Source organism: Poecilia reticulata, chromosome 14 (genome assembly GCF_904066995.2).
Source record: "Poecilia reticulata chromosome 14, P_reticulata-male-v2, whole genome shotgun sequence".
NCBI classification, from domain to species: domain Eukaryota; kingdom Metazoa; phylum Chordata; class Actinopteri; order Cyprinodontiformes; family Poeciliidae; genus Poecilia; species Poecilia reticulata.
In genome coordinates this window covers 23,719,004-23,824,511 of record NC_088843.1, presented here as the reverse complement: position 1 = coordinate 23,824,511, position 105,508 = coordinate 23,719,004, and the positions used below count along the sequence as shown (strand labels likewise).

General features: G+C 38.2%; 4 protein-coding genes across 15 annotated transcripts; 2 read left to right on the top strand and 2 right to left on the bottom strand.

Moving 5' to 3' along the window:
- Positions 1–1,878: 1,878 nt before the first annotated feature.
- On the top strand, positions 1,879–35,919 carry LOC103476303 (glycerophosphodiester phosphodiesterase domain-containing protein 5-like). Of its 5 annotated transcripts, XR_014090776.1 has the most exons (20): positions 2,853–2,980; positions 6,668–6,873; positions 8,796–8,899; positions 9,831–9,924; positions 10,595–10,654; positions 11,446–11,544; positions 11,616–11,709; positions 13,022–13,167; positions 13,914–13,996; positions 14,412–14,562; positions 15,397–15,621; positions 16,268–16,425; positions 16,500–16,647; positions 17,285–17,367; positions 17,461–17,540; positions 17,794–17,912; positions 31,586–31,775; positions 34,301–34,469; positions 34,566–34,673; positions 35,331–35,919. XR_014090776.1 is itself a non-coding variant. In XM_008428544.3 (17 exons), the coding sequence occupies exons 3-17, from the start codon at positions 6,697–6,699 to the stop codon at positions 17,886–17,888; spliced, it is 1,797 nt and encodes a 598-aa protein (XP_008426766.1). In that variant the 5' UTR covers positions 1,896–2,035; positions 2,902–2,980; positions 6,668–6,696; the 3' UTR covers positions 17,889–18,734. The 5 variants fall into 5 exon arrangements, 4 of the variants coding, with proteins under 4 accessions (XP_081471296.1, XP_008426766.1, XP_081471297.1 ...); XM_008428544.3 differs by lacking the exons at positions 31,586–31,775; positions 34,301–34,469; positions 34,566–34,673; positions 35,331–35,919 and adding an exon at positions 1,896–2,035 and having other exon boundaries at positions 2,902–2,980; positions 17,794–18,734; XM_081615171.1 differs by lacking the exons at positions 31,586–31,775; positions 34,301–34,469; positions 34,566–34,673; positions 35,331–35,919 and adding an exon at positions 23,641–24,025.
- LOC103476307 (unconventional myosin-VIIa-like) lies at positions 22,128–58,408 on the bottom strand. Of its 8 annotated transcripts, XM_008428548.2 has the most exons (50): positions 58,080–58,398; positions 55,736–55,834; positions 52,412–52,482; positions 50,062–50,175; positions 49,735–49,887; positions 49,186–49,370; positions 48,967–49,088; positions 48,701–48,843; positions 47,869–47,982; positions 46,914–47,067; positions 46,762–46,838; positions 46,071–46,190; positions 44,936–45,078; positions 44,647–44,857; positions 44,421–44,556; positions 43,790–43,896; positions 43,632–43,673; positions 42,323–42,460; positions 41,232–41,390; positions 40,907–40,999; positions 40,593–40,687; positions 39,826–39,910; positions 39,275–39,493; positions 36,507–36,824; positions 35,345–35,554; positions 34,434–34,610; positions 34,271–34,360; positions 32,798–32,928; positions 32,095–32,221; positions 31,667–31,786; positions 31,007–31,180; positions 30,708–30,935; positions 29,643–29,813; positions 29,324–29,441; positions 29,110–29,236; positions 28,789–28,958; positions 28,517–28,707; positions 27,702–27,823; positions 27,476–27,633; positions 26,922–27,075; positions 26,680–26,835; positions 26,496–26,601; positions 26,001–26,114; positions 24,977–25,055; positions 24,790–24,905; positions 23,678–23,863; positions 22,835–22,951; positions 22,663–22,746; positions 22,463–22,582; positions 22,128–22,310 (listed from the first exon to the last, which is right to left on the bottom strand). In XM_008428548.2, the coding sequence occupies exons 3-50, from the start codon at positions 52,427–52,429 to the stop codon at positions 22,218–22,220; spliced, it is 6,585 nt and encodes a 2,194-aa protein (XP_008426770.2). In that variant the 5' UTR covers positions 52,430–52,482; positions 55,736–55,834; positions 58,080–58,398; the 3' UTR covers positions 22,128–22,217. The 8 variants fall into 8 exon arrangements, with proteins under 8 accessions (XP_008426770.2, XP_081471291.1, XP_081471292.1 ...); XM_081615165.1 differs by having other exon boundaries at positions 28,517–28,958; positions 58,080–58,399; XM_081615166.1 differs by having other exon boundaries at positions 26,496–26,835; positions 58,080–58,399.
- Positions 58,409–58,795: 387 nt separating this feature from the next.
- Positions 58,796–104,208, bottom strand: LOC103476305 (calpain-5-like). The gene is made up of 13 exons (XM_008428546.3): positions 104,015–104,208; positions 97,135–97,308; positions 89,378–89,509; positions 81,077–81,285; positions 79,647–79,839; positions 78,710–78,903; positions 76,462–76,539; positions 75,459–75,654; positions 73,975–74,097; positions 73,689–73,885; positions 73,252–73,373; positions 71,484–71,620; positions 58,796–68,104 (listed from the first exon to the last, which is right to left on the bottom strand). Exons 2-13 carry the CDS (start codon positions 97,297–97,299, stop codon positions 67,922–67,924), a joined length of 1,929 nt encoding a protein of 642 aa, XP_008426768.1. The 5' UTR covers positions 97,300–97,308; positions 104,015–104,208; the 3' UTR covers positions 58,796–67,921.
- LOC103476304 (olfactory marker protein-like) lies at positions 82,725–84,052 on the top strand. The gene has a single exon (XM_008428545.2). It carries the CDS (start codon positions 83,314–83,316, stop codon positions 83,788–83,790), a length of 477 nt encoding a protein of 158 aa, XP_008426767.2. The 5' UTR covers positions 82,725–83,313; the 3' UTR covers positions 83,791–84,052.
- Positions 104,209–105,508: the final 1,300 nt, after the last annotated feature.

The following is a 105,508-nucleotide window of genomic DNA, read 5'->3' as shown; positions in this document are numbered from 1 at the left end:
AAGCGAAAGAAAATGGATGGATGGATGGATTAATGATACACTTTTATTACATTCATTATATCTATCATGGTAATTCAAGGTGAGTTATTTTTAATTCTAAATGAATATCCTTGTTGGACTTTTATTTAAGTGTTATTCTCCTTCAAGATACATTTACGTAATGCTAGAATAAATGAAATGTACATTATGCAGCAAAGGAAATTAGAAGATCGGCACATATCCATTATGGAGATGATCGGTTTTGGACGGGTGATGTGCCCTTATTGCATAAGCGATACTGAAGAATGACTGATATCATTAAAGATACAGGGGAGAAGCTGTTTAGTTATCTTGCTTTGCTAGCAAAGTCGTTAGCTATCAGCTAGCTAATAGTACAACAACAGCCTAATGTCTGTATGATAAAAATTCTGAATGATAGATAAGAACAGTTTCTCCTCACCTGGCTGTCTCCTCCCCCTCAGTAGAAAGGCAGACGCAGAGGCCTGTCAGTGTCTGTTGTATTTCATTACCTCTCTGCTTAAACCACGACTCCGAGCTGAAGCAGAAACGATACTTCAACGTTTTCCATCATCTGACAAGTAGCAAGTCTACTCCACTTTATTCACCAAAAACGGTTTTTTATTCACCAAAAACTGTTCTGTAATCTGGAATGTTCGCTACATTGAGCTCCAGTTAGCCGCCTTATCTCACTGCGCGAGAGGCAACTGCGTCATGCGTCACGGGCAAAAGGTCAAAGGTAACAAGGTGACCGGAGGGCTTATTATGTTGTACAAAAAAAAAAAATATAATAATAATAAGAATAATTTTAGTACATGTTATGTGTCAGAAGAGGGCTTAGAAAATAATAATAATAATAATAATAATAATAATAATAATAATAATAATAATAATAATAATAATAATAATAAATAAATAAAAATTGACCGAAAGGGCACTTGGGGGCAAGGAGCAAAAAGGGCAGGTGCTCAAGCACCCCCAGCCCCCCCCCTCTGCACGTGCCTGACAGAAACCGTAACTAAATGATCCCTTGACCAATTTAATGTTTTACTTTTGCAATTTTACTTTAACAATGCATTTGAATTGAGACGTTGTTAAGACACAACAGACTTTTAGGGAGTTGTTACACCTGATTGGGGACCAAAATTGCAAAATTTGTTACATTTTCAGCTACACTGGCTCGCTTTTCTAATTGTTCAAATCATTTCCCCCTCCTCGCCTGTGGGGGCACAAAAAGACACTGCACGCAACTTTCTTCTTAATGAAATGTGAACATAAACGAAGCGGTGGTAGTACTTCTCTTTTGTCTTTGGTAAAAGACGAGTCATTTATCTCGCTTGGACTACATTTACGTGTTTGGTTGTATTTACCCAGAATGCCCTGCGCTGTAGTCAACTTCCTGCTTTTGGAGCGGTCTCCGGTCCGCTTGGCATTTGCATATGAAATTTCTTCATCCGAACCCAGACCCTGGTTTGTAGGTAGACCAGAGTTCGATTGTGCATTCACACCTCCCCAAACAAACTGGACTTTAACAAGTTGGAGTTGGATTAAATTGGCCCAAACAGGGCTGGCTTTTTGGTTCACTTAATATAGACAATGAAATATTGCTCTGTTTTGGGGCGCTGGATGGCATATAGTGTAAACATGCCAGTCTGAGGCCTTTTGCTGCATGTTTTCCTCTTTTCTCTCCTAATTCCCAATAATTTACTGTTCAATAAAGGCCACCTGTGCTGTGTGTGGTAATTCGGGTCTAGAACCACCATGAAATTAGACCTTCTGCAGTTTGAATCCAAAAAGACATTGGAAGTGAAGAGGAAAAGAAAATCCATATAAGGCTTGTAACATGTCTGAGTACCACGACATCTTTTCTTCCCTCCCTGAATGTGAACCAAGTCTGCCTGAGGAATATAACCTCAGAACTCTGCTGTTGGACCAGATTGGTGGAGGCTTTGTTTTTCTATAGAACTTTTCTCCTTCAATTAGATTCTTTCTTCACTTTTCACTCACCAAACTTCACCTCTGGAAGTTCCTCATTGTGGTAAGTGTTTATGTTTCTGGTTTCTGATTGAATCCAGAATGGCTCCTGACAACTTTGGAAAAACATAAGGAACCAATTAATATTTTTATTTATAGACATGTCGAATGCAGGTTTACATTTTTCCATGGAATAATTGCATTGCATTGCCACAACAGAATAATACCAAAAGTGTAATGTTACTGCTATTAGCTTTGAAATGTTTTCTTTTTCTTTCATTCTTTTACATTTTTCATGAATTACATCTCATTGAAAAAAGAAAACAAAGTAGAAATAAAATGGTTATTCTTTTAAAATGGCAGCAAATTTCTCAGATATTTATAAAAAATTAGAAGTTTACTTTAATAGTTTACCTCTGAAGGCACTTTACAAAAAAGTTTCAGTTTCAATTCAGTCACACATACATTCAAATTGATCCAAGTAATAAAACAGTGCATCAAGTTCAAGTTCATTCTTCAAATTTGCTTATATTTTTTTCTAAGGAAGTCCAGCAGTCATGCAGCATTCACTCCTCCTGGACGAGGAAAAACTATCCTTTAAAAGGAAGAAATATCCAGCAGAACCAGAACCTGGCTCACTCAGATGTGATGATAAACTTATAAAACTTGTATTCTGATTATATTTTTGATTTTGGTGTGCCACCCCACATGATCACTGGGCCCCCTTTAGATCTGGAGACGCCCCTGGTGTTTAGTTTGTACCGGCAAAACCAGCAAAAGTGACGCCGGGCTTATTTTTGTACTTTTCATTTTCTGATTTTTGCTTTAATTTAGAGGGAATCTGATGTTTCCTCCCCTTTTAAAGTCTTAAGTCTTTTATTTCCGGTTGTTGTATCGGTAACTCTCGCTCGCTTGACTCCTCCTGATCAGCCGATCTGCTCCGAGCGACAGCCGGAGAAGGAGCTCTGCACTGCGGGTTCGTCTCTGCCGGCTCACCGAGAGCCTGGAGGTAGGAAGACCGGCCTGAAACAGAAGCGATAAATATGAAGAAAGATGGGAAAAGATGCTGGTGTCGATGTTGGTTACGGGTTATTCGCCTCTGAGCGGATCTCTCAGAGCTCAGCGGCTCCATTCTTTGTTTATAGAGACAGTTATGAAGGTAGCCGATGAGACGTGCTGTTTGACGCAATAAATAAGCTTTAAAATTGGTAAAAGGCCTCAAAAAGCTCCAAAAAACACGGAGTTATTTAAAAAGTTTGGTGTTTATATGAGTGAAGGATTTACTAACACAGAGGCTGACTGTTATTTCGACTGGTAAACACAACATGGGATGAATTATTTAATCTAAATGTCTCAGATTATTCATTTGACCGTCATGTTTCAACCTACAGCTGTACTGTTCAGAAACAGTCAGCTCTACCGTTTCATTTGATTGCAGGAATCATGATGCATTCAGTCCTGGAAGGAGGGAATGCAGCTGGAAAGCAGATATTTCTGTCAAAGTATCCACATGTGTCTTAATAATTCAAAATATTATCAAAAAGTTATTTTATGTTATTAATATGGACCAGGGGAAAATTGAATAGAAGGTGACATATTCCAATGAAAGTGACACATTCCAATGTCTTTGTGTTGATTTTTGATGTTTTACAGCAAATAAAAACCCAAAATTCAGCGTCCCGGAAAACTACAGGAGATATTTTATTTAAAAATATTTTAAAAATGGCAGATAAAGACACGGAGAAGACTCCCGACCATCAACAGCAAACTATCAATGATACTCCACAAGGAAGGTAAAGTATTGCTAAAGATGCTGGCTGTTGAGACCACTCTGTCCATAGCACATTAATAGAAAGTTTAGTGGAAGGAAAAAGTGCACAAAGAATGCCTCGTAAGGATTGTGAGGTTAAGGGGCGTTCAAGAGTTTTAGGGAACTCCACGGTGACCACGCATGGACAAATACCTACAGTGCAATAAACACCAGTCTTAAAACAAGTTAAAAAAAGCTATAGAAATAAAAAAAAATCGGCCAATGGAACTGGTACTTTTAATTAAAAGTCTTAGAATTAATGACATCAACAAGCTCCTACATCTTGCTGATAAGTTACGTTTAAGATAGCCGAGTCTTAAAGTGATGCTGAGGTATTCACACTAGAAACTAGACAAAATGCTTTGTAAAATGTGGTGTTTTTGCAATGTACAATGTGGCAAATTTATGAAAATAAAAACCACACAGGATTCTGATCCTTCTGCTGGGCTCAGGCCAACAGGGAGATGAACTCAGCATATCTGAGCACACAAAGTTCCACAATTGCAACAAATCTCGTCCACTAACAAGATATCTTGTCATATTTACATATCTGACTGTTTTAATCTGGTGAACTCCGGTTTGGCCGACCAGAGCTCTTGGCTCGTTTCAAGCTGGAGTCCTATTAACGTTTCCAGGAATTGTCTACAGCTGGAATGCTGACAGTTTACAGCACTTTGCAGTCATTTCCAAATTTTGAATTCTTCCCTGACATTTCATGTCAGGATGACCTGAAATGTTTCACTCTTTTTTCTTTTTATACCTGGAGTAAGGAGAAGAATACCTGGATTGTTGCAAACTGGTCTGAGAGCCACCAGACCCATCAATGAAGAAGACACAAATGTTACAAAGTAACCGAGCTTTCACAACGCCTCAGCAGCACTAGTTTGAAAATTCACATAATAATTATGATTTTCATTCACTGCGATTCAGAATAAAATAACTTTAAAATTTCCCAAAATCGATTTTAAAACTAAACGATACAGCAAATCCGCCACATTAAGTATGGCGGACACTGACGTATCACAGCAACGGGCCAACCCTCTCAATGAGGCGTTCACGTGTCCATGTCTATGGAGGAAACTAGAGACAGAGATGACTCAACTGGTCTGTCTTTGTGAAGACGTTTGGGACACAATTAGCTCTTTACTGAATTCCCAGGAAGACCGAGTTTGACATGACGCTCACCGCGCGAGAGCAAAGTTCACAAAATAAAGATTGAGCAATATGGGAATAGCGCAATGGGCGGGGCCAAGGTCACTCATACCTGTGATTGGTCAGACGTTTGTTGCCATGTTTTATGCAGAATTGTGTTCGGACAGGGTTGTTGATATTGCACTTTGTATTGCCTTGATGCTGAAAATGTGCTATATAAATAAAACCTTTACCTTTAAATTACCTTCAGTTCAACTAATCCTATTCCGCAGACATTTTTTTATCTGTCCGCGGAAATTGAATCTGACTCAGTGAGGAATTATCTACATTTTTTTTTACAATTACTCACTAAATAACTAGAATAAAAATGAGGCTGTCAAATGGCTAAAAACCTCGGGATGGAAATTGCAGCTCGTTTTGAGGATGCATGAATTAATATTGAAAACTTAATAAATGTGAAATAAGACACTTTATTGATTCTATTTGTCATTCTTCCTTGCAAAGCAAACTGTTATAGACCGGGAAGACCCTTTATGTACTCATAGTTTAAAGCAGAAAACATTGTAAGTAATGGTTTTGAATCCAAAATTGATTTTAAATGGAATTGTGAGACAGTAAAAGATTCCCACCACTGATCTCCTTTATGCAAAAGGAGCCCCAACCAACATTTTAGGCCAAATATCTGTAATAAAAATCCTTTTTTATTGACCTGATGAAATATTTTCAGAGACATTGAATTTTGGGTTTTAATTTGCAGTAAACCAGAATAACTGGAATGGACAGAATCAATCTGTGGACAGAGCGAATCACCTTTTTAGCGGCTAAAATGCATGAATGTTTCAGTAACTGGAGAGGAAGCCTGTGAGTCGACCCAGCAGATGAGTTACAGCGGCTTTGTCCTGCGCTCTGCTCCTGTAGTACAATGAGAATAGGAGCTGGTGCAACTCTGCCTCCGGCTGTCTGCGGGAAGGTTTATCATATTATTTGTACAAATAATATGATACAAAGGACAAAAAACAAAGATTGGATATTACAGGGATGAAGTTTCAGGTCTGGCTCTGCTGAGTTTGACCTGAAATCTGCTGGAAGGAAAAACTCAGGTTGGAGGTAGAATCTGACTAGCACTTTTTAAGGGATTGAAAATAGATGATGCTGCAGTAAACAAAACAAAGATAATCCTACATTTCTGAATGTGTTGTTGCTGTTCAGCTGTATCCATAATAAAGTTTGTTTATGGATTTTGATGTGGTTCTGAGGAAGCTACAGGCCTTATTTGCATTAATGCTTTTGCGGAGCAAACGATGCTTATCTCCACATTGTTCCTGTTTGTGTTTCTGTCAGTCATGTGCTGTTTGTTTGGTCATGTGACTGTGATGCAGAAAACTCTGCCATGTGATTGTTTTTTTATGTCTGAACTGTCATTTTGCATTTTATGCAACTTTAACGTCATTGATGTGAGACGTGCGTCAAATATATCGGGTCTGTAATATCCTTACAAAGGTTTTATGTTAAATGCAAAAGTTCTATATTTTTTGTACAGTTTTGACTTAATTACTACTCTGAATATGTTTTTTTTTCAGAAAACAGTTTTTCTTTAATCTGTATTCTCCAGTTATCACTGATTAACTGATTACTAAAGTGGTTGTCGATTATTCCAATAATCGATTAATCTGACCAGTCCCGCCTCACCGCAGAGCTGCAGAGGCGTTTCAAGGTGTGTTTTCTGCTTCTCAGGTGTGTGTCAGCAGGATGGTGGTTGACTCATGACGTATCCAGCGATGGCGTCCAAGTTCTCGCAGCGCCTGCTTGGCCTCCGCGCCAAACTGCTGCGGCGCTACGAACATGGGCCCTTCGTGCGGTGTCTGTCGGGTCTGTACGGCTGTCGCTGGAGACGCTACGAGAGGAGCAGAGGTCAGCCAGAAGATTGCTGCTGCAGCAAGGTCAGACACTGTGGGGCGGCTTAAATGCTGAACGCGCTGGCGTCCAGAAATAGTGAATTTTGCGCAAGAATATGAAGAACAGAACCATAGAAAAGTGTCTCAACTCCTTGTATTCTGCTTGCCTGCAGCCGGGCTGTTCTGTAATCTGCCTGAGGGGAAAATGTTGCCAAATAAGCCCAAAGAACTCATGATCAAGATTATAGGAAAGCCTGGCTGCTTGGAATGATGACAAATTAAATAAATTAAGGATGTTATGAAGGAAAAGGTGATGTAATTTCCTTCAGTGGTGAACAGATCAGACTTTTTCTACTTGGCTTACAAAATTGTTGCCAATGCATAAAATGCTCGGCATGTTCCGAAGAAGATAGTTTTAAACTATGGCTAGGAACTTGTTGCGTTAGTTTTGATTCATTGGTTACATAGATTTTAACATGCTAAAAATTTAACTATGTTGAGAACCGTTATTTGCATTTTGTTTTACATACAAAAAGTCAGAGTGGAACCTTAGTATTTTGTGTTTGTGGTACAGCCATAAATCTGAAAGCCACATCTGTAAACAAAGTGATGGACGACAAGGTCGCTTCTCTTTGCACTTTGCAGGTTAATTTCTGCTTCAAAAAAATAAAATACATGAAAGTTGAATGAACAACATTTTACACCAATCTGGTGTTTGAATAACAAAGCAGATGAAGAACAATGAATATCTTTGATGTTGAGCTCATATGTCTATATATTCAATAATTTAGCAGGAAAAAGGGGTTTCGAATTGAAACTTGGTTATTTAGTCAATACGGTTCTCAATTAAAATGCAATTAATTGTGATTAATTAAATACGCACCCTGCAATTAACTTGATTAATCATTTTAATCGACTCCCATCACCATTTTAAATTAATAAAAAAACCAAGAAGTTACAAGATTAGGAGGATTTTGCCATTATTTTTGAGTTGTCAGTATTGGATCCATATCAACTGTGGTAAGATCGATTCTTCAGTTTTAGATTCCATTTTAAAATTTTGTTTTATTTTTGTAGTTTCTGAACTCTACCTCAAAACAGATTTGTTTCAATTCACTCTGACATTTTCTTACTCTTTACCTAGAAAAATATTACCCAATATGTTATTAATATTTTGTAGGCACCTATAAATTATGTTCAAATTCTGTCCGTTTCTTAACTAAACAATTAAAAGAAAAGAAAAACTACAAAAAGAACTTGAGGTTTAAAGTTATATAAAACTTAAATAAAATGTATTGGTATCAGTATCAGTATCAGTATTGGTGATACTGGCCCTGTATTTACTTGATACCAAAATTTAGTGATACCAAAATATGCAGAATGTACATATCTAGTAAGAAATACTGCCACCTGCAGGTGGGAGTTTGTCACTTGAAACTAATGTTTTTGACTATTTTTATGCAAAATTTTGCAATAAACTCACAGTTATGCATTGGTATGAAAAAATGCAGGGATCTGTGGATTTGTTGTGGATTTCCACAATTTTGGAATCATACAAAACTGGAGGAACTGCCTAACTAAGCAACAAAGCAAACCAGAAAAGCTAAAATAAAATTGTGAAAAATTTCAATATTTTCCCATTTCTAATTCCAATTTGTGCTGCATATACTTATAAAAAATAAAATTAAAATAAAAACCAAACACAGACATTAAAAGAATCATAATAAAATGGAAATAACATAAGAGCATCAACTCAACTAATATTTTTGGATTAGTTGAGTATTTTCGAGAAGTGAAACTCTTATACATGGAGTTACATAATTCAAGCCTTCTTTTCTTTTCATTCTGGTGACTACGGCTTGCAGAGAATGAAAACATAAAATGACTCATCAGATAAGGTCAGAATGTTGTGTGATTTTGATGGAAGGTTTTGGGTAAAAAGCCTCGTTTGGTTGTGGCGTCCACAGCTGGAGGGAGCGTCGTTCGCCCTGCTGGTCGCAGCTTTCTGTCTGACGCTGCTCTTCCTCTACTTCTGGGGACAAGCAGAGAACGACTACAACGACTTTGACTGGTGGGTCAAACAGTTTGCTCTGTGTGCAACAAGTCTACACACCCTGGAGTAGTTTACTCATAAACCTGATGCAGGACAGGAGGGAGTATTTGTTTAGGAGCAGATTACTTCTGTTGCGTCTCTTTGACACGCAGCTCATCTTCACGCTGTTATGCTGCTTGTTTTAAATTATTCAGTATACAAATTCCTGGGAAATTCTCTCTTGTTGCTTTAAAACTGAACATGGACTTGTTTCCACAAGTCCTTTGGAAAAGTTTCCAGTTCTGCTTGTTGCAGGCCTAAACACAGCCAGATGTTCACTGATGGCTGCTGTGGTTAAACAGATTCAATCTTTCCTACACTTAAACTCATTTTCTAATTCTAAGTTCCTCTTCATTGTTCTTCTCTTGTTGTAATTTATGAGAATTTTGTGGGATACTTTAAACATTTAGTCTGTTTTCTGAGTTTTATGAATTGAATGTTATTTAACTAGTACTAATCCTCCCCCACCCCGTTGCTGCCAATTAACCTTATTAACTCTTGTAGGAGAGAAAGAAAGTTCAAAAACACTTTTCTGGGTTCAATTATTCTGTTTTCTTTCTTTCAGAAATAAGCTTAAAAAGTAATTTTTAAAGACTAACATTTATAAACTGATATAAATTTGGTCAAAATGTACTTTGTTTATTTTTGTTTTCTCTTTTTCTCCCCTTTTTTTCTTTGTTTTCTTTTGGTTCTTTGTTTCCATTTGTTTTTCTTTTTCCTTTTTTTCCTTTGTTTCTATCTTTGTTACTTTTTGTTTGTCTTTTTGTGTGTTTCTCTGTTTCTATAGACAATTTTGTCAATAACACTAAAACAAATTTTTTCTGTCAATGCTTTATTTCATTAAATAAATCTAGTTTTCATTCCGACTGTATTAAATGGACCCTCTCTCTGCTCCTCTGCTGGTTTGAAGGTTTAACTTTGGTCATTTGGGGTTCTGGTTCCCCTGGTCTGTGGTTCTGCTGGTCATCTCTGCAGGGTTCTTCACCTACGTCACTGTGCTCATGGTGAGGCGCCGACACGCTGTGCATGTAGTTATCACCTTTTTATATAAATGTTTTAGCAGAGTGTAAGTGATCCGTCTTTAAATAAGGTGATATTTACCTGTAAATGCTGCAGCTTTTCCTTATTGTCCAGATGATGCTAATATTTCTTCTGAGTTAAAATATTGTGTTTTAAAGTGAAGGAAAATTGTAGATTTCAAACCTTAAGGCTTCAAACAAATTAGAAACTATTTTAAGTAAAATTATTATTTTTTTGTGAAAGATTAAAAAGCTAAAATAGACTGAACAGTTAATTAAAATACCAACTTTCCTGTTTGTTAAAGGCTGTTGTGTTTTCATAATGCAGCATAAACGCCAGTTTAATGGTGTCACCGATCATGTTATTAATTTTTCTGTAAATACTAATTGTTTTTATTTCCTATCAAAGGCAAAACAGTTGTTTTTTTTTTATATGAATTTCATAAAAAATACAGAATAAGCCCCTCATTTTTCAGGATTTTGCAGCTTTTAGCTGCTGATTAAACTCCATGGAGCTGGAAGCCATTTTGAAGAAGTCTGTAAAACACGCAACGCTTCTAGAAACGTGACAGTAAAACTGAACAACCTGTAGCGAGTGAAAAGCAGGAAGTGAATAAAGTATCTCAAGCTGTTTTTGTTCCGTTTCTTTCTGCAGCTTCTGGCGGTGTGTTTACTGTCTGAAGGCCAGAAGCTTCATTTACATTGGAGTCACAAGGTAACCTGAACTCTGCACCAGTTTGAGTTAATATCAGATAAAAAAAATGAATTTTACATTACAATATATTTAATTCAGCTTAAGTCTGAATAAGAAGCCAGACTTTGCTTGCAATGTGCATTAAATTTAAAAATGTTTGCATCTTATATTAAAGTAGCAGTCATCCATTGTGACTGAAGACTGTTGGTTTTTGACAGTTTCATGACTGTAATGACACCAACAGCTCAATTTGTGAACAGCTGAGATGATATTCCACAACAACGTGTCCTGATGACATCATCAGTTGTTAGCTAGCTGTGCTAATCCACCTCGTTTGCTTTTGCTGCTCCTCTTCACATCTCTGCCTGGCCATCTGGTTGGGAAGCCAGACAGAGAGACGCTGGAAGGTCAAAAGGTCCTGAAAACTGAAAAAGAGAAAATGATGATAACATGACAACTTAATGAACGTCCTTGGATAAACTTAATTGGATTACTTGAAACAAATCGGCTCAATTTTTGTAAAAGTTGGATCACCTGTTTTCTTTTTTGAGTGTAGATCAGTAATCAGGCTGAAATCTGTTAAGAACAAATAAGTTTGGAACGTCTCATTCATTTAATTTATTTTTGATAAAAGTTTGAAGTGATTCTTTGTTTTAAAACCTAAAGTTAGATTTACAATCTTAAGTTTTCCTAAAACTGACTTCTTTCAAAGAGTCTCGTCGGATTTTTACGCCTCAAGGCGAATTTCATTAATTCAGACATTGAAGACTGCTGACCTCTGACCTTTGACTCTCCTTCCTGTTTGTGTTCAGGTTGGGATCCTGATCAGCCTGATCTTCTCCGTTGCAGCCACCGCCGTCTTATCCGATCTGTGGGGAGAAGAATGGACGACTCTGCTGCTTTCCTTCCAGGTAACATCTTCCTCCTCCTCCTCCTCCTCTTCCTCATCACCACTGATTGGCGTGTTTGATCACCTGAGCAGGTGACGGCGCCGTACCTGCATCTCGGCGGCGTTCTGCTGATGACATCACTGGCCTGGCCCGTCGCTCTGCACGTCTTCCGCATGAACAGCAGCGGTGAGGAGACGCTTTGGGTTAAAAACAAAATGAACACAAAAAAACTTAGATTTGTGTTATTTTTAGTTCTAAATAGAAACATTTACTCTGGTGATCTGGCTTTACTGTCAGTTTCCTAAAGACTTTCTGGTCTTCATCGTGATCTGCACAAAATGTTTTCAATTTATTCTAAAATAAAAAATTTAGGAATGAAAATTCTGGAACTTTTTGCCCAGAAAACGTTATTTTTTGACACCTTGTAACAAATCCTCGTATAAACGAGAAATGCACACGCTCGAGAGTTCTTTGCCTTGTTTTTTATACAAATTTAGGAATAAGTATGATTGCAGTTTTCCATAATCAACGCTAGAAAAACGATTTGATTGAAATAAAAAGAACGTCAGCTTACTGAAGCGGCTACGAGTTGTCCGCTACATTTAATAACTAATCATCTGTTTTCCCGGAATCATGGCATTATAACAGTCACTCATTAATTTTTTGCAAATAAACAACCCCACACCAAATCTATACCCCACTCTATGCATCAACCAAAAGGAGATATTTCATCAATAGTAATAATAATCCATCGAAAAGTCCATAATTAGTCCATCAAAAATAAAGTTCCGTTTGCACAAAAAAAACAACGTTGGGGCCCAAAAAATTCAACAGTCTCTGTGCACACAAAAAACAATGAAAAAAAACATGGAAGGGTCTCACCGGGACGGCGTTTGTGTACCCGGGCGGTTGTCAGGCCTTGAGCGCAAGCGCATCGGCCCCGTGTGGCTTTATCTTGCTTCCAGAAGGCTTGATTCCTTCAGTAGTTGATCAGGCAACGCTTTTCCTCCAACAATCAGGTATCTCCGGGCTAATCTATCGAGCTCCCCGGTCTGTCGCTCGGCGTCCTTTCTAAGCCTGCTGCCACACCCACTTCTCTGTCAAACCCATTGTCCCTTGTTCCTTTTATAAGTTCCGGTAAAAGTTGTGACCCAGATTTTAGTCGGTGAACTTTTACAAATACAATACATACATGCAAGACATCCTTGTGTACATATCAATACAGAAAAAATTATGGGTATTTCATTAACCCATGTTTTATTCTCGGAGGTTACCTTTTTTTTTTCAGGATACTTTATTTCATTGTGATGTCACAACCTTGACAAACTCACAGCTTCTCTCTCTGCACATGCAGAATATATGAAATGATCTGATATTACTAAAACAATTATCGAAATGAATCTCATCTTAATCTGTTTGTTGTTTTTGTCCTAATCCGAGCAGTTAGACGTTGTGTTCAACTTTTGAAGCGTTTTAAAAGCTGATGTTTCTGTTGCAGTGAGGCGGGGGCTGATCGTGGGGGTTTACCTGTCCGTCCTGCTGACCCTCTACCTGGTTCCTCTGGGCTTGTACTCTCCCTGCATCAAACAGAAAGGAACGCTGGGCCCCGCGCCGGCGCTGATCGGTCACCGGGGGGCGCCGATGGTGAGCGGCCCGCCTATCAGAGCTGCTAAAAAGATTCAATTTAACTCTAGAAGATTCAATTAATCAGGTGGATTTTATGAATGAACCCTGATCTGAGAGTTTTTATTCATTAAAAAATGAAATTAATGGATCCCATCAGAAAGAATTAAAGTCTATAGAACTTCATATATCTAAAAATAAAATTTGAATACTAGGTAAAAGTTGACATGAGTTCATTTCTATGTACTACTGAATACTTGGTCTGGGCTCCTTTTGCATGAATTAATGCATCAATGCAAAGTTTCCCTGCAGTTATCCCTGTTTCTGGTACACTTCTTCCTTCCACTCAACTTTCTATGAATATGCCTGCATGCAGCTCTCCCAGCTTGTTTTTTAGTAACGACCTTTTGTGGCTTCAGTGTTTAGTCTTCCCCATGAGTGTGTAGCTCACAATTTGGCCAAAACATGACCTTTATATGATAAAAAGCTTTTTTTTTTCTTCTAAAGATGATTATATGTAATATAATATTTTGGTGTGTTTTCTGATTATCTGTAAGACATCAGAATGAACAGAAATTTTGTAAATGAGAGTTCAAAAATAAAATCTTTTAGTTTTTTGAGTTGTACCTGAGAAGTTCCAGTCGACTCTGACCTTTCGTATGTTTTTAAGTCTCCCAAACTGAAGAATCTGTTTGTACGCTGACTCATTTAAATATTTATCCTTCTGGATGTGAGGATTCTGATTCTGCCTCTCCTCCGCTGTGCAGCTCGCTCCAGAAAACACACTGATGTCGTTCGAGAAGGCGGTGGAAGCCGGAAGCGACGGCCTGGAGACGGACGTTGCAATAAGGTCCGTTTAGCGCTGATGAGCCAAACCTCAACACTGTCAAAACCTGCTGTGACAGTTATTCTGTCACAGCAGTTATTCTGACGATTAATTAGACAAACATATTTGGCACATTCTGCAGATTTTTCATTCAACCACTGAAGCCTATAGAAACACAAAAGCGTTAGAAACACAATAAATATGCCAACAATCAAATCTTAAATTAAAAGAAAAAAATGTCTTATACAGTTTTGACTTAATTCCTGCTCCGAGTGTTGTTCTCTCAGTGAATTGCCTTTCCTTGAATCTGTATACTTCAGTTAAAACGATCAATCAAAAACTAAATTAGTTGACGATTATTTTAACAGTGGATTAATCACGATTAATTTGATTAATTGTTTCAGCTTTGTAATGTAAAAGGTTCTCTGTGTGGTTGTAGCTATGATGGCGTGCCCTTCCTGATGCACGACCACAACTTGCAGCGCACCACCAACGTCCAGGAGGTTTTCCCAAACCGGACCGGCGACTCTGCTGCCATGTTCACCTGGAGCGAGCTGGAGGGCCTGAATGCCGGCTCCTGGTTCCTCTCCGTGAGTTTCTGCCTATGAAAATTCGTGAAACTCTATTTGGTGTTTCTAAGGCTTGGAAGTGCTTGATTCCTGTATAAAAACTTTATTACAAAATTTAGCAACTTTGTAATAAAGTGCAATCCAGTATTTGGTTAAATAACTAAATTTGGAAAACGTCACAGTTTAAATCAGATAGTTTCATACACCTGATAAAAAGACACACAGTTTTTCTGTAGAACATAGAATACTATCACAGTTAAATTAACAGTAACAAATGATATACAATAGTGAATTGAAACTGTCTTTTTTAATTAAATTGTATTGGTTTTATCTCCAGAGTGTGGTGCTGAAAAAGTTTGAAACCTTCCCTTAAAAATGCTTGAATTTTAATGTGGGAAAAACAGACAAAAGTGCATATAATCCTTATAATAGGATTTTGTTGATTCAGACTCTGCCTCCTACTGGCCATCCACTGTAAATATAGAGGAATACTTACATTTATAATAGATTTTTATTTCTTACATACTGGATTCCCTCTACTGAATAAATGTATTTAGAGTATTTCTTTTTTTTAACTGCAGCAGTGTAAAGACATGTTAGAAATTAAAAAATCCTTTTTTAATGCTTTTTGGTCATTTTTACCTGGAGTGCCAATAAGTTTGGAGACAGCGTCAGAAGTTCAGCAGTTCTGTTGTAATCTGAAGTCTAGCTGGAACATGTGGATTCAGTCATTTTCCTCATGACTGAATCCAGAGCAACACGCAGTCTGCCTGCAAATGGAAAACGCATCGATCGGTGTGTTGTCACAGAAATAACTGGGCTTTGATTTCTTTTTTTTCTCTTTGTACCTTAAAGCAAAATCCATTTGGAACAGCCGGTTCGCTGCGGCAGGAGGAGCGGCAGCGAGCGGGAAACCAGTCGGTCTGCAGCCTGCAGGACTTCCTGCAGCTGGCAGGTCAGGCTCAGAAACTGGTGATCTTTGACCTCTACCGCCCGCCCTACGGCCACCCGTACAGTAACAGCTGGATCCAGCGAACCCTGGATGTTCTCTACAACGTGTCGTCCATCCAGTCATCGCAGGTAAAACTCATTCAGGGCTATTTAATGTCTAAATTGCTTTAAATGTTTTCCTTATATCAGAATGAAAATGTATTTTCTGTAAAAATAAAACATTTGTATGCATATAAGGACAGGGCAGCTGGTACATTGTGATAAATTACAATATTAATCATTTAAAAGTAGGTTTTTTTCATGTAGTTCAGTTCAAAAACTGAAGCTAGTATATTTTTTACAGTAATTTACAGTGGTTTATTAGATTAAAATTTAAGACCAAAATTTAGTTTCTCAGGAAGTTAAAGGGAAGAATTTAAAAATTTGGCAACCAGAGTTTTTTCTTCCACTCAACTTCCCATTAAGTTGCTTGGATGCGGCCCATTGTAAACAACAACCAGTTTTATAATCAGTGAACTCATACTGAAATGCAAGATAGGGCTGATTAGTCTAATTTAAAACATTTTAACGCTAAGTATGTTCATGTATAAAGTAGGGTTCAAACGATTAATCTAATTGTGATAAATCGCTATTAATCGATTACTGAAATCATCAACAAATTTAGTTATTGATTGATCGCTAACTTTAGTTTTTTCGCCTGTTGTTTTTGATGTAAAGTTGTTTCCCGGTGAATGAAGTCACTCTGGTCAGCAGGCACTAACGTCTGTAAGTTTAGGTCCTGTGGCTGCCATCCGATCAGAGGTCCTGGGTCCACCAGTCAGATCCCGACCTCCAGCAGACGTCCGGGACTCGACTCCCTCTAGAGGAGCTGCAGCGTAACAACATCGTCAGACTCAATCTGCCCTACAGCTCCATGTCAGCTGAGCTCACCAGGTCTGTGTGTTTGTTACGGAGCAGCGAGGGCCCGCTGGGTTCTCTACCAACGCTGCTGCTGTTCTCACCTGCAGAGAGTATTCAGCGGTGAACATCAGCACCAACCTGTATGTGATCAGCCAGCCGTGGCTCTACTCTCTGGCCTGGTGCACTGGGGTTCACTCGGTCACTACCAACGCCCCCCAGCTGCTCCGGACCCTAAAGTCCCCGCTCCTCCTCATGGTGGGTCCGATGTTAATCAGAGATGTTCGCTAAAAGGTCTGAAGTGCAAAAAACGTAGTGCACTTTATTCTGAAGGTAATATTTATTGGTAAAAAATGGCACTAAACCTCTTCAACATTTTCCCCAAAGTGATTTTTAAAATGCAATATTTTTTATTTAGTCACTAAAACATACTAAAATAGAGTAACTACAGAGTTTCCCTCAGTGTATTAGAAGCCTTGTTTATTTTAAACAGGGATTTTATCCCCCAGTATCAGTGAGAGTGACGTCGGATGAAGCTCGGTTTATAGGCGACACACTGAACTGGGTGAAAGCAGGTGTGAACCCGTTGCAGTGCCTCTGCACCGGCCGGTTGGCCTTCCAAGATATTATTTCCCTAATTGATGCATATCCAAATTAGTGTAACTTTTTTAACACAAAAACATAGTGGGCAGCTGGTGGTCTGCCAGACCTCCCTTACCAACGGACTTAGCAGGCTTTCCCTGTGAAGTCACAATAAAAAAGAAAGACTGATTTTGAAAGTTAGGGCCTGACTTTTTACTTTTACTAATTATGAGTCACACAGGTTATTTTAATATTCTCCTATGAAAAAAACAATTCAAACATTTAATTCAACACTTCTGCCTGTGTGTGTCAGAGTCCAGAAGAATACAACCTGATGTGGATTCTCACCGACGTCCTCTCCTTCATGTTGGTTGTCGTCATCTTCTACTTTCACAGGTGAACCAACACTTGTTTTTTACCTGTCTGCGTCCTTATGAGACAGAAATTGAACAGGTATGCAGATAATTGTTTTGTTTTTTTTAACGGCAGATGGCGGGAACGAAGACTCGCTTTCTGCTCGGACCAAGAAGTGAAGCAGGATAACGGCAGCTGCAGGCAAAACAAACCAGGTGACCTAAAAGTACAACTCAGCTATTGGCATTGTGTATTATTATTAACTACTGTGTGCACAAATATTAGGTGAGTATTTTTGGATCAGTAACAAATACAAAGCTCCACTTGGAGTCAGAAACTTCTGCCACTTTTATAAGACACTTTCTTGCAGAAGTGCTTGTCTGCATCTTTCAACAAGACTGTAATTTTTCTGCAGAGTAATGCTCCATCTCAAGCATTAATGATAATTTCTCTCTGATCATTTCATAGAGATGGGCGACATCTGGTCAGTCTCCAGCTCAAACTGTCAAACAGAGAAGATGCTCAACCTGGCAACCGTGACAGAGCCCTCTAGGCAGAGCTGATCTGGCAACCTCTGACACTGCCAGGTTTGTCATACTGCAACCAAATCACGTCAATGCCAGAAGAAAACGCCAAACTTTCTACCCAAACGTCAAATATTCTCAGGTTAAATTCCGTTAGTGGTTTTTACTTTAAAGGGGCAGTATTATGTAAAAAGCAACTTTTTTGAGCTTTCCGTCATGTTATAATATTATTCCCTCATCAAAATCATACATGGAGTGTTGCCTTGATTATTTCCTGCATGTTTGAGAAATCGTCAATCTTCATGGCAACCATTCAGCTGTGCAAAATGCCTGACTGGACCTAGCCCCGCCTTCGAGACGCAGCTCCTCCTTGGACATGAAGTTTTCAAGGTTTCAAGCTTCTCAGAGCAGCCCTTCCCCACGACGCCCCCATTCTGTTGCTTCAGACTAGTCAGCAACAATTAGCAAACACTCAGTGGAACTGCGTATCTGTTGAGCTCATTATAGGAGCTACTTCTCAGTGGACCACTGGTAAAAATGTTGTTAAAGGGTTAATAGAGGAGCCATGTTGCGATAACTTCCTGAAGGCAGAGTTTCAGAAAAAGCAGTTTCTTAAAGAGGCAGAGGCTCAATTTCAAGGTGTTAAATTACCAAGTAAAATGTATTTTAAGTCATTTGATATATATAGCATTTTTACAACAACTGAAGGTAACATAGTTACTTTGATTGCGCTATTAAATGGCACTATGTGCCTGGATAACACGTAATACTGCCCTTTTAGTAATGATAAAGTTGCACCATAATAAACTGCCATTAGCTTTGCTTCACAATGTGACTGATAAGAAACTAGTCTGAGAGAACATCAATAAACAATTTATATCTGTAGCAGCTGGGCTTTCTGACTGGATTCATGTTCCTACCAATGGAAACAATAATGAAGCTGGTTTAGTTGCTTAAAGATAGATTTTTAATGAGAATGATTATTTTATGATAGATAATGCTACAAATACCAACTTTTTTCACATGTGGAAGTTCCTTATTTGGATGGGAGATTTCTGTTCCTCCACCATCAGTCTCAGCAGTGCTGCACCATCCTGTTGTTGAGCCCAGTTCAAAGTTTTTTAGCGTTTTGTGCCAAAACCTTAACAGACGCAATCTGTATGAAGAAAATCCAAAATGTCTGGATAGTTGATCACATTGAAGCGCTGAAGTCTGATGTGTATGTTTTAGATTTTAAACAGCAGCATAAAGAACTATTTATTTCTGTGTTGTAGGCATCAAAGTGTTTTTATTAAAGAACCCAAACAAGCAGAGTTTGGTCAACAGTCCTTTTCAAAACTGTTCTATCCAGAACCTTAAATGCTTGTGCTGAAGCCCAGTAATCTGTCCTGACTCTTCCTACCTAAACGTACCGGTATAAATAGACCAGGTATGTAGCGGTGTGTTCTCTTTCAGTCTCCCAGCAACCAGCACAGCTTTTTGGAGGCCTGTGTACTTTTCTCCATCTGGAAGCTTAGTGTTTATTGGTGAATGTTGAGGCCTAAGCATCATCTCTGTGCGGTGAGTTCCGTCTCAAATTGCCACAGAGGTTCATGTATGGGTAAAACAGTCAGGGAAATAGCCAACAGGTACAAACATGCAGCAAACAGGTGTAAATGTGTACAAACAAAAACCCACAATCAACAAAACAAATGCAAATGAAAAATGGTCTAAATATGAAAAGCTGCAGTTGCTCCACAAAATTAGAGATGGACCGATCTGATACGTATCAAACCCGATATGGAAAAGAATTCTAGTTCAGGGATCTGTGACAATGTATTCAATCCATAAGGGCAGATCTATTCAGTCTAATTCTATGCTTTGTGTTCTGAGCGACGTCGTTAAGGTCTTCACTGAGGGTCTGGTTTCATGCGACTTCGTTGGTCGACTCCCCCTAGTGGCCAGGAGCGCTTCAGTCTTGTAGAGCAAGATTTCAGACTTCCTATTTTTACTCTAATTATGGCATTTCTCCTGGCTCCTATTTCCTGTGGCTGCAGTGTTTTTTATTTGCAGTGTTTTTCTGTTGCATTTGTTTTTTTTTTGTGTCTGCGTGTCCTGGAGTTTGCATCGTTCATGAGTTTGCTGTGTGTTTGACAAGAAGAATGTTGACATCACACAACAGCATTCTGTTTCAAGAAGTAATAATGGATGGAGCCGTTTCTGGCTGAATTTTAAATTTATTCAGTATTTTTAAATTCAATATTGATAAATAACCAGATCCACTGGCAGATTATTTCACTTAGAACCAGACATTTTTCTTATCTTATAAGTGAAATGATCTGCTCAAGGACTAGGACTTTTTCATCAATATAAAGAAATTACTGACTTAAAACGAGCTCCTATATCTTTCTGAGAAGTTATCTGCAAGTTAGTTTTATCATAAGGTGCACTAAGATATTTTCACTAGGACATAGACAAAAATACTTGAAAGCATTCTGTGTTGTTGCTGTTTTTCTAAATAATAATCTTCAATGATCTTTTTGATAAAAGTGAAGAAACCATATTTAAATGAGAAATAAATCCAACTTTCTTTGCAAAATGTAATTTATTTATGGCTACATAAAGTTATGTCACATATTTTGATAAAAGTACTTTGTACATGGATCATGTCCAGAAAAGTGAGACATGATGACTTCACACTCAAATTATTAAATTATTTGTATTTAAACATAAGATTAGAAACAGATTCCTGTCCTGTCCTTTAGAGACAGATGCTCTGAAAACCAACCTTATGAAACAAAGATGGCTTTTTAATTTAGTGGCACACCTGCAGAACAAATCACATTTCCTTTAATCTTAAACCACATATAAACTTTATCCAACAGAGAGGAAAGATGATCTAAAAAACAATCATGCTAAATACATAAAATGACTGGAAAAAGGCATCTAATTGACATTTTTGTGGGAGATGAATGGTTTTGTATTTGATTTCATGACGCAGGTTTTCACTGTAGAACTAAATTTAAAACTGTATTAGTTAAATGTGTAAAAATTCAACTTCAACACATATGTGAAGAAACTCACTGGGAGTTAATATTTACAGTCTAAAAAAGGAAAATAGTTGGTCTTGGGCTCCATCGTCCAGAATAAAATTTATTTTATTGCAGTTATGTGTAAATGAAAAATAAAATGTTTACCTACTAGAGAGGTTAGAAATGGTCTCATGTGACATGTGGCCTCATTGCTTCATTTCAATTTCAGGTCGCAGGATTAACATTAATTTAGATCTTTTCATGTCACAATAACTGGTTTCAATGTATTTCAATGGAAACTTTGTGACAGACCAGTACAGAGAAGTGTTTAATTGTGAAGTTTAAGTAAAATTATGGTTTTCTAATGTCTTTCAAGCTAAAATCTAAAAATGTATGGGTCAATTCTTTTGCTGAAATCCATTTTATTTTTTGGTTGTTCATGCTGCTAATTACATGCGACTGCAGTCAGACTTCTGTGTGAACAGTTTACGACCACAAAACTGCCCAAATGTGCAGAAGAAGAACATAGACGTGACTCAGCAGTTGATCTGTTTACGGAAATAATAATGGCCACTGCTGTCTACGGATCAATTTTAAATCTGTTGACCAGTGGGAGCCGACTCCATCACAAGATCATGAAAAGACGAAGGAAGGTAATAAAAAGAAAGCACAGCTAATAGCAATGGCCTTTTGTAGAGAACTGGCTACAACTTTTGTGGAGAAGGACGCAAGAGTGGTGGGATTGTGATGTAATGCGATTCACTGACTAACTTCTTTCATAAATTTCAGAATTATATTTTCAGCCATTGTATACGTCCAGATTTACTGTGTCTGGCCTCTTCTGCTGCAGAATTATGACTCAGGTCTCACGTCAGTGACGTAAAAGTCGAATAAAAAGCAAAATGATCGTTCAGACTGCAGACACTTTGAAAACTATAATTTAGTTGGAATTGGGAATTCAGACTGCAGAGAAAAGGTTGGATCCTGCAACTTTAGGATGCTTCTACACCTCTAAATGAAAAGTCTGAATTACCGCCTGTTTACATCCATTGATTGAGCTGTTTGGATCTGGGGTGCATTAAAAGCTTCAGCATAAGCTTTTCCACATCATCCCTCTGTGTTGGTCTGTCACATTAAGTCCTGCAGACAAAGACACTCAGCTTTGTAGTTGTAATGCGACAAAGTGTTAATTTTCCTAGGGTGTGAATATTTTTTGCAAGGCTGTTAATCAATCCAGAAACAGCTGAAACAGTTCAACACAGGAAAGTCCTGAAGGAGTGATTTTAAAGGCAAAAGGTGAGTTTTTAAGACAGGACAGAAAATGAAAGGTAGGTTTTAGTTCAGGAGTGTGGCCTGATCACTTGCTGTTTCCTCTGGACGTTCGCTGCTTGGTCATTGTTGTCAGCATCTGGCTGATGTACGAGGTCAAAAGGTCATCCATCTTGTATCCCTGGAGTAGTTGGAGAGACAACATGTAATTAGCTGCAGGACTAGCGGACAACACCTGAGAATCACCTGCAGGGCGTCTGTCTGCATGTCTTTCTGTCATGTTTCTATGCCGACGGTCAGAACCGTCCTTTCTAAGTGAATTCAGATGCTCACCAGCGACGTTTCGCAGAGCAGCTTGCTGCCTCGCACCAGGTTCCCGATAGTGATGTGGAAGTATGTGTTGCCGCTGCTCCAGTTGGAGATCTTGGTGAAGGGATGAGTGGTCAGGATGTCCTAGAGGACGAGGGATTAGCACAGATTAACAGCACATCTTCATAAAGTTGTAAAGATAAAACCGTGAGATCAATCCTCACCTTAGCCTTTGGATCAATCAGACTGACTCCGTGTTTATTGATGGCAATCAGGAGAGTTTCTGGGTAATTTGGATCTGTTGTTTGCTGCAGAAAATCAAAAACATTACATGTAGCAAGGATCAAAATATATTACTTTTGGTCTTGTTTACAACTACTTTTCTGGCATCTTCACCTTGACTTCAAAGAAGGCGGAGCCAAACGTCGGCCATTTATAAATGACCTTCAGGAAGGAGAGTTTGGCGTCTTCGGGTGTTTTTCCCGACTGCTTGTTAAAGAGCGTCATGATGGACTGAGGAGAGAAGAAAATCCAAAATGTGAGTCACATAAACTCATCATTCACTAGGAAAGATGCTAGAAATCCATTAGTTTGTGGATCTCTGCTTTCAACTGACTAAAAAATAAAATAAAAATCAATTCAATTCTTTCAACTAAGACTTATTATCAAAGACAACTTGCGTAAATATAAAATTAAGTTTTAAAAAGCGAATAAAAGCGTTCTAAACCAACTTGGACATAACAAAAATAGTACTTAATCTGGTTCTGCTTCCCAGCCGAAATTAATAAGTCTTTTTGATTACTGTGGAGGAATTTTGGCCAGATTTTATTTAATTCACATTGGAAGGTTTTACTGCATTCCAGTCAGATTTTAGTCCAGACTTTGACTAGGCCACTCCAAAACCTGTTGTTTTTGAAGGCATCCAGCAGTGAGTTAGCTCTGGATTTTATTCGGCTTCATTACTGAAGACAGCTTGAAATGTTATTTTCTTATATGAACTTGTTGATTGGACTTTTCTCTTGAAATAAACGATTTCAAAACAACTTTTTTTGTTATTGCATGTTAACTTTGTTTGATGATCTGGAACATTTAGAGCCTGTTAAAAAATACACAGAAAATGAATCCAGGTCTCAGGTAAATGCATCTAAATCACATTAACCAACCAGATTTTATTTCTTCTTCTTTCTTTGTGCTGCTGAAAGTAAACCTGGTCTCACTCAGTTCTGCTGCTCTGCTCACCCTCTTCCAGTCGTCAGGGGACAGATGTCGGATCTGGTCCTGAGGGACGAGGTCCTTCAGGATCTTGGGAATATTCTGGAAATGGGATTTGTCCTCTTCAAACTTCACCCTGTATATCAGAGCTGCCAGCTGGTGCACCTCCTCCCTCGAACACTTGTGGTAACCGCGGAGATACTTGGGCAGCTCCTGCACAGAAAAACAATTTTTTCTTTAAGTACAAGCAGGGAAACAAAACTGAAGGCTGCTTATGGTCATCAGTTATTTTACCATTAATTTGTCTTTTACAATATTAAAAGTACACTGAAGTGCAAATAAAAGTAATTCATTTTATTGTCTCAAATTGAACAACATAGCACTCCTTTAACGTACGCCTGATCATTGCTGAAGAGTCTGGTTGCTCAGAGTGCTGTATCCAAACATATTCATAGAAAGTTGAGTGGAAAGAAAAAGTGCGCCAGCAACAAAGGCAACCGCAGACTTGAGGGGATTTATTTCGGACATGAGAAAAATAACAGAAACAAGCATAAAGAAATTAATGAATAAATAAAACAAATTAAAAATTAGAATAGTCCAAAAACAAAAAAAGTACTGTCAACGTCACATGTCCAATAGGGAGTAGGAAGAAGCATTTGCTCGGATGAATCTGAAACATGAGCTACAAATGTTGCCTTCATCGTGTTAAAGGCTCTACTGAACCAGTAATTCATGCAAAAGGAACCCAACCAAGAACTGAGTGCATAGAAAATGATATAATTCTCAGAAACATGACATTTCTGCTTAAAATATCCTTTTTTATTGATCTTATGTAAGATGTAATTTATCTTAGATTCTCATTATCTATAAGCCGTAATTTTCAGAGTTACAAGAAATAAAGGCTTAAAATATTTTACTGTAATATTTTAGCTTTAATTTCCGAAATGAGAGCTAATAATGAAATTTTCACAATATTCTACTTTATATGAGTTATAAATTGAACACCAATTAAATATGAAATCCTCCAAGGATAGAAGTAGCCTCCATATTTTTACATCTTAGCCTCAAGTTTTCTGAAGAACTTTAAGTAGACACATTAATTATGTTAATGTGTCCAGTTGAAACGTTTCTGAAAGCACCTGATAGTAATGGAAGATGGAGTCGGCCATGGAGTCTTTTCCTGGCACCGTGTTGGTCCACAGCTTCTTCATGAAGAACACCTGATAGGTCAGTGAAGGCACCGCACCTGTAGAGCCTGCAGGAAGAGTCAGAGATGCTCAAACAGTCTGAGCTTCAGAGACGAGAGCAGTTGTCCACCTCCATTACCATGTCTCGCTTTCTTGATCCAGTCAGTCAGATGTCTCACAAAGTCAAAGAAAAAGTCACCGTCTGGCACACTGATGACCTGAAAACAACAGAAAACGAGAGATTCATAAGGTTTGAGGTAATTCTTTTTTACACAGAAGCAAAATATACATATTTAATATTTAAAGAGAAAAGGACTGAAGGAACTGGAAAGGCTTCAGATTTTCTTAAATGTAAATCTCACTCACTATGCCACTGATATTTAGTCCACATCTAACAGCTAAATGTTGATTTAATTTTTTTTAATAAGGACACAAACTGCAGGACCAGGCTAAGACATACATTTATTATGAGAATAAAGTCAATATTCAGAGAAAAAAAATCATACAAAAATAAAGCTGCAATATTACAATAATAAAAGTCTGAATATTACCAGAATATGACCTAATAATTTGAGAATAAAGTTGTAATAACAAAATAGTCAACATTATGAGAAGTCATAATATTACCAGAAAAATGTCTTAGTTAGTTGACATTATTCAAAATGTCTTTGTTTATATCATTACTGATATAAATTTGTTATAAAAGTATAACTGATTGCAATTTAAAAATTAGGTAACTTTATGTTATTAAAGCTAAAGTTTAAACAGTAATGATTTCTTGGTTAATGTCAAGTTGTCATAACAAAGAGATTTTGAATAATGTTAACTTTGTATTAAAAGTGTCATAATTTACTGAATGACGCTTTATGACAACAGTCATAAATATTCATGAAGGCTTATTCATGTTCATGACAGGTGTTATGTCATGTTTATGAAAGTGTCATGACAGTCTTATTCACCCCCCTTCAAATAAAGTGTTACCCAATAATGTCATATGACAAAAAAGTCATATCACAAGAAGTTGTAATTATACGAGGAAAAAAAGAAGAAGCTTTTTTCTAGTAATTTTCCAATTAGCTTCTGGTAACATTTATTCTACTAACATTATGAAATTTTTCTCATGATTAAAAAATCAAATCTCTACTCTGTCGTAGTCTCCTCACCTTGTCTGTGATCTTTACAAAAAGACTGAAGCCCTCGGAGGATTTGAGCATCAGTCGACCGGAGATGTTGTGGCAGAAATCTTTAGCCTTCGTGCTTGACTCTACTTCAAACACCTGAGATCACAAGAAAACCAAAGAAAACGCTTCTTTTTTTTTTTTACCAAAAATGATCAAGAATTTGCCATTTAGTTCCCAGTGTACACAGTTTACAGACAAGCAGTACAAATATAGAAATATTAGAGGAAGTTACAGAACAATATGTTCTGTAACTATCAGGTGCTTTCTTTTCTCTTCAATTTAAGGAAGAACAAGTGTTTTGTAATTGTAAAACGCTTATTTTACATTTTATCAAAGCAAAACTGAGAAATTTCTGCAGTTTTTAGAAAAGTTTTACAATAATTTTTTAATAAAGCAAATCCTGAACAAAGTTTAGATCCTTCAGTTCAGACGGTTCCAGTTTTCCAACAAACGTTTTGAACCCGAGTCACTTCTGACCTCATCCGAGTCGTCAGGGAAGTAAACCTTGTGGAAAATCTGTGTGGTCTTGTGCTGGATGGCCTCCACCTCCACCAGGTGAGGAGGGTACTTCCTGGATCCGTTTCTGCACAAATCAGGAGGAAGATGAGAGATGAAGCAAGAGGGAAAACAAGGATGGGGTGAAAAAGCAGCCATGTGGTACCGCAGGGCTTTCTGCAGCCGCTGCATGCAGTCTGGCGCCAGTGGGAAGTGCTTCTTGGCCTGAAGGAACTTCTGGACGTGGGGCAGCAGGATGTTACTGGGAGGAAACAAACCAGTGCAGAGCCACAGCAGCTCCCAGCCCTTCTCCTCACTGAACCTTCACAGAGAAACAACAGCATCAGCTGACAGGACAGACTGAGGGAAATAAACTTATTGCTGGCCCTTCAGTTGAGATTTACTAACTTGATGTGATTGTCTGTGAGCTGTTTGAGGATCTGGCAGTAGATTTCATCCTTCAGCGGCTCCGCCTTCAGCGCTCCTTCAAAGATCTGATCGGTGAGCTCGTTGACGGACCGCGCCCGTTTAGACGGGTAGTCGCCCATGTATTTCATCACAGGTACAGAGACGGTCAGGGGAAAAAAAACACACGTGTAGAGATGACACACCGAATCCGAAACACTCAACACACCTGATAAAATGCAGATTTTTAATTGGCTGTAATAAATCCACATTTAATGAGATATGCTGCAAAACTCAGCTGTTAGAGAAACAAAAATAATATTAAAACAAGTTTCTATATCTTGCTGAAAAGTTATTATGAGTTAGTTTTGTCTTATTTTAAGTGAACCAAGATGTTTGGACTAGACCAAAAATACCTGGGAAGACTTTGCGGTTTTGCAGTGAATTTCCTTCAGTCTTTTCTTACTTTGAACCTTGAAGTAGTTTAAAAATAATTGTTCTAATTAATTTCTGTTGTATTGAAGTCCAATGTGATTAACATGAGAAGCGAAGGATATCTATGAAGGCAAGAAGGGCCTCCTGGGAGAGTTCGTCGTGTGCCAGGACTTTCTTCAGCAGCGGCTGTTTGACAGGCTCTCTGACGCAGCTCCACAGTCGCTCCTTCCCTCGAGCTTTGGACATCATCACTCGGCTCAAGGTGCTCTTCGGAGGCGGCCTGGAGAGGCTAAAGGTTAAAGCAAGCACCCAACCCGTTCTGTGAGAGGTATTTGGTTGGTCGGGCACCTGAAGTGGTCATAGGAAAAGTCCTCCAGGGTGTAGGCCTTGGATTTGTCCTTTTCAGAAAGACTCATCTGAGACAAACTGAGAGACTCCCTCCTCTGATCAGGAGTCATGGTCACCAGAGCCTGAGACCAGAACAGGCAGGTTAGGATAAACAAGAATAAAATGACAAGATCTACACTGAGGAAGGTAATTATTACACAGTTTGTAATTTCTAAAAAAATATTCAGGGTCAGGATTAGATTCTCAAGTTAAAGGTGAGTTATTATGTTTTTTTTAACAGGTTTTGATAGGCCTATGACCTAAAACAAAACATGTTCATTACATTTTTCACACAAACCAGCTGACCAAACATGGTGGAGCTAAGCTGTGATTGCTAGGTAACGGGTGGAACTCTGCTGGGGTTGCTAGATGAGGGGCAGTGCCTGCTGATGTGACTTAACAATTGGGAGTTATTTTTTTTAAATGGCTCTTATTCCAGACACCAAAAAACATTAACTTCTTGCCAAAAACTGAAATGGAAGTACAAAAACGTGCAAAACGTGAATTCTGTATAAGAAGTCCTTGAGTTTTTGCAGTGTATGCCTGGTTCTATACGTACAGTGTTTTTTGTGTGTCTCACTTTTCAAAGTTGATCCCTATGCCAACTTTTAGTTCCGCAATCTTTTATGAACAAAATCTACAAGAAGAACAAATCAGAACTAACAGAGCTAGTCCAGCATGATGCCACCATGAGCGGCGCTGTTCCAGAATGGAACAGAACCATAATAAGTTCAGGCTGAGCGTTAAAGCCATTCACCCTGATGACTGGCTCTTACCACAATGTCGTATTGGGGCCTGGTGATGGTGGGCAGCACGTAGACGCAGTCGGCAGGGAAGTCTCCTCTCTGCTTGGTCTTGTCATTGACACCGTGTGCCCAGCCAGAGTTCATCACATGTTCTCCGTCATGTTCATCCAGGATGATCAGATCCCCCTTACAGAAGCTCAGGAAGGTGGAGTCAACGCCAGCTGCAGGACAGAGGTCACAGCGAGAGTCACAGCTTGGTTCAGGACAGCAGAACCTTTCCCCAGACCGAGCCTGAAGTTCACCAGGGTTTGGACAGTCCAGCAGTCCCACCACGTATTTGGACTTCTTCCTCAGACCTTCGAGGAAGATGACCACCAGGTCCCGGATGTCCTCCGCGTTGTTGGAGGTGAAGGTGTACTCGTCTCCTTTGATGGTGGCCAATGTGAAACTCTGACCTTGCAGTTTTCCTCCTCTGGACAATGAAAGTTTAAACTTTAAAGTGATTTTCATAGCAACAGCTTCAAAAACATGGTAGGGCTGCAACTAACAATTATATTCGAAATCACTTATTCTGAAAATTAATCAATTATTCTGACATTTAATTGGATTAGCCATTCTCCTACCTGCTGCTGGACACGGCTGTGATTTCTGGGAATGACAGCTCCAGAAGAACCTGCTCCTGCTCATCCACAAAGTAAACCCCCGTCCAGTTCACCGCCACAATCACATCATTCTTTGGCAGACTGGGCCCTGTAGCAGACAATTATATCCATTTAAAATCATCAACACCACTCCTGTGCTTCTGAAACATAGATAAAAATAACCTGACCTCCTTACCTGAGAATTTAAAGGCCTCATAGAAACGTGAGAAGAGTAAAGGCCACTTTAACCGAGCAAAATCCACAACATCCTCCCTCACCTTCTGAGTGTTCAGCCTCCTTTTGTGGTATAATCCCTGCAGGACGAGATGCAGCGAGTCACCATCGCTCAACGGTGAGAAATAAAACCAAAGATTTGTTGTTTTTATGGTGACCTATTATGTTCCTCTGAACAGGTTAGGGTTATATAAAACATGTTCCTTTTAGATAATGAGATTTTCGTCTGCTCAGTTCTGTCTATGTTTATCTCCTTTCAGAGTGAGCAGTTTAGCAGGTACCTTTTTGTGGGCGTTGATGATGAGCTGAGCCCACTTCTCTGCAGTCTTAGTCGAGGTGACTTCTCTGTCGGGGATGTAGGACGGGATGAGGCTGAGCAGGCGCTCCTGGAGGATCTCAGAGCCATAGTCCACAAAGTACTGCTGAGAGGCCAGCTCAGCCAGATCTTCCTCCTGCAGAGGATGGACGCAGTTTAAACGAAAATGTTTAATATGACCTGAAAATCTGTTCTTATGCAGGTACTAAAATACTCTCAGGAGCTCAGTGAAATCATGCATGGTGCCTGTGTTCCTCACTGCTAGATTCTCCACAGTTCATTTTTAGCAGCATCATAACACAGAGAAAGTGAGTGGGATCAACAGGCAAGTGAAAGGAACACTTAATGCTTCAGGACAGAAAAACAATTTGGACAATTTTTAGAAACATATTCTGATTGGAACCTTTGTATGTAAAACAAAACAAAAAAAACAAACAATTAATTACTTTTGAAAATCTGTGTAATTAATATATCAAAATTAATGTGTTATGGTCCTGGCCCTAGTTTTAACACAAATATGTGTTAAAATTAATAAAAAGTATGTCCATATACTGAAAGTATACGAACTGAGCCGTTGGTTTGGGCTCCTTATGCATGAGTTACTGCATCACTAAAGGATGTCACAATGAAACAAGGACTCCATAGCCCAGGTAATAAGTTTCTGATGCTTCTTCACTGTTATACCTGTTACTTCTGCACATTTTTTTTCCACTCAACTTTCCATTACTATTCTTGGATAGAGCTCTCTGCATGTAATGCTTATCCAACAATCAATATTTTAGTCTTTTCATGGAGGGCAACAATGAGTGTGTACTGGATTAAAAATCAGACTTCCTTCTTCAGACATGAAAAACAAATATTTAAATGTATAACTACCGTACATAATGCATTTTGAATCAAGTTACTAAAATTATCACATTTAAATCTCTCAAAACGTCCCTGAAAGTTATTTTTCACTGTAAAAACAACAGAAGATATGAGGAACTCTCAAACATCTATCTGCTTTGTCATGGAGACCGTGGCTGCTGACCTTCTCACAGCGATACTCTCCAAACTTCACTCCTCTGACGATCTGCTGGTATATGAGATTTGTAGCGACGTAGTCCTCCGTGGGGTCATGCCAGGGGCTGAAGATCTCCTTCCTGAAGAACAGCCTCCAGGGTGCGTTCCTTTCCTGGGCGCCCTGCTCTTTGGCATACTGCTCGCATTGCGACACGGCATCCATGACGTGGTCGCTGCCGCTGCCCAGAGACGACACCTGATGGACACAGGCGTCCGTCAGTGGCGGCGCCGCAGTGGATGACATCATGGGGGCATTTCGGGCCATACCTTATCGAACAGAGCGATATACAGGGAGAAACCGAAGCGGTCACGCAGGTTGATCTTGTCCGCAAGGGCGTTGCAAAGCTCAAAGGCCGTGGTGGCGGAATCCGCCAGCAGCGTCTTGGTGGTGCCGTCCATGAATGTCACAGGCAGCATGATGGGCTTCTTGGACTTGGTGGCCTCAAGAAAACAAAACATACAGAAACTCGCTAATTATACTAACTAAACAACACTAGAAGCATGTTGGAGCAGCTCTGTTATGTTGGTTCTAGTTTATTTAGTTTGTAAACTGTACGACAGCGCTGCAACTAACAATGATCTTAGTAATGGATTACTGTATTGATTAATCAAATAAAAATTACCACATTCTGTTGATTTTTCATTTAAACACTTAAGCCTTTTTATCAAATATTAGATATGCATTAAAATATGTAAATAAACTGATAACTTTTTAAATACAAAATAAACATTCTATTGTCTTAAATGGAATAACAGCATTCATTAAGAAAAACTTATGCAGTTTTAACTGTTAAAATTATGTCTTTAAAATCTGATTGTTTTCTTTTATAACCGCCTAATTCCTAGAAGACACAGATTTTCCCGAATCCCAGAGAAGCTGAGCAGGAAGCTTTATGCGGTTTGGACTACAAACATGAAGGTCTGCACCTGCAGCTCTAGCCAGGACGGCGGCTGGGTTCGTGTGCGGTTCACAAACGTCCTCCTCAGCCTCTCTTCGCAGTACGGAGCGTAACCAGGAGGACCGTTCTTCAGAAAGGTTCGTAAATACTGACCACACAGCAGAAAAAACATTTTTATCAAACACACTGCTGGGAAGGGCAGATTTTTTTCTCTCTCCTAAATGCCCTATGTGCCATTGGAAAATAAAACCAACTTTGTAAACTTATGTATTAACATACATTTTATTTTTTGTAAATGCTTCTATTGCCGTTTTCTCTGGAAAACAAACAAATAAGAGTTTTGTTTTCCTTCAAACGCCTAAACTATAGTCCATAATTTTCACATTAAATATTGATTACAAAAAAAAACACACCAGTAAAATGAGAATAAAATGATTTCCCCTTAAACATTCTTACTTTGACAAACTTCTCGGATGGAGCGAAGCAGCCGACACAGAGAGACAGAAGGATCCATCCCCGGGCGTGGCTGCTTTTGGACGGGTTCTGAGTGAGCTGTTTGCAAATCTGACAGTAGATCTCATCCCTGCAGCAGAGATGAATGAATAAAATACATACACACACACACAGTTTGGAGAGAGAAGAGTGTTAAACTCCAGAGTTCACTTAAAGCTGATCAGACATTCAGCTTTAAATGTATTTTTTTGTTTTACCAATTCTTGATTTTTTTTAGTGAAATTTTCGGTTTCCTTATTTTTAAATTGTTCAACCTTAATATTCTGGTTTAAAACAATTTCTGCTAAAAAATATTTTTCATTTTTGGATTTTTTTAAACACAAACAACAACAACAATTGGGATGATTTTGCTTATTTGCAGCAGATGCAAATTCAGAAACTGAATCTAGCTTTCTACGAGAGTTTACTCTAAGAAAGCTAAATTATGTAATTCAGGGACATTACCACTATAAGTTTTTGCATCCACATTCTCACAAATCAGTCCTGTTTGAACACAATCATGTGCACGACCTAACAATCCATCATTACACACTGGGGGATAATTATATATCATCCATACCTGCACCACCCAATCTGGCAGCCTTAGTGGTGTTGACATCCACCCTGGATGTCAACACCACTAAGGCTCTGGATCTGCTCTGCGAACCTGAGCGTTGGCCGTAAGATGCCGTTTCCGATGATGAAGTGGAGCTTCTCCAGGTTGGAGGTGGGTCGATCCTCCAGCATGCTGTTGCCCTGCAGGCTGTAGTCCACGCCCTCTGTCAGCCGCCTGGTGACCTACAGATGATAGAGGGAAAAACTTTCAGGTTTAAAGCTTTCGGATGAGGTAAATAGGGGAGTGAAAGACTTTTACTGGAGGATAAATTGTGAAAATAAAGTATTAATACTGTAATTGTTTATTAATAGATTGTTAGATTCAAATTAGTTCCAATTAATTAACTAATAAAGCACACTTAGACCTTCTTTTAGTGTTTCAGTTTGAAAGCCGTCCAACAGAGGGCTGGTAAGTCAAGGGATGGTGAACTTTCCAGAACGGTAAAGAGAAACGGCCCAAACAGTGACTAGTTTGGGATGCAAAATGCACTATGTGGGTGGTGCGGGTTTGGATGATATATAATTATCCCCCAGTGTGCATAGTGGTTATGTTTAGAAAAATAAACACTCTACAAACTCCTTAAGTTATCATTTCAATGGCGCTCATTCAGCTGAGCTGTAAGACGGAGCAGCGACAATTTCTCAATCAAAAATTATTAAAGTCCTACAAAGGCGAGGATGTCATGACAGAAAAGCTGAGGGCAAAACAGAGAAATCGCAACATGATGGAAAAAAAAAACATGATGCCACTAAGCAAAGTTGATTTTGAGGGCTGCTGTGAGTTGATGCACTTCATGGAGAGAAGTTTTAACATTCTTTCAAGAGCAACAGACGGTACTGTGTGTTTAACATTTTTCATTAATGTCATCTGTTATTTTTCTACTCAGCAACCTTTGAGGTTCCTGTTGTATTATATTTCATAAATATGTCCGAGTTTTATAGTGTGAGCAAACCGCGATTTTCTTCTTATTCAGTTAGTATTTAATACAGTGGACATAAAAAAGTGTTGAAAATTAAAGTAGATTTTTTGAATTCAGCATATTATGAAACATTCCACTCCATGAAAACGGAGTAAATTTCCACACAAAAACTCTGAGATTAAACTCAGAATTTTTTTAGAAAAAAACTTGAAAATTTCTGAGTTTGAAGTCAAAAATGTACCAGAAAAAAAAAAAAAATTAAGATTAATCTAAAAATTGTTGAAAAAATATGAACATTTTCAACTTTTGTACATTTTCTCATTTTCAAAAGTTGAAAATGCTTGACTTTTGTAACTATGATTTTTGGTGGAATGCTGGCCCCTTTATGCAAAATAACCCTCAAGGTTTTAAGAAAATGGACACTTTTTAATTAATCGTTAGTTAATCAATAAGATCAGTTTTACATGAATTCAATCGATAACTTGCATCCATTACATAGAACCAAAATATCTTCTTCGAAGGTTTCTGCAGATTTTACCCATAATGCTTTTGTTTTTACCACTGAATTAACCCTAATCCAGTTTGTAAACATGAACAAACCTGACCTCTTCTGTTATCTTTGTTTTCCTCTTCAGAGTTAGAGACACCAGCTTATGTCTGACGCTGTTCCTCTTCTGAGAGTCTATGGAGCTGTTCTGTAGAGACAAACGTGGATCAAGTTTTCTCCTCAGAAAATAAGCAATAAGACGCTGAGCAGCACCGCCTCACCTCTTCCTCCACCTGCAGCTCCTGCAGCTCCCTCTTGTAGGTCCTCTTGCCGAGGGTTTCGTAGATCTTGGTCATGACGGGGATCTTCTCACTGCCGTCGTTGATGACTATCTGGCATTTTGGTTCTGGCAGGTCGCCCATGAACCTCAACACGGTGATCCACACGGCTAACGCAGCCTGGAAGACATGGAAAAAGAGGTTTTAATCAGATCTTCGATGAGCTCATCACAAGATACTCTGGTGTGACAATTTTTCAATCACAATGTTTTTCTTCCACTAAACTGTCCATGAATGTTCTTGGATAAAGCACCCTACATTATTTATCATGTTTTTCAGAGGTATTTTGTTTTGATTGCATATTTTTTTGTTTTATATTTTATTTATTCTGCCCTTTGCACCAGGGATATGAGGGAAACACTGACATCTACCACTTAGCTGTGATCTAATTTCTAATAGCCATAAAATATAAAATAAATATCATATATTGACCCTATTGGGTCAGTCTGGATAAACCATAAATAAAAAAAATAAAAAAAAGATTTCCCTAAGTGTTACATAATTTAAACAAGAAAAATGAGATTTCTAACTGCATTATACTCTAACTATGATTAAATCAAACTTTATTTGATTCAATCTGTCTGTACAGCTGAATCTGCATGAATTTGATATATTTATTACACATTTTTCTATATAATTGGATACAACTTTTAAATGTTTATGTTGTGACTTGAAATCTTTTCTGAATTGGCTCAATATAAATAAAATTAATTAATTAATAACATGCCACAATTTTCCCTGCATGCCAGAACTATTTCTGTTCACATTTCTGCTCCACCCTGAACTGAAAACAAACATGGCCACCCCCTTTGGCTTGTTTCTTTACTACAATCTGAACAGAAGCTGAAACTCACCAGCTGGTCTCCTTCGTCCTCGTGAAACAGCAGCGGTTGCTTCAGTGGCCGCCTGATGTAGGTGTGAGTGGAAAGACCCTGGAAGTAGGTGGCGGCGAACTTGGAGAACTTGTAATCGGATAGATCTTCCTCTTCCTCGTCGGGTAATGGCGGAGCTTCATTCAGCATCTCTTCTTCTGCTTCCTCGCCCCGAGGAGTTTGCTCCAAATCCTGAGGGAACACAGAATAGTGGAATGTCACTTTCAGAACCTCGACACCAAGATTTACTATCAGGATAAACAAACAAGGGAATTATTTTAATATGGAGAACATGTGAAACCCACAACCGGTTTTGGTGTTATGTGTTTTATAGTTTGGTAAGGTAATACATGTATGCAATGATGTTGTTTGATAATGTTTTTTTTTTTTTTTTTACATTTTAGAGGATGTTCTTAACTCAATTCTTCACTATTCTCAGGCTTTCTTTTCTTATCTTGACCTCTGCAGATGTAAGTTAGGATCAAACTAACTCACATCAGGTACAATGCATCAAATGGTTTTCATTGAGTTTAAATAAAGTTAAAGGTTGCTCATAACCTCCAAATGAGTCAATGTGATTGATTAAAGTGTTTAAATCAGTGGTGCCCAAAGTCGGTCCTCGAGGGCCAGCATCCCACATGTTGTAGTTCTCTCCCTGGTTTAACACACCTGGATCAAATGATGGCTCATTAGAGACCTAAGGAGAACATTTACATGCTGAAAAGATTGTTACTACCACTAGGGAGAGAACTAAAACATGCAGCATGCCAGCCCTCAAAGCCAACTTTGGGCACCCCTGGTTTAAATGATGCTTCAGGTATATTTCTTTGTATTTGAATAATTTTATCTAACTTTTCACCAAAGCTTAGACGTATGATGGCCTATTAGGTTCACTGTACGTAGATAAAGACAAAAAAAAAAAACAGAACAAATTTCTGACAAAAAAAATCTGAAATGAGTTTTTCCTTGCAAATTTTTTCAAATTTTTTCTTGAAAATCTCTAAGACTATTCTTACAAATTCTGTATTTCTTATTGCAAATTTTTGATTTTTGGAGGTCAGAAATTTTCTTGTTATTTCTGGAAAATGAATATAAAAATTTATGAGTTTTCTGGCAGAAATTTAATCAAACCATGAACACATACTTCAAACCCAGCCGGCGCTTGTCCGTCCTGGTTCGGGAGCGGTCCGGAGTCCCCGAGGAAACCAAACATCCGGTCCACCATGTCGGAGTGGTCAACAGGCTGCTCCTTCTCCCTCTCCATCTGATCAAGCAGCTCCTTCTTCCTGCGCGCCTCCTCCTTCTCCTCCCTTTCCCGCTCCTCCTGCTGCTGGGCCAACTGGAAGAGCCGCTCCTGGTGCTTCCTCTCGGCCTCCGCCTTGGCCCGCCGGACCGTCATCTGGTTCCGGAGCTGTTCCTCCTCGGCCAGACGCTGCCGCTCGGCCTCCAGGCGCCGCTGACGCTTTAAGATGAGAAAGCAGAAGAACACGGTTCACAGACGAAGACGTTAAAACTGCAGCTGCTTCCTGACTTACTCAAACCTCAAAGAAAAGGTTTGGTTAGAAAGAGTCTTATTGTTTTGTTTCAAATTAAAAAACGCTCCCTATTTGTTGATTTTACTCTACTTCTTTTTTCTATCATTATAAATAATAAGAATATTAATAATAATAATAATAATAATAACAATAATAGTAATAAAACATGTAGAATATACAAGATTTAATAGACCTGTGACTAGCATATTTAAGGCCAACTTAGTTTTTAAGACATCTAAGGTGGTGCAAACACACTGAATAGTAATTATTAGTAGTATTACAAATAAGAATAAATATTTTATCTTTTGTATAATTTACAGCCACATTTTATTTATATTCATGAAAATGTTGTAGAACAAAAATTATAATTTCTTTATATTCTGAAATTATACAGAACAGAAACTACAAATCTTTGAAAAATAAAAAAAAGATGTAATTAAAAAAAGATTTGTAGAAACAAACAAAAAAAAAACAAATACAATCAAAACTTGTATCTAGAAATAATTGTGAGTTTTACTGCAGGATGAATTATGTTGATCCCCCTTTATGAAGTCCAGCGTAGTTGATTCAACTCATGACTTTTATTTTGTTGTAATCTAGCAGAGATGTGTCTGAGCAGCTCTGATATGCTGCCTGGAGTCCACAGTAGTTAAATTAAAAAACAGTGAATACACATCAAAATTGTAAACCTTTAATCTTTTCTTTTTTAAAGACACTTTTATTTGTTTAACAAAACACAAACAGAACACAGTAGAATCATTTAAGGCCCACAGGTAATAATAGTTATACTTTCTGACATCACGTTTCCAAGCGCAACACACGAGGATGACGAAGCAAAAAAGATAAACCCACAATAAATCCATATAAAAACAAAAATACAAAGCAAGTGGGAACAAAACAATAATGATAATAATAGTAATAATGATGTGAAGTGAATGCTGCTCCAGCTCATTTTCAATGAACACCATTGTTTTCATTCATAAAGCAGAGCCAGCCAGAGGCAAAGCAAACTGAGCCACTTATTAAGGCCCCCAGGCCAGTACAGGGCTCTCAATAACCTTCACTTGTATTCATGTTTATCAAGAATAAGCCAACTTATACTTAACTGGTCCATTGTTTTTAAAAAAGCAGACTTTTTAGTTTACATCTTAAAATAAATTAATTTAAGATTAAAAATAAATAAGCAAGTAGCATGTAAATAGAGCCCAATATTTAGTTTGCAAAGTTAAAAATGTTTGATTATTTTAGTAAATCAACCAAAAACAACCACTGGACATTTGAGGATAAAAATATTGTATTCATGCCGAAATGCAGACATGTTGCTGTTAGAAAATTATATCAGGTCTTGCTCCTATTCCTCAACCCATAAACACAAACGACAGAGCATTTCTGTCAGATATGACTCAATACAATGACAGCGAAATGTATGATAACAAAACATCTGAGAGACATGATGCTTTAGTTTTTAGACTAATAATACATCATCAAATGTATGTTTAAATCTGAAAATGTTAATTATTTTCTCTGCAATAGGACATATTTTTAAATAATAGATTTGCTATTACTAAATTAGAAGGCAAATAAGACATGATTAATTCAATCGATGGTCAGTGGCTCAAAAAGAACTGAGCTTTTCACATCTGGATGTTAGAAGTATTTTTCAGCTACAGATGTATCCTTTGCAACAAATGATCAAGTATACACTATGGCATTTTAAGTATTTCAAATATTGTATAAAATAGGCTGGTTAAATGAAAAATCTGCACAATGTGCAAATTATTTCTTACTATATTATTATATTACTCGATTAAGAATAATCAATGACAAAAACAACTGTTAGTTGCAGCCCTAATATTGTTTAAACACCTTTATTTATCTAATTTTAATAACATTACATATGAGGCAGTATTTCCTATAGAAATAAAACCTGTATGTTTTATAGTACTAAAGTGATTTTTTTTTAAATTCAGGTTTTCAAGACACAATTTTAACAGTTAAAACTGGATTGATTTATAAAATATATTTGGCAAATGAGTAAATTATAAGTTACAAAACATAAATGTCTGTATTGTAGCACCTGTTCTGGTCATTCCGGCAACAGAAAGAATGACAGGTGGATAGAAGAAGAAGAAACAGGGAATGTTGGCAGCAACATTGAACCAAAACCTGACCAGCAAGTGTTTGATGCTACTGGCTGATATGTAAAGGGAAGGATAGCTTTCACACAGGCCTCTGCTCCTTCCTGGTGTAATTCTGTTATAAATGTATATGAATATTGAAAGATTTATTAACAGGCACTCCCTCACAGCCAGTCTCCGTGTCTTTCTGGCAGGTCAATGAGGTGCAGGTAGCAGTAGTAAACGTAGTAACCATTTACCTCGGCCCTGAGCCTCTGGCAGAGGCGTCTGGCTATCATGCCTCTGGTGTAGGCCTGGAGGGTCAACACGGCTCGGAGGCGTCTCCAGAAGGTCTGCCGGACGAGGAAGCCCCGGCAGCGGGCTTGGATCAGGGTGATGCGGCAGCGAGTGATCCGGTAGCTTCTGTAGTACTTCCTGGACCTGCAGACTGCCTGAAGGCGAATGAAGCCCGACTTCATCTGACGGAGAAACATTTATTCCAAAAGTCACGATTTTTCCAGGAAAGTTTTTAGGATTGGTCTATGGGCTGTACAAAATATGTTTGTTACGTTTTTTTGTATAAAATAATTTTTAGATGATGAAATTTCACCTTTTTAAGCACTGTTTTTAGTAGCAGAAGAACCTCAAATAAAAGTACAAAAGCGTACAAAATGTGAATTTTGCATAGTACACTCCCTTTAAGAATCAATATTTTATTGTTATCATTCCTTAAGCTTTTAAGAGAAAACATCTCTTTTAGCATCTAAAAAAAAACCCCACACAAAACGCTCCAAGAATCAGAACGACTCACAATTTGGTAATTCTTCCTGCTCCTGTACCCCCTCCAGACCTTCTGAATAAAAACCACAGCGCTCCTGAGTCTGCGAAAGTTTGACCTGTCAAAGAAACAGAAAATACACATTAAACCACAACTCCATCATGCAAAATCAATTCTTTGAACTTCAATAAGTAGCTTTTAATAGACATTCATAGATATTTATACATATATTTTCATCTATAGCTCAGCTGTTGGTCCCCTTTTTTAAGTTTGTATGTAAATGTTCTGCTATATTCATGACTTGTTGCAGGATTAAAGATGCTGAAGACATGGTTTTATTATATTTAGTAAATATGTTTCAACTGTTTCAATGCACCTTTCTATGTTTATGGAGTCAGTTGCAGCATGGTTTGAAAACTCACGCCTCAAGATGATAAAACGGCTTTGATTTGTTTTTCTTCAAACACAATATTTGACTTATAATAATGTTTTAAATAAAAAATACCAAGCTCAAAAAATAACTTAGGTGTTTTTAGAAGTTATATTCATAGTAAACTCACCTGCATGCTTGATGCCACAGATTGGATAGGCGACTGCCACAAGCTGGCAGCAAATAGTTTAAGAAGCACTAAAAGCAATTTAATCAAATATTAGCCCTTCAGGGAAGTTTTACTTTAAAAGGATCAGCTCAGTTTATGATTTTATGAAGAAAATGGAAAATGAAAGCAAATGTTGTGAAGAGAAGAAATTTAAAAAACGTATTTCTCAAAACACACAGCTTCCATGATTTCTCCACTAACCTCGCTTTCAATCCACGCACAGATTTCTGGATGAGGATGACTTTATCGGTGATGGCTTTATCTCTCTCGAGCTCCAGCTGCATGTCATGGTGGTCCTGACAGGAAAACACAAAGTGAGAAGTAAGTAAGCTTTATCAGGACTTCACAAAATAACTCAGGTGGCTCGGCCAAATCCTAATGGAATGATAAGATTTATGACCATAAAAAACAATTTCATGCAACACACTGCAAATCAGAAAAATGATCTACATTAGATGTCGCTGAACTGTATTTCGACACAGTATTTCATCAACTGATAACATAGGAAAACTAACCTTTAAAAAAATCTTTGTTTTTCCAATCTGCCAGTCTTCCTGTTTTCCCAACCGGGCTGAGACTATCTGCTGACAGGTTCCCTTCAGGTCATCCTGAATGAAGTTACAGTTTAAGAAAACTAGTAGAACACCGTTTGTTTGTTTTTATAAAAACAAAAACAAAGAAATTTCAAGATTTCATTTTACTATTAATGTCAATAACGAAATAAAATCTATCAAAAATGCTTTAATGCTCTGCAAACAGAAGAATATCGATGTAACCGATTCCACAGAGATGTGATAAAAAAGAGAATAAGACAAAAACCAAAGAGATTGTGCTGTTTACCTGTATGTGAGCAGGTTTGATTCCAGGCATCAGGACTCGATATCGATCCACAAATTCAGCAAAGCTGTATCTGATGGGATAACCTGCTCTCCTGATCCGGATCGTCTCCATCATGCCGGAGTAGCGCAGCTGGCGAATACACAGCTCTCTGTCAAATAACTGAGGAAAATAATGCAGAAACACACGACTTGTTATTATCAACTAAAAAGAATACAAATACAGGATAAAAATGTTTCAAGTTCTGATTGATTTTGTCATTATTAATTTACAGAAGGGAAGATTTATTTGCATTTGGCCAAAAATGGAGACTGGAAATGCTGCAAGTCTATAGTTTTGCTACGCATTTTCAAACATAGCATGACTAAAAACAGGATTTGAATTTAATTGTGCCAAAGCTGTGAAATGGGTATAACACCACATTTAAAAATTCATATTTAGTTGTTTTAATTGTGTTATTTTTAACGTTTTCAGTTGAATTTGTGTATTAGAGCTCAGAGTGAAGTTAGCTGTTGCTACATTAGACTAACAAGCTCTATTCTGAAAGGTTACATCAGCATTTATTAATTGTGTTGAGATTTTGGAAAGAAATAAACTATAAACAAAACATTATCAAAAATTTGAGAGGTGGTAGTGTTATATAGCTGATAATTTTTTGTTGTTTATTTAAAAGGTAACAACGCTGAAGTGGAAAAATCTTCTAAAAAATTGTCCACTGCAGGGGAAGAAAAGAATAAATCAGATGTTAAAACAAAATTTGGTGCATGCAAATGACAGAGCAAATGCTTATTTTAGGAAAAAATGAATGTCAATTTGATACAGGCAACTTTTATTTGCAAACATCCTCCTTCTAATAACTCTGATAATCACATTTTTCTTTCATCTTTATGCTACATTTTACTCTTCGAAAATCTCAGAACAGACAATCAATAATATAATTTTTAGTTTTTACAATGACAATATGTTATATTAGTCCTTTACGGGGTTCACTGTGCTCACCACAGTGAGTTTGATCATTTCTTAGCTTAACCTACCATGAGGGATCGCTTTGTTTGTGGATGACTGCATAGAAGTCACTGGTTAGAGACTCTTACCATTGGTTTCTTGAACTCATTGGGTTTTATGCAGCGAACGAAGAACGGCTGACACACGCTGAGCGTCCTCATCAGCATCTCGAGGGAACGTTTGAACTGGCTGCTCAGAGTTGGAGAACGTTTTCTTGTTTCAACCCCCTAAAAATACAGTGTAAAACAAACAAACAAACAAACAAACAAACAAACAAACTGGTAAAACAAAAAAATATTAATAAATAAAATAAATAACTAATAAAAAGGAAGAAAGATACTGCAAACCACAAATGAGTTAACAATATCGTAACAGTAAAAATGCTTAAAAGAAAATCAACTAAAGAAAAATTAAAAGCATGATTGAATCTGGCCCTGCGACAGACTGGCGACCTGTCCAGGGTGAACCCTGCCTCTCGCCCGGAACGTTAGCTGGAGATAGACACCAGCAACACTCCCGACCCCACTAAGGGACAAAGGTGTAAAAAAATGGATGGATGGATGGATGATTGAATCTGACACAAAATGTAGAAGGCATTGTCATAATGTGCAGCAAGTACTTCGAATCATACAGTAAAATCTTTCATCCCTAAAATAGGATTGAAAATATGGTAATCGAGAATGGTTGATCACCGTCTGTCCCAATAACAGCTGAAACTTTATGAATGAAACATTCAGTTATGTGAAATGTCCCCTTATTTTGACCAGACTCTATAAATCTTTTTACCAAATAATTGTAGATCAGCTGACCAACATACTTACCCATATTTCCACTGATAAAGATAACCAATTTATTAGATTTCATGTATTTATCAGGAAATTCACCACATTAACAAATATTGTGTACAATGCACAACACAGGACAGAGAGGGCACATGTTGCTGTAGCACAAAGAAAGTCAGGGGAAAGGAAAAATCTTCACAAGATGTCTGTTAAAAAGCTGCAGTTTCTTCAAACCTCAAACAAGTTTTCTTTTAACCTGCTCCAGTTACATTCCAGTTGACAGTGTAACATTATAGATGCCTGGAAACGAGTCCCTGTGCATGAAGATGCACATGATATTCTGGACAAAACTGCACAAAATTAATCTTTTTGAAAAAGAGTATTAACTCTGGAAGATTTTGAGACTTACAGCATAAGGAAATATTTTATCATTGACACAGATACGACTTTTAATATATACATATAATTAAGTAGCTTATAAAAGTTGCTGTTTACTGCAACAAGCCATATTCCTGTGGAGAAAAGGACTAACGAGTGGAGTGGGAGGCTGCTAGTCACGCTGCTGGACTTTGGCTGAAGTTAAGCAAACACAGACACCAAAGTTTGTCGATGTTACCTTGGGAGCGGAGGTGCTGGGCTGCTGATAGCCACAAAGAAACTGATGTTTAAAAAGTAAAAACACAGAGGAGACAGAAGAGTGAGAGGATGTGTGAGGTGCTGCGCTGCACCACCCGTCATCACCTTGAACGACAACAGAAAGGAAACAGGAATTACCATAGCAACGTCGGCCTGGAAGATCTGCTTGATGAACTTGTTCTTGGACGAGTGGACGAGCTGGATGATGTCGGTGTGGAGGCTGTCGCGGTTTTTCTCCAGAAATCCTGAAGGATGAATGAAATGGGAAACACTGAGAGGGTTTGGTTGACTCATTCGGATTGAACAAAAGCTTCACACACAAACAATCTTGACAAAAGATTAAGTCTGTAAACTTTGTGCAAATTATCTGATAAATATGCTCCAAATGCATCATTCTTTTTCTGAGCAATTTCTGTTCTATTTTTTATTATTGTACAATTCACATGATTTACTATAAGCAGGTTCATAGTTGGAGGGCTTTATAGACTAACTAGTTATAAGATTATCTCTGTTTTACTACAGACCATCATGTCTTGAACTTCAGCCTGAATTAACTCAAAAGAGTGCATGATTGCATTAGGTAGTGCATTTAAAGAAAAATAGTTTTGATCTGATTTGTAGGTCTTTATATATGTATAAAGACATTTCAGATGTATATAGCAGGATTTCTGATGGATTATGAGACAGATTAGTTTAATATAATTAAACATAACTCACTATAATGCAGACCATAAATTAGAAGATTAATCTCTGATTGGGATGAACAAACCTCTGGATTCATAATGCACCACCCCAGCAAAGTGTTGGATGCCAAACTGGGTTTCGTAGCTGTTTTTCGGAGGGATGTAGTTGGTGTTGAGTTTGTGCTGTGAGTTGAGCTTATACAACATCGTAGCATCGGTTCCCTGACAAAAGATGGACAAGAAACTGTTTTCAGGTTCTTTACACCACACATAACTTTGCAGAATAAAACTGTTTGATCCTTTGAGTCGTACCTTTGGGAACTTGCTCTCCTCATCAATGAGGGAGATGATGTTCATGGGTTTGTTGGCGATCATGTCCAGCGCCTCCTGGTTGTCTGTGAACTCAATGTGCTGCCAGTTGATGTCCTCCAGGTTGTACTCCTCCTGCTCCAGCTTGAAAACGTGGCGAACGAAGAACTGCTGCAGGTTTTCGTTGGCGAAGTTGATGCACAGCTGCTCAAAGCTACACAAGCAGTCAGACAATTCAGAAAAAAATCACCTTAAAAAAAGTTTAACCCTCGAAAAAAAATTGATTCATCACCTGTTGACGAGAAAATTCTCAAAGCCGAAGATGTCCAGTAGTCCGATAGACCTTCTGATGACACTACTCTCGCAGGAAGGAGGTCGGTAAATGGCTGCATTGATTTTATCTACTATCCAGACAAACAGTCTGCCGTAGATCCCCTGCATAATAAAGCATAAAGTCAGAAAACCTACATTAGCTTAGCTGCGAGAACACAAACCTATCTGGAGACAAACTGAAGGACTGATCTGAGGGGACTCCCCTCCATCAGCAGAGTTACTACTCTGACAAAAAATACACATCCTGCAAACAGTTTCGCTTATTAAATAATTTAATTCAGGTGTGATGAAGCAGAGTGCTTTAGATAGATGTTAATAGGTACTGGAGAATCACACAACAAACATTTTTAGATATCTACCTATAAAATCATTTGAAAACCATTTTGTTCTTCTGCTTCACAATTATACACTTTTTTGTGTTTGTCATACAAAATCTCAACAAAAACATTTATGTTTATGGTTGTAGCTTGACAAAATGTAAAAAAGTTAAATATGAATATGTGGGTGTGGAGTCCTTCAAAAACGTCACAATGTTCACAAGAAAGCTTTTAAATGTGACATTTGAATCTGATTTCAAAGTATTAAAAAAGCTTGTCTAGAACAGATCATTTTGGCCCCAAGCTGATTGGCTGATAACTTCTGGTTTTAGCTGCCTTACAGTCCTTGATTGTTTATATTCTCTGCAGAAGGAGAAACCACACATCAGTGTGCATGCAACATGCTAAATTTCTCATTTATTTACAGAAATTACAGCACATACATAATGGCACAAACATTTGGGTCTGCCTTTCAAAAATAGGGGATTAGCATACAGTCCAGTAGCAAATCACAGACACTTGTTTACTGATGAAAAAAGCAAAAGCAAAAACAAAATAATAATTTTTAATATTTTTTATGACTGAAACATTCTGAAAGGTATAGGTCAGAAACCGCTCTGCTCACATATTTTGTGAGTTTTTGTGGATGAGGCTTATATTAACTGCAGTTAATGTAAGAATAAAACATTTAACCAAACCTCTAGGAAGAAGCTCACAGAAACACAACTCTGTGTTTGGATTTATTAAGCTGCTCTTTTAAGCATAAATAATAAATACCTTGACGAAGGCATCCCTGACGTCCAGACCTTGCTCCACGCTGAGAGGCGTGGTGACGCTTTCACCCCGGGTGATGAGGGTTCGAGTGGTCAAACACACCATCACGTCCTTCGGCTCCACCTGCAGTACAGAACCACGCAAAATGTGTTGCTTTTTCTTTTACGGATGGGCTCTTTGTTATCTGTGCTGTGAAGACTGACATTCAGATAAAAGGGAAATGTTTGCTGTCAGACCACACAATCAAATTAAACTGAAAAATAAATAATTGAATTTAAATCCATTTGTAATCAGATACTATTGGATTGGTTATACCTTTATGGACCAGAAAGAGACATATTTGTGTAAAGTGCCATGAGACAGCCTTTGTTGTGAATCAGTGTTTTATAACCTATTAATTAGGGTCTAAAAGGCTATAAAATAGAAGTTACAGTCAGAAATGAAGTTCTGAATGCTAAATTCTAAATTTTTCTACTTTAAACTGAAAAAATGTCCAAACATTTTAGCACTGCTAACTAAAAAATTAGCACTAACTCTAAAGCATCAGTCATAAACACCACTTCCACAAATGCTGAAGCACTGGCTTTAATACAGATTATATATGTCCATGAAAAATTACAGCCCTTGAGCACCAATTTAGTTTTGACAATATAATAGATCAATTTATAGGCAGTATTGCTAGAGTGGAACAAACCTCCATGAGTGAAGCAGCAGTCACTAGGTCAGGAGATCTCACAACCACACAGGCGTCCAGATTGTCGTATGTACGAGCTGCAGGTAACGAGAATACGGTTAAAGAACCTCCACGCAACCACAAGTAATAATGACTCTGAGGCATTCACATACCTTCAAACCGAAGGTTGCCCATATGCAAGATGGCCGCCAGCAGCTTCGAAATCTCCACGTTCTCTGTCTCGCTGAACATGAGCACCTTCATGGCCGACAGGATGCTGGAATAATCAGCCAGGTCATCGCGGCCATCACATTCAGTACAGTTACCCTGGAAACAGTGAGGACAGGGAGACTTTTACAGTTCTTGGCCAGAGCAGTGTCATTATTGAGTAACCTTTGGAGTAACTTTTGGAGTGAATCAACCACGCTACGTAAAGTGAATTTTGTTAGATGTTGACGCTACACATGGCTGTAACAAGCAGGAAGTAGAAGTTGGCAGCTAGCATGAGCCACACTTCTCAGAAAAAATGGAGAGAGTCCTTTCTCAAGGCCCAAGGTGTGGACTTTGTGGAGTTTTTGCCTCTGGACAGGCACAGACCCACCAGTGGATGAGAATACTTGCAACATCAGAACTTATTCGGTCAATTTGTTTCCAACTTTAGCTCCTTAACTTTTTCAGAAAAGCTGAAAACTACCTCAAGCGAGCGTAAAAACCTTTTTGCAAAATCGAGGAACTTATTTCAAATTTTGCCGTTCCTGTCAACCTTTTCTAATGTGGTACTTCAAAATACACAGAAAAAATGCTAATGGAGATGCGACTAATGTCAATGTTGGCCTATAGACTTGATATGGTTGCACTAGTTTTGTCAGGAAATAACAACAAAATAACTGACTTACCACTACTTTTCCATTTGAAAAGAGAATTCAGCACTTAACTAAACCTACCCTTTATCTCAATTAAATGACATTTATCACTTACCGACTCAAGGTTAAGAAAAATTATTTCAAAAATGGTATAGTAATTTATTAATCTTAACTGAACTAAAGACAAAAAGGTTTTGTCTGGTTTAAAACTGTAAAAATGGCTGAGTTGTTTTATACAGTGAGTGTAAATAACAGTCAGTTTTACCGCAGTGAGGTAACAGTAATCCCTGGCCAGACCCAGACCCAGCTTAGCCTTCATCTCCGGACCCATTCCTTTCAACATGCAGTAAAAAATGTGGTAGTTCCTCTCATCGGCTGCCTACAGGAGAGAAAAACAAATCAGCATTCATGTTAGTTTTCACATTTTTTAGATCAATTCAGAAAATCTCAGAAAATATGGAGATGTCTGCAACACCTCCAGCATGAATCAGTTTTAGATATATTTTTTCCATCCATCCATCCATCCATCCATCCATCCATCCATCCATCCATCCATCCATCCATCCATCCATCCATCCATCCATCCATCCATCCATCCATCCATCCATCCATCCATCCATCCATCCATTTTGTTCCGATTATCCGGGGTCGGGTCGCGGGGGCAACAACTTCAGAAGGGAGGCCCAGACTTCCCTCTCCCCAGTCACTTCTTCCAGCTCCTCCGGGGGAATCCCAAGGCGTTCCCAGGCCAGCCGAGAGACATAATCCCTCCAGCGTGTCCTGGGTCCTCCCCGAGGCCTCCTCCCGGTGGGACGTGCCCGGAACACCTCACCAGGGAGGCGTCCAGGAGGCATCCTTACCAGATGCCCGAGCCACCTCAACTGGCTCCTCTCAACGTGGAGGAGCAGCGGCTCTACTCTGAGTCCCTCCCGGATGACCGAGCTTCTCACCCTCATTTTTTATTTAACTATATTCTTCAGAAAATATTTCCTCTGTTTATAGAAGATTCCAGTAGTACAGAAGAACAAATCAGATCAGAATACAATTTAATTTCAGCTAAAACTGTTCTGGAGTAAATCTGAGCAGAATCATCTGACCTGTCGACACACTCGAGATTTCTCCAGCAGGTACTGCTCTATCTTGGCCCCTTCGATGGCGCCCCGTTTGTTGAAATGGATGTCTATATACTTCCCAAAGCGACTGGAGTTGTCGTTGCGGATCGTCTTGGCATTTCCAAAAGCTGAACAGTTAAACAAATCAGAACAGGAGATGATGAAGAAAGCATAAAAGGGTGCATTAATTTCTTCCTGCTTGTTTATAAAGTGGACAAACATATACTTTGTGGATGGTGACTGATGCTGACCTTCAAGGATGGGTGTGGCCTCCAAGACTTGCTGCTCTATCCAGGAATGCTGACCGCTGATGGCCGCCAGGAACTGAAGAATCAGCTTTGTGCTTTCGGTTTTCCCGGCTCCAGATTCACCACTGTCAGACAAAACCAAATAAAAAAATATATATACATAAAAAAAAGAAGAAGAGAGTGAGTTGCTTGTTCCCTCTTCAGGAGGGAACAAAGTCACACCTGATGATGCAGCACTGGTCCTTGTTGTTCCTCTGCATGTTGAAGTAGCAGTTGTCTGCAATGGCGAATATGTGCGGCGGCATCTCTCCGATCTTCCTGTTGGTGTAGAGGCGGATCTGGTCCGGAGTGTAGATGGGAAGCAGCTGATAGGGATTCACTGCCACCAGGATCGAGCCAGTGTACGTCTGGGAGGGGGCACAGAAAAAAATAAGGTAAAATAAAAAGTTAGAAGATCTAGATATACAAAAAAAAGTATGTTTTTGTCATACTTTTAGCGTATCCTTATGTCTTTGAGATTCTGACATCTGAGTTTACACTAATGCTAATTTCGTTGCATCTGAAAAATTAACTCATGGTAGTGCAAAAACTTGGAATCGAAAAACGTGATTTTTTTTTTTTCAATTATTATGTTTCCATTAAGCAAATTTATTTTTGTAATTCCAATTTGGGTAATTATATGGTTGATGGAAGCATAGCTAGTGTTTCAGAAGTCTATGAAACTGCAGGACACTGCAAATGTTTTTGTTGTGAACTTGACATGTCACTAACGTAGATGACGTGTTCGTTGTAGCGGATGAGCAGGTTGCGGAGAATGCCGGCTTCGTTGAGGTCGCCCAGGCGGATCATGTCCTCGACGCCGTGGATGGAGGTCGGGTGCATCGGCTTGATGTTGGTGGCATTCTGGGGAAAAATCCAGTGTTCCTGCACAGGGAAGGGAAAATAGGGAATAAATAAACTAAACTAATCGTCATTTATTTACTGTGTTTAATTGCTATTAATTAATTTATAGAATTTTGAATTAACAATTTTAATGAACTAGTAGAGTGAGCCGAATAGGTCTCACAGATTTATCCTCCTGCTGGGTCGAGGACTCACCCGGCCTTCATCATCCAGAACCTGGATCTGTCCAGAGTCACAGAGTTTCACCACAGCTCCAACGGGGACGTCAAACTCCCGGCCTGTCTTAAGGTCCAACCACACATAGTCCCCCTGCATCAAAAAGAACAAGGCATGTATGTTAAGATTTTAGGCAGCAGGAGAAAAAGAACATAAGAATAATTACTATTAAAACTAAAAATGTTTTCTGAAAAATATGTTTGTCGTACTCTCTGGTGTATGTGCCTTAAAAGTAGCACAGAGAAGTATTTATACTACTTTTACAGGCATCTGGAACTGTCAGATGTCTTCCAGTTAGTGCCAAATGCGGCGAAGCTAGATGATTATGTGGTGAATTACATCCATAAAACTGCTCTAACTTCATTTTTTGGTTTCTGTGACAATAATTTTACTTTAAAAAAATTAAACAAAATGTATCCAATTAATATTCAGAAATAGAAGAGAGGCTTTAATTAGTTGTATTTTGACAAACAACATTCAACAAAGTTGGACAAGTTGAAAGAATAGGAAAACTAAAAGTACAGAATCAGTTACATGGCAAAACCTTGGCTGCATGCACACATAAATGTACATACTGTTAATTTTAATATGTACACAGTATTCATTTATGAAACCACCATGTTGAAATTTATCCACTCTAGGACTCAGTTTCAGAGTTGATAAATCTGGTCTCCAAAAACGCTGGATCAAATGACAAAGAACATCTTAGAAGGAGATATTGTTGTGAAAAAACACTGCTGTCAATCATCTTAATGTAATAGTATAATATTGAGGGAATAAATCCACATAATTATATAACTACTAAGGTAAAAATTCAATCTGAAGCCCAGAGAGGAACACTGAGGACACCTAGTGTCTAAAGGTGAAGGTGAATCCAGAGAAAAACATTTTAAAGATCAGCCTAATGTGGGTTTGTTGTCATGTAACCTGTTGTTTCTGTTTGGATCTGCTGGTTGAATAAGCAGGAAGTATCAGAATTACCAAATTTTTCTGCTGCCAGCTGACTGAATGGGAGGATTTAGTTTGAAAAAGGCTTAACTTCAGGCCAAATGGGTCACAATGGGCCATTAGGAAGAGACGTAACAGAGTTTAATTTTAGAACAAACAGATGATTTAACCAATTTCTAGTGAAGTTCAGAAAAAAACAATAATCTGCTCTGTTTTACAGGTAAATTTACCTTTGCAAACTTTGGTGAATTTGAAAACAGGGAAATAATCCATTAATATTTGATGCACATTTGTAACAAGGCATCTTCACTTTGCAGCAAATCAAATTTAAGGCTTTTTAAGACCTTTATATAAGGCTTTTTTTTGGCTCTTGTGGCCTTTATTTGATAGTTAATTGACAGGAAAGTGGGTAATGAGAGACATGTGGAAGACATGTGGCAAAGGTCACCAGGCCAGGAATTGAACCTGCGACGGCCGCATCAAGGACTAAGGCCTCCGTATGTGGGTTGTGCTTAACCCCTGCACACGCCAAAACCTTTTTAATGCCACTTTAAATGCACATCACCTGATCTCTTTACATATAATGTGACTAGCATCGTAACGGTCTGGCGTTTGGGTCACTAGCAGTCGGGATTTTGTCCAGCATTAGGTAGTGAATTACATAAGTTAAAAGGAAAATTTACAATAATTATGTTTTATTGACTAGCTGTTAAGTTTTACAGAACTAAAACCTGTATAAATATGAACTAAGTCTGACTCGTCTGTTTAAAATCCACTTGGGACAGCTCTGGAGTCCAATACAAATTTCTGCATGTTTAAGTTCAGCTGAATATAATTAATTCCTGATGGTGTCATCAGGTCTTCACCTCTGCTTTAATATTCTATGTTTAATTTGCATAAAATCTGCATATTTCCATGACAACCGAAAGAGGAAATTAGGCTGTCCAGCCCTACATTCTGGATGTCAGTAATTTATGAGATTTTTAATGCTTATTTTAACCAATGTAACCAAGTGGGACATTTTAGAAGTAAAAAACATTAAGAAAATTTCTCTGTGATGGGGAGAGAAAATCCTGAAGTCTTTTTCAAACTGATCCTTACACTGTAAAACATTTGAAGGTATTTTAACTTGAAAATGAAAGTCTACCTACTGCCTTGAAAATACAATTTCAGTCAACAAGAAAATAGTTTTGGTTTCTTACATAATATGACCTCTCAAAGTTGCTTATCCTCATAAACTGGTCTGTTTTTCATTTATACTCTATTTTACAGCACAGGTGAATAAATGTGGCCGCTGTTAAACTGATAAGACATCAGGAGAACAGCGACGATGCAGAAATACAACAGAAGAAACAAAAACATGCAACCAGCTCGTTCCTACCTGCTGCAGAATGACCATGGTTCAGGTCTGAGTTTCCCCGAAGACATCAGAAGTCACCGTGTGAGGGAGACCTGTAAAGATAAACAACAAAAAAGATCTCAAACAACTTAGACAACATATTTAAACCAATGCTGCACTGCTAAGAAACAAATTGAATATTTTTTTAATAAAACCTTATTATTTTAATTATCAAAAATTTCATTTCTGACTCTAGATATTTTTTCTTTATGTTGTCATGTTTTTGTTAGATTTTTAAACAAACTAGTCAAGCATTTTCTCAGGTCTCAACCTTATTTTTACACATTCGTGGGAGTACAAGATGTTTATCTGATCCTCAACCTGTAGGACTTCTTTGGTGATCTCTATTTTTAGATTTATTTTCAACAAAGCAAAGTGCCAACTTGATCACCAAAATATAGTGAATGGACTTGGATAGTGGTGAGATTAGGGCTTTAGGTTTTGAAGCCTTTCAATGCCTGATTGATTAATAGGTGAGATTGAAATGGCTTATTAAACAATAAAACCTCTGAAAATGTTCAGCCTGAAAAGCAGTGAAAAGCAGATCAAGTTGGGTGAAAGATGTTCAGAAAGCATTTAATGCTGGCAGAAGTATGGCCGCGCATGGCTGCTACCAGCTGCACGGCTGAACTGGAAACAACAAACCAGTACGGGAGACTGTTAAAGGCTTACTCAGATTCCTGGGGCTAATCCTATGGTTTAAGTACCAGCCACAGTTGTTGCAGCTATGACTGCTGAATCACTTAGTGCCCCCCTACCCCCTGAATCGTCCTTCTTTTGTTCCCTTTGTTTGTAATAACGTTGAAGTAGCATACGGCCAAACGCCCCCAAAGTAAATTTCAATAACTAAATAGATACAAGCACTATCCTGTCACCTTCTGCAGTGTAATGACTTCAGTTTCTGTGTTTGCAACACTAGTCTGCAGGAAAATTCAAGTTTGGAGCTGGAATAAAATAATATAGTAATTTTAAGAATCTCTTAAATCAAACCATATTTGGAGTAACTGTTGAAATTAATCCGAGAAAACAGATTTTCACTAAACTTTAAGTATCAAGGAAACACTTTTCCAGCATTTTTAAGGTAAGTTTTAAAACTTTTAAAATGCTGCACTTTGTCAAAAAAAAAAAAATTAACTAAAAACAAGTTTCAATTAAATATTATATGTTATTAATAATATAGTATTATATACTCTACAGCATGGAAAAAGATACATTAAAATATAACAAATATTTTGTTTTGAAATGTCTCTCTCACATCTTATACACCTGACTGTTCCAAGAAAAAACAACAGAGTTGACAAAAATCCCCCAGTTTCTATAACTTTAACGTGTAAAATATAAGACAAACTTTATTTTAATTACACAGATCAAAAAGTCATTGAGACATTATGAATAATATTCATTAGAATAAAACAATCCAAATAAATCATGTTACAGCAAAATACTTTCCTGCTCAAATGAAACGCTTAAAACACAATACACAAAGAAAGTTAGAAAAGTTAGCAAGTAGAAATAATTTTGGTAATTCTAACTGACCTAAAACAGGAAAAGTTTAGTCTAATTTAACGTCAGACAGTGAGAAAAAAAATGTGTCTGTATAAAAATATCTGGCTTGAACTGTAAGTAACAGTTGAAAATTTTGGCTTTTAATCAAACCTTATAACAAAACTGTTCAATTTGAATATCAAGCATGTCCCAGAACTTGATTTTGAAATTAAGTACTTTCCAAACCTTGAAAACACCTAACTGGAATTCAAGGATTTCAAGCACCGTACCAACTCTGAAGGTTTAACCAACATTTCTAAATGTTTCATCATTATTATTTTTTTGTTAAATTAGAAGTATGAAGGAGCTGCTTCTGTTTAGCTGCAATGAATAATTAGTGTATGTTAAGACAGAGCGTCTTATCCTGAACTGCAGGGAGCCAATTTATCCTCAGTCTCCAACACAGACATATGGATCTGATTCTCCTTTGACCTTTAACCACAACTTCAATTAGACCAATTACCATCCAACAGGAAAGGCTCTACCAGATTAACTGATAATGCCTCAATGCAGAACACCCAGATCAAACTGGAAGCTTTCATGTTTACGTTTTTCATCTAAGTACTAAATACATCAAAGTATTCATATCCCTAGGTATTTTTCCACATCTTTAAACCTCGAGGGGAACGGATGTGACTGACACATTGCTGCAAAGTGGAGGGAATGACAAATACTTTTCAAAATTCTTATACAGGTTTTTCTGAAGGTTAATGCCCCTTTAGAAAACATCTAAACTGATCACTAAAAACAAACAAAAACAAAGCTGACAATGTGAATAAAAAACCCCCATCAGAAATCTGGAATAAAATGTCACATTGCTCCTGAATTAAAACGTTCTTAAGCAGATCTAGATGAGTGATTTAGTCCTCACAATATTTAGAAATAACCAGGATGATAACCTCCAGGATTCACCACGGACACAAAACTTCAATAAATAAGAAACACAGGGTGGGGCCAAAACATTAGGACTGGGGTCGGGACTCTTTTTAACGTAATTAATCACTTTTTTTTTGTTGCTTTCTTTGTCTTGTTATGATCTTGTAACAATAATGTGGGCTCACAGGCCTCAACAACTTTCAACAACTTTAAAACTAATCCATAGACGGCAGTGTCCACCATTACTCTCCTAAACATTTCGCTGCTGTGTGATATCTATGTCATTTTTCTGTGCATGCGGGTTGCTTTTGGGGTCCTAAACCGGTCACACAGATCTCTGACTGCAGTAAAATTTAATACTAGCATGAATGACCATCTAAAAAATTGGATTCCATCAAAAAATTTTAATTGAACATCAGAAATTGCTGTGTGGACGTAGCCTTAAAGGAAATCATAAAGCTGCTTTTTAGTCCTCCTACTCTTCATTACTAAACAACCTCACGACTTTTTGATTTTACATTTAAACAGCAACCTGGAAATTTGCTGCACAATTAGGCCTCTGCAGTTTGGAGGTGTGTGTGCTTCATTTGAGCTGGGGCCAGTATTCCACAGTGAGCTCAATCTCAATTATTCAGTTGCTGTTTTAAATGTTTAATTAATACTTGGACTGAAGATGCATCTGATTATTACAGATTTCCATAAAAAAAAGAATTTTAAGGCTTTTAAAACAACTACAAACTAGTTAATCTTCACAACTGACAAGACTCAAAATCAACCTGCTGGAAGATTTACACACAGAGGCTCGTTAAAGCTCCTGGTTGTTAATCTGTCTGTGGTCTGCATTGTTATTCTAACAAGTATGTGCTCTTCACACGTATCACTCACATGGCAGGGATTCAGAGGCACCGCTGGGTGGGACACTTTCATCATTGGCCAAGAACCTCTGGGAGACTCGCCTCCATCAAGATTGCCGAGGTTCAGTATCTGAAAGAATATGAGACGAGTTGAGAAATGTAGGTGCTTTCTTCTCTAATGTACAAATAAATACAAATGTTACAAAACATAAACAGGAAAATGATCCAGCATTAAGCAAAGCAGTTAACCTTAATTACATTTTGAACAGCTGCAGTTCTTAGGGTTAAAGAGCTTTACATGACCTCAGAGGAGGCTTACATGCTTTACATCTGCACCTCCAATCACCATGGTGATGTAAGCTGTGTGAAACAGGAGCTTTTATTCACAGTTACATTTCTAAAAACTAGCAGTGGGACTCAATTGAAGTTTTTAAACAAGTTAATTGCAGAGTCTGTAAGTTTCAGGAAGGCCTGATCGTTGATGGGGCTTCTTTAGAAATGTGGGCTGTGGACATTGACATTAGCATTAGGGACGTCTGTGGTGACGCCACATGTTTAGTACTGAGATGCTTTTTTAGGCTGAAATAATTTAGCTACAAGGCTAACTCCTTTTAGCACAACTTGAACACAACAATAGTCTTTTTCAAAATCCCATCAGATCATTTTTTGAGGCTTTGTCATCCATTGCTGTTGTGGATGTCACTTGTGCGTCAGATTTATGGTCGTACTAGAAACACGCAGGTTCCAGTTTAGGACTTTTGTTGGTTAAAAAACACACACAATTAATTGCAATAAAAATTGTAACATATAAAATCTATGTAATTAATTGATTGAAATTAACATGTTACACTTACATCCCTACCAAAAACATCAAGACTAAGATTGTTTTCACCCCGTGTAGCATTGTAGGCTCAATTCGATTGGAGACCAACATTTATTACAGTTTCAGTTGCTGTGGTTCTCTTTCACACTGCTGTGGTTCTCTTTCAGCTGCTGTGGTTCTCTTTTACACTGCACTATGTCAAACCAACCAAACCCTTTGAAAAACCTGTTCACCTCCTCGCCTGTGTTGGCGTTGCACCAAGAACCACTAAAGGAAACGACACGCAAACCTCTGATAAAGGCACAATTTCCCTATTCACAAAATGTAAACAATAAAGGAGTGGTGTCAGATTTTAGTGATGGCAGGATTTTTCTTTTGGTTTTTGTAAAGACAACCAGTCATTTCTCCCACTAGTCCCATACTCAGATGTTTGTTTTGGTTGTATCTAACCAGAATGCCCTGTACTGTGGTTTGCTTCCTGCTTTTGGAGCAGTCTGTGGTCCACTTGGCATTCACATGTTCATTGCAACTGCACCAGAGTTCACTTCAACCAAATCAAAACCAAGATTTGTAGATGGAGCAGAGTTCACTTTTTTTGGTTCACCTTCACACCTTCCCAAACAAACTGGATCTTCTAGACAAACGGACTGGAGTTCAATAAACACAGACTTTACAGGACTGATGTGGCTGTACCCTAAAATCTCACACCTATGGGAGTAAAAACGTATACAAGTGAAACCAAAATGTCTACCATAGTGTTGTTCAGATCCAGCTGTTGAGGACCAGTATCCAGAACATCTATCTTTTTGATAATTCTCTGCTTCAATTCTCTGCCAAATAATCAGACAATTGGTTAATTAGAAGGACTCTAAAGAACTTGATTACACATTAAGGATGCTGTTTATCCATTAACCAAGTCCAGTCCTCATGCATTATGGCTCTAACACATCTAATCAAATGAATGAATCTCCTCACCAGCATTCAGCTCTGAAGGAACTACGTAACAAGTTATTTGATTGAAGTATTTTGGATCAGGAGAACATCTGAAAGTTGTAAGAGTTTGACATCCCTCATTTAAAAATTTTCTTCATTCAAGACGTGATTTGAATTAATGGGTCCATATCTGGCCTTTGCAGAACTTGGCGACACTTGGTGACATACCAGCTCCTTTTAAAAGAAACGTGGTGTCAAAAATACAAAAATATTTTAAACATTAATTCCAACTTTGTTTGAATCTGAAGAATGTTTATTGTTCAAAGTAGCTTCATCTGCTTCTTCTTGTTTCACTGGATGAATTCTTTGATCTTTGACTGATTATAACAAAAACATGCCCAACCTATTAACTGTGTCAAACTAACACTCATTTGTTTGATAAAACTTACAGCAGTTCCACTTTACAGATTGTTACTTTAAAGGCACATAACGGCTGCTTAAGTGCTGGCCCAGGACAAAGCGAGCAATAAGAGGCTTTAGTCTAAATCTACAGGCGAGCGGCCGCACTGTGGCCCGGCTGCAGACTAATTCTTAACCCACGTTCACCTGCCACTCTTACCTCACTGCAATTTGTGTAAGGATTCTGCTCCTTCCTCCTGTTCTGGTTCTGGTAAATGCTCCACAGTTGATATGATAGGATTATTTAACAAAACACAAAACGGTGGAGGTTAAATTGACTTGTGTTGCTCCAGTCTCTAGGTATGAAGTTTTAAAAAAATTTGTTCTCTCAGGGTTTTTCCTCCCTCAGAAAGCTGCTGAAGCTGTGGCTCCAGACTCCTACAGGCAATGCAGCGTTTGCGGCCCAGTTACTGCTTGGTGTCTGGGTCAGTGGCGGAGATCTCAGGAGTCTCTGTACTGGGTCTCATTCATGGCCGCTGATCCTGATTAGCTCGGAGGTGGAGCCAGTTGGTGGCAGAAACAGAGACGGGCCGGGTGGAGGAGGAGGATGTAGAGGTCACAAGGTCTCTTAGCTGTGCAACAAAATGCTCAGCTACTAATATATATCAATAGAGAACTTGTTAGAGCACTAGGGACGAGACCAAAAATACTTGGTACAATTTTGTGTTTTTGCAGTCTTGAACTGGCCCCAATTGAAACTGCAAACATTTTGAAGGAAAACTGAGTGGAAGAAAACAACGGTGGGTGAAAAATGTGCACTGGAGGAGACTGAAAAGGTGTGGAATATTTACCCTGACCAAATGTGTGATGATTTTTTTTTTTAATGTTGAATTTTGGAGTTTGTTTTTCTGTCACACAAAAACGACAAATTCAGGATATATTTTCTAGTTTTATTTCAAAGTCATGCCACAAGTTGACATTAAATACAAAAGAAAAAAAAAGTATTTTAGATTGTAGCTATAAAATAACCACAGTGTAACCGAAAACCAGATTCAGCTAACACGCAATAGAAAAAGAAAAGCAAAGCTCACACTGAAAGTAACGCACTGACAAGCACACGGTACAGAACATACAGCACGGCTCTCCTGTACATAGCTATCAGTAAACATATCAGTCAGGAACGCAAGTTAAAGTGGATATATAAAATTAACAAGCTTAGAAAATACTGATAAAAGATACTCGTTACAAAGACGGTAGCATCTCCTAGAAGAGTCACCATGCAGTAGGTTTTCCAGCCTCCAGTCAATAAACATTGGCAGAAAAATACAAGAGAAATCACAAGCTCATTCCTTAAGTGGACGAGACTCAACGTCAGGTTTGTTTTCTTTTATTTTTCATAAAAATCTCAGTTTATCGAATAGGGTACGGTCCAGAGGAGAAACCAGATGTTTTCTCTCTGATATTTTGATCTACTTGATCACATGCAGAGCTGGGCAAACTGACAAAACTGACGTGGCTTTTAAATCCATCAATCCTAGAGTCTAGAACGGACAGAAGTCGACTTACGGATGCAATTTTCGGTTTTATTGATCACATTTTTCCTGCTTACATCATAAAAACATGTGAATTTCTGAATCCTCCTTTCACTGAACTGATCTGCAGATTCACAGTCATCAAAGCCCTACAGAATTAACCTCTTTTAAAGTAAAGTAGATCCATATGTTCCTCTTATGAGGAAATGCAAAGGCCATCATTGTTTCTTTAAATTGTATGTCTTTAAATTGTATATCTTAAATCATAAAATGCAACCAGTTTTGATGGACTGGTTGCATTTAAAGTAAAAATTCAGAGCCAATATGTGGTTGAGACACAGTGTGTCTGAATCAACCTCTCGACTATTTTCTATCTGGCACCTTCACAAAATGTAAGTCGCTGAAACCATCAAATGTCATAGGTGGGGTAACAGGGTCACCAAACAAAATCCATTTCAACTTCAGAAGCCTGGAAGTGAGTTCAACTAGTCGCCATTTTATCACATATCAAGGCAAGCATGACGGATGTTACATTTTTATCTAAAAAAGTGAATTAGCGTTATTTTCCAAAAAGGTGCAACAGGTAAAACGTTACACTAATAATTTTGCTCAAATCTCCTTTAAAAAGGAGTAAATCTGCATCCAGTTCAGTGGAAGAAATGCCATAATTTAAGGCTCTAATAGTTCACATTAACTAGCACAAACAGTGGATGATTCACTTGTAACTATAAAGAACTGACATTAATGTGCATCAGAACAAGGATCAAACCACCTACAGAATGCTGCTACTTTTATATACACACTGCAAAATGCAGATTACTGCGTACAAAATTTTAGAAAACTGGATACTGTCTCAATGCATGCAAGTGTGCAACAAAGGCATTTAATTACACACAGCATGTTTATCAAAGTAGCAACAGCGAATCATGTTTGCCAACTGTCTCTGAAGGAAAATCATCGTTCCTGTGATTCGAGATGAAACAAGGAGATCTGAAAGCGTTTTCTTTGTCTTTTTTCTGCTACATGCACGGCCGCTTTTTGATTCATATAAAAGTCACCACCGTTCAGAGAATTTGGGCTTCATTTAAAAACCTGCCTTGGAGTACCATGCAGAAAATGCTTATATATGCAGAAGACTGAAGCAATATAGAAACTATCAAAAAACACACTCAAGGTCCAGACACTCCAGTCGAGCTTGGTTAGTTTAGTAGCTGGAGGGTTTTGTGTGTGTGTGTGTGTGTGTGTTGGTGTGTGTGTGGTTAACAGTGAAAGCCGTAACACTTTTGGCAAAAAAGTTCATATTATGCAATAATTATAAAGAAGCATTGCAGTGAATAAACAAAGCAGGACAAAATGGAGAGCAAAACATTTGAGAAACATTTTCGTACCAAAAATTTTCAAACTCACAGTTCATAAGACACAACGCAGCATAACGTAACAGGCCACTGGTCTATTTGGCACTGCTGTGGCACATGATCTTAAAGAAATATGCCGGAAGGAACTCTTATGATGACTGTGGTTTCTACTAGGGGTGCACCAATAAATCAGCCACAATTTCCTTCATTTTGGGAGATGAAAAACTGATCTTATCGTTCTGAAGATTAGCCTCTGTCTCCTTAAAGTGTTAACAACAGTCACAGACTTAACGACTTTGACGCTATATGTACCGACTTTTCAAACAAAAAAATCGGAATGGGCAGGTCGGGCTTTTTAAAGATCGTTGATTGGCCAGAAAAGTGCAATCGGTGCACCCCTAGTTGCTACAGAAGGAGAGAGAGCATAAAGGCTTAGAAATGTATATTCATGGTATTGTCTGAAGATGAGCTGATAATTATCTCATTTTCTCGAGATAACAAGGCTTACTTTGTAGTGAAAACATATTTTACACACTTTGAAACATTTCTGACCAGACTAACTATTGGAGCTATTCCTGCCTTTTAACCTTGTGTTTTCCCTTCTTTTTCTTCCATATAGAAAGTACACCTGGTCCAGTGTACTTTCTGTTTTTTCCGTCTTGTTGTTCTGTTCTCTCAGCAACCAGCCAGACAGTTTTTCCTTTCCACTGTCACCCCATGCTTACCTCTTGGCCGAGTGTCCTTAGACGTAAAACTTATGATCAACTACATTTTTGATGATTGCATTTGGACTGAATTGGACTCCATTTAAAGGAACCTGCTGAATTGATTTAAACTGAATTTTGACCAAATTGAATCCGATATAACTGGAAATCATCTGTGGTTTTAACTGGTTTGTCTTTTGGAGTAATATTGCATAAAAATCTTGAGAAAAGCCTGTTATCTCAAGAAAATCAAGACTGCTTTTAGTTAGTTAGTTGGTTAGTTAGTTAGTCTTTACATTTAAAATTCAAATAAAACCAGCCAGGGATGGAGTAGCGACTTCCTGAGCACAAATCTAGAATATTAACACTGTTAGTGGTTCAAAAATGCTCATTATTAGTTTTTAATCTTATAAATAACTCATTGATGATTAATCAGATGTTCTGAAAGTAAACAGATTCAAAGGCGTATTCTTATTTTTGTGATTTACAGCGTAGAAACTGTCTAGCTTGGTTTGCAGACCAGCTCGACTTGTTCACTGCCTCTGGTTTTTTGTTTTTACGTCTTTGGTTTGTTTTGATGCTTTAACCTCAGTGAAACAAATTCATTTACCTAATTAAATGCTCAGCCAAATGAGTCCTGGCTGATTTTACGGGATTTGGGGGCTGAATGTAGAGAGACAACATAAACAGGGGGAGCAACAGGGAGAAGACAGGGTTATGTTTAAGGCGTCCTAATTTGTGCTTCCTTAATATTTGTGATTGAGTCAGAAATCTGAACGTTCAGCTGCCTAATTTTCAAAACTTCAACCAGTTACATTTGAGGCATTTATAGGATATTCAGTTACTTTTTAACCCAGTTATGTTGCCACCTGACAATCATTCTCATTCAGGATAACCTTAACATAATATTCCGTTCAAAAATAAAAACAGAGCTGCAAGAAAACAGCTGAACCAGTTGGCTTAACTAGAGCAGAACTTGGCCGTTTGAGAGGAACTTAAATCAAACCTACCACGTTCTGCTCCATAAACACATTTTTGTGCATTAGATGCTAAACTCTGTGAATAAAGATCGATTTGACATTTGGCACGACTGATTTCCCACTACACACTCTTCATCCATCTCTATGGAAGTTATTAGCTGTTGGTTTTGAGGACAATGCAGTATTATACTAACAAGGAGATGCTAACAATGTTCAAAGTGTTGTGAAAAAGCGATCACCTCCTTAAATATTTCTCGTTTTTGTCATATCTACCTGTTTCAGATTATCAAATAAATGTCAATATCAGACAAATATAAAGTAAAAGTAAATAAAAAATAATTTTTTTTTGCATTAATTAAGTTGAAATAAAGAAAAATATTCAAAATATAATTCCCTCTTGTTTCATCATGACTAACTCAATTATTTTGGGTCAATCTAACAAGACATAACCAGGCATGCCAGAACTATCTGACTTGTGGAAAGAAAACAGAATCTGGTGATCTTTGTCTGATATTATAATTTGCTTAGTGATCAGAAGCATCTAAAAACTCTAAGGGGGTAAATCCTTGTCAGCCACACTGTTCAGTGAGTTCAGTGCAGAAAACTTCAGCAGAACTTTGTGAATGAGTTTGGTGGGTTTTTGTGTTTTATCCTCGTCTTTGTGAATAAAATCCAAACCAATCGTTCAGCGTTTGGTTCTACAGGTCCAAACGCTGGAAAAGGAGCAGCTTCCACTTCCTGTCCGACTGAAAACAATAAGGAGCACAGCGAAGAGAAGTAGCACCTAGAGAGAGGTCAACATCTACTGCTAATGTTCAGACACTAGAGGCTTTATGAAAGCATAACAGTAATAAAACATAGCTGCTGCTTCAAAGCCTTCCATGTGATCCGAACTGGACGAGGGTCATCGGGTGTCGACATGCTGACTCCTCAAAAGCGAGCATTTCCATGACGATCCAGATAGAAAGAATAAATAGATATAGTAACAGTTGAGCAGTACCGTACAAGGCCATGAACATATTGGAAAATAAGTCATGCACGACACGTTTATAGGGATGCTGTACACAAAACAGGGTTCCTTCACATGGAAAATCTAAAATACTGTAGCAGGTTAAAACCTACAGAAACCTCAGACCATTTATAACACTGTCTAAAATATCAAGATTCAACAGGAACTTATGATATTTATATTGTGGGCTGTAAATAAGAAACGGAAAAAAACAGAGGGGAAGAAAGGAAGAAAGAAACAAAGGAAGGAAGGTAGGAAGAAAAACATAATGAAAGAGAAGAAGGAAAGAAAGAAGGAAGGAAGGGACAGCTGACAAATTGGGAATAAAGTTTTATAAATGCAAATATTCTCTAATTTTCCCATTCAGACCAGGAAAACCCTGAATTCCAGACTTTTCTAGACTTTTCCAGACATTTCCACACTGTGGAGGAACCCTGACAATAACTGGAGTGACCAGTTTAAGTAACGCCATATGTGACCACTGCAGTGATAAAACAAAACAGAAAAACTGATGTGATAGTTTCTCACAAGAGTCTAGCCTTACATTCAAAGGAAATGCATTGATGATAGATTACAGTTTAATTCCTAACTTCTAACAACAAAAGAAAGAAAATCCAGCAGTGCATAAAACTCAAGACTGCACTTTTGAGTCAACAAAACCAAAACAAAGTTCATCAGGAGCGAAAAGCTCACACCATGTGGCCACATGACCGATGCAGGAAGAGTCATGGTTAACGAGAGAAATCCGTTCATCCATCCTGCCGAGACCGAGACGATGGCACAAGCTGATTGGCAGAAACGTCTCCGCTGATAAAAACTTCCTGCTTCTTTGTCTTTTAAGTTAATTAAAGTGCAAGGTGTTCTGCTCACACCTTCCCATAGAAATGTGACTTCCAGATACATACAGGGTCAACAGATCTGCATTCACCCACATCTGAAGCAAGGCGGTAGGAACCGAGACAAACACACAAGCTGCGTTTCCAACCACAAACTTTGACGACATTCCACTAATGTTGAAAAAACACAATTTCATAATTGTCATGTTTCCATTAAATAAGAAACACAATTAAGAATCTCACGTGAAGAAGTTTGTTCACGCAATAAGTCGTTAAAAAAAACATGCCGCGCAATGATCATTCAACTACTTCCTGTCGTCTTCTTAGTGATTTGCACCAGTGGCAACTTCCGGTTGTTGGTCATGTGACTCATGTGATGTGAAAAATGTGTTTCCATTGCAATTTTATGACTGAAAAACCACCTCATCTTAGTGGAAAAACAAGTTTATTTTTGTTTTTTAAGTTGGTGTTTTCTGCTGCAGTATGTAACTTTTATAAAAAAAAGAATTTTTTGCACATTTGTTGAATCTATCGCTATGTCGTGACAGTAGAGTATGAGACAGATAATCTGAAAAACAAAAACACGGCTCCTCGGCCTTCTACCAGCGCTAACCAGAAGCAGCCAATCAGAGCCAGAAGGCGGGTCTTAACGCTGTCAATCACCCTCAAGCTAGTCAGCTGAAGCTACTTAGCATAGCAATGATAGCAGATAAACTGTTTTCTTGTAACAGTAAGTTGTTTTTCCACAATTAGCACATTTAGCAGTGAGTACATGAAGTTGATTGACAGCACTAAGATCCTCCTCGCTCTGCTTGGTTGTTTTTGGTCTGGAGCACTGCATTTCTTCAGACAGCAATAGTAGCTCAGTGAGGAGGTGGAGGAGATTGATCTTTCCACAATTTGTCTCTCATATTATATTGTCATTACATGATAGTATGAACAAATATGAAAAAACATATATTTTTTTAAAAGTTACATACTGCTGCAGGATACACGCCATTTTTGAAAAAACATGTTTTTTGATAAAAAGTTTGAAGTGGTTTTTTTGGATGTATTGAAATTTGTTTATTTCAGAAAACTGCAATGGAAACATGCAACACACGAGTCACATGACCAACAACCGGAGTTTGTTACATACTGCAACTTTAGGCTAATTTATGATCAATGGAAACGCAGCTGGCGTCTTCTCAGAATCACGGCCGCTGTCTTCGGCGAGTCTTTCGGGTCGACCCGTTGGACTCTCGTCAAAGGAAGCATCAGGCAGTGGTGTTGCCATTAAGAGATGAAGTGGCACACGGGGTGGTGGTTTGTGGCTAGGCCAGAAGGTTCTGAACGGAACGTTAGAGAGCGAAGGGCCCGGCTCATCTTTGGTCCCATAAAGCACTTGGTTTATGTCAAGCTGAATCTTTGCACTCCAACATTGGGGAGAACAGGGGAAACGATCAGGAGCCCCGGTTGCTAAGCTACGACTGGATAAATGTGCAGCACAGGCAGAAACGTTTTCAAGCCATGCAGTTTGCAGATCGTCCAGAGCAACCGGCAGCGAGTTTAGAAGTGACGGGAGACGGGGGAGGCGAAGACTTTACACGTAAGCGCAGGAAAAGAAAGCTCCTGGTAGAGGGAGGAAATAGCTGCTGTTGGCTTTTCTTTGTAAAGTTCAGGCTGGATGCTTTCTGAAGCAGCTGCAACCTGACAAGGAGCTGAGGCATCTGGGCAGGGAGATTGAGCTCTGACAGGAAGGGGGGACAGAAGGCTGTAGATCAGACGGTGCTAACACTGAAAACAGTTTTCACAGAACTCCTCCCTCCGTCTCCTGAAACAGGAGAGACCGACTCAGCCTTAAGGCATTGCAGAGCCCTTGGAAAGATTGGCACATGCATGGAGAGTGCAGAAATGTGTGCATAATGTGTTGTATGACCAGGGTAAACTCAGTTTGTAGTAAATAATTTTGGATAATTCATTTAAAGGTGACCTATTATGCTTCTTTGAACAGGTTATGTCTAGGGCAGGGGGTGATCAAAACGATATCCCTTTGGGGGCCCTAACTGGAAAATTTAAACTACTGGAGGACACAAAATTCAATAAATTAAAATGCAAATATTTGTTTTATGGGATCTTTTTTTTTTACCTGCTCAACAATAGTTTTACTGGTTCATTACAGGTTTTGCACTAAATCATTCTCAGATAATGAGATTTTAGTGTGGTCAGTTCAGATGTTTTAGAGCCTGCTGTGACTTTAAATGACAGGAAGAGGGGACAGGAGGCTGAAAAAATGCAAACAGATGCACAATTATATAACTGTGTATCTTTGAAAAGCAGAAGAGGATCCTCCCACACGACCAACAAAAATGCGTTGCCACTGCACGGTCTGTTCAGGAAACACAATCCGTACCACTGGCTAACTTCCGCATGCACTGAAGAAAATACTTCTGGATCATTCTCAAAATATACATTAACATATTAATTTATATTAATTAAAAAACGACCTATGCTATTTTTCTGGACTATGTTATAATTCTCTTAATGAATAATACATTTTATAATTTGGTTCAAAGATCATTATTCAGTAAAAAAATGTAATACGACTGAAGGAACTGTGAGATACTTATCGTGGATGAAAAAAGGACCTTTACTTTCATAACAATCATATCTTTTATGAGATTAGCTAAAGGTGTAATCAATTGTATAAGACTTTATCCTAATATTACTCTATCGTTCTTCACGTGTGATTCACAGATACAAACATTTACTGGAAGGTCATTTTTAGAAAATAGTCTTTCAAAATCCAATAATACTGTATTTATTCTTATTTTTAGTTATTCTCTTTAAAACATGTACTATTTACTTTTATTTAAAGCTTATAATAATTAAAAATATTTTTATTCTTATTTATTTATTTATTTATATATAACATCTACAATAACTCCGTGAAAATGTTTGAATAAATATTAGTTTCAACAGCATTTCATTTCCCTGTCGGATCAATAAAGCCTTTTTGAATTGAACGAAATTGAATTTTTACAATTACAATGATTACCAAAAGAAAAAAAAAACATACCTTTCTTGGAAGTATTTCTTTTAGCACATGAGCAAATTAGCCGATAAATAGATCGTGGAGTTACAAGTCAACAAGAATACACTTGTCTTTTCCAGCAGTGTTAAACCCAGCTGACCAAACGTGCTGGAGTATGGTTGCTAGGTAACAGAGCTGGGCCTTTGTGGGGTTGCTAATCAACTGCGCTGTGCCTGTGGAATGTGACTTAACAATTGGGAGATTTTTGAAACTCATGAATTTATTTCCAAAAAAAGTTTTTCAAAGCGCTTGCGCTGCTTTTAGAAACCCAAACGGAACGAGAAAAATGTGCAAAATGTGAATTTTGCATAATAGGTCCCCTTTACCTGAAGCTTTCCAGCATCAAAACCTGTAGAGTGGCCCAGTTTCAGATAATATTATGACAATAAATAACATTATCCATTCTATTCTAGCAGGAATTTGTTAAAACATAACCCTTATGGCATCTTGTACCTACACGTATGGATGCAGGTATTTTGAAAAACTCCCCAAAAAGAAAAAGTGGGAAAACAAAGTGAAGGACAGTGAGCTCAGAAAGATGGATGAGCTTCCCCAGATTCGGTAACGAGCTCGTCAGATGTTGGTGAGTGTGGTGGAGGTGAATAGGCGCACAGTGAGCATGCCCGGGATGTCGTTGTCCTGGCGACTGCCCTTGTCACGGAGGTGAAGCGTGTGCTGCTCCTGCCGCTCATTGGGCTCGCTGAACAGGACCACCTGTCCCAGGAAGGTGTCCATGATCATGTTCTTGTTGTAGATCTGAGCACCGCTCATGGAAAGGCAAGAGACAGGTGGGAAACAGAAAAGGGTAAGAAAAGAGAAGGAAACACCTTATAGAAAGAAATGTAAGAAGAAGAAAGAGAGCTGCAGAGATTTGCAAACGAAGGCGTAGACCAGGAAGTTTTTTTAATTTGATTGTGTTACAAACAAAATATTGTATTGGTACTTTATGTTATAGCTAAACACATAAGCAATAAAAAAAATTGATCGCAAGATAAGGCTTCTCACTCTTTTCTACCAAAGACAGCATGACAAATATGTAAAATGTTCATTAGAAATTAAGGTTTATTGATCTTTGAGAATCTGCATTATGCCATTACTTTTATATTATTTGAAAATGGGCTCAAAACAGCAATATTATTGTTTATTGCAATAACTTCTGGAACAGCACAATTAATTATTGTGACAGGAAATAATATGTGTTAACTGTATTAGCTATAGGTGTAACGATCGATCGGCCACTGATCATCGGCCGATTTCCGTGAAAAAGTGTATGATCAGTGATCGCCGATCACGATCTCTTGTTGCCGATCACACAAACCGATCACCTGCATTTCATTTTGCAGCCTGCCTGTGCAGCTGGTCTCCTCCTTCCTTCACACTGCGCAAATGCGCAGCAACAAATCCTAAGCGATGTGGAACTATAACGCACTGAGTGACTGGGGAAGTTTGCGTGTTATGGCGGAAAATTGAAGCACGTGGGGTGAAGCACGTCAAAATGCATCAACACGACGAATCTAATATGGCATAAAAACAATGTCATACTTGAGGAGTTTGGCTACATCGAGGCTCACTGCAGTAAAAAAGACATATGGATGATCAGACAGCAGGTAAAGCAGCGCACAGCTACAAACACTCACCCGGATTAGCATGACGGTCAGAAAGCTAAACAAATAACCCGCAAAATTATTTAAGTCTTCGAGCTGCGATGTAAGACGCTGGTTCTGCTCTCGCTGTTGAACCGCTGCTCCGCGCTACAGGTAGTAATATTTCACAGACGGAGCGCCGCTTCTGCTCCACTTGGTAGTGACTCTCACACCGAACCTCTGCTTAAAGCTGCAGCATCTAACTTAAAAAAAATTTAATTTTACATACATATTAAAACTTTCGCTGTCCTAACATGAGACAAATAATCTCTAAAAAAAATAATCGATCTCCTCTGCCTCCTCCCTTTTCTGCATAATTACTCTGCTCAGTCAGAAACAGCCAATCAGAATTAGCAGTAATCAGCTAGCCGCAGTGCTATCAGGAAGTTTTCATTCAGTAACTCTGGATTGTTTATTGTAATGGATCCTGTATTTGCCTTTGAATGTTAAGCTTTATACTTGAATTGTTTGGCAATGTTGAGAGGTTTTATTTTGACTCTGCATTATTTAGCCTCTTCAGAGCCATCATATGTTTTCAGTCTGTTAAAGATAGTATTATCAATAGTAGTACAATTTGCACAATGCCTGTTTATTTCTTGGAAAAAGTTATTAAAGACACATGTTTGTCTAAATTAAGGTGAATTCATGGTTCCTTTTTCCACATAATGTAACCGGTAGTGCTTTTGATAAAAAAAAAAAATTATGTGATCGGTATTGGTGATCGGCCCTCTTGGGTGATCGGAATCGGTATTGGCAGGAAAAGACCTGATCGGCACATCTCTAGTATTAGCACATACATTTGAAACCAGAAGTGTACATGTATCTAATAAAGATTACAAAAATTTTCTCCCTGTCTGAAGTTACATCATATTTTTATTACTTAAATGCTACAATAATGACAACCAGAATATGTCAGAAAAGTATTTGTTAATGTCAATATCATTTTACATACAGAATTTTTACTATCTGTCTAACAATGAGGGAAATCTTAGATGACATCATCACCTGATGTCATCATCCATCAGAAGCTTGAAAAGCTTCTGATAGGTTAAGTTTTTAGGTTAAATGAGACATTAATTTGATTAAATTGGAGGTTCACCTGTGAATGTATTTTAAGGCGACTCCCCCACTCAGTTCCTTCAGACTAGTCAGCAGCAATTACCAAATACCTGGTGGATCTGTACATCTGCTGAGCTCATCATACAAACTACTACTCAGTTCAATGTTCTGTTATGTTGTTTACAACCATAATAGTTGTAAACAACATAATGGAGGAGCACTGTTGTTATGACGCGCTGAAGGCAGTGCCAAAAAGAGCAGGAGCTTGAAGAGACCCAAATTCCATCCATCCATTTTCTTCCGCTTATCCGGGGTCGGGTCGCGGGGGCAGCAGCTTCAGAAAGGAGGCCCAGACTTCCCTCTCCCCAGCCACTTCTTCCAGCTCCTCCGGGGAAATCCCAAGGCGTTCCCAGGCCAGCCGAGAGACGTAATCCCTCCAGCGTGTCCTGGGTCTTCCCTGAGGCCTCCTCCCGGTGGGACGTGCCCGGAACACCTCACCAGGGAGGCGTCCACAGGAGGCATCCTTACCAGATGCCCGAGCCACCTCAACTGGCTCCTCTCGACGTGGAGGAGCAGCGGCTCTACTCTGAGTCCCTCCCGGATGACCGAGCTTCTCACCCTATCTCTAAGGGAGAGCCCAGCCACCCTGCGGAGGAAACCCATTTCGGCCGCTTGTACCCGAGACCCAAATTCAAAGCATTAAATTGAGAAGTGTATTTTTGTTGTCATATTTGATATACACATTGATTGTGCAATAAAATTACACTAGAAAATACATAACTCAATTAATTGGTTGAGTTTAAATAAACTCAACCAATTTAACTTGTTGGATATTTGTGCCCTTACTTACTGCAAAATAAAATGGAAAGCAAAGAGCTTGATTATTAAAAGTTGAATACTTTGTGTTGTTTCTAAGATTTTACATTTAGTAGTAACATTTTCATATATTAATGTCTCAGTAAATTGTAACTTTCATTACAAGAAAAAAAACATCAATCACCAAATTGGTACCATTCTTTGCAGTCGAGGGATGCAAAAACATTAGGGGTCAACAAATATCCAAAAGGCCGCATTTTAAACAAGTTAAAATTTATTTTAATGTTTTTTCCAGTTTATATTCAAAGATATGCTGTCATGTTCATAATTTCTTTTTCTCCATATGACCCAGCTCTTAATCCCCATTTGACTGTTATTAAATGGTTAAACCAGCAATGTCTACTTTGGTAAATATTAATATTAAACAGTTCATGTTTTGTGTAAAACAGCAGAAACAGTTTGTTTCTAAGTTTTTAGAAGCAGTTGAATATTTAGTGTTTAGACCTTGAATTGCTCGTGGCTCCCGCAGACAAGTGGATCGACCTGCAGCTTTACTCTAAAACCATCCTGGGGTTTAAACCCTGAATGAGTGCTGAATCAGCAGAGTGACTGCTCACCTCGATATGGATGGCTTCCTTGGGCTTTTTGCGATAAAACAGGCCTTTGATGTCAAAATTTGGGCAACGTGTGTCTTTCTGAACTGGTGAACGAACCCTCTCTCCTTCACAGGTGATTATCACATAAGAATCCACAGCTGCAACAAAAAAAGGCAGAAAATTACATAAATATGTAATTATCTTTTTCTGCAGATAAAAGTTTGATTATGATCTTAACCTAGTCAAAAAATTAAGAATTTACACTGACTGATTAAAAAGATTCAGATAAGACTTGACAATTATTTATCTGTATTTGTTGCTACTATGGATTTTGTTCACAATTAATGAGTTAAGGGGTTTACAACGCAATTAACACTGTGATAAATAAAAGTGTTAGACATGATGTTTGCATGAAATCTACTTGAGTTGCACCAGTCAGATTACCAGAGACTGGAACCAGTTTCTCCCTGTCTGGCAGGGCAAGTACTGAAACAACAGCTTATTTCTTTGCTATTTATTAAATGTATCCAAACTATTCTCAGAGACGTTATCTTCGAAAATAAATAGTATTCTAAGCCTTTTAGTATTTTAAAATGCCTCTTTTTGATTCCAATCCAACCCACATTCATTTAAAAGCACTTTAAAAACAAGACAGTTGGCCAAAGTGCTGAACACTGACAACACAAAGAAACAATAAAGAATAAATAGAAGTAGCCGTAAGCCAATACTTCAAACTGAGTTACAATCCAGTAAAAAAAAATTATATTTTAAGAGGAGACTGGAAAACATGAGGAGACTCCAACTGTCTGATGTTACAAAGTAAATAATTTCACAGTTTAGGTTAAAAATTATTCTTAGGTTTTTAAAGGTCATTGACTCTTCAGTTATAAAAATCAAGAGGGGGATTCTCGGAGGATTCTTGTTGCAAAGTGATTCGTCCTTAAATGTTTCCAAGTTATTTCCAGTCTTTCATCACATTTTAACTGTACTGAAATAAACCGGATTAAAATAGACCATATGTAACTGACCGAATGGATTTTCTTTTTCTATGAAGTACTTTTTGTTGATAGATTATGTAAATAAAGCTCATTAACTGCTTTAAGTAAACTGTAAAATTAAAGCTACTACTAAAATGAAATCAGTAAAAGAAAAAGTATAAGGAATGGCAGCCAGGAGGCGCTGTGGTACCTTTTGCTCCATCCTAAACACTAGCTTTGTTCAGGGGTTCCCAAATATTTCCAGGCCACGATCCCCCAAAGAGCATTAACCTCTTGCTGGGAACGCCCTTTGTTAATCGACACACAATGCTACAAAATATGTAAAGAAACATCAACTGTTAGATGGCCATGAGATTTGTTTCAGAAAATCTTATTATCAGAAAATATATTATGACTTTATTATTAAATAACACAATTTTTTATTACAATCCCCTCTTTTGATAGGAAAATGTGTAATATTTTAGATTAATTCCATCAAATCTTATTTTCTCTTATTTTTTGTCTCGTCAGAATATTTTTGATGTCTTGCCAGCAATGGTAGCTTAAGGAGCAAAGCAGCTTGATGAATTTGACCGGCAGCCAATCAGAAAATGAGCATCAGAAATAATATGATTTATTTTAACTTATTTTCATTAACAAAAAAAAAAAAACTGAAAACAAATTTAACATAAAAAATGTATGGAATTCAATTTCTTTATTTTTGAATATTTTTCCCTCATTTTCCCTCTAACTTTCTGCGGTTTCCACAGAGCCCTCTGAAGGCCCCCACTCAGACTGCAGCTGCTGTTTACCTCCGTTGGTGTCCTGTCCCTGCAGCCCCTCAGCACTCACTACATGGACCTGAGTGACCAGCTGAGGGTAGCCACACATCCCTGTCCAACAGGTCTGAGGAGGATCGTCCAGAGTCAGTTCTCTGCAGAGAGAGAGTTTATAAAAACACTGAGATATTTCAACCTGAAGGAGCTTCTGTTGCTGCTGGTGCTTTCCAACAAAGCAACAAGCACGTTCTATTCATTTTGAACACAAACAGAAAGTTTAAAGATTCAATGTTTATGACGTTAGAAACAAAACTGATAAGCTCATTATTTCTGCATCTTTAATGAGTATTTTTGTAGAGATTTAAGAGTTGAGATTTAAATGACCATAGAACCTGGCAAAGATCAACCCGTCTTTATAATGTCTTAAAGAGGTTGAATTACAGGCTTTCTCGGTCGCCCCTCATAATTACTTGCAGTCTGAAGGCACATCAGTGAAGACCCGGAGCAGAAATTCTCCCTGCTGCCCGGGGTCAAAGGTGGTGGGGATGATGACGTATCGACCTTCCATTAGCTCCTTCCTGAGGAAGACGCAGCGCGAGTTGATGTAAATGGAACCGGCTACTTTCTGCTGGGCTGTGTGCATACGGTACTTTCGATTCAGTTCCACCTGCAGATTGACAAGATGTTATAGCAGAAGTTTGGAAAAAATAAAAGCAATCATGTTTTTAAAAAACTCTTTTTTTTTGGTGTTTTTACCCTGTGGATATCGAAGCCGATAGCAAGATTTTCCCCTTTGCCTTCTTTGGGCGTGGCTCTCTTCTCTTTTTGCTGCAAGCAGATCAGCACCTCATCCTCCACCTTCTTCACGTCAAACACATACTGGTAGAAAAAAAAAACAAGAATCTGTTATTACCCTCCACAGCTGGTGACCAGTGATGAGTTCAGCTTCTATGAACCTTAAATCTGGAAAAAACTTACAGAAAACTGCAAAACTGCTGAAACATTGAAACACTAAAACTAAAAACCCACCAGTTCAGAGTTGCTTTTAAACCATAATAAATGGAACATTAATCAACATATTTGATGTGTAATTTTTTAACTGGATTTACAATTGGTGATTGCATGATGTGTTTATGATGTTTTTATATTTTTCATGATGTAAAGCACTTTGAACTCCCTTATTGCTGAAATGTTCTATAACTTCAATGATTGAAACTTGATTGAATATTATTGCTATTCTGTCGATTTTTCTCAGCCTGTATTGTGGAAGGTGTATTGCTGTAAGACAGACTTTAACTAGGAAGAAATGTCATTGTTTTTATTTATTTTTAACAACAAAGTTAAAATTTTACTTAATTTTAATTGAATTAAAATTAAGTTTAATTTTAAATCAATTAAAATTAAGTTACATTTTAATTTAATTTAAATTAATTAAGTTAAGTTGTCATAGACACAGAGTCTATCACATACATTAGATTTAATTGAAATCATACATTTTGATTAAATTTGATATGATGGTCTATACAAAGAATTAGGCAGAAAGGTATATCGTTTACAGTGCATTGAGGTTGTGCATTTTTTTAAACTAAGTAACAAAGTAAAGTAATAAAAACAATATTTTTGATAATAAGTAATCAGTAACGTAACTGGATAACTGTATTGGGAATTAATCAGTAATTAGCAACTAATTACTATATACAAGTAAGACTGGACACAATAAATTAATAACAACATATGTCCCCATAGATACGTGATCAATATCAACAGATAATACATCTGATAGAATATCCAATAATTTCACTGAACTGCAAAGAATTCTGGGAGATGTAGGCAGAGGAACGTTTTTAGCTGCTCAACTTCTCATGGCCAGCTAAGCTAGGTTGGTGGCATGAGCTAACTCACTCACTCTTTGGTTACCTAGCAACAACCTGCTGAGTGACAAGTAGTTACAAGTTCTCCCCAACTTCAGTTGCCTAGCAACAACCTGTTGAGTAAATTGCACAGCAGCAGTTTCATGTTTTGCCACCGTGCCTCATAACTGTTTACACATAAAAATCAGCAGCGTGGCGGGAAAACTGGATGAAACAGAGAAGTTTGGCACCACTAGTTTGGCAGCATTTCTAATATTTAAAACAAAAACCTGATCAATAATTATCAACCCTGTACATTGTGATATGTTTTGCAGCCATATAGTCCAGCCCTATTTCCAAGTAACTTGACCAAAACTGCTGCTGACCGACCTGAGGGTTCTGCAGGAAGGTGGTCTTGTGGTTGATGCAGCCTCCCGATCGGTTCCGAAGAGGGTCCTGGCGGTGGATCCAGGAGCCCCTCATCACCTCCTCCTCCCAGGTCTTGTGGATGCTCAGGTAGGAGGTGTTGATGAGGCGGCAGAGGATCAGGTCAGTGAAATACTGGCAGAAGTCATCAAAGTTCATCCTGCAGAAGGACAGGCAAAGAGGAGAAGATAGACCGGAGAGAGTCGAAACCGGCTGGAGGAAAAGAGGAAGTTCTTAAATGGGTTCAAATGAAAGGAAATCAGAGCAAAGAGGAATGTTAACAGGTTACAACAAGCCTTTCAGCCTAAATGTTTTGGCTCATCAAACAAATATCAGACAATGATAAATTAAGTAAAACAAAGCTTTCTTTATAGATTTAATTGGTTAAATGAAAAATCCATTCAGACCAACTCTGATCTACTTAAAATTACAATTGATTCCCTTGGTCAGTCATGAATTAACTGTGATTAACATTATTTTTTCACAAGAGAAAGCCTGACGTACAAACAAAAGATATGCTGCAGTTACGTTTAAGTTGGAATAAGTTTTTACCATATTGTCGGAAATTTAAAAAAAAAAGAAGAAGCACAAATTATCATTTTTTGGATTGAATTACGGTTCATATGAAAATCTAAATTGGCAGTACAGTAATTGATGTACCAAATAGTGCATCTAAAAACGCAAAAAATAAGACATTTTCAAGCTTATTTGATTCTGCAGTGTAATATAAATGAATATTTATCATTTTCAACATTATTAATTTAACATTATCACTATTATTTGATTTTCAATTTTATTTATTTGATGCTGCCCAGGAAATCTTAAATTCTCTCTCAATTACACCTAGCAATATTAAAATCTTTTGTATTTAATAGTAGTATTATTAGCAGTATTGTGTTGCAGGATCATCAGCTTATTCTGTGATAGTCATATTGGTACAAAGTGTTAGGAGTATTGTGGGTCTCACCAGAACTCGCCGTCATCCTGCACGGTGACGCCCAGCTTTTCTCTCTCACTTTTGCTCACCTTGTTCCACTCCTCAGAGCTGAAATCAGCAGGAACACAGCACCTCGTTGAAACAATGGCGCATTTTTTTATTTCACACAGTAACTATATGCACAGTCTATCGCAAATATTAAAACATGTCGTTTTTTCTTCTTTCAGAGTTGTACATTAAAAGAAACTCAAAACAAATTAAAAAGTAATACTTTACCTTATCTGACTTGCTTTAATACAAATTAGTTCTACTTATAAAGTGCATAGAGTTTTTGCTGATTCCTTTGTTTATGTTTTTTCCAAACGTTACAAAAAGGGTTCAAATTAAATGGGACAGAACTTTTTAAGATCAATAAATGATGATTAAATGACATTTGATAGCTTTTAAATGTTAAATGAAAAAGTTACTGACTTTTTCAGACAAATTAACATGAAAATGTTTTTGGATCAGTATCTTATTGACCTAACTATCTAGATACTACTACAACTACCACTTCTGCTACCAATAATACTAATACTAGTAGTAGAGGTAGCAGGTAGTACTAGTACTGCTTCTACTGCCAAACTGATACCACTACTGCTGCTATTACTAATACTTCTATTACTACTACATCAACCACCACTGCAACTACTATTAAACACTGATCATAAATAAATACATATAAAATCTTTAGTGCACAAATTCCATGTAATAAAATAGCCTGCTGCTACCTCTATTATTGCTACTTATACTAACCACCGTATAAGTAGCAGTACTTATTACAGCTACTTTGTCTGCAACCATCATTACTGCAACATTTACTACTGCTGCTATTACTAATACTGCCATGATCCGTGTTTCTGTGTATCTATTTTTAAGAGTTTTCTGTGTTCAGTTTCTGTCCTGTGAGTCTCTGTTGTCTCTGCGTCTTCCCTGTTGATTGCTTCCCAGGTGTGTCTAGTTACCTGATTACCCTCCCTGTGTATTTAAATCTACCTGTTGTCTTTGTCTCTTGGTCTAGCTCTCCAGTCGCACTGTTTAAAGTCCTGGTTAGCCTTAGCTCCTGTATTCAGTCTCCTTGTTAGTTGCTACCGGTTATTAGCTGTGTGCTATTGCTCTTGCCGTGTTGCCTGACTGGACTGTTTTTGGGCTACTCTCATCATCAAATTCATCATCATCATCATCATCATCTGGGTCTCCTGCGTTCATCCTCACCACCTCTCAACCACCACACATGACAAATACTTCTATTACTACCACTTCATCGACCTATTAAACAACTACTATTACTTACAAATAAATAAGTAAATGAATGAAAACAAATAATGCATCAGTCACACATGATAAAATAGAATACTCCTACTACTACGACTATAATTTTACTACTATTACATATATAATAACAATTAAAAATAAATAAATACAGTGAATCAGTCACATGGCGCAATGAACAGCTTTAGTTTGCATAGCTCAAAGCTAAACCTTAATGTCTGCTGTGTGTTTACGGCTCTGGGAAATCTTATAACTTCTCTAAGTGTGTCTCTGTTTATGATCGACTGCTCCATCCTAACAGCCTTCCAGCCTCCACTCAGCAACAGGTTTGATCAAACCTCAGCTAAATAATTCAGCGACAGTCAGTGAATGAGATGATTCACGTTTCCTTAATGACATCTGTTTCTTTCACCCCCATCAATAATTCATATTCCATTATTACACAGAGTTACCACCTCCCTGCTTGGTTTCTGTGGAGGGAGGACCTTTATGTGACTGTTATCTGTTCCTCAGTGGAGCAGAGATGGACGAGTGAAGCAGAAATCCTGAAACCAGTCGTCTGAAAGGGCTGAATTCACTCCCTGTTGTTCACTGGAGGCCCATTAGCTTGATTGCATTTCCATTTTTCAGTGTCTACGTGACATTTCCACTGTTTTGCTCTCTTGTCTACAACGTGTGCATTATTTATGGGCTGATCTCTGTCCAGTCATCTGAGATTTGCTCATTCTTTTCATGTAGTCTCTTAGAAATTAGCGTGTCAAAGTCAGACTCAGAGGACCATTTCACTTTTGGAAATTAATTCAGAGAAAATGTTTAGCCCGTAGCATAGCAAGGTCACATATTAAATGATATATTCATTGTTTCTCCTCCTTTAACAAACACAGACAATTCAGTTACATCAAAATTGACTGAATTGACAGCAGCTTCAAGAGGTTTGAAAATGAAACATTTGCAGCATTGTGTTTACCTGTCACTCCACGGGCCGCTCCACTCCTTCTCGCCCCAGGGGTTCCTCATGCGGATCATGTGCAGCTTCTCCGATTTGAAGAAGGCCAGCAGTCCGTGACCGAGCCGCACCTTCCGAACGTCTGTCACAGCATAGGCGTGGCCTTTGACTAAGCCGCAGTCCAGCCGAGCCTCCATATCCTCCACTGTGGTCGCCTGGATAAACGAAAGAGTCAGGATTCAGGAAGAACCAAAAAGCTAAAGACAACATGATCTTTTCTGTGAAATCCATAAAAACTTAACATCTGGGTCAGTGGGAAGATCTTTGGAAAGCATCTATGTTGGAATGTTACTTTCTTTCTTTAAAATTTATTTTCAATATTTAACATCAGTAATCATCCACTACTTAAAGGTAAAGGTAATGTTATTTATGTAGAAAATTTTCAGCAACAACTCAATACAAAGTGCTTAGGGCTGCAACTAACAATAATTTTAGAAACCTATTATTGATGCTCCTGGATTCTGAAAGTATGATGTCATAAACTTTACGTTTTTAGTTCCTAGAAGTCTTAATGCATGATATTTCATTCATTATCTTACAGAATATTTCTACTAGGGGGAAACAATTAATCAGAATTAACAATTTAAATAATCATCAACTAATTAATAGTTAACTGGAGTGAACATTTGCAAAAAACATCATTTGATGAAAAACACTCATCAAATGATGTTAGGAAAAACCAGTAAAAAAAAGTCTATATACGTATGTATGTAAAGCTTAAATTAAAAATTTGGAGAATGTGCCCATTTTTTTTTTACCCATTTAATCAATTAATCAGTTTAATCAATTAATCACTAGAATAGTCGTTAGTTTTCTACAGAAGCAAACTAAGCCGGATGTCTGATGTCAGATGGGGTCTGAAGCTATGAGTGTTCGGTGAAAGATGTCATTAGCTCACCCTGATAGAGCAGCTGATGAGGCCGTCTCTGTTGTGGACCTTGAGTACTCGTTCAAACAACTGGTTACGAGACACCTCATCTGTCGCCATCTGACCCTCTAGAAGGTCCACAGGCTCCGAAACACCCCCCGTAAAATCCACCAGGGCGTCTGCTGTGTTTCCCCCATCCAAGGCCTCGTAGCAGCCGTAAACCCTGCAGGGAAAGGAGTTCAAGTTCAAGTTTATCTGTAGAACATTAGAGCAGCAAGGCAGTTCAAAGTGCTTTCCATCATAAAAACATCATACAGTCATCAACTGTGAAACAAGCAACATATTTTGTCAATTGCCATCATTAAAATCCTCAAGCAAATACACATCAAATATTTTGATCAAATATGTTGATCCATTTGCTAGCTCTAAGGAGGTGGGGTTAGCCTTGATTTAAAGGAACTCAGTGTTTCAGCAACTTTGCAATGTTCTGGAAGGTTGTTTACTTATTTTTTATTTCATTCAACCTTTATTTAACCAGGTGAGTAATTAAGAACAAATTCTTATTTACAAATTTAACCTTTGTTCCAGATTTGTGGTGCATAGAAGCTGAATGCTGCTTCTCCTCATTTGGTTCTGCTTCTGGTTCTGGTGATGCAGAGCAGACCAGAACCAGAACACCTGAGGGGTCTGGAAGGTTGACACAACAACTGCATATCTTTAATGTATTGTGGTGCTAAGCCATTTAGTGATTTATAAACTAACAACAGAATTTTAAAGTCTATTCTCTGAGCTACAGGGAGCCAGTGGAAGGACTTTAGAACTGTTTGATGTGCTCTATGTTTCTGGCTTTAGTCAGAACACGAGCAGCAGCGTTTTGGATCAGCTGCAGCTGGAGAATTTATTTTTTAGGCAGACCTGTGAAGACACTGTCACAGTAATCAATGCAACTAAAGATAAATGCCTGGATGAGTTTCTCTAGATCTTGCTGGAACATTAGTCCTCTAATCCTGGAAATGTTCTTCAGGTGATAGAAGGCCGACTTTGTAACTGTCTTTATGTGGCTCTGAATGTTCATGTCAGAGTCCATCACTACTCCCAGATTTATGCGTGATCGGTGGTTTTTAGTTGTAATAACTGAAGATGTGTGTTGACTCTATATCATTCTTCTTTAGGTCCAAAGATAGCAAATTCTGTTTTGTTTTTGTTCTGATGAATGAAAGTTATGGCACATCCACACATCAATTTGTTCTAAGGATCTGTCCAGTGCTTAGATGGGTTCAGAGTCACCTGATATCTTCGTAATATAGAACTGTGTTTCATCTGCGTAGTTATGGTAACTAATCTTATTTCTTATTTCAGGTATGCCGCTGAGGACTTACAGCTTTAATGTGTAAAACTACAACGTAAATCATCAGCATCTCCTCATCTGAGGCTGAATATCTGCTGGTACTGATACTGACTTGGCGTAGGCCTTTTCCACCAGGGCGCTCCAGAACTCGTTGCTGTCATTGGAGTGGCAGTAGACGAGCTGGTTGTCTACTGTTGGCAGCCGGTCGTCAATCACAACGTCCACCCACTCACCAAAGCGCCAGAAGCGGAAGTGGAAAATCCCAGCATACGAGTCAGGCTTTTCGGTGTCCCACTCCTGCTCCTTCCAGTCCGGGATGACCTGGAGCAAAACGAGATGGAAGACACGGTATGAGCGGAGGTTTCAGTAAGATCACGTCCCGTCATATTTACTGTTTGACCAACAAACATGCTGGTGCATTGAAGTGTGCTGTACTGGTTCAGAGTTCTGAAATAAATTTGTAATTCAATGTATTTGTCAATTTACAAAAAGAAATGCGTTAAGTCAATTAAGCAGTGTTTTTCTTTATTTGATCCCTATCAGTAAGTGAACATATGAGCTATGCAGAAAGACAATGACATCAAAAAATGGCCAAAAAAGGCGGGGGAACTTTTCAAAAGGGTCAGACTGGTTTTGATTTTTTTTTCTCATCATTGAAAATTGTTTTTCTATATAATCAAGTTATCTTTGTCTGACATTAAAAAAAACAGAAAGAAAATAAAACTTTAAGGGAGCAAATCCGTTTTTCCCAGTTCTGTACAGACAGTGGTGGAACCTCCAACACTATGAACAGTGAGCGACAGCAACATGTGAGCGAAGTGACAGGCCTCCAGCGGGTATCCCTGGAGATGTCAAGATGAGCTAACTGAACAGCAGCTCCTGCCAAACCTCTCTGCAGGAGGCAACTCTGTGCCGATGGAGAGAATCCAGCCCGCTGCTGCTCCAGAGCAGGAGGAGAGAGACGCATCACAGTCATTTGGTGGCCCTTTGGATGGTTATCTTTCATGCTTCTATTGCTCACTTTATCTATCTTAGCTTTCATCTATTGTGATGAAGCAACAGAGCTCTGGGAGTGAGGTGATTCATCTTAAATGTGACCTACTACTCTTCCTTGAACACTTTTATGAAATCAAACAAAATTAGTGTCAAACGTTAGTGCTACGTTTGTGCTGGTTTTTGCAGCAAAAATTTCCATTTGTGCCGCTATCATTTTAAAGATATAAAGAAAGTTGGATTTCATAAAAGTTGAGGGGCTGGTTGACCTTTTGCCCTTTACACTTTCATTAATATCTTCAAAGCCAAAGCAGCACAAACAAAAATGTTTGCTGCACAAACCAGCACAAACGTAGCTGAGTTGATTGACACCCATTTTGTCTGATTTGAAGAAGGTGGGGGGGGTTGACCTTGGATGACCTCTAGAAACATTTCTTTATATCCTTAAAATGATAGCGGCACAAACGAAAATTTTTGCTGCACAAACCAGCACAAACGTAGCACAAACGTTTGACATCAATTTTGTCTGATTTGAAGAAGGTGGGGGGGCCAACTTCACTCAGGTTAAGTCAACAAGTAAATACTTGTCTTTTCTAGCAGCCATTGTACAAAGCACACAGTGGTATTTCAAAAGTTTCAAAAGTCAAAGATTTTTGAATTTTGAAACGCTGAAATTTTCAAGCTTTCCAAAAAAAAATTCTCAAGTATTTTCTAGCAAATTTTCAACTTTTCAAATTCAGAAATTTCCTTCTCCTTTATTTCCTCTATGATATCATATTACAGTAGCTGTACAGTAGGGAGTCAAATGGAAGCCGAAAAAAGTGCAAAATTGGAATTTTGTATAATAGATCCCATTTAAGACTGAACAGAAGTACACAGTGATTTGCATTCCCTGTTATTTCTAAAGTCCCAAGAGGAATGAACTAAAGGTTTTTTTCTCATCCTTTTCCTCTTGACCAAAATCAACACATCAGGGACTGACTTTTTCATTAATATCTGCAAATTGAATTATAAGTTTGAGCGATCCAGATAGAACTTTATGTTCTGGATGTGCTGCTGTAACCAAGCGAGCAAAGTCAAAAACAAACGTGTGACAAACAGTTCTAAGCACAGCTCCCAGCGGGCCGGTGCTGAGCTCTGCTTTGAAATGTAATTAGATCCTGTTTTCTCCTGGCTCATCTGTACCCTCCCTCTGTTCTTTAAGGCTGCTTAGGCGTGAAGTCGTGCAAACTGTGGCAGTCAGCAGAAACAGACGGAGATTAAGAGATAGTGGACAGAGAAAAAGTCAAGATTGGACACAGAAGCCGATTTTAATCCAGCCTGCAGTTGTTGACGACCGCTGAGTGCTGTGGGAGAATGTCTGCAAAGACTGAGCTGCATTTCCGGCTGGATGGCCAGCTGACAGAGGTGATGCGCCTGCGGGTCCAGTCCCTGCAGCAGCGCAGCCAGATGCGACAGGAGGGCGAGCGCTTGCTGTGGCCCAACGAGTCTGTGTACCGACTGGACTTCTCCAAGCAGTCGCTCTGCTTCTCCAACTGGACGGTGCGGCTGGCACAGCCTGGGCGCCTCACCATCACGGCCATCTCGCAGCTCTGGACTCCAGACCTCACCAACCTGATGACGCGCCAACTGCTGGAGCCTGTCGGTGTGTTCTGGAGAACAGCTGCAGGGGACACGCCCGCCCAGTGCTACGAGGCGGACGCGGCTGAGTTCGGGGAGAGGATCGCAGAGCTGGCCAAGGTGAGGAAGGTGATGTACTTCCTGTTTGCTTTTGCAGAAGGATGCAGCCCTGAGAGTGTCGACTGCTCCATCACCTTCATGGTGGACACTTAAAATGTGCAACGAACTGAAAGAACTCAAAGTTTTACCTTTCTTGTGTGATTAATTCAGTCATAAACTAGTCGGCCAACTTATTTTATGAATTCAAGAACATTTGGAACCAAATTTGTTGTTTGCTTTTTATCTCTGCAGCCATTAATGATGGGAATAAATACAGTTAAATCAAATAACAGCTGTGTCCTGGTTTTATTTGAAGGGTTCATACACTTTTCTCACAGTAAAATTAAATACCCTATATACCTAACTGGTCTAAGATGAAAACACAAATTTAACAAAAAAAGAAAAAAAAATCCCTCAATTTCAATAACTTTGTTTAATGTATGAAATATAAGATGGTCAATAAGTCACTGAGTCATTTGTAATAATTAACATACACTACATTGAAACAATTTAACCAAATGGTGTTAAGGTAAATGATGTAAAAGACAAACAAAGAAAGCTAAAATAATTTTGGTAATGCCAACTGACCTAAAACAAGCCAGATTTAACTTTAGACAGTGAGAAAAATTTTATCTGTGTCTTTTTATTAGATGTATGAAAAAAATCCAGTTTCAGTTGTAAATAACATTTCCAAACTTTGGCTTTTAATGAATCATCAGGTTGCACTTTGTTACAAAACTGTTCAGTTTGAAAACCAAACTTTATACAGAAATAAAGCACTTTCCAAACCCTGAAAATAGAAATTTGAGACTTTTCAAGGCTTTCAGATGCCTGTATCATCCCTGTATTTGTCATTTCTTTGGTTGAGAGCTGAACCAAAATGTTCCTTTCTGACAAACATTCAGCCCTGAAGGGTTTGCCTGAGCCCGGTCCCACATGAGGAAATGCACAGAGACAGAGTGAGTATTCCCCAGCAGATGAGCAAGCCGCCATATAATGGATAAATGGATAAAACAGGAGGAAGAAGGAAGCTCTCTCCCTCCTCTTCCTCCCCAAGGCTCACCGTGGCTTCTACAAAACGCCTCAGGCTCTGCTCAGGAACCATGCCCGAGAGGCGCCTGAGAACATGTGAACGTGTCACAGATCAAGTGAATCTCAGCTCATTTTTTGTCAGCAATAGATTTTGTTGAAGCACAAGAGGCTGAGTCTGGTTTTACCCAAAAAAAATGTCAGCGCACTCTCAGGAGTCCCAATTAAAACTGTCCCGCCTTCAGCCTCTGAATCCATGAATATGGATTATTGTTTAGTCTCCTCATTATTATGCATTGTTCTTCTCATTCTTGCATGTCACTTGTTGACCAAAACCCAAATTGGACCAAACAGGATTGTATTTTAGCGGTGACTGTTTTTTTTAGCTTGATGAGCGTAACAGTGACCAGGAGAATGCTGCTTAAGTTTTCATCAGTGACAATTGGTTTAGTAGAGCATCAAAATATTCAACATAGCAAATTATTCATGTCCTGATTTAGGAGAAAATATTTATTGAAAGAATAGTTCAAACATGTAAGCTAATAAATCCTCTTTATAAGTTTTCTGTGGCTCCAATGTGACTTATATTTGTATATTCACACTTTAATGACTAGATTTTATGATTATTAAGAATAAGAACGATACAATGTATGCAATATAATTATTATTTATTTTATAACAAAGTTGTTTTTAATTCTACTATGTCTACTGCTATTGGAATGCTATAAATAATAATGTTGATAACAATAATGATGTTGATATAATTTAAATTAATAAAAAGTTAAAAATAATATAATTACAATAAATAATCACTGTGTTAATTGTTTGCTTCACAATAGCTGGCTGTATGTTTTTATGATGTAGTTCTTTGAACTGCCTTGTTACTGAAATGTTCAACACAAATAAACTTGAAATAAATAAATAAATAAATACTAAATTTTTATTGCAATTACATTCTATGACAGTTTTTTAATACTACTACTATAATTATTCTAATAAATAGAATAATAATAATAATAATAGTAATATCTTCATTACTATTATTAATGGAACAATAGTAATGTAATATCTTCATTAGTATTATTATCATTATTATAATTGCAATTATTGCATAGAATAATTATTATTCTGATTAATGATAATATATATGCACAATATAATAGCTATTACTACTACTACGTATTATTACTGTCATTATATTCCTGACAGCACATTGGCCGGAACACATTAGCTCTCTTTTAACTTATTTCTAAAAGGACTACCTCATGTTTAAAAATGTCTTCTGTTTCCTTTCTATGTTAACATTATTAAACATTTTTGCCCTTTAGGGTTTAGTTGTGTCCAAATCAAGTTAACAGCAGTGAGTAAAGATACAAAGCAGTGCCATCAACAGTTATTACTGGGATTCTGTTTTCTGTTTTTAAAACAAACAAAAAAGTTTCTCAGGTTCTTTTTCTTTATGCAGTTTCGTCACGACATAACTAACAACAGAAAAAAAAATTTCCAGCTTCAGGCGGGAATTTCAACACCTCCTTTGAGGGCGTGAATGAGTTGAAAGTTGAAATGACAGTTTGTCAGAGCGCTAATGGAAAGAAGAAACAAGATGTGCTTCTAACAGAATCTCATCATTAAGGTTTGTGCTTCTTCACATTAAAATTGAAATCAGCTAAAACATGAGAGGTGGCCAGTTATGAATCGAACATATGCTAATCTGTCTGCAGCTAAGTCAGAGTTTCACAGGGTTCATCCATCTATCTGTCACAATGCATCATCACTCTTTCTCCATCCATTTGTACTGGCTGCTAGTCACAGCAGTGTAAACAACCTTCTGCAGGTTACATCCTGATAAAAATCACATTTAGCCTAAGAGCTTCCAGTTTGTCCTCAGAGACTCCACACTACGCAAACGAGGGAGGCGCTTTAGTGCTCTGATCTTTACATTGTCAAATAATGGTTGCTAATGGATACAAGCATTCATTAGAGGATAATTAAAACTGCACTTTAGCAAAGTATTGAGTTCATATATTGTACATCTTCAGAAATGTTTTCCCTCAATGTGTTCGTCATTAATGGAGACAGACATGGGATTATATCTACTTTTTGTTTTATATTTTTTTCATCCAAGCAGCAAAACTTTGATAACCTTTTAAAATGTTGATCTTTTTTTTTGTTTATCTGCACTTGTTCAGTTTGATCATTTTTAAAGTCACACTATGGTGGCCCAGAAGGGTCAACGAAGTGGAAAAGCTATAATGAAACAACTTAAGCCTCAATGGAAGATACAGGTCCTTCTCAAAACATAGCATATTGTGATAAAGTTCATTATTTTCCATAATGTAATAATAAAAATTAAACTGTCATATATTTTAGATTCATTGCACACCAACTGAAATATTTCAGGTCTTTTATTGTTTTAATACCGATGATTTTGGCATACAGCTCATGAAAACCCAAAATCCCTGTCTCAAAAAATTAGCATATTTCATCCGACCAATAAAAGAAAAGTGTTTTAATACCAAAAAAGTCAACCTTTAATTATGTTCAGTTATGCACTCAATACTTGGTCAGGTATCCTTTTGCAGCCTTCAATGCGGCATGGAGGCAATCAGCCTGTGGCTCTGCTGAGGTGATATGGTGCCCAGGAGGCTTCAATGGCGGCCTTAAGTTCATCCAGAGTTTTGGGTCTTGCTTCTCTCAACTTTCTCTTCACAATATACCACAGATTCTCTATGGGGTTCAGGTCAGGAGAGTTGGCTGGCCAATTGAGCACAGTGATACCATAGTCAGTAATACCAGTGGTTTTGGCACTGTGAGCAGGTGCCAGGTTGTGCTGAAAAATTAAATCTTCATCTCCATAAAGCTTTTCAGCAGATGGAAGCATGAAGTGCTCCAAAATCTCCTGATAGCTGCTGCATTGACCCTGCCCTTGATAAAACACAGTGGACACCAGCAGCTGACATGGCACCCAGACCATCCCTGACTGTGGGTACTTCACACTGGACTTCTGGCATTTTGGCATTTCCTTCTCCCCAGTCTTCCTCCAGACTCTGGCACTTTGATTTCCGAATGACATGCAAAATGTGCTTTCATCCGAAAAAAGTACTTTGGACCACGAGCAACAGTCCAGTGCTGCTTCTCTGTATCCCAGGTCAGGTGCTTCTGCCGCTGTTTCTGGTTCAACAGTGGCTTGACCTGGGGAATGCAGCACCTGTAGCCCATTTCCTGCACACGCCTGTGCACAGCGGCTCTGGATGTTTCTATTCAAGACTCAGTCCACTGCTTCCACGGGTCCCCCAAGGTCTGGAATCGTCCCTTCTCCACAATCTTCCTCTGGGTCCGGTCACCTCTTCTCGTTGTGCAGCGTTTTCTGCCACACTTTTTCCTTCCCACAAACTTCCCGCTGAGGTGCCTTGATACAACACTCTGCGAACAGCCTATTTGTTCAGAAATTTCTTTCTGTGTCTTGCCCTCTTGCTTGAGGGCGTCAATGATGGCCTTCTGGATAGCAGTCAGGTCGGCAGTCTTACCCATGATTGCGGTTTTGAGTAATGAACCAGGCTGGGAGTTTTTAAAAGCCTCAGGAATCTTTTGCAGGTGTTTAGAGTGACTTTGTTGATTCAGATGATGAGGTTAACTGCTCGTTCAGAGAATCTTTTCATGATATGCTCATTTTTTGAGACAGGGATTTTGGGTTTTCATGAGCTGTATGCCAAAATCATCAGTATTGAAACAATAAAAGACCTGAAATATTTCAGTTGGTGTGCAATGAATCTAAAATATGTGAGTTTAATTTTTATCTTTACATTATGGAAAATGACTAACTTTATCACAATATGCAATTTTTTTGAGAAGGACCTGTATGCTAAAAAGGAAATTAATTTAACTTTGTACTAATGTAACTTCATTTTAGTAAACTTTGTTGTTGCTCTCTTTTGCTCTTATGTTGTTTCTGATTGCTGATGCACGGTGGCTTTTATTCTTTCTTGTTGTTGTGTTTGGAGCTCTGTTGCTTTTTTTGTTGTGTTTGTAGCTCTGTTGCTTTTGTTGTTGCGTTGTGGTTTGGCCACTGTTTCACAAACTAAAATGTATTATTATAGCCCTAGTGGTGCAGTTGGTAGCACTGTTGCCTTTCAGCAACAAGGTCCTGGGTTCGACTCCCGGCTGGGTGTCTTTCTGCATGGACTTTACGTGTTCTCTCTGTGCATGGTGGGTTCTCTTCAGGTACTCGGGCTTCCTCCCACAGTCCAAAAACTGTCTGTCAGTTTTCTCTAAATTATCCCTATGTTTGTGTGCATGATTGTTTGTCTTGTCTGTCTCTGTGATGGACTGGTGACCTGTCCAGGGTGACCCTGCCTCTCGCCTGTTTTAGCTGGAGATAGGCACCAGCACCCCTCTCAACCCGATGGAAGGAGGGTGTAAGAAAATGGATGGATGGATGTTATAGTCACAACTGAGAAATGGACAGGAAATGATTGAAGCAGTACAAAAAGTCCAAAGAAGAAGTTTGAGATATTTTGAAAAACTGTCCATAGATACAACTTTACAGGATTACAAGACGGCTTTGCTCCAGAAAAGTATAAAGACAGTTTTGTATTAATTTTGCTAAGTTTAGCTTCATTTGAAGATGCACCAAAACAGCATGAAGTTAAAGTCCGCGTTCAGAGATACTTACTTTTTGCCACAGAGACTCTCTGGATGCCAGGCTGGAACAAGCTGCAACAAACCAGCAGTTGCCCAACTGTCCCTGATGTAGATCATGTGCACTGATGCCATCCACAAACAGGTGAGGGTCCTCACACAGTTCCTAAACACAGACAGAAGACACTCAATGATTGCTCCATTTATTCATGGAAAAAACCTTTCAGAATCTATTTTAATGACAGAAAACATTTCTCAAAAATGAAGAAACATCAGGTAATTAAAACAGATAATCAAAAATGACACAATTCAATACATTAATAAGCGTTTATATAAATATTCACATGTGATAATGTAAATAAGTATACAGTAGTTAAATGTTCATTTAATTTTTTCTAAAATTAAAAAATTTTAAAATATAAAAAATATTTAGGGTGCCAATGTTTTCAAATAAATATTTTTGAATATAATACAAACAAAGACACTTACACTTATAAGTTAAAAGAAACATAATTAATCATTTTTTCATCTATGTTATTATTTCATATTTCTGTTTAGCAGCATATCAACTCATTCTATTCGTGAGCCTTAGTGGGTGTGGTTAACACTACTCTGGGCAACATGATTGGTCTGCAGCTCAGATGGTTAACCAATCAGTTAACGTGTTAGCATTTTGGTGAATGACCGTTAAGTGAGTAAGTTATTTTAAGACAAACTACAGGATGGAAATTGGGAAATATGAGGTAAAATAATGAAATACTCTATTTTAAACATGTAATAAAATTAAATCTCACATAATTCTTTCAACATTTAATTATTTTATTGTGTTTTTAATAAACTTAAGAAACATTTTCATAAAAAACTGATACATGTGATACACACTGGTAGTTTCCCCCCAGTACACCAGCCTAATATTTAACATTTTTAAATATTTAAGTGTTAAAATAACACCAAAAGAAAAGCAATGTACGATTTTGGTTTTCTTTTGATTCAGAACTGTAATGATAAAAGCATATAAATAGATTATTGAGGCCAGTTGATCAATTAGAGACAGACCATCTGTCCTCATGCACCGTCCTGTCACACTGCTGACCTTTTCCACAGGAGTGGGAGCTCAGCTTTGCATTTGTGAAATCACATTTCCTGCTACTTCTGTGACGAGGTTCATTTTTCAGCCACAATATGCAATGACTGTGAGCCCTGAAAACGCACTCAATAAGCTGCTGGACACTTACACCTACCCACACACATGGAGAGCAAAAAATATAACCCACACATACACACACAACCACGCTCCCCATGGTTAATGTGATAGTGTGTGGGATGGTTAGCTACTACAGGAAGTGAGCCGCCAGGGGCCTCTCAGACATACAAACTCACCATTTTGCTAAAAAAAAAAAAGCAAAAAAAAAAAAAAAAAAAACATGTTTTAAGATAAATGAGGAAAAAAACCATTGCAATGTCCTGGAGGGACTGGTTTATACAGTCAGAAGACAAAAAGTTATTAACTGAACTGCTTCTCAATGAGACAAAAGTACTTGTAGGAATTGAAGATAGAAACTCTAATTCGCACCGTGTTTCTCTTCTTCTCCATCCCTGCCAGTATTCATTTCAGCAGAACTATGCATCATCATGGCAGCAGCACTGCATGCTAATTGGGAGCTTTCCTCTTGCTAAATAGAGCCAATTATTGTCCTGGTCTCTGCAAACCTTTGTCCTGGCAAGGCGTGCAGAGGCACACGCGGTGTTCCTGCTTTAGTTAGGGCAAGCAGAGGCCTTAGGGGCCCAACCTTCTCAAAAAAATGCTTTATTGTGCCATAAACAGAAGAGATGTCTGTCTTTCTGTCTTTTACTGTCTGGAAAAATATTCCTGTTCCGTTGCAGTAAACTGCAACCCAAACAACACCTGAAAAACGAAGAAAGTTGGTTGTGCAGAAGGCTTTACTAATGCTTTTCAAAGATATATGGTTGCATATTTGTGCATCTTTTTGAAGCTATTTTCACATGCAAGTGTAAATGTAGAGTTGGGAGGCATGGTCAGCAGCAGCTTATTTGGCTTTAAAGTCACAGAGACATTCTGAAAGGAGCTCAAAATGGGCAGAACTGAGCAGACTAAAATCTCATTATCTAGGAATTATTTTGTGCAACTAAATGTAACAAAAATGTTTTATGTTCTCCATAGACCTATCCTAACTGGTTCAAGGAAGCATAATTAGGTCACCTTTGAGCCCAGTGTGCAGCTTTACTGTTAAATATCAGCACTTGTGCTAATGTATAATGCCATGTGTATACACACAAAGGGCTAGCACCACACATTCACAACTTATACAGGATGCAAGCAAGGTCAGTCATTTGCTGACTCTGCAAAGCTGAATGCTGCAAAAGCAAAGTTTTAATCAGAAGCAGAAGCCACTGCAGTGAGGTCTCGACTGACTCCCTCATCCCACGTTACATTCAGTAAAGCTGGGTTACACTGAGGGTACAGTGAGTAGGAGTGACGTTTGGCCACTGTACATCTGAGTTAAGTTATCCACGCACGTTTCTTCTTCCTGTCCACAGCAGCATTGATTGCCAGAGACTGAGAAGCAGCGAGAGCTCCCTGTGGTGGCCCGCTATCCACAGACAGGCGCAGGTGGAAGAGTAATAGGGTATCGATCAGTGCCCGGCCCTGTAGAAACTAAAGTAATGTGAATACTGTGGCTGAGCGCAGCCTTGTCAAACACCCTGCCACTAAAGACTTTCTAACCAGTTTCAGAGCCTTTTTGGCGCCATTCATCAGCCGCGCACAGGCGGGGAAAGGATCCATCAGCCTCATGCAACGGTTCTGTGTAACCAACTCACTCTCTTTTTGTCATCTTTTATCTGTTTCTGTCTCTCCTCTCACTGAATCTTTATCTCTCTGTAACAGGGCTGGGCAATATGGCTTGAAATAAAATCTCAGATTTTTTTCATACCAGATCTGAATCCTGTCAATTATTGTTCTCACTTTCTTTTCTAAAAAATAAATTACAAATAACAGATTATTTTTTTTTAAAAATGACTTTTATTTCAATGAATCCTTCTCAAATCTTCAAAAGCTAAAAATCGATTTATCGATAAAATTAATTCATCGCCCAGCCATTCTCTGTAAATATCCTGCTGTTTTTTGGGGACAAATGTGCAAATTAACTCGAAGAACAAAAGCCCAGAACTTTGTGAAGATGCTGCTGAAGATGGGCAAAGAAAGAGTCAAAAGACACATGATAGCATCAGGACGAAAGAACATTATGTGGAAATATTGAAGTAACAGGAAGTTAAACGCTTGAGCTCAGATTGATCTTCCAGATGGACAATAACCCTCAGCATACAGCCAAAGTGATTGCAAAGTGGCTTCGGGACAACAAAATCAATGTTTTGGCCAACACAAAGCCCTGATCTCAAGCCTACAGAGAATTTATGTGGCCTACAAACCAGATCCAGTTCACCTGGTTCTACCAGGAAGAATGGGCCAGAACTCCAGCAAACTATTGAGCAAAGCTTGTGGAAGAAAGTTCAGAGGCAACACTACCAAATACTGAGAAAAATTTATGTAAACTTCTGATTATTAATAAATAAATACCTGACATGATATGAATTTTAAACAGAAGGGACAGATCCTAAGTTGAATTAAAACAAAGATTAATCCTTAATCCTTAATCTTCCCAGTTCTTTTTCTGAGTTTTGTGGCCCCACCTGACCTTAACGTCCAGCCAGAGCTGAAATGCACTTTAGGCTAAATCTGAGGGCGGGTGTGCAGTGTTTAAAACAAGCTTTTCCCAAAACCTTCATTAAATTTTGATGGTTCTGAGCATTTCAGTCCCTCAAAGGCACTCTTTCCTTAAGTAGTTTAACGTCTAACTTCATTATCATGCACTCCCCACTGAATAATACAGTACATCCAGAATGAGCTTTTAGTGCCCGTTGGGAAGAACAGCAGACCAATCCAAGATCTGTTTATGCGTTCACTGCACAAGTATCAGTAAGTTAAGGAGCCCAAATTAGTCAACTTTATCGGGTTATAATGCTACATCAGGGACTGCGCCCTAGACTAGCCTCTGTTATTGGTGTGTGATCTTTCCTGAAAATGAAGGCCACCTGTCAAGGTCAGTGTCTCTTTTGAGATGGTTTTACCCGTCATGCAGAACCACTTCTAAAGATCTTCACCCACAATAGCACGGGAAGAGATGGCAACTTAAATCAGCAGGAGGCATGCGCAAGCAGGAAAAATGAATATTTATGAATGCAGTACCGCTGCTTGCTGCAGGAAGTTAGGAAAGAAGTAAATACTGGTTGTAGCAATATATTCCAAAACAGACGAAGGGATTGAGTTAAGGAGGTAGATGATGAAACACCACATGCATGAATTTAAACTATGTGGGATCCTATCGGTCCACAATTTTTCCTTCAACTGAATCTTCCATTACTGTGCCTGGATATGGAACTCAGTGAATAACTTTTGTAGCTTACCCTCCTTGTAGAGGGTTGTTGTTAACTGGAAGCCATTATCAACTCTAATTCAAAAAATACTTTATAAGCTTTATTTACATATTTGTCAAAAATGACACCATGTCGGGACAGTACAAGACAGAGTGTGAAAAAAAATCAAGCTCTCTGCTATGCTACAGCTTCTTCCTGACAGCGTCTGGAATGCTAGGCTAGATAGCATAGCCACTGTTGACAATGGATAAACAATGTAACTATAACAATAAGTGGTTTCTCCTTCATTAGCACATTGAGCAGTGCCTATACGAGGATGACATCACGACATGGTGACAGTTTTAACAAATATGTAAAAAAAAAATGTTCATATTCATATTCATTATTCATATTCATATTTTCAGCACTATGAGGCGCAAATAAAAACCTTCAATTTCCTCAAAAGCCGACAGTGCGCCTTATAATCCTGTGTGCCTTATACATGGAACAATATTGAGCCACAACAGGCCTAGCAACTACGGTAAGCAGCCGCCAACTTCATTTTCCCCAGTAGAAGAAGAAGTGTGCGATGCATGCTGGGATAGTTGTCAGAACGCTGGTTTATAATCTATTAATGAAGTCTGAATGACCAATCTACCTACCAACCATCTATAATCAGGTTGTCTGCAGGTCATTTAGCACCACGTTCTCGACGAACATGTGCGCAAAAGGAGATGGGTGACCATCGTCCGGCCACGCCCCGACCCAGTCGCAGAAGGCTCTCCTCACCGACCGGAGTCGGACTGTTTTGTTGATATTCTCTTTAGTGTAGCTCCATCTAGTGGATGCATAACATAACTCCAGCCTCTACTGTAGCGTCTAGTCTATGCACCTTATAATGCGGTGCGCCTTATATATGAAAAAAGTTTTAAAATAGGCCATTCATTGAAGGTGCGCCTTATAACCCGGTGCGCCGTATAGTGCGGAAAATACGGTATATATAAAAGTTACATTCTGCAGATTTAATCCTAAAGGGAAATTAAATGTGTTCAGGGAAAATGCTTTGTGAGTAATAAAGCAATATTTTTCCAAATATGCTAATGAGGTCAAAATAATCTAAGTCAATTTAACACTGAAAAAAGCTAAATTTGCTGTTTTGTTGTTTTTATTCTTCAAAAACAGTAAATGCTGTTTTATATGAAAAAAATCATAATCCTTGGACCTTTACATCAACAAACACAACAGAGTAAGTGACGACACAAATCATCTCCCAATGAAAACGGAAAAAAATCCTCCTCCTCCCAAGCTCTCTCCCTTCTTCTAGTTTTACGTCTGCATGACTGACATCAGTAGCGCAGACCAAAACATGTAATCTGTGTGACCCAGTTTCCATGGCGATGCACGTTGGCAGAAGGAGGTTACACCATCCAGAACCACGGCCTGCTGTGCAAGGGGGATAACAGCGGCAGGGGACTCGGCTCGCAGAGTCCTGAGGCCCTGCATCTCATATCATCCAAAGCTCCAATACATCACCGGCTTATACACAAGGAGAGTGCAGTGGAGCAATTACTGATTATTGCTGAAGTTAGTGGGGAATTAAAAATGATTAGTCATACTGTAGGGTTAATAATCTCCAATCCTGCAGGGACCTTAAGTACTGATAGCTGACTCATTTTGATGCTTTTAAGAGGCAAAAATACTCCTCAGAATTTATTGCAGGTTGCATCATCAGGAGACCCACACATGCATCACATTTTTTTTTATAGAGTAATAGTAAGTCTTGCTACATTGGGTACAAAGTTAAACTGAAGGTGTTTGATAGCTGTGAAGATGTCTTTGTATTTTCAGAACACAAGAAAAACCTGTATTTCAATCACAGAGTATGTCATATGAAAGACTTATTCACCAGGAGACAGAATACTTCCAGCCATTTTCACAAAATTAACAAATAAATTTTACATTTTCTATCAACGGAAGATAGAAACCCATTTATGATCTGCAGAAAAGACAAAAGCAATAACAGTTGTGCGTACATAATGCATATGCATATAAAGCTCTCTGTACTTGCTAACTTCCTTTAAGCAACTATTATTGCAGCATATCTCAAGCTTGTAAAGATGTTAGAGCCTGCATTAAAAAAAAACCTGAATATGTAAGTTAGATTACATGTTTGAGTTAGAAGAAAGGTGAAATCCCTCTCTTATTACTCCTTCCTGTATGCATACAAATGCAACTTTTATCCCTAGATAAAGAAATATTCTGCACCGGGAATCAGCGTTACTTGGTAAATTACTGAGATTTAACAAACCACAAAAATATTTACAATTGTGTGAAGAAATTCTGACACTCTACCTGAAACATATTCGGTTATATGGAAATTTAATATCATCTTCAGAAATACTTAAAAATTAACTAACAAATCAAAACAAAACTTGAAGTCAGCAGTACACTTGGGCTGATTCCACTGCAATCAGGGCAATCCCAGAATTCAGAAACAAAAGTCGTTTTCGCACTGCAAGGAACGGAACGGCACGTTTCGGTCCAGTTCCACCCGTACTGCAGCCCTGTTGTGTTTGCATATAACTGAGGGTGGCATCAAAGCAGTACCTGACATCATTATTTTTGAAACTAAACAATAGTTTCGATGTAGCGGCCGAAGCCTTTTCCTCAGAGATGCGGCAGAAAACGTTTTCATTCCTCGTTGACCAATCTAGTTCATTCTGTACTCGTTCATCAGCGAGTAAGCTGAGGAAAGAAATTACCTCATCATGGGACCAGGTAACAGCAGAATATTGAGAGGAATTCATCGTAAATTAAAAATAATAATAATAAAAATATTAAAAAGAGCACTCTTTACAAAATATAGTAAGAACAGTTTATTGAGAGCCAGCTAGACCCGATCAACGGCTGACTGCCTCAACCAACGGTTGACTCTAAACCAATCAGCTGCTGATTCTAAGCAGCACCGCTTGGCCGGCCCAATTGGAACCACAGCTCTTGTGGTTCCAAGGAGCCGGGTGGAACCGAGTCGGAAGTTCTAATGCAAACACGGTCGACCCTACTTTGAACCCATTCCGTGCCGTTCCATTCCTTGCAGTGGGAAAACGGCTAAAGTTAACATTCTTGTGCTAACAAACGTTAGCGAAAGAATGCTAACATTCTAAGTTATGTTCTAAGATTAAAGTCAAATTTGTTTTTTGTTAGTGGTCCTAATACTCTTTCGTAAATTTGTCATTAAAATGTTTATGCTAATAAAAGTTCCCACTGGAGGATCAAATTTATACCATTCTTGAACTACACTCAGCTGGGCCACAAATGGCCCCCCGGGCCACATTTGGACACCCCAGACCAACTCACCTGAGGCCTCTTCCAGACCACACGTCCAATCCTGTTGCCCTGGTGAAAGAGCGAGTCGTCAGTGGTGGGGAAGCGGGGGTCTTCAAACAGGAGGCCACTCTGCAGGCACTGCCTCTTCAGGGTGGAGTACTGCTGCCCCTCAAAGGCCTTCACCGAGGTAAACATCCTTCAGCCCTGAGGGAAACCACACAGATGACAAGGTGAGATCATTTCCTCTACACTGTAATACATACAGATGCTGCTTTTCCATCCTCTACGTTCACCTAAATGCGCAACATGTCATCATCTCTGGAGCAGTCTGAAATACCTTCACAGTGGAAACAAAAACTCATTGAGCTCTGCTGCCCTGAGCACAGCCTCGATTCACCGGGTTAAACTGATTAATCTGTCGATTCAGTGATATCCTCTGGGGTCTCATTACCGCTGTTGTGCATCGAAGGAGCTGAGCAGACATTGATCAGCTCAGGGCATGCAGAGGGATAGAGAGGATAATCAATACGGGGCCACCGGATGAATGGTTCCATTACTACCTACATTTATAGGTCAACACACAAAGGTAAACGCCTTATTTTACTCCCTCTAGGGGGCACCACAGCAGGTGTCACACAAGCCATCCATGAACATTGTCTGTGCTCTTCTTCTTCTTCTCCAGCCTCATATTCAGTGTCTGTCCAAAACACTAATGATAAACTCTCAGACTCAAACTGTGTAGTATTGACACAGACAACTTAGTTTGGATCGTCAGGTACTTTGTTACTGAGAAAATGTAGTAAAAAAACCGTTGTAAGGAGTAATCGGTAGCAATATGAAATGTTTTAACCAAAGTAAACAGGAATGTATCCAGTTTGCTTTTTAGGTTTTAATTTTAAAATGTTGGCATTTGGGATTAAAACATCAAATAAAGAAAGGACCACATGTGTGGATATCAACCAGAAAGCAGTCCTTCTTGTTAGCATTAACAGCTGCCTTCAGTATGATCAATGTTTCACTTTAATATTCTGGACGTCTAGTTCAGCTAGCTAACAAGCTAGCAGACTTTTTGAGCAAGTGATAAAGTCAATTCATGGGGGAGTGGGAGGTTGCAGTTGGAAGCTAAATCTGACAGATGGCCTTGCTGTCTTGGCTCATGGCTGCGTTGGGGGAAACCATGCTGTCATCTGGCCACTGTGTAGAGCCAACAGCATTACCTGCAGAGAATGAACCCTCAGAGTTTACAGGGCCAAACACAACAACAACAACCACCTCTGCTGAAACCCGAAAGTAAAGGATGAACTGTCAGTCGATAAAGTAATTAACGCAGCCTTGCTAATGAATCTTTGTGTCTCAGATCTTCTAAACCTTGAATAATAATAACCAGTAGAGCTGCAGCCAAACAGCATGGATCTGGAGGCACTAATATAAAACAAAGCATGTTTCCCCATTAACTACAGATGCACCACTTTTTTCACTACCGACACTGATATCTGAGGCTTATATTGGCCGATGCCAATCCAATATAAAAAAAACTGTGCTAAATTGACTTAAAAACTAACATCAATATTGGTCGATATTAGTAATTTTTTTAACATATCGGTATTGGCCAGATAAATAAACAGGCAATATTTATTTTTATTTTGTTGCTGTGTTTCTGGTTGTTGTTTTCCCCAAAAGTGTCAAAACTGCAGTGAAATATATACAATGTCAGTAAATATCAGTTATCGGTCACAACTGCAATATCAACATCGGATATCAATGTCAGTCCAAATTTTCATATAAGTGCACCCCTACTTAAAACGTTTCTTTTTTTTAAAACACAGACATAAATGTACAGAATTACAAATGTAATGATTACTCTGCACCAGTACACCACATTTAAATGCACCAAATAGCTTCACAAGCTTAGTCGAACATGTAAAAACAACTTTTATTTGTTCACAGTGCAATTCGGAATATAACAAATAAACAATTAAGAAACTGACAAAAACCTAAGGTTGACTACCTTGGTCAAATACGTAAAGATAAACTGCAACAAATCTTCTTTCAAAAGTTCAGAAAGCACAATTACGAATTCTAAATATAATGTCAAGTAAATAATAAAGCATGATGTCACTCAAAGCACAAAGCATAGAGTTAGACTGGATATGCAGCTGGAGTGAACACAGATGTTTGGGTGATATTTGATCAATGATGATTTAGAACTTTTACTTCAATGGAAACTAATACAGATGGGAGAAAATTTCATGGGAAGTTGGTAAACAAAATGGCTCCACTTTACACCAAACAGGACTTCAACAACCGGTGCGATGTCCGGCACATTTATATTGTCTCAACTCAACAAAATGAATCATTTCTGGTCTGGTCCGACAGATGAAGACAACAATAAAGGACAGTTTGAAAGACAGTTTGGCTGAAAACACAGCACTTGACACTAGGTCGCAGTTGTGCTATTACTGCAAACTGTTGATCTCTGACAACAAAACTCTCACAACTGGATGGTAAAACCCACTTGTCCACTTTCATTCCCCTTATTACTTACTAAACTGCATGAGAAAAATGGCCTCTTGTGAGGTGAGGGAGTCCAATGCAGAGGCTGCAGCAGCTCTCATCAACCAGCTGCCCACCTAGACGCAGCAATGTTCTGCTCTGAAACCGACTCACAAACATAAAAACTGAACACGAATGCTAAAACCGGCAACAAATGACCGCCACTTGGTGTTCCAGGCTGTTGGTCAGCAAACATCAACACTGATCTTATTTAAGTGCCTCATTCTGGCAGAAGTGTCACACAGCAGGGATAATGGTGTAACTGAACCACTAATATGGGGAATACACACATAAACAACTGTAGTGCCTTCTAAAAGTATTCATACCTCTTGAACTTGTTCACATAGTATAAACGGGACTTTAACATATTAAGTTTGATAAATTAATCACATATGTTTGAAGGTGTTAAAAACATTTACACAGACAATCACTTTTTTTTTTTAAACAACAACGTTTCCAGTTGGAACCTTCATATCTGCGTGTTTCTGGTACTCCCAAAAATCTGATGCACAGGCGATATCGGCAAACAACCATCCACTGGGGTTTAATTTTTGCTTATGAAAATGATCTGATTTGAAACTGGAAACGTCTATTGTTGTGTTAAAGTTTAGCTAAAACAGTTAGCCTATCAGCAAAGCTATTCTTAAAATGTTTAATCCAATCCCACCACTAATTTTATTATACTACACCACAAAGGTGCAGTACAGTATTCACTTTATAAGTGTGATGAAGAAAAGTCACACATAAATTGGTACCCACAAGCTTAACATTCTGAAACTGATTGAAGGTTTGGTAGTTTTGAATAATTTTAAAGTTCATTTATGAAAAAAAGCAGGAAATGAATTGATCTGTTATGACAAGAACAACAATCATCAGCCTTCATAAGGAGACATTTAACTTTAAACTTTGCAATTATAAAAACAACTCTGCAAGAAAAGAAACAAATGCAATGGTTCAACTTTGTGATACATCTTAGCCACAAGATGGCACAAATGAGTTATCTGAGCAAATCCCTGTCAAAAAAAGGTAGCCCAAACATCAGAGCGGCCTGGGCAGCACCATGGACAGCTCCTGTGGGATAACTGAGCCCCAATGGCTCCAAAGAGCCAACCTCGACAATCCACCACTTAAAAATCACACAAAAATATTTACACTACATCTGAACTCTCCATCCCCTCCCTGAAATATGGTGTTGGCAGCATCAGACTGTGGCAGGAACAGGAACCTGGTCAGTGTCGGTTTATCACATCAAATCCCAAAAGTGTAAACACTGTACTGTATATTCTAGCTGCTTGGCTGGGACGTTCTGCACACATTTTTTGACATATGGAAATTTGAAACAAAAGCTTTTAGTTATTAAACATTTTGAGTTAATAAATTTAAAAAAAGGGCTAAGCCAAAGACATTATTAGCACACAAGAAGAACCTCTGTGTATTTTTTCTGATGTGGATGAACCATAATTAAGAAACTAATTTTTAAAGGTACATATTTAGGTGGAAAAGTAATTATATTCAAATCAAATTCTAGATTTTTTAAGAATTCACTTGGATATTATTTGGTGAGATGTATCTTAAATATACATATATTTCAAACAGAAATATTAAACTCATGGCATCAGATTGTAGTTATATGATGCTATAATCTGATGCATAGTTTGATTTTCATAGAATCAAACTATGAACTCTTTGCACTTTTACAAAGAAAACGTGCTAATTAAATAATAAATTTAAATGTTAAACAATTTAGGATATTCTCATTATCTCTGCTGAAAATGTTAAGTGAAATTTAAAGGGGTGATACAATGTGTTTGCAATGTCAGTTGTTATAACGTGCTGTGTACGTCAAACATAAATTCAGAAATTTTACTTTGCAAAATGACACTTTGTCTGTGTCTTTAAGAAGCTCCTACTCTTTCCGACACTCCACCTTTAACATGTCATCTCAACAATTCTCCTCCATGAAGCTGTTTACAACCATTCTTTGAAGCATTCTATTAGTAGTTCCTATAATGAGCTCAGCAGATGCTGAAGGAACTCAGACTAGCCAGGAGGAGCTGCGTGTCAAAGGCGGGGATAGGTCCACCCAGGCATTTTTCACAGCCGAATGGTTGCCATGCAAATTAAAGTTGTTTTTTTTCCAAACATGCATAAAAGAATCAAGGCAACACTCCAGGTTTGTTTTTGATGAGGGTATAACATTACATTATGATGTAATGTTCAAAAAAGTCAATTTTATTAATACAAACAAATTTTATATTACTATTGTACAACATATTAATAATAATATTCATGTATCACACAGTGCTACACTTCCTTTGAAGATAAAAAGTAATTTGATTTCCTGGACCTCAGTGGTTCTCCACAGTGGGAGCTTGTTGCTTTAACTGTTTTATTCTGGGTACAACGTGGCCATGTTGTTGCTAGTGACTTCAGGCAACTCTCTGAAGAGACAGCCTCGGCACTGATGTACAGCGAACATAAATTACTGAACCCATAAGCCGTTTTTCATCTTTAGAGCCACAACAAATAATTCACACTGCTAAACACAAAGAGCAGACATAATTGGAATGATCTGTATGTTTTGTTGCTGAACTGCAGGTGAGATGGCACAAAGAAAACTGAACTTCAATGTAAAATAAGAGACCATGGGATGGCTCAATAATACTACACAGGATTTCTATGGATTAATGGATGTTTGGGACAATGGGAAAAGAAATTAAATCTGTAAATATTTAATAATATATATATATATATATATACATATACTCTAGTTAGTAATTAATCGATTACTAAATCAGTTAGCGATTAATCGATTACTAAATCAGTTGACAGTTATTTCAATAATCGATTCACCACATTTAATTTGATTAATCATTTCAGCCCTACTCAATTTTTTGTCCAAACTATTTGATTAATCAAATTTCCATATGCCTCCTGACATTTCCTGACTCTGTAGGAACCCTGGATGAATAAGAAAGAAAGAAAGAAAGAAAGAAAGAAAGAAAGAAAGAAAGAAAGAAAGAAAGAAAGAAAGAAAGAAAGAAAGAAAGAAAGAAAGAAAGAAAGAAAGAAAGAAAGAAAGAAAGAAAGAAACATGTCTGCCACACTGTATCACTTGTTGTCAAGACAAACATATTTTCCCTGTGAGAAACAATGATTACAACTGATGACAGAACTGATGCACACAGCAGGAGGCAGCTGACTGTGGCAACATTCTGGTCAGAAATCAGAAAGGAGAGTGTGTTCTTGTGTTAGTGCTGGGGTGACTTATTGAGTCTGCTGTTGCTGACAGACTGATTACACTCAGAAGTGAACAGGGAGCAGTAATGCACCAGTATATACCACGGACAGGGAGGGAGGAAGGGATGGGTGCGCCACACCATCTCTGATCCAAACCAACGCAGCCACTGCCTCTGCCACCACCAACCCACCCTCACTCCCCTTCTGCATCAGAGAGGAGGGCTATCCCAGCTTCCCATCCTCCCAGCATCGTGATTTCCCCTCTGCAGTATCTCCTCAGATCAGCCAGGGTTTGGCCCTGACAAGGTCCACTTTGGTAACTTATCTAACTTTAACTTCTATTATTCATACATTGTTTTTGCCTCCAAAATACCACAAATAACTATTTAATCATCATTTTTGTTTCCTAACCAACGATAGACATGTTATTTCTTAATATTTACATGGATTTAGTAGGGGTTTTATAGGCTTTCAGCAGTCCATAAAGCATATAATGTCAATAAATTCCTCTGAGAATAACGGATCTAAGATTAATCCATTACTAAATTTTTCTGCAGGATACAGGCTCCTCATCAACATATACAAAATTCCACTTTGAAGGCAGAACTAATGAGGTGTTTTTGTTCTCATAGAGAATTACCAGTATTATAAAATTGCTTCTGCAAATAAATAACTGTAGCAACGGTGGATTTGTTTTGGTAGAAAACTGTGCTTCTGAAATATTCAGAACTGCAATTAAACCATCATCACGCCTGCATATGACACAGAATACAAAAACAAGCAAAGCATCTCACAAGGAAAAGCAGAAGAGGAGGACTAGGGGGTTCTGATATTTAGCATGTATAATATGTGCCGCTATTTTTGCGCATCGAGGCGCACATACCCTTTCACACCGGTGAAATCTGGTGCTAAAATAAAGCCGACCCCTAACCTGCCCCTTCAGTTTTGGCATAGCAACCCTTGTGCAGAGACTGTATAAATCAGACTGCTACAGGATGTCAGGTCTGCAGAGGTTCGTGCGGCTCACCGCCCGCCGCCTCTCCATCTCCAGCAGCCCTCTGGAAGGCACCTGGCTGCCCGGGAAAAGCAGCACGAACCGCACGCACTGAACGGTTACCTGAACCGAGGCCTCTCCCGTGGCAACGTGGGTCTCTCTCGGGTCCTCCTCCGGGGGCAGGGGGAGGGGGTCCAGCCGGTCCGGCTCGCACTCTCCGGGGGGGCTGCTGGGATTCCTCACCACGCTCTCCCTGGTCCTCTGACGGAGCTCCACTCCAGCGACAAGCAGCTGCGCTGCAACAGGAAGTTCACCTACTCATATTTCAAAATAAGACACACTTTGCTGCCTTTATCATAATTTTAGTCGTCAAAACCAGATTTAAATAGTAAATAATGTCGGTGACATCGACAAAAAATGTTAAAATAAGACAGCCACTAAAACTAGCTATCTTGCTAATTATAAAATGTATCTATTTTGACTTTCAAGCGGCACTTTGAGACATAACTATAAAAAAAAGTTTTTTTTCAATATTGTTACCTTTACAGTCAATTATTTTAATTTCAAGAGTTTATTAATAGATAATATGCAGCAAAAACAACAGATTTAACAAATATTTACCAAGCAGCAGCGTGGCAGCTAACCTAGCTTCAGAGAGACAAACTACACTTTAGCTGCTAATTGATTTTGGTGCGTTCAATTCCTACACAGATATTAGATTTTCCGAGTTCCATGTTATAAAAAGTATTAGATAGGAATAATTCCACTTTACTAAGCCCGGCATTTTTTTAAATCATTGCTTATCGTGTTTCAAAATTCAATAAAGGTTCTTCTCAATACACCAGAATTATTTCAGTAGTTTATTTCAAAAAGAGAAACTTAGACGTTGCCTAAATTGATTCAAACACACAGAGACACATATTTCAAGGGTTTATTTGGATGGCTTATTGCCGATAAAAAGCCAAAATTGCGGAGGTTCACAAAGGAAGTCTTCTGTGTAATCTGCCTGAACTTGACGGAGGTCTTCATTTCAACCGGAGAGGATGTTGCGTTGGGGGGGTGTTTAAAGGATGGATGGTAGGATGCTTACAGCGCATGCGCAGATCTTACAGGCCTGCTGTAATCCCCTCTGTCACAAACGACCAGAGGATGCAATATGCTGTAATTAAAGAAATAAAGTATCCGACTAATTACAGTCTTCCACGTGGTTTACCTCCGTCTGTGTGCAACAACCGGGCGCAAATAAAAAATAAAGATGGATGGTAAATCACAGTATATTTTTTTTATTTCTGTAAAAAAAAAAACACAACACAAAAACAATGGCAGTAAGTAAGACATAAAAGCCAAATATAGTGGTGGATCAACTGACCAGGTTACACAGAGTTCCAATTTGAATCTGAAAATATAAATGTTATGTTTCATCTCTACATGAATCCTTTGAATATTATTGTTAAAAGTAAAATTTGAGGCTCAGAAATTAATGTAAAATTTCTCACATTTGAGTTGTTTATAAGGAGTAATCTTAAACCAACATACAAACCAATGCAAACATACATTTCTAGGTGTATCACTACATAAAAAATTGATTTGGCATGTCATTTAACTCTTTTTAAAGAC

Coding starts and splice junctions, on each gene's coding strand:
- LOC103476303 (XM_081615171.1), top strand. CDS start 6,697: ATGACGTATCCAGCGATGGCGTCCAAGTTCTCGCAGCGCCTGCTTGGC. Junction 9,925..10,594: donor CCTACGTCACTGTGCTCATG/GTGAGGCGCCGA, acceptor TTCTTTCTGCAG/CTTCTGGCGGTGTGTTTACT. Junction 16,648..17,284: donor AGTCCCCGCTCCTCCTCATG/GTGGGTCCGATG, acceptor TGTGTGTGTCAG/AGTCCAGAAGAATACAACCT.
- LOC103476307 (XM_081615163.1), bottom strand. Junction 46,839..46,913: donor GGGCAACCTTCGGTTTGAAG/GTATGTGAATGC, acceptor CGTTACCTGCAG/CTCGTACATACGACAATCTG. Junction 44,557..44,646: donor AGGAGAGCAAGTTCCCAAAG/GTACGACTCAAA, acceptor ATCTTTTGTCAG/GGAACCGATGCTACGATGTT.
- LOC103476304 (XM_008428545.2), top strand. CDS start 83,314: ATGTCTGCAAAGACTGAGCTGCATTTCCGGCTGGATGGCCAGCTGACA.
- LOC103476305 (XM_008428546.3), bottom strand. CDS start 97,299: ATGTTTACCTCGGTGAAGGCCTTTGAGGGGCAGCAGTACTCCACCCTG. Junction 78,904..79,646: donor TCATCAGCTGCTCTATCAGG/GTGAGCTAATGA, acceptor TCGTTTATCCAG/GCGACCACAGTGGAGGATAT. Junction 73,886..73,974: donor TCGGCTTCGATATCCACAGG/GTAAAAACACCA, acceptor GTCAATCTGCAG/GTGGAACTGAATCGAAAGTA.